The 144,179-nt window shown below is 36.6% G+C and overlaps 1 protein-coding gene and 1 non-coding gene across 7 annotated transcripts; both read right to left on the bottom strand.

Annotated features, from left to right (window-relative positions):
* Window positions 1–39,116: 39,116 nt before the first annotated feature.
* Window positions 39,117–143,060, bottom strand: LRCH2 (leucine rich repeats and calponin homology domain containing 2). Of its 6 annotated transcripts, XM_045068311.1 has the most exons (22): window positions 142,668–143,060; window positions 109,769–109,913; window positions 104,517–104,643; window positions 101,898–102,003; window positions 101,678–101,814; window positions 97,114–97,247; window positions 92,621–92,708; window positions 92,221–92,332; window positions 91,939–92,036; window positions 91,779–91,837; window positions 89,740–89,847; window positions 84,934–85,011; window positions 83,316–83,381; window positions 74,457–74,505; window positions 74,262–74,378; window positions 69,826–69,870; window positions 67,298–67,348; window positions 63,914–63,971; window positions 63,042–63,154; window positions 62,722–62,859; window positions 62,490–62,567; window positions 39,117–40,180 (listed from the first exon to the last, which is right to left on the bottom strand). In XM_045068311.1, the coding sequence occupies exons 1-22, from the start codon at window positions 143,014–143,016 to the stop codon at window positions 40,061–40,063; spliced, it is 2,376 nt and encodes a 791-aa protein (XP_044924246.1). In that variant the 5' UTR covers window positions 143,017–143,060; the 3' UTR covers window positions 39,117–40,060. The 6 variants fall into 6 exon arrangements, with proteins under 6 accessions (XP_044924246.1, XP_044924247.1, XP_004777593.1 ...); XM_045068312.1 differs by lacking the exon at window positions 67,298–67,348; XM_004777536.3 differs by lacking the exon at window positions 84,934–85,011.
* Window positions 66,842–66,970, bottom strand: LOC123388581. Its single transcript, XR_006603056.1, has one exon. It is a non-coding gene; the product is annotated as a small nucleolar RNA SNORA35 (small nucleolar RNA).
* Window positions 143,061–144,179: the final 1,119 nt, after the last annotated feature.

Genomic DNA, 144,179 nt, shown 5'->3' with positions numbered 1-144,179 from the left:
ACTGAACCAGGAAGAAATAGAAAACCTGAACAGACCCATAACCAGTAAGGAAATTGAAACGGTCATCAAAAATTTCCAAACAAACAAAAGCCCAGGGCCAGATGGCTTCCCGGGGGAATTCTACCAAACGTTTAAAGAAGAACTAATTCCTATTCTCCTGAAACTGTTCCAAAAAATAGAAATGGAAGGAAAACTTCTAAACTCATTTTATGAGGCCAGCATCACCTTGATCCCAAAACCAGACAAGGATCCCATCAAAAAAGAGAGCTATAGACCAATATCCATGATGAACACAGAGGCCAAAATTCGCACCAAAATACTAGCCAATAGGACTCAACAGTACATTAAAAGGATTATTCACCACAACCAAATGGGATTTAATCCTGGGCTGCAAGGTTGGTTCAACATCCACAAATCAATCAATGTGGTACGATAGGTTAATAAAAGAAAGAACAAGAACCATAGGATACTCTCAATAGATGCTGAAAAAGCATTTGACAAAGAACAACATCCCTTCCTGATCAAAACTCTTCAAAGTGTAGGGATAGAGGGCACATACCTCAATATTATCAAAGCCATCTATGAAAAACCCACAGCGAATATCATTCTCAATGGAGAAAAACTGAAAGCTTTTCCACTAAGGTCAGGAACACGGCAGGGATGTCCATTATCACCACTGCTATTCAACATAGTACTAGAAGTCCTAGCCTCAGCAATCAGACAACAAAAGGAAATTAAAGGCATCCAAATCGGCAAAGAAGAAGTCAAATTATCACTCTTCACACATGATATGATACTATATGTGGAAAACCCAAAAGACTCCACTCCAAAACTGCTAGAACTTGTACAGGAATTCAGTAAAGTGTCAGGATATAAAATCAATGCACAGAAATCAGTTGCATTTCTCTACACCAACAGCAAGACAGAAGAAAGAGAAATTAAGGAGTCAATCCCATTTACAGTTGCACCCCAAACCATAAGATACCTAGGAATAAACCTAACCAAAGAGGCTAAGAATCTATACTCAGAAAACTATAAAGTACTCATGAAAGAAACTGAGGAAAATACAAAGAAATGGAAAAATGTTCCATGCTCCTGGATTGGAAGAATAAATATTGTGAAAATGTTTATGCTACCTAAATCAATCTACACATTTAATGCAATTCCTATCAAAATACCATCCATCTTTTTCAAAGAAATGGAACAAATAATCCTAAAATTTATATGGAACCAGAAAAGACCTCAAATAGCCAAAGGAATATTGAAAAAGAAAGCCAAAGTTGGTGGCATCACAATTCCGGACTTCATGCTCTATTACAAAGGTGTCATAATCAAGACAGCATGGTACTGGCACAAAAACAGACACATAGATGAATGGAACAGAATAGAAAGCCCAGAAATAGACCCTCAACTCTATGGTCAACTAATCTTCGATAAAGCAGGAAAGAATATCCAATGGAAAAAAGACAGCCTCTTCAATAAATGGTGCTGGGAAAATTGGACAGCCACATGCAGAAAAATGAAAATGGAACATTTCCTTACACCACACATGAAAATAGACTCAAAATGGATAAAGGACCTCAGTGTGAGAAAGGAATCCATCAAAATCCTTGAGGAGAACACAGGCAGCAACCTCTTCGACCTCAGCCACAGCAACATCTTCCTAGGAACATCGCCAAAGGCAAGGGAAGCAAGGGCAAAAATGAACTATTGGGATTTCATCAAAATCAAAAGTTTTTGCACAGCAAAGGAAAGAGATAACAAAACCAAAAGACAACTGACAGAATGGGAGAAGATATTTGCAAACGACATATCAGATAAAGGGCAAGTGTCCAAAATCTATAAAGAACTTATGAAACTCAACACCCAAAGAACAAATAATCCAATCAAGAAATGGGCAGAAGACATGAACAGACATTTCTGCAAAGAAGACATCCAGATGGCCAACAGACACATGAAAAAGTGCTCCACATCACTTGGCATCAGGGAAATGCAAATCAAAACCACAATGAGATATCACTTCACACCAATCAGAATGGCTAAAATTAACAAATCAGAAAATGCCAGATGCTGGCAAGGATGTGGAGAAAGGGGAACCCTCCTACACTGTTGGTGGGAATGCAAGCTGGTGCAACCACTCTGGAAAACAGCTTGGAGGTTTCTCAAAATGTTGAAAATAGAACTACCCTACGACCCAGCAATTGCACTACTGGGTATTTACCCTAAAGATACAAACGTAGTGATCCGAAGGAGCACGTGCACCTGAATGTTTATAGCAGCAATGTCTACAATAGCCAAACTATGGAAAGAACCTAGATGTCCATCAACAGATAAATGGATCAAGAAGATGTGGTATATTGGGGCGCCTGGGTGGCTCAGTGGGTTAATCCTCTGCCTTCGGCTCAGGTCATGATCTCAGGGTCCTCGGATCGGGCTCTCTGCTTGGCAGGGGGCCTGCTTCCTCCTCTCTGCCTGTGTCTTTGCCTACTTGTGATCTCTGTCTGTCAAATAAATAAATAAAATCTTTAAAAAAGAAGAAGAAGAAGAAGAAGATGTGGTATATATACACAATGGAATACTATGCAGCCATCAAAAGAAATGAAATCTTGCCAATTTGCGACGGCGCGGATGGAACTAGAGCATATCATGCTTAGCGAAATAAGTCAATCGGAGAAAGACAACTATCATATGATCTCCCTGATATGAGGAAGTGGAGATGCAACATTGGGGGTTAAGGCGGTAGGAGAAGAATGAATGAAACAAGATGGAATTGGGAGGGAGACAAACCATAAGTGATTCTTAATCTCACAAAACAAACTGAGTGTTGCTGGGGGGTCGGGGTTTGGGAGAGGGGGGTGGGGTTATGGACACTGGGGAGGGTATGTGCTGTGAAGTATGTAAACCTGGCGATTCACAGACCTGTACCACTGGGAATCAAAATACATTATATGTTTATAAAAAATTTAAAAAATTTAAAAATATTTTTAAAAAAAGACTCAATGAAATGACAAAAAGGTTGTCATTATCTACTCTGTGAATCTTTGGAGCTATGACCTAGATCCCCAAGAATTCAAGCCAGATAATAACTTCCTCCCTTGAATCCAGTGAATACGCAACTCCTCTCAAGAAGTTTAATGGACCTACACCTATTCACTGCTATCCACTAGAGAAAAACCAGGATTTCTTGTAACTGTCAAGCAGCTTAATCTACACATCCTTGATCCACTCCCAGAATGTAAATTCATTTCCTTCTGTTTCTTTCTGCCTGGCTAAATCTACCACTGATCTCATCTCTTACCTCTCCATTATATCTTTTAAACCTTCATTACATTTTAACAAACTGTGCTACAATTTCAGTTCCTTTCACTGACTGTAACTTTCTCTAACCTTAATTTAAACAGGTTTATCTCTGGAATTGCTTCTCTTGCCATTCATTCAAGTAGAAGCTATTTCTCCCACATTAAATATAGCTCTGGATCAAGTAATGGGATCAGTGTCCTCTTCATTTCATACTACTTTTGGAGCCACACACATCTGTAAAAACCTTATTTTATTGTCTATGAAAACATCAGCTTATGCTATCCAGATCTAACCATACCTTCCTTGATAGCAGAACTACCAGTTCTTGCTAATATTCCTCCATTCAATACATCTAACTCACAGATAGTTCAGCATTCTTTTCCACTCATGTCCTGACATCCTAAGGTATTTCAAATCTATGTTAGTAATATATCATCATTCTAGACTTTTAGTACCTTAATCTCCATCTCCTATGACTTCTACCTCATTTCAGCCAGACACTTCCATGGCAACACTCTGAACCTTATAGTCACACAGGAATAATTACCTCCTAACTAAATTTGGTCATGATGCCATTTGATGATGTTTTCAGAATTCTTACTCTACCAATATCAAGATATCAGTTCTTTGACCACTGTCTCACAAGCCCATCTGCTTCATCCATATAAACCTTCCATTATCTTTGCTTTTATTCCCTATTAAATTTAGATTTAGATTCCCTATGAAATTTTATTCCCTATTAAATCTATAACCTCAACCCTCTGTTGTCAATATCAGCACGCTTGTTTTCTGGATTAACCTGTGCTTAGGGCAATATATTTAGTTTTTACGTAAAAGTATATTTAATCAAATACATTAATTGTGCTGTTATAATCCTTACTGGCTTTTTGTTTTCTTAATGAATTATACACTGAAAAAGACATACTAAAGTATAACAATGATTTGTGGCTCGATTGCTAGGCATCCGTCTTCAGTTTGGGTCATGATACCAGTGTCCTGGGACTGAGCCCTGCACGGGGCTCTCTACTCATCAGGGATCCTGTTTCTCCCTCTCTTTCTGCCACTCCCCCTCTTTATGCTCTCTTGTTCTCTTTCTGTCAAATATATAAATAAAATCTTTTTAAAATAATAAATAATCATTGATGATATATTTGTTAATTTTTTATTTTCTTTCTATGGATTTTGCTTTATGTATATTAAGGCTAAGATATTGGGTGCATGCAAGTCTGGAATTATTATATCTTCATAATGAGTTGAAACTTTCATTATAGAACTGGTTCTAGGAATGTGTCATGTTTATTTTCCATTTTGCCTCTGTATAATACATAGCTCTTTTTAAAATTTTTATTTATTTATTTGACAGAAAGAGAGAGAATACAAGCAGGGGGAGTGCCAGAGGAAAGGGAGAAGCAGATACCCCACCTAGCAGAAAGCCCGACATGGGGCACGTTCCAGGACCCTAAGATCACAACCTGAGAAAGGGAAGATTATTAACTAATTGAGCCAGTCAGGTACCCCAATACATAAGCTCTTTGTTGTTATACTTTGCTACCTTCCCCATGAATTTACATTCTACCATTCAACATATGTTGTAAACAGCAGATATTTATATATTTTTATTTTTTACATGTTGATTCAGTATAACAATCTGTGTTTGTAACTAGAAATTTAGCTTTGTTTACATTTATTTTCTGAAATTATTTTATATTTTTTGTTGTGCTTTTCTCTATATTTTATTACTTTTATAAATAATAGCTTTGAGATGTAATTCACATATAATAAAATCTACCCTTTTGAAGTGTACAAATAGATTTTAGTATAAATCCAGAATTGTACAAACAGTAATACTATTGATTCTAGAATATTTTCATCACCACAGAAAGAAATCTCATTTGTATGCACACCCACACATACACCTGCCCCCACCCTATCAAACATAGGAACTAGTAATCTGGGATGCATGGACAGCTCAGTCTGTTAAGTGTCTGCCTTCAGCTCAGGTCAGGATCACAGGGTCCTAGGATCGAGTTCCACTTTGGGGTCCTTGCTTAGCGGGCAGCCTGCTTCTCCCTCTCCTTCTGCCTACCGCTCCCATTGCTTGTGTTCTCTCTCTGGCAAATAAATAAATAAAATCTTTTTTAAAAAGTCAATGTATCTTTAAATAAAGGAACTACTAATCTATGTTCTCTCTATATAGATTTACATATTTTTCTACAGAAAAGCACTTGACAAAACACAAAATCCATTCACAATAAAAACCCTCAACAAAGTAGGGATAGAGGGAATATACCTAAACATCATAAAGGCCATCTATGAAAAAAGTACAGTTAATATCATCCTCACTGGGGAAAAACTAAGAGCTTTTTCTCTATGATCAGGAACAAGACAAGGATGTCCACTCTCACCGGTTATTTAGCATAGCACTGGAAGTCCTACCCCCAAAAATCAGACAACAACAACAAAAAAAAAATAAGAGGCATCCAAATCAGCAAAGTCAAACTTTCACTATTTGCAGGTAACATGATACTCTTATAGAAAACCTAAAGGACTCTACCAAAAAGTTGCTACAACTGATACACAAATTCACTAAAGTTGCTGGATATAAAGTCAATGTACAAAAATCTCTTGCATTTCTATACACGAATAATGAAGAAGCAGAAAGAGAAATTAGGAAAATAATCCCATTTAGAATTGCATCCAGAACCATAAGATACCTACGAATAAACCTAACCAAAGAGGTAAACCTATACTCCTACTAACAACTATAAAACACTAATGAAAGAAATTGAAGATGACACAAAGAAATCGAAAAATATCCTGTACTCATGGATTGGAAGAACAAATCTTGTTAAAATGTCTATACTACCCAAAGGAATCTACACATTTAATGTAATCCCTATCAAAACACAACCAGCATTTTTTCACAGAGCAAAAACAATTCTAAAATCTGTATGGAACCACAAAACACCCTGAATAACCAAGGCAATCTTGAAAAAGAAAACCAGGGGTGCCTGTGTGGCTCAGTGGGTTAAAGCCTCTGCCTTTGGCTCAGGTCATGATCCCAGGGTCCTGGGATCGAGCCCCACATTGGGCTCTCTGCTCAGCAGGGAGACTGTTTCCCCCCCTCTCTCTGTCTGCCTTTCTTCCTACCTGTGATCTCTGCCAAATAAATAAATAAAATCTTAAAAAAAAAAAAAAGAAAGAAAGAAAGAAAAAGAAAATTGGCGGCACCTTGGTGGCTCAATTGGTTAAGTATCTGCCTTCGGGTCAGGTCATGATCCCATGATCCTAGAATTGAGTCCCGCTTCAGGCTCCCTGCTCAGTGGGGAGCCTGATTCTCCCTCTCCCTTTCCCCCTGCTTGTGTGCTCGCTCTCTCTCGCTCTCTGTGAAATAAAGAAATAAAATCTTAGAAAGGAAGGAAGGAAGTTAGGAAGTAAGGAAGGGAAGGAGGGAGGGGGGAAAGAAGGGAGAAAGAGAAAGGCAAAGCTGGAGGCATCACAATTCCAGAATTCAAGTTATATTACAAACCTGCAGTGATCAAGACATGATGGTACTGGCACAAAAATAGACAAGTAGATCAATGGAACAGAACAGAAAATCTAGAAAAGAACCCACAACTATATGATTGACAAATCTTAAACAAAGCAAGACAATGGGGGAAAAAAGTCCCTTCAACAAAAGATCTAAATGTGGGACAAGAAACCATCAAAATCTAAGAACATGGGCAGTAATTGCTCTGACATTGGCCATAGAAACTTTTTTCTAGATATGCCTCCTGAGGCAAGGGAAACAAAAGCAAAAATGAACTCTTGGGACTTCATCAAGATAACAAGTTCTGCACGTTGAAGGAAACAATCAACAAAACTAAAAGACAACCTACGGAATGGGAGAAAATATTTGCAAATGACCTATGACAAAGGGTTAGTATCCAAAATCTATAAAGGACTTACCAAACTCAACAGCCAAAAAAACAAATAATCCAGTTAAAAATGGGCAGAAGACATGAATAGATATTTTTCCAAAGGCTACATCTAGATAGCCAGCAGACACATGAAAAGATCTTCAACATCACTCATCATTGGGGAAATGCAAATCAATACGACAATGAGATACCACCTCACACCTCTCAGAATCTAAAATCAGCAACGTAAGAAACAGTAGCTGCTACTGAGGATGTGGAAAAGGGGAACCCTTTTACACTGTTGGTAAGCATAAAAACTGGTGCAGCCACTCTGGAAAACAGTATGGGAGTTCTTCAAAAAGTTAAAAATAGAACTACCTTATAATCCAGCAATTGCACTACTAGGTATTTACCAAAAGGTTAAAAAAATTACAGAATCAAAGGGATACATGCACACGATGTTTATAGCAGCATTATCAACAATAGGCAAATTATGAAAACAGCCTAAATGTCCATCCCCTGATGACTGGATAAAGAAGTTATATGCACAATGGAATATTATGCAGCCATCAAAAAGAATGAAACCTTGCCCTTTGCAACAATAGGGATGGAGAAAGATAGTATAACACTAAGTGAAATAAATCAATCAGAGAGAGAAATACCATAAATTTCCATTCATATGTGTAATTTAAGAAACAAAACAGATGAATATGGGGGGGGGGGCGTGAGGCAAACCAGTAAACAGAGTTAACTATAGAGAACAAACTGAGGGTTACCTGAGGGGAGATGGGTGGGAGAATGGTTTAAATAGGTGATGGGGATTAAGAAGGATGTTGTTGTGATGAGCACTGGGTGTTTTATGTAAGTGATGAATCACTAAATCTATACTTTAAACCAGTATTACACTGTATATTAACTAACTGGAATTTAAATTAAAACTTGGAGAAAAAAACCATTTACCTATTCTGCCCATTTCATATAATTGGAATGATATAATGTTTGATCTTTTGTGACTGCTTTCTTGGCATGTTTTCTGTTTCTTTTTCTTTCTTTCTTTCTTTCTTTAAAAAGATTTTATTTATTTATTTGACAGATAAAAGAGACAGCAAGAGCAGTAACACAAGCAGGGTGAATGGGAGAGGGAGAAACAGGCTTCCCGCCGAGCAGAGAACATGATGTGGGGATCGATCCCAGGACCCCAGGACCATGACCTGAACGGAAGTCAGACGCTCAAATGACTGAGCCACACAGGTACCCCTCTTGACATGTTTTTGAGATTTATCCATGCTGTGGGATATATGAGTTCATTTCTTTTCATTGACTAATAACATTACACTGTAGGAATATATAACCATTTGCTCAATCATTCATCTTTGAATGTACCTCTGGATTGCTTCTGCTTTGGGGTTATTACAAATGATGCTGCTATAAACATCCATGTGCAAGGTTTTGTGTGGACATGTTTTCATTTTTCTTGGGTATATATTTAAGAGTGGAACTTCTGCGTCATATAGTAATTCTTTGTTTAGCCATTTAAATATCTGTCAGACTGTTTTTCAAAGCATCTTCAGTACTTAACATTCCAGCCAGCAAATAGACAAGGGTTCTAATTTCTCCACATCTGCACTAATACTTGTCATTGTCTGTCCTTTAGGTTATAGCCATCCTAGTGGGTATGAAGGGAAATCTTCTTGTGCTTTTGTATTTATGAATACAAATCAAATGTTTTCCATGCCTTATGTCTTTCTGGTTCTTCTATTCCTCACTTTTTTTTTTTTTTAAACTGTTCCACATTTTCTAGTGTATCATTTTAATTCCCTTGTTTCTTTTAATCTATTTTCTTAGTGGTTGGCATGAGAGTTAACAATTAACATCATACCTTTAAACAACATAGTTCTGATGAATACCAACTTAAATTCAATAGTATTCACAAACTTTGCTTCAATATTGTCTTCTCTCCCAGCTTTTGTTCTATTGTTGTAATACAAATCACGTCTTCATAGATTATAAGCCCATCAGTGTAGTTTTGTAATTATTGCTTTATGTGGGAGTCTTTAAAATCAGAAAGAAGAGTTACAAACAAAATTGCATTTACACTTTTATATATCCATGTAGTTACCTTTACAGGTACTTTTCAGATCGATTCAAGCTCTTGTCCACGTTGGACTCCCTGCTCAGCAGGGAGCTTACTTCTCCATCTGCCTGCTCTGTCTACCACTCGCCCTGCTTGTATCCTCTCTCTGACAAATAAATAAATAAAGTCCTTTTTTTTTTTTTAAAGATATTTATTTATTTATTTATTTGACAAACAGGTATCACAAGTAGGCAGAGAGGTAAGCAGAGAGAGAGAGAGGAGGAAGCAGGCTCCCTGTGGAGCAGAGAGCCCCAAGCGGGGCTTGATCCCAGGACCCTGGGAACATGATCTGAGCCGAAGACAGAGGCGTTTACCCACTGAGCCACCCAGGTGCCCCAATAAATAAAATCTTTAAAAAATTTTTTTAAAAATAGAAAGAGATCCACACTTACAAAACTTGTGGTAATATACAGAACACCAAAGGAAAAGCAAAAGAGAAAACACCTACAGTGAAAAGAGCTACAATGCATCAGCAATTAGGTTTATGATAATACAACAATGAAAGCTAGAAGGCAGTAGAATAGTATCTTCAGTATCTGATAGAAAATCATTATCGGCTAAGAACTATATAGTCAATGGGACCAACTTTTATTTATTTATTTATTTATTTTTAAAAAAGATTTTATTTACTTATTTGACAGAGATCACAAGTAGGCAGAGAGGCAGGCAGGCAGAGGGAGAGGGGGAGAAGCAGTCTCCCTGCTGAGCAGAGAGCCCAATTCGGGGCTCGATCCTAGGACCCTGAGATCATGACCTGAGCAAAAGGCAGAGGCTTAACCCACTGAGCCACCCAGGTGCCCCAGGACCAACTATTAAAAGGCTAAGACAAAATAGTACTTGTAGACACAACAACTAAGATGATTTACTATCCATTGAGTCATGTTAATGATAAATTTAAAGGAAATACTTTTGGCAGAAGGAAAATGACCTGATCTCTAGACTCACTTTTTCTCCCTCATTTTGAGTTCTTTTTAAATGGAATTTTTAAAAAAGATTTTATTTCTTTATTTGAGAGAGAGAGCACATGCAGGAGGAGGAGCAGAGGGAGAGGGAGAAGCAGGGTCCCCAAAGAGCAGGGCTAGGATCATGTCATGAGCCGAAGGCAGACACTTAACCTAGTGAGCCACTCATGCATCCCGATCTCTTTTTATTTTAATTGAGATGTTCCCTCTCTTTGAAAAATGCCGGTGGAACTTTGATCCAGATGGCATTGAAAGTATAGATGGCTCTAGGCAGTATAGACATTTTAACAATGTTTATTCTTCCAATCCATGAGCATGGAATATTCTTCCATCTTTTTGTGTCTTCTTCAGTTTCTTTCATGAATGTTCTGTAGTTCCTTGAGTACAGATCCTTTACATCTTTGGTTAGGTTTATTCCCAGGTATCTTATGGTTCTTGGTGCTATAGCAAATGGAATCAATTCTCTAATTTCCCTTTCTGTATTTTCATTGTTAGTGTATAAGAAAGCAACTAATTTCTGTACATTGATTTTGTACCCTGCCACATTACTGAATTACTCTATGAGTTCTAGAAGTTTGGGGGTGAAGTATTTTGGGTTTTCCATATAAAGTATCATGTCATCTGCGAAGAGAGAGAGTTTGACTTCTTCATTGCCAATTTGAATACCTTTTATTTCTTTTTGTTGTCTGATTGCTGTTGCTAGGACTTCTAATACTATGTTGAATAACAGTATCGAGAGTGGACATCTTTGTCGTATTCCTGATCTCAAAGGCAAGGCTGCCAGCTTTTCCCCATTAAGGATGATATTCATTGTGGGTTTTACATAGATAGATTTTATGAAGTTGAGGAATGTTCCATCTATCACTATACTTTGAGGCGTTTTAATCAGGAACGGATGCTGTATCTTGTCAAATGCCTTTTCTGCATCAATTGAGAGGACCATGTGGTTTTTCTCTCACCTCTTACTGATTTGTTCTATCACACTGATTGATTTCCAAATGTTGAACCACCCTTGCACCCCATGGATAAATCCCCACCTGGTCATGGTAGATAATCTTTTTAATGTGCTGTTGGATCCTATTAGCTAGGATCTTGTTGAGAATCTTGGCATCCATATTCAGCAGGGATATTGGTCTGAAATTCCCCGTTTTGGTGGAGTCTTTGCCTGGTTTGGAGATCAGGGTAATGCTGGCTCCATAAAAAGAGTCTGGAAGTTTTCCTTCTGTTTCTATTTTAATTGAGATGTACTGGGCTCTTTAAGAATTGTTGTCTTTTTCCATTTTGCAAAATTTCAGGTTTCATCTGTTCAAAAGTTTCTTCCTCTCACCCAGTTTCTTACACCTCTCCTTTTGAAAATGCCATTACACTAATATCAGATGTTCTCCCTTTTATCTTCCATTTCTTAATTTCTCTTTGTCTCTCTACGATGAATTTAGGGTAATCTCTTCATTAATTCTCTCTTCAGATGCTTCCAATATGCTCCAAAATCTGATCACTAAATCTTTAAATTTGGTTATTATGACTTTAATTTCTAGGTAATTTTATTTAAAAAAGTATGCTTCATCTTATTTATAGCCTGTTGTCCTTCACTTTAACTGTCCATTCTGTTTTTGATTTTTTAACATTTTCAAATATTTTATTTTTAGTCTATGTCTAAAGTCTTTTCATATCCTTGGGGCTCCTGAGTGGCTCTGTAGGGTTAGCTTCTGACTCTAGGTCTCTGCTCAGGTCATGAACTCGGGGTGATGAGATCATGCCATGTGAGACTCCATGTTCACTGGGGAGTCTGCTTGGGATTCTGTTTTTCCCTTGCCCTCTGTACCTTCCCAGCCTTCTCTAAAACAAAGAAATAAAAAGATCTTTAGAAATAATAATAAAGTCTTTTCATGTCTTAGTCTGTTTTTTGTTATCTCTGCAGAGCCTTTGGTTTTTTGTGGGATGTTTTGAAATTTAATGGTGAGCTCATAGTCTACAGAATCCTATCTATGGGAGTCTGAGGTTGAAGATGCACTCTTCCAAAGGAGACATGCTCTTGCTTTGTTCAATCAGCTGGAAACAGTACCAATCTGGGTATACTTTCATTAAATTCTATGTGTGAGGTTTGTAAAATACACACACACAAAAATATACAGTAAGTAATAAACCCATGCAGGAGATGGCTAATGTGATGTTATACTTAGAGGAGTTTTTTTTTTTCTCCTGCGTTTCACTAAATGTCAAAGTCAAGTAAGGCAAGTTTCCTTGTTCTCTTTTATACATCGAAAAAACCCTCTGAAGTCCTAGTTTCATGTCACATTATGTTTTTCAATGAGTTGAAATTTATCAGGTTTTAGTTGAAAAGTATCAGGTTTTATCTCCTGTCTCCAAGTCCTATGCAACTGTCAGAATAAATTTTGCCAGAAACACTCAGGCTGGTTAGTACCTATGGCTTCCTAATTATCAGCTCAGTAGTGTCTTTAGCAATACAAATTTTGTTATTTTCTTAACAAATATTTTTTCATAAATACTTGATATAAATTAAGCTACATAAAAATAACTCTGCATGGAATCTCTATAAGTACCCTAAAACACTTCAAAAGCACGTACTTACCATTATCTAGAAGATTTTTAATCAATCCTATCTGTATATCAAGCATTCCTCGACATTTCCATCATAACCAGGAGCCTAGAAACATGCAGGTAAATAGATGGGAAGAAGTGAATGAGAGTCTCTAAGTATTTTGTTCTAATTTGAGAGTATGTTGAAAACCGGGCAGAAACCATGCTGGTCCAAAATAAGACTCATTACTACTATCATTGTTAACGAAAATTGCATCTTCAAAACAGTGTTTTCAGGAGACTGGGCAACATACAGAGACTAGCAGGCAGCTTATTCTGGTGGGTTAATTAATTAATTAATTTATTTTTATTGGTTTTACCAAGTAGGGAAATCAGGAAAACAACCCTATTCATAATATATCTTAATTCTGAAAAAGTTACTTGTAGAGCTGTTTATGACCATTTTCATTGAGATTGCAAAATGTGCCTAGGTCCTCACTGTTCAAAATATGTTCCATGGACCACCAGCATCAGACTCACATAAAAGCTTGTTAGGAATGCAAACTTTCAGATTCCTCCCTAGACCTACTGAATCAGAATCTGCATTTATCAAGATTCCTAAGTACTTTGTGTGCACATTAAAGTTTGAGAAGCACAGGCCTGGATGATTTTGGAATTGTTCATAGCTAGTTCACAAACTACTTTGATAGTGTGTCAATAGTGAATAAGGCCTCAACAAGAATACATTGATAAAATTCTGAAGAACAGCATTTTTAGAGTAAAGACTGAGATGGAGACAAAAATGGTATGCTTATAATTTTGGAGGAGATAACTATTAATATGCTAGATTGCAGAATCAAGATCAAAAAATATTTTGGAAACGTCTGACAAGTAACAAGATTAAATATGTTGAGAAAAACCATAAAGTTTCTGGCTCAATAGCAGTTTATATATAAATACCTAAGCAAGATTTCTAAAGATTCTGTCACTAATGTAGAACTAGCCCAATTACTAACTTCTTCCCTGAAATTAATTCTAGAGAAATGAAAGAAGAAAACACAGGCACAGAAAACTAATTTAAAAATCCCCAAGGGGCGCCTGGGTGGCTCAATCAGTTAAGCCTCTGCCTTCAGCCTATGTCATAATCCCAGGGTCCTGGGACTGAGCCCCGCATAGGGCTCCCTGCTCAGCAGGGAGCTTGCTTCTCCTCTTGCCCTGCTCCTCCCTCTCCCTATGCTCCTCCCCCCTGCTTTAACTCTCTTTTTCTGTCAAATACATAAAATCTTTAAAAAGAAGTAAACAAATAAAGAATAAAGATCCTTAAAAATCCACTGTGAAGACAGAAACTGATATATGGGGGAGGGGTCATGGAGACTAGTACAAAAGTTACCTGGAAGCAACAATAGAAGGAATAGTTAGGAAAAAAAAGAGGTTTATGTTTTGGTTTTGCCTCTACTCTGCATCTCCTTAAGACAATAATACTGCAGTAATGAGAGCAGGTATATATGATCATAGAGTTAATATCAGGGCAGCCAAATGAAATATGAGGTACTAAAACAACTGTTATCACAAAGGACTTATGCCATCAATACAAGATTGAATCAACATGAGAAAAATCTATAAATGTAAATTACCATATAGTAAACTATTGGATTATATTACAATTGCTGCAAAAAAATACTCAGTAAGGTTGGACATCTATTTATGAGTATCATTAAAAGTCTAGAAAACTAGAATACTTGATAAATGTTCAAAAAGTTACAGAAAATATTATACTTGGAATAACATTAATTCATTTCTGGTAAGGCCAGCTATCATCACAGCTATCACCACAGTATAACATAGTATTCCAGGTCCTGGCCAATGTTACAAAGATATAAGAGGTTTAAGGATTAAAGACAAATCTTAAACTATTATTTGAAAATGATATGACCATTTCCATAAGATAATCAGTAGAATAAGCAAGTCATTGAGATTAAGAAGACTTAAGCAAGATTTCCAGATACAAATGAATAGCATTTTAACATGTCAGAAATAACCAAGTAAAAATATAATTTTTTAAAAATAGCATTCTGGAGCACCTGGGTGGCTCAGTGGGTTAAGCCTCTGCCTTCGGCTCAGGTCATGATCTCAGGGTCCTGGGATTGAGCCCCACATCGGGCTCTCTGATCAGCAGGGCACCTGCTTCGCCCTCTCTCTCCGCCTGCTGCTCTGCCTACTTGTGATCTCTCTTTCTCTGTCAAATAAATAAATAAAATCTTAAAAAAAATAACATTCTAATATTTAGATTCTGTATAATCTCAACTAAAATGGTAGTATAGTTTTTAAGAAAGTAAAGGTACTAAAAAATACACATTATAATAAATCCACAAATTGCTATTTCAACCTTAACAAAAGATGAACAAAGTGCCATAATAACTTTTTTTACTTTTTTAAAAAAACCATAATATTGCTGCAGCAGTCAATTAAACCCTATATAACAAAACAGAAAGCTCAGAACTGGACACACCTTTATATGATAACTAAAAAAATAACGATGGCACCACAAATCAAAAGAAAAATAATGGATCACTTAGTAGATGCTGTTGAAAAAAATCCCCGCTATATGAAGAAAATTAAATGACTATTGCCATTGTGTTACAATGATAAATTTTCTGCCTCCCAAGTGTGTCTCGGTAATCAAACGCATGTCTGAGAATTCCATTTTGATTAATTAAGAATTAATAAAATAATCCTTCCTTTTCTAAAGAATTTGTCTTACAGCAACTGGATGGCTCAGTCAGTTAAGTATCTGACTCTTGGTTTCAGCTCAGGTTGTGATCCTGAGATCAAGGCCCGTGTCAGGCTCTCTGCTCAAGTCAGAGTCTGTTAAAGTTTCTTCTTCTCGGGGCGCCTGGGTGGCTCAGTGAGTTATCGTCTCTGCCTTCAGCTCAGGTCATGGTCCCAGGGTCCTGGGATCGAGTCCCACATCAGGCTCTCTGCTCCGTGGGGAGCCTGCTTCCTCCTCTCTCTGCCTGCCTCTCTGCCTACTTGTGACCTCTGTCAAATAAATAAATAAAAAATCTTAAAAAAAAAAAAAAGGTTTCTTCTTCTCCCTCTGCCCCACCTCCCGCTCTCTCTCTCCCTAAAATAAATAAATACATAAATCTTTAAGAATGAATTTGTCTTTATAAAAACACAATACTAGTTCCTCAATCACAACACATTTAAAACACATGATAAATATAAGACACTTTAAACATAACTACAGGACAAAAAGCCAAGTAATATTTCTGCTCTGGTACCACTATTTTGCAGTAAGAAATTAAGCACCTTTGCAATCAGACAACTTTTATCACATCACCTGCAAGTTATATCACCAACAGTTAATATTTTTGAATAGAATCTCTCTGTTCAATTGCTTGTAAAATGTACTATTTTAATGAAGAGGATGTGAACAAAACACAACTTTGTTGATAATTCCCCAAGCTTCCAAGTTAAAAAATCAAATGTAGATACATGCCTGATCATATCTATTTAATCACAACTTAATCTTGTTAAAATATAATCTGTCAAATAGGTCAAGAGAGAAGCTTACTCACATTTCTAGTCAAATGACAAAAATTATTAGTAATTACTCCTTCTCTACTTATATTTTCCTTCATCTCACTCAGTGACAGACATCAGTGCTCACTAGAAACTTAGCGCTATTTCTCCTGACCTTATAGCCCCATATTTACAGATTCTAGAATTCTCTCTAGCAGAAAACAAATTCTACAAGTTACAATTCATTTTATTAACTACTTAAAGTTTAAAGTGGGCAAACATTAAAATTTTTTGTGAAAATTGAAAAAAATCAAGAAAAATCTGCTGTTGTAATTATTTAAATCATTGGAAATGCCAATTTTCAGAAAATATTTTGTTCAAAATTTCCAGCCATAATTTAGGCAGGATAGAAACAAATTAATATTCTTTCTCCAAGATTAAAGTTCATCAGTTTTTTAAAATATCTCCTCAGAATTCCATTCTCTTCCCCCTCTTCTCTCCTCGTGTTTCCTCTTTTTTTCCTCCATACCTCTCAAAAATTCTCTCTTAAAAACAGGAATAGTAAAACAAACAAACAAACAAATAAATAGAAATAAAAAACAAAAAACAAAACAAAACAAATAAAATTTAAATTAAAAAAAAAACCACGAATAGTCTCCATTTGACTATGACTTAGTTCTCTCACACAATTAAATTAACAACTATTTAAGAATTTCACAGAATTTAAGGGGAAACTTTAGACCTGTAACTGTATAAAATGGACCCATCTATGAAGCATGATAAATGATCTAGGTAGTTCCCAAGATTCACTATTTTTTCACAGTCTATACTGCAATACTATCTTGAAATTGTAATGAGTGAGAATGACATCATTTCTTTCTTTTTAAAAAAAGATTTTATTTACGTATTAGCCAAAGAGAGAGAGACAGTGAGAAAGAGAACAAGCAGGAGGAGTGGCACACAGGCAAAGGGAGAAGGAGAAGCTGGCTCCCAGCTGAGCTAGGAGCCCAATGCGGGGCTTGATCTCAAGACCCTGGGATCATGACCTGAGCAGCCACTTAACTGACTGAGGCTCTCAGGCACCCCAGAATGACATCATTTTAAACATTTCTAAGTAACTTGATATAGTATAGTCTTAGAATAGTTTGATATATCATGCACTGATTGAACAAATACTAGGGAAGTAACTTTTAACACAGTGTATGAGAAAAGGTAGATGGCAGTGGAATAGGAAGAACCTAGGCTCATATCATCCTAAATAACACAGAAATTAACCTGAAGGGGCACCTGGGATTGAGCCCTGCATTGGGCTCCCTGCTCAGTGGGAAGCCTGCTTCTCCCTCTCCACTCCTCCTGCTTGTGTTCCCTCTCTTGCTATGTCTCTCTCTGTCAAATAAGTAAATAAAATCTTGAAAGAAAGAAAGAAAGAAATTGACCTGAAGACTGACTGAACAAACTTCATAACTAAAGGGAAAGGAGAGACCACATTGAAGAAGATGGGAAGTGCAGAGACCTGGTTGAGGGGAGAAACAGATTTAGGGTACCGTGGAGGGGAGGGAGTTGTGGTCACAGAGAAGGGCCAGAGAGAGAAGAACACACAGGGCAACATACAAGAGCATTCCCCCAAAGCCATTGGAAAACAAGAGAGACTCAATTTCTTGAGTGCCTACAACCAGTGGGGCTTAACATCTAGAGTTTTAAAGGTCAATGGTGTTGGCTGGGATAGAGCCCAGAGGGTACTGTGCTGCTTTTGGAAAGAAGGCAGGGAAACAACCTGGGAGCACATGGTGGGGAGATTATTTCCTCTTTTCTGAGCATTTGCCTGACAGTATTCACCAAGTAAGCCTCTCCCAGAACAAAGGAGTTGGCAGGGGCCATTTCCCTTCCCCCACCCTTCAGCATAAACACAGAGCTACCTGTGCTAGGCAGCAAAGCACAGACAATGGCTGCCAAAATTGCTTCCATTAAGCCCCAACTCCTTGTACTCTGGAGATGGGGGGACACAACACTGTCTTTCTCAGTCATATTTGCCTCAGTCTCACCTGGACAGACCCCATCACCCAGAAGACCAGCACAGACTCCTGTCCATACCTCATCTCCCAACCAGAGAGTTTTGCAGGGCCTCATTTCCAGTGAAGGTGGTGTCAGTTCTCATTTCGAAAGCAGACCAGAGCACACCTAGCTAAAACCTGCAGCATTCAGGCCAGGGAACAAATCCTGCCCACACTAGGCAAGGAGAGCTGCAGATGATTGGTATGAAAGACAGCACAAAAAGTACACGAGCAGAGCACAAGCAGCAAACACAGGAGACCTCCCTGAACTCTTCACAAGGCCATTAATTTAAAATTTTTTTAAAAAATTAAATTAGCCAACATAGAGTACATCATTAGTTTCAGATGTAGAGTTCAGTAATTCATCAGTTGCACACAAGACACAGTTCTCATCAGATCACATGCTCTCCTTAATGCTCATCAACCCATCCCCTTACCCACCTCCCTTCCAGCAATCCTCAGTTTGTTTCCTAGAGTTCAGAGTCTCTCATGATTTGTCTCTCTCTCTGATTTATTCCTATTCAATTTTCCCTCCCTTCTCCTGTGGTTCTCCATGCTATTCCTTATGTTCCGAATATTAGTGAAACCATATGATAATTCTCTTCCTCTGATTGGCTTATTTCACTCAATATAATACCCTCCAGTTCCATCCATGTTGATGTAAAAGGTCAGATTTCATCCTTTCTGATAGGCCATTATTTTTAGAAGCAGGAGACATAACTGGCTTTTCTAACACAGAGAAGAGGAGATTTACACAAAATGCCAAGATGAAGGAATTAATTCCACATGAAAGAACAAGACAAGGTCACAGTCAGAAATCTAAGTAAAACAGATATAAATAATATGCCTGATGAAGAATTTAAAGCAACTATCATAAGGATACTCACTGGGCTTCAGAAAAGAATAGAAGATATCAGGGAGACCTTTGCCACAGAGATAAACAAGTTAAAAAAGAATCAGATAAAGAATGCAATAAATGAGATTGGAAACAGGTTTGATGCAATGAATAGCAGGCTAGAAGAAGCAGAGGAATGAAATAGTGACATAGAAAACAAAACAATGGAAAATAATGACATTGAACAAAAGAGAGAAAGAACAATTACGTAACATGAGAATAGATTTAGGGAATTCAGTGACTCTCACGGACTCAAATGTAGTAAGATTCATATTATAGGAGTCCAGAAGAAGGAGAGAAAATGGGACAAAAATTTATTGCAAAAACTAATACCTGAAAATGTCCTTTATATGGGGAAGGAAACAGATATCTAGATCTAAGAGACACTGATAACTCCCACTAAAATCAGCAAAAGCAGGCAAAAAAAAAAAAAAGACATATTGTGAATAAATTTGCAAAATATAGTGATAATGAAAAAAAAAATCTCAAAAGCACCAAGACAAAAGTAGTTCTTAAATTACAAAGAAGACCCGTAAGGTTAGCAGAAGAAAATTCAACAGAAACTTGGCAAGTCAGAAGAAAGTGCATGATATATTCCAAATGCTAAATAGGAAAAATCTGCAGCCAGGAATCCTCTATCTAGCAAGGCTATCATTCAGAATAGAAGGAGGGATGAAGAGTTTCCTAGACAAACAGAAACTAAAAGAAGTTTGTGACCATTAAACCAACCCTGTAAGTAATATTAAAGGAGACTCTTTGAGTGCAAAGGAGAGACCAACAGTGACAGACAAGAAAGGATCAGAGAAAATCTCCAGAAACCATGACAAAATAAGTACTAAAATGGCTAAAATGGCAATAAATACATTTCTATCAATAATTACTTTGAAGATAAATGGAATAAATATTCCAATCAAAAAACATAAGGTGTCAAAATGGATTAAAAAACAACACGCACTATATGCTGCCTGGAAGAGACAAATTTTAGACCTAAAGACACCTCAGATCAAAAGGGGTTGAGGAAATATTTATCATGCAAATGGATGTCAAAAGAAAATCGGAGTAGTAATACCTTTACCAGATAAACTAGCCTTTCTTTTAAGGACTGTAACAAGAAACAAAGTAGGGAACTACATCATAATAAATGAGACAGAGCAACAAGAGGATCTATCAATTATAAATATTTATGCATCCAACATGGGAGCACCCAAATATATAATAACAAACATAAAGGAAGTAATTGATAATAATAAAATAATATTAGGGAACTTTAGCACTGCATTTACAGCAATTTCATCTAATCAGAAAATCAACATGGAAACAATGGCTTTGAATGACATACTGGAACAGATGGACTTAAAAGATATTTAAGAACATTCCATTCTACAGCAGTATACACATTCCTCCCAAGTACACATGGAACTTCTCCAGAATAGATCACATATTAGTGAACAAATCAGGCATCAACAAAGACTCAACAAAGACTGACATTGTACCAGGCATCTTTTCTGACCATAACACTATAAAACTAGAAGTAAACCACAAGAAAAAATCTGGAAAGACCATAAACATATGGATGTGAAACAGCTGATACTAAACAATGAATGGGTTAACTAGGAAAACAAAGATAAAATTTTAAAATGCATGGAAACAAATGAAAATGAAAATACAACAGTCCAAATCCTCAGATGCAGAAAAGCAGTCTTAAGAGGGAAGTATACAGCAATACAGACCTACCTTAAGAAGAAAGAAAAATCTAAAATAATAAACCTAACCTTATCCCTAAAGGAGCTATAAAAAGAACAGCAAACAAAATCCAAACCCAGCAAAAGGAAGGAAATACTAAAGATCAGAGCAGAAATAAAAAATATAAAAAATTTTTTAAAAAAGCACACAGTAAAACAGATCAATGAAACCAGGTGCAGTTCATGGGGAAAAAAAACCAAAAACCAACCAACCAAAAACAAACAAACAAACAAAATTGAGAAACCTCTAGCCAGACTTATCAAAATGAAAAGAAAAGGACCCAAATAAATTAAAAAAGTCACAAATGAGAGAGGAGAAATAACAACCAACTCCACAGAAATATAAACATCTATAAGAGAATATTGTGAAAAACTATATGCCAACAAATTGGACAACCTGGAAGAAATGGGCAAATCTCTAGAAACATAAAAACTACAAAAATTGAAACAGGAAAAGATAGAAAACTTGAGCAGACCAATAATGAGCAAAAAATTGAAACAGTAATCAGAAAATACAAAGAAAATTCCAGGGCCAAATGGCTTCACAGGTGAATTCTAACAAACATTCAGAGAAGAGTTAATACCTATTCTTCTCAAACTATTCAAAAAAATGGAAAAGGAAGGAAAACTTCCAAATTCCCTCTATGAGGCCCATGTGACCCTATACTAAAATCAGGTAACAACACCCCAAAAAAAGACAACTATGGGGTGCATGGCTGGCCCAATCAGTACAGCATGCAACTCTTGATCTCAGGGTTGTAAATTTGATCTCCATGCTGGGGGTAGAGGTTACTTAAAAATAAAATCTTTTTTAAAAAATGAGAGAGAGAAAGCACTACAGGCCAATATCCTGAATGAACATTGATGCAGAAGTTCTTAATAAAATACTAACAAACCAAATCCAACAATACATTTAAAAAAATCATTCACCATGATCAAGTGAGATTTATTACTGGGTTGCAAGTGTGGTTCAATACTCACAAATCAATAAATGTGTTACACACTTTAATGAAAGAAAGGATAAGAACTATATGACCATTTCAGTAGATCAAGAAAAAACATCTGACAAAATACCTCCATTCATGATAAAAACCCTCAACAAAGTAGGGATACAGAGAACATACCTAAACATCTAAAGGCCATCTATGAAAAAGCCACAGTTAATCATCCTCACTGGGGAAAAACTAAGAGCTTTTCCTCTATGGTCAGGAACAAGACAGGAACGTCCATTCTCATCACTGTCATTAAGCATAGCACTGAAAGTCCTAGCCCCATCAATTAGACAACAAATAGAAATAAGAGGCAACAAATAGAAATAAGAGGCATCCAAATCAGCAAGGAAGAAGTAAAACCTTCACTATTTGCACATGACATGATACTATATATAGAAAACCTGAAGGACTCCACCAAAAAATTGCTACAACTGATACACGAATTCACTAAAGTTGTAGGATACAAAATCAATGCACAGAAATCTGTTGCATTTCTATATACCAATAATAAAGCAGCATAAAGATGACACAAAGAAGTGGAAAGACAGTCCATGCTCACAGATTGGAAGAACAAATATTATTTTACCATATTATCTATACTACCCAAAGCAATAATGTAATCCCTATGAAATTACCACCAGCATTTTACACATGCGCAAACAATCTTAAAATCTGTTTGTTAACAGAAAAGACCCTGAACAGCTAGAGGAATGCTGAAAAAAAAAAAACCAAAGCTGAAGGCATTACAATTCTGGACTTCCAATTATTACAAACCTGTAGAAAACCTGTACAAACCTGCACAAAAGAGCATGGTGCTGGCACAAAAATACACACATTGATCAATAGAACAGTACAGAAAACTGAAAAATGAACCCCAAATTATATGATTAATTAATCTTTGACAAAGCGGGAAAAAATATCCAATGGGAAAAAGTCTCTTCAACAAATGGTATTGAGAAAACATGCAGAAGAATGAAACTGGACAATTTTCTTACACCATACACCAAAAGAAATTCAAAATGTAATAAACACTTAAATGGGAGACCTTAAACCATAAAAATCTTAGAGGAGACCAGAGGCAGTAACCTCTTTCACATTGGCCATAGGAACTTCTTTTCAAATATGTACCCTGATGCAAAGGAGAGAAAAGCAAAAATGAACTATTGGGAGTTTATCAAGATAAAAAGTGAACTGCACAGTGATGAAAACAATCAACAAAACGAAATGGCAATGTTTAGAATGGGAGAAGATATTTGCAAATGACTTATCTGATAAAGGGTTAATATACATAATATATAGAAAACTGGGTCACCTGTTTGGCTCAGTCAGAAGAGCATGTGACTCTTGATCTCAGGGTCATGAGTTCAAGCCCCACGATGGGTGCAGAGATTACATACATACATACATACATAAACTTAAAGAGACTCAGAACAAAACAATCCTTTTAAAATATACATAAAGAACTTATAAAACTCAAAAAATGATTAATCCAATTAAAAAATAGGCAAAAGGGGCACCTGGGGGCCTCAGTCAGTTAAGCATCCAATTTTGATTTTGGCTCAGGTTATGAATTCAGGATTGTGAGATTGAACTTCACGTTGGGCTCTCTGCTGGGTATAAAGCCTGCTTAAGAATCTCTCTCTATACCTCTCCCTCTGCCCCTCCCCACACTCTCTCTCTCTTCCCTTTTCAAAAAAAAAAAAAAAAGTAGGCAAAAAACATGAATAGACATTTTTCCAAAAGAAGACATCTGGATGGTTAACAGATACATGAAAATACGCTCAACATCACTCATCATTAGGGAAATGCAAATCAATACTACAATGAGATACCACCTAACACCTCTTAGAATCTAAAGTAAACAACACAAGGAACAGGTGTTGGCGAGGATGTGTAAAAAGGAAAACCGTCTTGCATTGTTGGTAGGAATGAAAACTGGTGCACCTAGTCTGGAAAAAGAATGGAACTTCCTCAAGAAGTTAAAAAAACTACCCTGTGGGGGCGCCCAAGTGGCCCAGTTGTTAAGCATCTGCCTTCGACTCAGGTCATGGTCCCGGGGTCCTGGGATCAAGCACCGCATCAGGCTCCCTGATTAGCAGGAAGCCTGCTTCTCCCTTTCCCACTCCTTTTGTTCTTAAAACAAAAACAACAACAAAAAAACTACCCTATGATCCAGCAGTTGTACTATTAGATTTTTACCCAAGCAATACAAAAACATTAATTCAAAGGAATACAGATACCCTGATATTTATAGCAGCATTATCTGCAATAGCCACATTACAGAAACAGCCCATGTGTCCATCCACTAAGGAGTGGTAAGGCAGAGATAGTCTATATAGAATGGAATATTGCTCAGCCATAAGAAAGAATGAAATCTTGCCATTTGCAACAACGTGTATGGGGCAAGAATTATGCTAAGCAAAATAAGTCAGTCATAAAAAGACTTATGACTTCACTCCTGTGGAATTTAGGAAACAAAACATGAGCAAAGGGGAAACAAGAGAGAGAGAGAAACCACAAAACAAACTCTTAACTACAGAGAACAAACTGATGACTACCAAGGGGGAGCTGCGCAGGGGGAATGGGTGATGGGGATTAGAGTACTTATTGTGGTGAGCACAAGGTGCGTGGAATTGCTGAATCACTGTATTATACACCTGAAACTAATATTACTGTACATGCTAACTGGAATTTTTTAAAATATATTTTATTCATTTATTTGACACAGAGAGGGAGTGCACACAAGCAGGGAGAACATCAGGCAGAGGGAGAGGGAGAAGCAGACTCCCTGATGAGCAAGGAGCCCAGTGTAGGGCTTGATCCCAGGACCCTGGGATCATGACGTGAGCCAAAGGCAGATGCTTAACCAACTGAGCCACCCAGGCGCCCCAAGAGGGAAAATATTTTAAGGATATTATTTATTTATTTTGAGAGAGAGAGAAAGATAGAGATTAACATGGGTGGGGGGCAGGGAAAGGCAGAGGCAGATTCCCATCTGAGGAGGGAACCTGATACAGGGCTCGATTCCAGGACTCTGGGATCATGACCAAAGCCAAAGGCAGATGCTTATCCAACTGTTCCACCCAGGCACCCCATGTTAACTGGAATTTTAATAAAAATGGAGAAAAAAATAAAACAGTATGAAAATGTATGGAAGGGAGCTTAAACTAATGGGGGTGGGATGGCAAAGAGAAACCTGAGAAATTCTGTATTTGAATGATGAATTGAAATTGGCCAAGCTCAGTGACTAGGAAGTGGAGGTTCGGGGAGTCATTTAATTTAGCTATCTGGGGATATTAATTAAATTGATTTATTCAGAACTCAAATTTGTATTGAGCCCTTACTAGGTGCAGGTACTCTGTTACCTAAAGATAAAGTAACAAATAATATATATTAAGATCCCCAAATAAGGAACCTTACAAACTAGTCTAGAAATATTATAAGCACAAACTAAAATGTTACATTGAGATGAACTATGAAGAAATGAACAGCGTGTTATGTTATAGAATAGGGGGAAACTCAGAGAAGGACACTTCCAAGCTAAATGAGAAGAAGCCAGCCATGTGGAAATTGCATTTTCAGCAGTATAAAAAGGCCCTGATACACTGCTGGCAATAGTGACAGGAAAGAAACATGTATGACTTAAACATGGTGAGTTGTACACTAAGAGTTAGTGCTGAAATTGGAGAGGTATGCTGGGGTTTATGGTGAGATATTTTTATTTAAAAAATCTTTTAAAAGATTTTATTTATTTATTTGACGTAGATCACAAGTAGGCAGAGAGGCAGGCAAAGAGAGGGGGAAGCAGGTTCCCTTCTGAGCAGGGAGCCCAATGCAGGGCTTGATCCCAGGACCCTGAGATCATGATCTGAGCCGAAGGCAGAGGCTTAACCCACTGAGACACCCAGGTGCCCCAAGTGAATATTTTTAAATAGGAAGATGACATGAAAATTTACAGCTAGTAGGTCACTTGCGTTTGCCATGTAGAATAAGGACTGGATAAGTTATGTGGAAATGAGGCCAGTTAAAAGTCTTGTAGCAGTCCAGACAAGAGATGATGGGCTTTAGCTAGCATCCTGATGGTAGAGATGAAAAAAACGAGACAGAGTAGAGGTATGTTCTGAAAGTAAGATGATAAATCTTAGCATAATACACAGAGACTCACTATGTCATAAACTGTCAAGTATTGTAACATTGTGTCAACTACACTCAAAAAAATAATTTTTAATAAATAAATTTTCCAGGGCTCCTGGGTGGCTCAGCGGGTTAAAGCCTCTGCCTTCAGCTCAGGTCATGGTCTCAGGGTCCTGGGATTAAGCCCCGCATCGGGCTCTCAGCTCATAGGGGAGCCTGCTTCCTCTTCTCTCTCTCTGCCTACTTGTGATCTCTGTCTGACAAATAAATAAATAAAATCTTTAAAAATAAATAAATTATTCGTTTGGTTTGTCAAAAAAAGTGTTATCTTACTAATGAATTGAATATAAAAAAAAAAAAAATCAAGGATGACTCCCAGTTTCCTGTCATGAACCACCAAATGGATGATATTAACATTTATTTCTATGGATACGCATGTGTTTGAAGCCAGGTGCAGAATCCATAATTCTTTATTGACCACTTTAGGATTGAGATATCTGAGATATAACAATATAATTCATAAGTAGGTAATTGGATACACACATTTGAAACTCAAAAATAGTTGAGCTAAAGACAAAAGTTCTACATCTACAGAATAGTGTGATTCTCATCCCTAGCTGCAAATGAGAATAACCAGGAAAGCTTTAAAAATACTACAGTTCAGGTTCCATTCCCAGCATTTCTGTCTACTTGGTACCTAATGGGCATTGCCATTTTTCAAAAGGTCCCTGGATGATTCTATATTGCAGCTAGAGCAGAGAAGCACGGACATAGATAGAAATGGATTAGTTCTCCAGAGAAGGCATAGATAGGGGGGAGGCAGAGGAATGAGACCAAAAGAACAAAGGTTTTCAAAATTGAGATTTTTGAGCCTTTTAATACCATAATCTCTTGGGGCATTGATTAAAGATAGGTTCCTAGGCTTAATTCAGAGCTCTTAAACCAGAACTTCTGGAATGCCCAAGAATCTAAATTTTAACAAGCTTTTGAAGTGATTTTAGTGTATACTAATGTTTGAGAAACACTCATTTAGAAGTAGGGTAGAAGTCAGGGGATGCAGAGGCAAATTGGGAGAATACGGTATCATAAAGACATGAGAGGGCAATGTTTCAAGGAGGGAGAAGTCGACTATGATGAAAGCTGGTGAGAGGTCAAACAGATGTTAATGAAGAACTGACCATATCTGGCAACATGGAGATCATGGTGATCTTGGCAAGGGCAATCACTGTCAGTGAAGAGATGAGATGGGAGACTAGAACAGAGTTTGAAGGATGAATGGGAGGTGAGGAACTGGTGACAGCATAAATAGTCCCCTAAGAGATTTGGGTTTGTAGGCAAGCAGAAAAAGCAGTAAATTGCTGGGAGACTGTGGGAGTTTTGTGATTGTTTTCAAATAGCAAACACCACCATTTACTTTTATGTTGATGATAATAATCAAGGTGGAGGCAAGAAAATTAACCAAAAGAGTACAATTTTTTTTCTTCAGAGATTAAGTGGCCTTTGATAAGTGTAAAGACACATTTTACATTGTAAGAATCCTGAATGACTTGATAGTTGTAATGGTAATTAAGTTTACAAGTGGAAATATTAGGGAATTCCCAATCCATCATTTCTATTTACCAAATGAAGTGTAATGGAAATTAACCAACTGAGAAAATGCGGGGATAAATGTGAAGACTTGAAACATTTATAATTTGTATAAATTACCTCTGGTTGGACCACCGAAAGAGCATTCCTGTTCAAAACTGAAGTGTGTAATATGGCAGGAATCATATTAAAACTATTTTATTGCTAAGGAGATAATTAGTACCTTGTGGTTTAAAGCAATCTCTCCTGCATTATAGTGGAAATCTGGAATTTCAACTGAGCAACTGTTAGACTTTTAAATAGATACATCATAAGCAAAGTTTGGTAACCACTTACAGGTAGTTCTGTGGCTGACCAAAATAAGGCTTCTATATGAATTAGGATACAATTTTTACAACAAAAATATCATTGGCCATCTACATGTTTAATACAGAAATGAAGAAAACTTATTTCATATGAAGAGCTCACATCTGGACAATCTACACAATTTCCATTTCATCTACTCTACTGTAGGTAGTTGCCATATAGACAGGTTAAATTAGCACAAAGTTCCACAGTTAGGAAAGGAATTTGGGATTAGAGTCTGTCCTACAAAGCTTCTGCTCTGTGCACAATATGTAACAGAGTTACTACACTTAAGATTCAGTGAATGAAGCATTGCATGATCTCCAAAGCCTAGGGAAAGAGCAATCTTCTTGTACAAATATATTCCTTATCTGGCAGGAGGCTGAGACCTAAATTTTTAATAAAACTGTAGTAATTGACTTGAGTCTGGGTTTTCTGCTTAAACAAGACACTCAATATTGAAAGAGTGCTATGACTCTGAGACCTATAAGGGTATGAATATTTGTCTTACTCACCATTGTATATGTGGTACTCAGGACACAATGTCTGGCATGTAATATATATATTGAATATTTTCTAAGTGATTTACAACTCAAAGATTAAGACATGCCATGGTGCCTAAAGTTTATTATTTCAAAATTTTCAGTACATTTCTCCATATAAGAAAAATTAAAATGCTATATATATGAGCTAATAATATACTATTTATATATACACAGAAAACAGATAAATACATATGGCATAGAGCAAATATAGTTTAAAATACAAAAATAAGCAAGCGAAGGATGCATAACAATTCCTTAGGAGGAACATAGAACATTATTTCCAAGAGGTGGTGTGATAGAGCAATTTTTTTTTTTTAAAGATTTAATTTGTTTATTTGACAGAGAGACACAGCGAGAGAGAGGGAACACAGCAGGGGAAGTGGGAGAGGGAGAAGCAAGCTTCTTGCTGAGCAGGCAGCCTGCTGCAAGGCTCGATCCCAGGACCCTGGGATCATGACATGAGCTGAAGGCAGATGTTTAACGACTGAGCCACCCAGGTGCCCCTAGACTAAACATTTTTTGATGTTGAATATACATACACTCCTAGATTTCCACCTATGACATGGGTAAATTTGGGCAAATTACTTAACCTCTGGACTGGTTTTCCTCATCTGTAAAATAAATACAGTACCCATCTCAGGGTTATTCTGAGGATTACACCAGATAATGCTAGAAAAGATACAGTACAATGCTATGCACGTAGTAACAACTCACTAAATATTAGATCTTATTTTTTAGTAGTTCCACCTCATCCCTTTATCAGTAAGACCTTATTTTATTAGGTCTGGCTGAATAACAAGTGGGTCCAGGCCACAAGGCAAAACAAGATTACTTGTGGTGTTCCCTTCTTTCATTCCTGTAGATTAACCAGGCTAAAAAGTACAGAAGTAACTTTAAAGAGACACCCTGGTTTATGAAAAGATCTAGGAGAAAGAAAAACATTTCCCTTTGTATTTATGAGCACCAACTTGGCTGCTGATAGAGAAAACAATTTGGAAATGACAGGTCAAATGAATAAAAGAGCAATTAAAGAATGAGATCCCTGCTGACATAAATCTTAGCAAGATGATTTTCAAATAATATCAAAAGCAACTAAAAACAAGTGTAGAAAACAATGAAATGTATCCTTGTACCATATTGTTTGTTTAAAAAAATACTTTTGAGAGGTGCCTGGGTGGCTCAGTACCTTCAGTGTCTGACTTGGATTCTGTTCAGATCTCATGGGTAGTGAGATGGAGCCCTGAGTCAGACTTCACAGGTATGGAAGCGACTTAGAAGTTCTCTCCCTCTGCTCTTCGGCCCCACTCACTCTATCTCTCAAGTAAATAAACAAATCTTTTAAAAGCTAAAAATAAAATAGATAAGGCTTTAAAAAAAAAAAGCCAACAACAACTTTTGGTTAACATTTCCATAGAACAGAAACTATCAGAGCTTCAGGGGCACCTGCATGGCTCAGTGGGTTACGCCTCCCACTCTTGATTTCAGCTCAATTCATGATCTCAGGGTCAAGAGATGGAGCCCCACATTGGGCTCCCTGAGCAGGGAGTCTGCTTAAGATTCTTTCTCTACCTCTCCTTCTGACCTTCCCATCCTTGAGCTCTCTCTCTCTCTCTCTCTCTCAGGGGGAAAAAACCATCAGAGCTTCACAGATCTATTAATGGTATATCTAAAATAAATCAAACCATAAACACAAAAGCATTACATTTAAATTAAAGTGAAATATTCTAAAACTTCACACTAATAAATACTTCAAAAATGATTGTTTATAAAATAAGTTATTTCAGGAAAATATAATTTTATGAAATATAGTTTTATATATAAAGTATCTGACTAATCCATGAATAGATATATTTTCTCCATGCAAATATAACATACAACTATTCAAACTAAATAGGATTATTTTTCAAAGAAACAGGTTTGTTGGGACCAACTAGCAGAAATGAGTTTTCAATGACAACTGTAATACTGGGAGGTAAATGTTAAAACCAGGATTGCAAAACATGAGCATGAAGAATGATAAATTTCAACAGCAAAATTTAATTTTATAAACACACAATATATATCTTTTTTAATGCATCAGCCAGAAGCCAGCAACAGATTTACTTTGTAAAGCTCTGAACAAAAAAGATGTTTTATCACTTCTATACCACTAGGGTCTACAACAGCAACAACTGATATACAGTAAATGCTTGAAAGTGCATTATTGAAGTAGAAATACATACAATGCTATGCTAATTTCACATGTATAACATATTGATTCAACATTTCTGTACAGTACTCAGTGCTTACCATATAGTTACCAATTGCCACCATACAATGTTATTACAATATTACTGACTATATTCCCTATGCTGTACTTCTCATCCCTGTGGCTTATTGTACCCCTTAATCTCCTTTATCTATCTCACCCATTCCCCCTACCCAATTTCCCTCTGGAAGCCTCCAGTTTGTTCTCTGTATTTAAGAGTCTCTTTTCTTGTTTGTACATTTGTTTTTTGAATTCCACATATAAATGAAATCATGTGGTATTTGTCTTTCTCTGACTTACTTCACGTAACGTAATACCCTCAAGGTCCATCCATGTTGTCACAAAAGGCAAGATTCCAATGTTTTTTATGGCTAGTGTTCCATCACACACACACACCTTTATCCACTTATCTACCCATGGACATTTAGGTTACTTCTATATCTTGACTATTGTAAATAATGCTGCAATAAACATAAAGGTGCATATGTCTTTTCAAATCAGCATTTTTGTTTTCCTTCAGTAAATATCCAGAATTGGAATTATTGGATCATGCAGGGTTTTTTTTTTTTAAAGATTTATTTATTTATTTGACAGAGAGAGAGAGAGTGAGATAGCACAAGCAGGGGAGTGGCAGAGGGAGAGGGAGAAGCAGGGTCCTCACTGAGCAGGGAGCCTGATGCAGGGCGGATCCCAGGACCTCAGGATTATGACATGAGCTGAAGGCAGACAAAACCGACTAAGCCACCCAGGTTCCCCTGGGATCATATAGTACTTTTATTTTTAATTTGTTGAGAACCTGCTTAGTGTTTTCCATAGTGGCTGCACCAATTTACAGTTCCACCAATAGTGAATGAGGGGTTCCCTTTTCTCCACATCCTTATCAACACCTGCTATTTCTCATCTTTTTTGTTCTAGCCATTCTGACTGATCTGAGGTGATATTTCACTGTGGTTTTGCATTTTCCTGATGACAAGTGATGTTGAGCATCTTCATTTGTCTGTTGCCCTTCTGTATGTCCTTTTTGGAAAAAAAATGTCTGTTCAGGTCCTCCGGTCATTGTTTTTAATGTTTCAAATTTTCATTTAAATTCTAGTTATTGGGGAAGGTGGTTCCTGGGTGGCTCAGTCTGTTGAGCATTCAACTCTTAATTTCGGCTCAGGCCATGGTCTTGGGGTCATGGGATTGAGCCCAAGTTGAGATCCATACTCAGCAGGTAGTCTGCTTAAGATGATCTCTCCCCCTCTGTCTGCCTTTTTTTTTAAAGATTTTATTTATTTATTTGACAGAAAGACACAGCAAGAGAGGGAATACAAGCAGGGAGAGTGGGAGAGGGAGAAGCAGGCTACCCACTGAGCAGGCAGCCTGATGCAGGTCTCCATCCCAGAACTCTGGGATCATGACCTGAGCCGAAGGCAGACACTTAATGACTAAGCCACTCAGACACCCCTCTCCCTCTCCCTTTGCCCCTCTTCCCCACTCCCTCTCAAATAAATAAATAAATCTTTTAAAAAGATAAATTCTAGTTAGTTAACATATGGTGCAATGTTAGTTTCAGGAGTAGAATTTAGTGACTCATCACTTACATTTAACACCCACTGTTCATCACAAGTGCTCTCCTTAATGCCCATCACCCATTTAGCTCATCCCCTGCCCATCTCCCCTCTAGCAACCCTCAGTTTATTCCCTATAGTTAGGAGTTTTTTATGGTTTGCCTGCCTCTCTTTTATTCCTACCCCCTGTGTTCATCTGTTTTGTCTCTTAAATTCCACACGAATGAAATCATACAGTATTTGTCTTTCTCTGATTGACTTATTTTGCTTAGCATAATACCCTCTGGCTCCATCCATGTCATTACAAATGGCAAGATTTCATTCCTTGTTATGGCTGAGTAATATTCCATTGTGTATATGTACCACTTCTTCTTTATTCATTCATCAGTGGATGGACACTGGGGCTCTGTCCATAATTTGACTATTGTTGAAAATGCTGCTGTAAACAACGAGGTGCATATGCCCCTTTGAATCAGCAGTTTTGTATCTTATGGGTAAATACCCAGTAATGTAATTCCTGGGTCATAGCATAGTTCTATTTTTATCTTTTTGAGGAACCTCCATACTGTTTTCCAGAAAGACTGCAACAGTTCGCATTTCCACCAACTGTAAGTGGATTCCCTTATCTCTGAATCCCTGCCAACACCTGTTGTTTCCTGTGTTGTTAATTTTAGCCAAGCTGACAGGTGTGAGGTGGTACCTCATTGTAGTTTTGATTTGTATTTCTCTGATGATGAGTGATGTTGAGTATCTTTTCATGTGTCTGTTAGCCATCTGGATGTCTTCTTTGGGAAAAATGTCTAATCATGTCTTCTGTCTTCTATTTCTTAACAGGTATTTGTTTTTTGGGTGTTGAGTTTGATAAATTCTTTATAGACTTTGCAGGAGGAAAGAATATTCAAAGGAAAAAAAGAGAGTCTCTTCAAAAATGGTGTTGAGAAAACTGGACAGCAACATGCAGAAGAATGAAACTGGACCCCTTTCTTACATGATACACAAAAAGAAATTCAAAATGGATTAAAAACCTACATGTGAGACACGAAGTCATCAAAATCCATGAGAACACAGGCAGTAACCTCTTTGACATTGGCTGTAGCAACTTCTTACTAGACACATTTCCTGAGTCAGGGGGAACAAAAGCAAAAATGAACGATTGGGACTTCATCACGGTAAAAAGTTCTGTACAGTGAAGGAAACAATCAACAAAGCTAAGGCAAATATCAGAATGGTAGAAGATATTTGCAAATGACCTATCTGATAAAGGGTTAGCATGCTAAATCTATAAAGAACTTATCAACCTCTTTTCATTTGTCAATTGGATTATCTGGGGTTTTTTAGTGTTGAGTTGAGTTGTATAAGTTCTTCATATGTTTTGGATATTAACCCCTTATTGGATATACTGTTTGCAAATATCTGCTCCATTCAATAGGTTGCTTTTTTGTTTTATGATTTCGTTTAATGTGGAATAGCCTTTTATTCAGATGCCCCAATAGTTTATTTTTGCTTTTGTCTTCCTTGTCTGAGGGGACACATTCATAAATGATGTTGCTAAGACCAATGTCCAAGAAATTACTATTTTTCCTTTTCAGAGTTTTATAGTTTTATGTCTCACACATTTAGGTCTTTAATCCATTTTGAGCTTTCTTTAATGGAAAAGACTGTCTTTTCCCCATTGTACTTTCTTCTTTGTCACAGATTAATTGACCATACAAGTATGGATTTATTTTTGGCCTTTCTATCCTATAATTCTAGGGCACACCTTCCGTGGAAGAATGGAAGAGCGGCAATACACAAATTCTAAAATCTTTTATGGCAATAAATCTTTTATGATTATACCTAAGACTGTACATTAACTATTCCTTATGCAGTAAAAACCTGGAAATTTTGGTGGTACAAAACAACAAGAAATTTTAACAGTATTTTGTATATTGGTACATCTGTACATTTGGTATATTTGTACATTTTATTAAAAATGTGTATTTCATACATGTTTCTTCACTAATCAGCATGATTATACACAATTAAGTGCAATTTTATAATTTGGGCTACAGCATTATACTAATTTCTATTAATACTAATCTTAAATTTTAAAGATTATGAATGAGAGATAAACATAAGTAAAAATATATAAATTGCATTATTTATAACTCAATTATAAAAAAGCATCTAGTTCAATGCATCACATGATTCTACTCTCTCTCCCTTCTTTATATTTAATTATTAACCTTCCCATATTTTCTTCAGAGTAAATGAGTCATCTTCCCACAGAAGACATTCAGCTGCTGTTGGTAACTCAGGCTAACTTGGGTTTTAATTTGTTTTCTGATGGACAATAAGACGTGCTTTGGAAGGCATTAAAATAAATGATTCCAAATGTTTAAATTGTTTTAAGTCAATACAATTTACTGTAAAAAATGAATGAAATAAATAAAAACCTTAACCTGTTTGGAGGGGATATAATCCATAATTGAAAATGTCAACTCTGATAAAAAATCATAAATATTTAAAATTAAATGTGTTGTATATGGCTCATATTTTATATTCACCATGGTAGCCTGAAAGAATGAGTATGCTTTGAGCTTAAAATGAAAAGGGGAGCTGCTGCCTAGCAAGAGGAGAATGGACTAACATCAACACCATGAAAAACAGGTGGTTTTTTAAGCATTCCAAAAACGGGAAGTGTTATGTATTAATATTTGCTAATTTAACATTATATTAAGTTGTTTGGATTTTATGAATGCATGCCTTATTATTCACGTAATTTAAAATTACATGGGCATGTGTGTTTAAAATAGATTTTTAAAAGAAAATAAAAGTATGAGGTAATATTAATCAGAGCATAAAGCTCATCTTTAAAAACCATAAAAGGGGAGGGTTTGGGGAAATGGGTCAAATAGGTGATGGGAATTAAGAGGTGCACTTTTCATAAGCATCAAGTGATATATTGAACTGTTGAATCACTATATTGTACACCTGAAACTAATATAACCCCATATGTTAACTAACTGGAATTAAAATAATAACTTAAAAATAAATAGAGCCATAAAAGAAAATCTCAAAGTCCTTAATGAAATAGAACACAATTCAGAAGAGAGACCTATTAAAAAATGTTTAATTTGGTACCAATTAGAAGGACCTTAAAGCATCACTTAAAATATCAAACTACTATTGTATAATAAACTGATAGTAATATAAAGCTTGAACAACCATAAAGCCTTATTACTAAAACTGGCCACTTGACCAGCAGGATCAGCATCATTTAGGAGTTTCTTAGAAATGAAGAATCTCAAAGCCCACCCTTGAACTGTTGAATGAATTGGTATTTTGTCAATAAGGTCACTAGGTGATCCATATGCATATTAAAGTGTAAGAATCACTGTCCTATAGCATAATTTTAATTATTACTTCATAAATTATACAGTATTGTTTATTTCATTGCATTAGAAGTGAATGAGCTACCTGACAAAGTTCTAGAAAATTCAATTTGCTATCTGAAAAATCTATTCTATTTATACATTTGCATATGCACACACCTAATAAATTTCTCTCTTATTTAGGTAGATACTTGATGATTATTAATAGCATACAGTAAAAGTGAATTAAATTTTTCTAATCCTAAAGTGGCAGGGTAATGAAAATGATATATTTGCAAATCAAAGAAAATAGTTTACAATAATTTCTTCAAATTTTTTAAAAGATCATTTTAAAGAATCTTCATTTTACAAATCATGATAACTTTAAAATGATTCAATCAGCAACTTCCCATCCTAAACTACTCATGTTAGAATTCTCATAACTTCTAAAAACTCTAATTTTCCAAGGTAGAAGGACTCTACTTTGCTAAAACCGCTGGAGCCTTGCATAAAACACAAACACACACTGTGGAAATTCCAAGCTATTTAAACAAAATAAGCATAGGGATTTCTTTCATTTTAAAATGCAGAAACAGGAGACATTATGCCTTAAGGACCAGAAGATATCTATAGGCATTTCCAAATTAATTCAACATACAGCAATGTATCAAAGGGATCCCAGTCCCTCAGAGCACTCTGGATGCTGAGATAGGTTCCTGAGAACCTTAGAACCCACCCTTGAACTGTTAAATCAATTGATATTTAGTCAAAAAGGTCACTAGGTGATCCATATGCATATTAAAGTATAAGAATCACTGTCCTACAGCATAATTTTAATTATTACTTCATAAATTATACAGTATTGTTTTTTATTTTTTTGCATTAGAAGTGAATGAGCTTAGTACATTCCATGTACAACATCAAAATTTACTAAAACGAATACAGACAATTCAAAATTCTATGATAAACTTAGAGTACTTTTCAAACAACTTATGCCAGATATTTACTTACTTAAGTACTTCTTTAAATCTGAGAAGTTAGGGTGAGTAACTATAAAAGAGAGGGCAATATAATCTTTAATGTTATTTACCTAAAACTTTCCACTTCTAGGATGAGTAACAATTATGAATAAATGATAGTCATTTTTAATAAAATACGTGGAATTTTTAACAACTAGGATTATTTGAAAATGAAAGATTATTTTTAAATAAAATTTCTTAAGGGTAATTCAATCATATGCCTCACACTAATTTGTATTACAGAATACAAATAATCACGATTTGACCTATCCTATCTTTTCTTTTATGTAAAGATTTATCTGACACATATATATAAAGAGTTTAACTTATGAAAATGTGATTTATTTTGTGAAGGTATCTTAGGAAACTATTGTGTTTTAAAGAAAACATTATCTACTGAAAATAGCATGATGTAAAGAGAATCTGGACTCTTAAACAACTTACGTGGAATATCCTCTTGAGGTCTATTTTTCCGTAGTAGAGAATATAGACACAAGCTACCAAAAACCTAGAAAAGATGGATGCTGTGATGTTGAGAGAAGAAATAGAGAGGGAGAAAAGAAATCTCAGACTTTAATTTTTTCATTCAACTTTATCCACAGTTTGCATCGGTAATATACATTTAGTGTTCCATTTATTTTTAAATGCATCAGAAAATCAATTATGATAGATCTGTGACCAATACAAAGATTTCTGAATTCTTCAAAAAATTCACTTATAAAAGTCAATAAACTAGCATTCTGTAGAGATCATTATTAAACAAATGGTAATGCATTTTTACTTATTTCAATTCTAACATATCCAACATCACTTCTTTCTTGTGCCATACAGTAATAAAATTTAGCAGATGTAGCTATCTACTACATTTCTTAGGGCCTAATAAAATATTTCAGTTTGATTATTTAACACTCTTCAAATCACAAATCCAATTCAAATAATTATAATCATTCTTAACTCAATAATTGATGAAGTAAATATAAAAGAACCATAAGGACCATCTAGAACAAAATTTACACTTATTTAAAAACCAATAAAAGAAATACATTAGAGCCTTGGTAAAATGTTTCCTTGGGGACTATGCTGAGAAACTGACTTAGAGGCGGTGTTGCCTTCTGGCACTACAGTAAATAAACTAACATGATATAGACCTCAGATGGACCCATCTTAAATGGAATTTTGCTTTGCAGTAAAGAATGCTACAGTATGGTTCTGGTGTATTTTCCCTTTAAGGTAATAACTGACAAGTAAATGAAATAAGGAAGTGGCCTATAATTTCACTAATATTTCAATGATATGAAACAGGAAAATATCTGTGAAACAACTTCCAGATTGATTAATAAGAGGACTTCTACAGCATGATAACTAAGAAAGGCATATGGATGATTGCTGTAGCTTTTACCGGTCACTTTATTTATAACATTGTCAAATTTCTACAACAAAAACTAACAACTTAAGATATTTATTTGCCATTTCTTACCTTTATTACCCAAGTTTTCACTAGGGAGATTGACTATGCCAATGAAGTTTTTTTTGTTTTTTTTTTGTTTTTTTAAGATCCAACTGAAAAATAGTAACTAATTAGCTCAAATATTTAAAGTAATAAATTACTAATAATTTAATTTTTAAACCTTACAGTCACAAGAAGCTTTAATTCTTTAAAAGCTCCAGTTTCACACTTGGGGAATGTAAAGAACACATCCATATTCTAACGCCAAAATTTAATTATATGGCTTCATGCCGACGGATCAAAAAAAGTTGAGTTGTTCCAAAACCAACCCTTACTATACCATTTGGCACACTAGTTTTTAACTTTTATATATGCCCTTGGAAATAACCAGGCCAACACTTTTAATAAGTTGCATCCATATTAAGAGGTAACAAGTGCAAATAATCACATATTTAAGATATGGTACTTGCTTGGCTACTACAAAAGTAATTATACTAAGGTTCTTCTATAGCAAACTGAGTTATTCATTACAGTAATGTTTTTGAAAAATTCTTGCACTACTACCAACATAAATGCATCCATCTCCAAATTAAACAAGGACTTTGTAACATAGTATACTTATGAAAATATTTATAGACTGTTCTGTGTTTAATTCAACATCTTATTAATTGAGGATCATAAGATTTACAGGATCCACAGAAAGCCAGATTTTAAATAAAAACCTATTCTTTAATTGCTGCTCTCTGAATCTGAATAAAATTAATGGCAGTATACTCACATAATGTTACTGAAAGTCAGGACATAAACCCAAACTTTGGCAGTTTTATCAAAATGTCCTTGATAATTAGTACTTTGCTACTTCTCAAAAACCTTACTGCTTTGTGTAACATTTTCAATACAGAAATAAAATACTCTTCAAATAATACATTTTAAAAGATGATTAAGTTTTGCAAAATTAAATAGCATAAATTAAGCATATTAACATTGGGGTTTTTTTTTTTTTTTGGACAACATGACATCATAACCAATTTAAGGAAAACTGCAATGGACTAAATAAAAAACCACAAATGTCACAATGTGAGGCACATTTAAATCCTCACATATTACTGACCTTACAAAATCTACTAAAATATTTTAAAGTTCCATTGATTCCATTAATACATAAAAAGAAACTGCAAAAATGCTTAAGACTATATAAGAGTCATCAATTACACAGGCACTTCACATGTAAACAATCTACAGTACAACTGAAAATATTTTGGCACCAACCTATAATACTAAAAGAATTTAATATAAAGCCAGAGTTCTGCATTTTCTACTCTTTTTTTTCTAGAAAACTAAGACCAAAGATTGAAGAAACTGCGTATAAACTAGAAGTGTATTAAATAACTCAAATATAGAATAGTTTTAAATCGGTAAAAAAATGATTACCTCATCCAGGTGTTTACTAGTATGCTATGATATAAAAAATTAAACATAAATGATTATTAAATTGAAACCACATTTTAAATTTAGTATCAATCTGGTTTTTGAAAAATAATCAAGGTTATCAACTGACTTAGTAAAAAGAGAATTTGAATTTATCAAAAACTCATATTAAGTTAATCCTGTCTCCCCCAAAAGAAGTTTGGGCAATTCAAATTTAATTTTTATGTTTAAACGTGATATTTTTTAACCTAAGTCTTGACCTAATTAAATTATTTTTGATTAGAGATTCTTATCATGAATTTGAGATATTTGAAATCACTTCAAATAAATGCAACTATACACTTATGATTTTGAAATGTTACATCAAGCTGTAGAAAGCTGAGATGCCTTGGTTGTAGGTAATTCAAGAAGAGCCTGAACTGTGACACCAACTTTCACAAGACCTCTCTCTTCCAAAATGTGATGAGGCAAACAGAGTCTTTCCTGAAAAACAAAATAAATGACATCAGAACATTTGGTTTTTAGTAGTGCAGTAAAGCCTAAACAAGTCAGAAATAGATTTTTAAAATGTTTCCTGTAAAACATCAAGTAAAAAGTACACCATTCTAGTTAAATTAAATTCTAATTTTAAAATTGTCTTATTGAGGTGTAATTCACATATAACATTATATTGGCTTCAGGTATAAAATATGATTATTTGAAATATGTATATGGTATAATGCAAGATGATCATCACAGTAAGTCTAGAACCATCCATTACCATACAAAGTTAACTTTTAGGATTTACTCTCTTGGCAACTCAAAGCTTATTCTATAATATCACTGACTATAATCACTATGTGGTACATTACTCCCATGACTTATTTATTTTATGACTGAAAGTTTGTACCTCTTGAGCCTTCATCACCTAATTTCACTTACTCTCCTCTAGCGAACACTATTCTATTCTCTGTATGTATAATGTACATTTTGTTTTCTTGGAATCCACATATAAGTGAAAACATAGAGGATTTGTTTTTCTCTGTCTGACATAATTTGCTTATCATAGTTTCCTCAAGGTCCAACCATGTCAAAAATGGCAAGACTTCATTCTTTTTATAGCTGAGTAATATTCCAGTGTGTGTGTGTGTGTGTGTGTGTGTGTGTGTGTGACATCTGTATCCATTTTGACGGACACTTGGGTTGTTTCAGTATCTTGGCTACTGTAAATAATGGCACAGTGATCGCTGGGGTGTATATATTTCTTTGAATTGGTATTTTTGTTTTCCTTGGATAAATTTTCAGAAGTAGAATTGCTGGATCTTATGGTATTTCTATTTTTATTTTTTTTTTGAGGAAGCTGCATAGGATTTTCCATAGTGGCTATACCAATTTACATTCCCACCAACAGGGTATTAGAGTTCTCTTTTCTCCACATCCTCACCAACATTTTGTCTTTTTGACAGTCATTCTAACAGATGTGAGATGATATCCCATTGTTCTGCTTCTAAAATGGCTGTTTCAAAAGGTTTTAATGGTATGGGATTCTATTTTACAGGCTGTATTTTGATCTGATTCACATAATAAGCAAATATTTTAAAGTGAGAGAGGCATGCTAGATGTTCCCTAAGCTCTCTCTCTCTTTTTAAAAAGAATTTATTTATTTATTCGTCAAAGAGAAAGAGAGAGAGAGAGATAGAGCACAAGCAGAGAGTCGGGGGGAAGCAGGCTCCCTACTGAGCAAAGATCCCAGATGTCGGGCTCCCCGCTGAGCAGAGAGAGAAGCAGGCTCCTTGCTGAGCAAGGATCCAGATGCGGTACTCGATCCCAGGACCCTGGGACTGGGATCATGACCTGGACTGAGCCACCCAGGTGCTCCTCCCTAAGTTCTTATGTTGGAGTAGAAAAAGCACTACATTTCCAGTCAGGACATCTAAGGGCCATGTGATATGATGTACTAAAAGTAATAAAATTCCCTGAGACTCAGTTTCTTTATCCTGAAGTCAGGACTGTGTGAGAAATGAAGTGAATAGTCTGGTGGTAGAAGTGCTTTGTAAACTCCTCAGTCCTGTACAAAATTGGCTGCTCTGGTTCATTCATTGTACCAGTTCCGAGGTTCCATGGTCTCCATATGAAGAGATTCAGTACTTTTTTATCTTAAGGTTACTTCCCTCCAGCTGCTAGTGATGTTTTGTTGCTCCTTAGTTCCAGTAATCTAGAATTTGATAAGTAACAGCTACCTATTATAAGCACATCACGTGTCCTTTGATCTTCATAATTCTGTAAGAAAGGTTTAAAGCAACTTTGCATTAGGTGCTCATTAGCCTTCAATGATCCTACTCGAACATTACTTTTTTTTTCTTTTTTGTAAGTAATATCTACTACCAATGTGGGGCTCAAACTCACGGCTTCAAGATCAAGTGCCACATTCTCTACCAACGGAGCCAGCCAGATACCCCTCTTCTAACATTCTTAATGTTTTCAAGGGTTCTGTCTTTACCTCTTCTCTTTTAAACTATATCCTCTCTTTGGTATTATCAAGTTTTATCAAAACTGCAAGGGTTAACTGAAGGGTTTCATGCATTTGCATATCATCAAATAAATGTGGTAGCCATTTCTGAGGAAACAATGCAGTCCACTGCTTCAGGTGGAACACCCATTCATCTCAGGAATATAGGCTAGTAATGGATAGAGTGAATGGCAAACATACCATCTACAGGTCCCACCTGGTTTATAACTGTATTATACTTGGACAGCATAGTATTTTACGAATCTAGAAACATTATATATTTTTAAAGATTTTATTTATTTATGGGGCACCTGGGTGGCTCATTGGGTTAAGCCTCTGCCTTCGGCTCAGGTCATGATCTCAGGGTCCTGGGATCAAGTCTCACATCTGTGTTCTCTGCTCAGCAGGGAGCCTGCTTCTGCCATCCCCTGCCTGCCTCTCTGTCTACCTGTGATCTCTCACTGTCAAATAAAGAAATGAAATCTTTAAAAAAAAAAAAAAGATTTTATTTATATATTTGAGAGAGGCGGGAGGCAGAGGGAAAAGGAGAGAAAGAATCCCAAACAGACCCCACTGAACAGGGATCCTCACGCAGGACTCGATCTCAGGTCTGAAATCATGACCTGAGCTGAAATCAAGAGTCAGATGTTTCACTGGCTGAGCCACCCAAGCACCCCAGAACATTATATATATTTATTTAATCCACTGTTTTTTAAAAAGATTTAATTTTCGTTACTTGAGAAAGAGAGCAAGCAAGCACAAGTAGGGTAAGCAACAGGCAGAGGGAGAGGGAGATGCATAAACCATTCATGACCTGAGCCAAAGACAGATGCCTAACCAACTAAGACACCTAGGTGCCCCTAAATCCACTGTTTCTTGAAATGTGGAAAGCCTTGGCAAGACTGGGTTCCTATTTCCAAAAGGTAACAACTATATCCTCTACCCTGATGTCTTTCAAATCTTATTTCCTGCCATAATCTCTCACTGAGCTCTGGATACAAATCTGAACATGATACAGCCAAATGGATGTTCAACAAACATCGAAATCAATGTGTCCACAGCAGAATTATCCCATCACTAAATTAAATTTTCCTGTTACAATCTACACCTCAGTGAGTAATACACTATTCAATCTCTCTCAAAATAAAACTGGAGAGGAGTCAAGATGGCGGAGAAGTAGCAGGCTGAGACAACTTCAGCTAGCAGGAGATCAGCTAGATACCTTATCTAAAGATTGCAAACACCTGCAAATCCATTGGCAGATCGAAGGACAGCAATCCTAGAAACAGAAAAACAACCACTTTCTGAAAGGTAGAACTGGCGGAGAAGTGAATCCAAAGCGACGGGAAGATAGATCACGGGGGGAGGGGCCGGCTCCCGGCAAACAGCGGAGCAATGGAGCACAAAATCAGGACTTTTAAAAGTCTGTTCCACTGAGGGACATCGCTCCAGAGGCTAAACCGGGGCGAAGTCCACGCAGGGTCAGCGTGGCCTCGGGTCCCGCAGGGTCACAGAAGGATCGGGGGTGTCTGAGTGCCGCAGAACATGCGGGTATTGAAACGGGAAAGCCGGCTACAGAGACAGAGCCGACAGTAAGCTCACAGCTCGGGATTACCTTGAAACAGTTGCAGGCTCGGTGAGCTCGGGGCGTGGCCAGAGGTCAGGCAGACGGGAGTTACTGGGCACTGTTCTTTGAGGGCGCACTGAGGAGTGGAGCCCTGGGCTATCTGCTCCTCCGGGCCGGAGACCAGGAGGCCGCCATTTCTATTCCTGTCCTCCGAAACACTACGGAAAGCCCTCAACGAACAAAAGCTCCTGAAAGCAAACCCGAGCGATTACTCAGCCCAGCCCCTGGTAAGGGCAGTGCAATTCCGCCTAGGGCAAAGACACTTGAGAATCACTACAACAGGCCCCTCCCCCAGAAGATCAACAAGAAATCCAGCCAAGACCAAGTTCACCTACCAAGGAGTGCGGGTTCAATACCAAGGAGAGCAGCAGAATTCCAGAGGAGGAGAAAGCAAAGCACGGAACTCATGGCTTTCTCCCTGTGATTTTTTAGCCTTGCAGTTAATTTTTTTCTTTTTCATTTTTTTCCGCTTCTTCAGGCTAAAATTTTTTTTAACTTTTACCCTTTTCTTTTTTAATGTTTTTAAACTAGTTTATCTAATATATATTTTTTAGTTTTTTTATACTTTTCTTTATTCAATTACTTTTTTAGATTCTTTTCTTTTTTTTCCCCTTTCTTTCTTTCTTTTTGAACCTCTTTTTATGCCCTTTCTCCCCCCTCACGATTTTGGATCTCTTCTAATTTGGTTAAAGCATATTTTAGTATTTTACTTGCACCTTCATATACTCTTATCTGGACAAAATGACAAGGAGGAAAAATTCACCACAAAAAAAGAACAAGAGGCAGAAACGAAGGCTAGGGACCTAATCAACACAGACATTGGTAATATGTCAGATCTAGAGTTCAGAATGACAATTCTCAAGGTTCTAGCTGGGCTCGAAAAAGGCATGGAAGATATTAGAGAAATCCACTTGGGAGATATAAAAGCCCTTTCTGGAGAAATAAAAGACTAAAATCTAATCAAGTTGAAATCAAAAAAGCTATTAATGAAGTGCAATAAAAAATGGAGGCTCTCACTGCTAGGATAAATGAGGTAGAAGAAAGAATTAGCGATATAGAAGACCAAAGGACAGAGAATAAAGAAGTTGAGTAAAAGAGGGACAAACAGCTACTGGACCACGAGGGGAGAATTCGAGAGATAAGTGACACCATAAGATGAAACAACATTAGAATAATTGGGATTCCAGAAGAAGAAGAAAGAAAGAGGGGAGCAGAAGGTATCCTGGAGAGAATTATTGGGGAGAATTTCCCCAATATGGCAAAGGGAACGAGCATCAAAATTGAGGAGGTTCAGAGAATGCCCCTCAAAATCAATAAGAATAGGCCCACACCCCGTCACCTAATAGTAAAATTTACAAGTTTTAGTGACAAAGAAAAAATCCTGAAAGCAGCCGGGAAAAGAAGTCTGTAACATACAATGGTAAAAATATTAGATTGGCAGCTGACTTATCCACAGAGACCTGGCAGGACAGAAAGAGCTGTCATGATATTTTCAGAGCACTAAACGAGAAAAACATGCACCCAAGAATACTATATCCAGCTAGGCTATCATTGAAAATAGAAGGAGAGATTAAAAGATTCCAGGACAAACAAAAACGGAAAGGATTTGCAAACACCAAACCAGCTCTACAGGAAATATTGAAAGGGGTCCTCGAAGTAGAGAGAGCTTACAAGTGGTAGATCATAAATGAACAGAGACAATATACAGTAACAGTCACCTTACAGGCAATACAATGGCACTAAATTCATATCTCTCAATAGTTACCCTGAATGTTAATGGGCTAAATGCCCCAATCAAAAGACACAGGGTATCAGAATGGATAAATTAAAAAAGCCATCTATATGTGGCCTCCAAGAAACTCATTTTAAGCCCGAAGACACCTCCAGATTTAAAGTGAGGGGATGGAAAACAATTTACCATGCTAATGGATATCAGAAGAAAGTAGGAGTGGCAATCCGTATATCAGATCAATTAGATTTTAAGCCAAAGACTATAATAAGAGATGAGGAAGGACACTATATTATACTCAAAGGGTCTGTCCAAAAAGAAGATCTAACAATTTTAAATATCTATGCCCCCAACGTGGGAGAAGCCAACTATATAAACCAGTTAATATTAAGAAACACATCAACAATAATACAATAATAGTAGGGGACTTTAACACTCCCCTCACTGAAATGGACAAATCATCCAAGCAAAAGATCAACAAGGAAATAAAGGCCTTAAACGACACACTGGAGCAGATGGACATTACAGATATATTCAGAACATTTCATCCCAAAGCAACAGAATATACATTCTTCTCTAGTGCACATGGAACATTCTCCAGAATAGATCACATCCTGGGTCCTAAATCAGGACTCAAACGGTATCAAAAGATTGGGATGATTTCCTGCATATTTTCAGACAACAATGCTCTAAAGCTAGAACTCCACCACAAGAGGAAGTTTGGAAAGAACCCAAATACATGAAGACTAAACAGCATCCTTCTAAAGAATGAATGGGTCAACTGGGAAATTAAAGAAGAATTGAAAAAAATCATGGAAACAAATGATAATGAAAACACAACGGTTCAAAATCTGTGGGACAAAACAAAGGCAGTCCTGAGAGGAAAATATATAGCAGTACAAGCCTTTCTCAAGAAACAAGAAAGGTCTCTGATATACAACCTAACCCTACACGTAAAGGAGCTGGAGAAAGAACAAGAAAGAAACCCTAAGCCCAGCAGGAGAAGAGAAATCATAAAGATCAGAGCAGAAATCAATGAAATAGAAACCAAAAAACCAATAGAACAAATCAATGAAACTAGGAGCTGGTTCTTTGAAAGAATTAATAAAACTGATAAACCCCTGGCCAGACTTATCAAAAAGAAAAGAGAAAGGAATAAAATCATGAATGAAAGTGGAGAGATCACAACTAACAACAAAGAAATACAAACTATTATAAGAACATACTATGAGCAACTCTACGCCAACAAATTTGACAATCTGGAAGAAATGGATGCATTCCTAGAAACATATAAACTACCACAACTGAACCAGGAAGAAATAGAAAGCCTGAACAGACCCATAACCAATAAGGAGATTGAAACAGTCATTAAAAACCTCCAAACAAACAAAAGACAGCTTCCCGGGGGAATTCTACCAAACATTTAAAGAAGAACTAATTCCTATTTTCCTGAAACTGTTCCAAAAAATAGAAATGGAAGAAAAACTTCCAAACTCATTTTATGAGGCCAGCATCACCTTGATCCCAAAACCAGACAAGGATCCCATCAAAAAAGAGAGCTATAGACTAATATCCTTGATGAACACAGATGCGAAAATTCTCACCAAAATACTAGCCAATAGGACTCAACAGTACATTAAAAGGATTATTCACCACGACCAAGTGGGATTTATTCCAAGGCTCCAAGGTTGGTTCAACATCCGCAAATCAGTCAATGTGATACAACACATCAATAAAAGAAAGAACAAGAACCATATGATACTCTCAATAGATGCTGAAAAAGCATTTGACAAAGCACAGCATCCCTTCCTGATCAAAACTCTTCAAAGTGTAGGGATAGAGGGCACATACCTCTATATCATCAAAGCCATCTATAAAAAACGCACCGCAAATATTCTCAATGGAGAAAAACCGAAAGCTTTTCCACTAAGGTCAGGAACATGGCAGGCATGTCCATTATCACCACTGCTATTCAACATAGTACTAGAAGTCCCAGCCGCAGCTATCAGACAACAAAAGAAATTAAAGGCATTCAAATCGGCAAAGAAGAAGTCAAATTATCACTCTTCGCACATGATATGATACTATATGTGGAAAACTCAAAAGACTCCACTCCAAAACTGATAGAACTTGTATAGGAATTCAGTAAAGTGTCAGGATATAAAATCAATGCACAGAAACCAGTTGCATTTCACTACATCAACAATAAGACAGAAGAAAGAGATATTAAGGAGTCAATCCCATTTACAATTGCACATAAAACTATAAGATACCTAGAAAGAAACCTAACCAAAGAGGCTAAGAACCTATACTCAGAAAACTATAAAGTACTCATGAAAGAAATTGAGGAAGACACAAAGAAATGGAAAAATGTTCCATGCTCCTGGATTGGAAGAATAAACATTGTGAAAATGTCTTTGCTACCTAAATCAATCTACACATTTAATGCAATTCCTATCAAAGTACCATCCATCTTTTTCAAAGAAATGGAACAAATAATTCTAAAACCTATATGGAACCAGAATAGACCTCGAATAGCGAAAGGGATATTGAAAAAAGAAAGCCAAAGTTGGTGGCATCACAATTGCGGACTTCAACGTCTATTACAAAGCTGTCATCATCAAGAAAGCATGGTACTGGCACAAAAACAGACACATAGATCAAGGGAACAGAATAGAGAGCCCGAAATAGACCATCAACTCTATGGTCAACTAATCTTCGACAAAGCAGGAAAGAATATCCAATGGAAAAAAGACAGCCTCTTCAATAAATGTTGTTGGGAAAATTGGACAGCCAAATGCAGAAAAATGCAATTGGACCATTTCCTTACACCACACACAAAAATAGACTCAAAATGGATGAAGGACCTCAATGTGAGAAAGGAATCCATCAAAATCCTTGAGGAGAACACAGGCAGCAACCTCTTCGACCTCAGACGCAGCAATATCTTCCTAGGAACATCGCCAAAGGCAAGGGAAGCAAGGTCAAAAATGAACTATTGGGATTTCATCAAGATCAAAAGCTTTTGCACAGCAAAGGAAAGAGTTAACAAAACCAAAAGACAACTGACAGAATGGGAGAAGATACTTGCAAACGACATATCAGATAAAGGGCAAGTGTCCAAAATCTATAAAGAACTTATGAAACTCAACACCCAAAGAACAAATAATCCAATCAAGAAATGGGCAGAGGACATGAACAGACATTTCTGCAAAGAAGACATCCAGATGGCCAACAGACACATGAAAAAGTGCTCCACATCACTTGGCATCAGGGAAATGCAAATCAAAAGCACAATGAGATATCACCTCACACCAGTCAGAATGGCTAAAATCAACAAGTCAGGAAATGCCAGATGCTGGCGAGGATGCGGAGAAAGGGGAACCCTCCTCCACTGTTGGTGGGAATGCAAGCTGGTGCAGCCACTCTGGAAAACAGCATGGAGGTTCCTCAAAATGTTGAAAATAGAACTGCCCTATGACCCAGCAATGGCACTACTGGGTATTTACCCTAAAGATACAAACGTAGTGACCCGAAGGGGCACGTGCACCCGAATGTTTATAGCAGCAATGTCCACAATAGCTAAACTATGGAAAGAACCTAGATGTCCATCAACAGATGAATGGATCAAGAAGATGTGGTATATATACACAATGGAATACTATGTAGCCATCAAAAGAAATGAAATCTTGCCATTTGCGACAACGTGGATGGAACTAGAGCGTATCATGCTTAGCGAAATAAGTCAATCAGAGAAAGACAACTATCCTATGATCTTCCTGATAATGAGGAAGTGGTCATGCAACATGGAGGATTAAGTGGGTAGGAGAGAAATAAATGAAACAAGATGGGACTGGGAGGGAGACAAACCATAAGTGTCTCTTAATCTCACAAAACAAACTGAGGGTTGCTCGGGGGAGGGGGGTTGGGAGAAGGGGGGTGGGATTATGGACATTGGGGAGGGTATGTGCTTTGGTGAGTGCTGTGAAGTGTGTAAACCTGGCAATTCACCGACCTGTACCCCTGGGGATAAAATATATATGTTTATAAAAATATATGTTTATAAAAAATAATATATATTTAAGGGGCACCTGGGTGCCACAGTAGGTTAAAGCCTCTGCCTTCACTCAGGTCATGATCTCAGAGTCCTGGGATCGAGCCCCACGTCGGGCTCTCTGCTCAGCAGGGAGCCTGCTCCCCCCCTTTCTCTATGCCTGTCTCTCTGCCTATCTGTGATCTCTGCCTGTCAAATAAATAAAATATTTTAAAAAAATAAAATAAATAAAAAATTTTAAAAAATAAATAAAACTGTGAATCATAATAATCTTTTTTCTTCTTTTTTTAAAAGATTTTATATATTTATTTGATAGAGAGACAGTGAGAGAGGGAACACAAGAAGGGGGAGTGAGAGAGGGAGAAGCAGGCTCCCTGCTGAGCAGGAAGCCCAACGAAGGGCTCGATCCCAGGACCCTGGGATCATGACCTGAGCCAAAGGCAGACACTAAACTACTGAGTCACCCAGGCGCCCCATCTTTTGTTCATAATAATCTTTTCTTTCCTAGTTATTCCCATAAACCACTCATCAAATACTACTGGTAATATCCCATTTATCAGAAGCATTCCCCAAAGCTCTTCTGATCTCCATTTTCACAACAGTATTTATTGCCCTCCTAATGTTATGCCTACTTATTCAAATAACGACTGAAACGTTAAAAAAAAAATAAGGTTTCAAATCAACAACCTCAGCTTCCACCTTAGAACATAGAAAAAGAACAAATTAAACCAATGGGAAGTAGGAAGAAAGAACAAATGAAGTTGAGAGAGGAAGACAATAAAATAAAACCGGGGTCGGGGGGAGTCAGTGAAACCAAATATTAGTTCACTGAAAAAATTTCTAAAAATTCATAAACCTTGGGGCACCTGGGTGACTCAGTGGGTTAAAGCCCCTGCCTTCAGCTCAGGTCATGATCTCAGGGTCCTGGGATTGAGCCCCGCATCAAGTTCTCTGTTCAGCAGGGAGCCTGCTTCCTCCTCTTTCTCTGCCTGTTTCTCTGCCTACTTGCGATCTCTGTCTGTCAAATAAATAAATAAAATCTTAAAAAAAAAATTCATAAACCTCCAGCAAGGTTAATCAGCAAAAATAGAGTAAGTACACAATTTACCAATATCAGGAATAAGAGAAGTAACATCTCAAGAGAGTCTACAAATATTAAGTTGACAATGAGGGTGATAAGGGAAATCTGTGCTCTAAGGTGGCCAACTAATCCAGCAGGGGAATCCCAGTCCTGGCCCCAGGATCATTCTGGGTTTTCCCTCCTGCCCTGCCTCCCCCAAGTGCAAGAGTGCCACAGATGAGGAAGTTGAAGTTAAAGTATGCTCTTTGTCCTATGAGAGAGAGAGATAGGGCAGGAGGAGCACACAGGGGATCACACAAGGAAAACACTTCCCTGAAGCCACCGACAGGAAAAAGGAGAGGGGCCAATTTTGGGGACTTCTTGCAATCAGCGGAACAAATACTGGAGTTTTAAAGGTCTGCAACATGGCTGCTATAAAGGCCTGAGGGCTGTCGTGCTAATGTAGAGTACACAAGCAGCTAACCCAGGGGCAGACTGTATAATCTGTGGTTCCCATTCTTGGGGCACATCTGGGAGAGGTGACATTGCCTCTCCAGGGACAAAGGAGCAGACAGACATCATTTCCCTCCCCTGCCCTTCAGCATAGGTGCTAAGACACCTGATGAGGGCAACTAACCAGGACACTGGCCCTTTAGCACACTTTACTCCAAACCCCACAGTCCTGCACTCTGGTACATCTGCCTATCTCAGTCAAACCTGCATCAATCCCAGCCCAGCAAGACCCTCCCCCAGAAGACCAGCACAGGTTCCCCTTTCCCCCCACATCTGGCCCCTACAGTTTGGAGGATTTAAACTCAGCTGACCTGGCTGGGATAGAGTTCAAAGTACACTGTGCTGCTCCAGGAAGGCAAGCAACCCAGATACAGTGTGAAAACACATACGATACATGAGGGGAAATTGTTCACTCTTCCGGAAGGGCTTCTCTGACAGCAGCAAGCAAGAACGCACCTGTCTGGGGACAAAGGAGATGGCTAGTGCCATTTCATATCCTCACCCCACAGCATAAACTAACCTCAGTAAGCAGCACAGTGCCAACAATTGCTGCCTAAATTGTTTATACCAAGCCCCCTTACCATGTGCTCTTCTGGTACTATTTTTCTAGGATAAGTGTGCCGAAGAACCCAGAGCAGCCCAGGCCCCTCCCCCAGAACACCAACAGAAACGCCCCCATGCACCATATCTACTGACCAGAAAATTCTGCAAAGTTTCAGCTCTAGTGGAAGTAGAATGAGGTCTCTTTTAACAAGCAGACCAGAACACACCTAGTTAAAACTTGCCATACTTTGGCCAAGGTCCAAACATACGCCCCACTACAAGCAAGGAGAAACTCTGCAGAGGACTGATCTGGGGGATAGAGCAACCATAACATAGCAGACTGCATGCAGCATACACCAGAGACACTTCCTCAAGACCCAGGCCATGGACATTTGACTTCTGCTTCATAAAGCCTTTAATCTCCAAAGCAGGAAAGATAATAGGCTTTCCTAACACAGAGAAAAGAGACCTAGACAAAATACGAAGATGGAAGAATTCATCACAAAAGAATGAACAGGGGCACCTGGGTGGCTCACCTGATTAAGCATCGGCCTTTCGCTCAGATCATGATCCCAGGGTCCTGGGATCAATCCCCACACTGGGCTCCCTACTCAGCTCAAGTCTACTTCTCCTTCTACCCTTCCCGCCTTTCATGATATCTCTCTTTCTCTCTCTCATATGTTCTCTCTGTCTGAAATAAAAAAAAGAAAAATCTTTAAAGAACAAAAGAATGAAATAAGAAAAGGTCAGGCCAAGGATCTAATTGAAACAGATATTAAGTAATATGCCTGATTCAGAATATAAAGCAATAATCATAAGGATACTAGCTGGGTTTAAGAAAAGAATAGAAGATATCAAAGAGACCCTTACTGCAGAGGAAAGGAGCTTAAAATCAGTGAGGATGAAATGGAAGAAGCAGAGGAACAAACAAGTGATATATAAGACAGAATTACGGAAAATAATAAAGCTGACCAAAATAAGGTAAAAAGAAAAATCTTGGATCACAAAAGTATATTAAGGAAACTCGGTGACTCCATGAAATGTAATAACAATCATACCATAGGAGTCTAAGAAGAAGAAGAGAGCAAAGGAGGGCAGAATATTTGAGTAAATTATAGCTGAAAACTTCCCTAATCTGGGGAAGGAAACAGATCCAGGAGGCACAGAGAATTCCTATCAAAATCAACAAAAGCAGGGGTGTCTGGGTAGCTCAAGCATCGAACTCTTGATTTCAGCTCAGATCATGATATCAGTGTCATGAGATTGAGCCCCTGTTGGGCTCCATGCTCAGTGCGGAGTTTGCTGGAGGTTCTATTCTGCTCCTTCTACCTACCCCTCAGGAGGATAAATAAATAAAATCCTTTAACAAAATCAATGAACGCAAGCCAACACCAAGCCAAATCATAGTTAAATTTGCAAAATATAAAGATAAAGTAAAAATCCTAATATCAGCAAGAAAAATGAAGTACCTAACTTATAAGGGAAGACAAAATTAGCAGAAGATCTTTCCACAGAAACTTGGCAGGCCAGAAGAAAGTGGCATGATATATTTAAAGTGTTGAATGGGAAAAATCTGCAGCAAAGAATACTCTATCCAGCAAGGATATCAATCAAAATTGAAGGAGAGATAGAATTTCCTAGAAAAACAAAAACCAGGAGTAGGTGACCACTAAATCAGCCCTTCAAGAAATATTAATTATTAAATATTTAATATTTAATACAATATTATTAAATATTTAATATTTAATAACTATTAAATATTTAATAATAAATATTTCCGACTCTCTGAGTAGGAAAGAAAGACAAAATGCAACAAAGACAACAAAGGAACAGAGAAAATCTCCAGAAACAATGACAAAACAGGTAATAAAATGGCACTAAATTCATATCTACCTTTAATTACTGTGAATTTAAATGGACTAAAAGCTCAAATCAAAGACAGAGGGTGTCATAATGGATAAAAGACAACGCCCACCTATATGTTACCTACAGGAGACTCATTTTAAACCTAAAGACACCTACAGATTGAAATTGAGAGGATGGAGAAATACTGGCCAAGCTAATGGATGCAAAAAAGAAAACAGGAGTAGCAATACTTATATCAGAAAAACTAGATTTTAAACCGAAAACTGTAATATGAGATGAAGAAGGGCACTACATCATAATAAAGGGACCTATCGAACAAGATCTAACAATTATAAATATTTATGCCCCCACTTTGGGGGCAAAACAAAACAATAACAAACATAGAGGAATTCATTGGTAATAATACAATAATAGTAGGGAACTTTAACACCCCACTTACAACAATAGACACATCATCTAAACAGAAACTCAACAAGGGAAAATGCCTTTGAATGACCCACTGGAACAGATGGACTTATCCAGAACATTTCATCCTAAAGAAGCAGAATACACATCCTTTTCAAGTGCACACTGGACATTCTCCAGAATAGATCATATAGTAGGTAACAAATCAGGCCTGAACAAGTATAAAAATATTGACATCAGGGCACATGGGTGGCTGAGTGGGTTTAAGTTTCTGCCTTCAGCTCAGGTCATGATCCTAGGGTCCTAGGATGGAGCCCTACATCGGACTCCCTACTCAGTGGGAGTCTGCTTCTCCCTCTGTCTGCTACTTCCTCTGCTTGTTCTCTCTCGCTGACAAATAAAATCTTTAAAAAAAGGGAGAAAAGACACAAATAAAATCAGAAAGAGAAGAAATCACAACCAACACCACAAAAATACAGACAATGATAAAAGAATATTATAAAAATAATTTTCAAAAAAATGGGTAATCTGGAATAAATGGATAAATTTCTAGAAATATATCAACTACCAAAACTGAAACAGGAAAAATTATAACACTTGAACAAACCACAAACCACCAAAGAAACTGAATCAGTTACCAAAATTCTCCCAACAAATAAAAGTCCTGGGCCAGTTGGCTTCACAGGTGAATTCTAACAAACATTTAAAGACTTAATACCTATTGTTTCAAAACTTTCAAAAAAGTTTTTAAAAAAAACTTTCAAAATCATTCTACAAACCCAGCATTACCTTGATTCTAAAACTAGACTGAGACTCACATAAAAAGAGAACTACAAGCCAATATTCCTGATGAAAAATTCTCAACAAAATACTAGCAAATCAATCCAACAGTATATTAAAAGAATCATTCAGGGGCACCTGGGTGGCTCAGTGGGTTAAAGCCTCTGCCTTCAGCTCAGGTCATGATCCCAGGGTCCTGGGATGGAGCCCCGCATCGGGCTCTCTGCTCAGTGGGGAGCCTGCTTCCTCCTCTCTCTGACTGCCTCTCTGCCTACTTGTGATCTATCTGTCAAATAAATAAATAAAAATCTTTAAAAAAAATAAAAATTAAAAATAAATAAAAAAAAAGAATCATTCACCAGGATCAAATGGGATTTATCCTTGGGTTGCAAGAGTGGTTCAATATTAGACAAATTAATCAATGTGATATACCACATTAATAAAAGGATAAGAACTGTATGATCCTGTCAATAGGTGTAGAAAAAACATTTGACAAAGTAAACTATAAAACACTGATGAAAGAACTTGAATATGGCACAAGAAATGGAAAAGCAGTCCATGCTCATTGACTAAAAGAATAAATACTGTTAAAATGTCCATACCATCCAAAACGATCTACATCTTGAATGCAATCCCTATGAAAATACCACCAGTATTTTTCAGAGCTAGAATAAACAATCCTAACATCTGTATGGAACCAGAAAAGACCCCAAATAACTAAAGCAGTCCTGAAAAAAAAAAGCAAAGCTGGAGGCATCACCATTCCAGACTTTAAAGATATATTACAGACCTGTATTGATTAAAACAATATGTTACTCACTCAAAAACAGAAACATAGATCAATGGAACAGAATAGAAAACCCAGAAAAGGACCTATAATTATATGGTCAACTAATCTTCAACAAAACAGGAAAGAATATCCAACAGAAAAAAGATGGTCTCTTCAGTAAATGGTGTTATGAAAACTGGACTGCAACATGCAAAGGAATGAAATGGGACTACTTTCTTACCCCAAACAGAAAAAAGAAATTCAAAATTAATAAAGACCTAAATGTGAGATAGGAACCCATCAAAATCCTAGAGAACACAGTCAGTAACCTCTTTGACATTGGCTGTAGCAAATTCCTACCATATACGTGTCCTGAGGCAAGGGAAACAAAAGGAAAAAATAAACTATTGGGACTTTATCAAGATAAAAAGCTTCTGAAGAGTGAAGGAAACAAACAACAAAAGCAAAAGGCAGCCTTCAAAATGGGAGAAGATATTTTCAGGTGACCTATCTGATAAAAGGTTGGTATTCAAAATTTATAAAGAACTTAGAAAACTTACCCCCCAAAATGTAATTCAGTTAAAAAATTGGCAGAAGACATGAGTAGACATTTCTCCAAAAATACACATGAAAAGATGCTCAAAATCACTCATCATTAAGGAAATGCAAATTAAAACCACAATGAGATATGACCTCACACCTGTCAGAATAGTTAAAATTAAGAATACAGGATACAACAGATGTTGGAGAGGATGTAAAGAAAGGGGAACCCTCTTATACTGTTGCTGGGAATGCAAACTGGTGCAGCCACTCTGGAAAACAGCATGGAGATTACTCAAAAAGTTATCTTTTCATCAAGATAAAAAGCTTCTGCACAGTAAAGGAAAGTCAACAAAACGAAGAGGCAATGCACAGAATGAGAGAAGATATTCGGAAAGATGCTACAAACAAAGAGCTGATATCCAAGATCTATAAAAAACTCCTCAAACTCAACACTCAAAAAACAGATTATCACGTCAAAAATGGGCAGAAGACATGAACAGACACTTCTCCAAAGAAGACATACAAATGGCTAACAGACACATGAAAACATGTTCATCACCATTAGCCATCAGGGAGATTCAAATCAAAACCACACTGAGGGGCGCCTGGGTGGCTAGGTGGGTTAAGCCGCTGCCTTCGGCTCAGGTCATGATCTCAGGTCCTGGGATCGAGTCCCACATCGGGCTCTCTGCTCGGCGGGGAGCCTGCTTCCTCCTCTCTCTCTGCCTGCCTCTCTGCCTACTTGTGATCTCTCTCTGTCAAATAAATAAATAAAATCTTTAAAAAAAAAAAAAAAAAAACCACACTGAGATACCACCTTACACCGGTCAGAATGGCCAAAATCAACAAGACAGTAAACTCCAACAAGTGTTGGAGAGGATGTGGAGAAAGGGGAACCCTCTCACACTGTTGGTGGGAATGAAAGTTGGTGCAGCCATTTTGGAAAACAGTGTGGAGATTCCTTTAAAAAAATTAAAAATAGAGCTACCCTAGGACCCTACAATTGCACTACTGGCTATTTACCCCAAAGATACAGATGTAGTGAAAAGAAGGGCCATCTGTACGCCAGTGTTTAGAGCAGCAATGGCCACAATCACCAGACTGTGGAAAGAGCCAAGATGCCCTTCAAAAGATGAATGGATAAAGATATGGTCCCTATTACACCTCCATCAGAAAGGATGAATACCCAACTTTTGTGTCATCATGGATGGGACTGGAGGAGATTATGCTGAGTGAAATAAGTCAAGCAGAGACAGTCAATTACCATATGGTTTCACTTACTTGTGAGGCATAAGGAATAACATGGCAGACATTAGGAGAAGGAAGGGGAAAATGATGAGGGAGAATTGGAGGGGGAGATGTAGCATGAGAGACTGTGGACTCTGAGAAACAAATTGAGGGTTTTGGAAGGGAGTGGGGTAGAGGTATGGGTGAACTTTGTGGTGGGTATTAAGAAGAGCATAGATTGCATGGAGCTACATGGTACATAAACAATGAATCTTGGGTGTGGTGCATAAACAATGAATCTTGGAACACTGAAAAAATAAAATTTAAAAAATAGATAAAGTTAAAAATAGTACTATATTACAACCTACCAACTGCACTACTAGATATTTACCCAAAGGATACAAAAATACTGATTTGAAGGGATACATGCACCCTGATATTTATAACAGCATTATCAAAAATAGCCAAATTATGGACAGAGTCTGAATGTCCATCCATTGATGAATGGATAAAAAAGTGGTATACACAATGGAATATTAATCATAAAAAAGAATGAAATCTTGCCATTTGCAAGGACATAGATGGATCTAGTGAGTATCACAGTAAGAAAAATAAGTCAGTCATAGAAAGACAAATACCATATGATTTCACTCATATATGGAATTTAAGACACGTAACAGATGAATAAAGGGGAAAAAGAGAGGGGCAAAACATAAAACTGAGTCTTAACTATAAGGAACACACTAAGGGCTGCTGGAGAGGAGGTGGACAGGGGGACTGGTATTAAGGAGGGCACATGTGATAAGCACTGGGTATTATATGTAAGTGATGAATCACTAAATACTACACCTGAAACTAATATTACACTGTATGCTAACTGACTGGAATTTAAATAAAAACTTGGAAGAAAAAGAATATTCTAAACTTAGACTATTGTGACTCTTGCCCAACTCTGTGACTATACTACAAACCACTGAACTATATACTTTAAATCAGTGAATTTTACAGTATGTTAATTATATTTCAGTAATAATGTTTTTTAAAAAAAATCAATGTGTGTGCCCAATCTCAGGTGTAAAAAAAGAGGATTACTATTCATATCATACAAACACAACTAAAATTTGATCATAGACCTAAATATAAAACTTAAGATTATAAAACTTCTAGAGGCGACTGGGTGGATCAGTCGGTTAAGCATCTGCCTTCGGCTCAGGTCATGATCTGGGCGTCTTGCGATCGAGCCCCACATTAGAGTCCCTACTTGCAGGCAGTCTACTTCTTGCTCTCCCTCCCCTTCATGCTCTCTCTCACTCTCTCTATCAAATAAATAAATAAATCTTTAAAAAAAGATTATAAAACTTCTAGAAATAAACATAGGAGAAAATTTTTGTGACCCTGAGTTATGCAAGGATTATTTGGTTTGAAACAAAAAGCAGAATTTTTAAAAATGATATATTTTACTTCAAAAAATATATAACTTCTACTGTTTGAAAGATATTATAGGGGCGCCTGGGTGGCTCAGTCATTAAGCATCTGCCTTTGGCTCAGGTCGTGATCCCAGGGTCTTGGGAATGAGCCCCACATTGGGCTCCCTGCTTGGCGGTAAGCCTGCTTTCCCCTCTCCCACTCCCCCTGCTTGTGTTCCTACTTTTGCTGTATCTCTATATGTCAAATAAATAAATAAAATCTTTTTTTTAAAGAAAGATATTATAATGAGAATGAAAAGACAAGCCAAAGACTAATGCTACAATATTTGTAATTCACACATCTGATAAAGGACTTTGTCCCTTCTTTGTAGAGAAATCTCAAACTCAATGAGAAGAAAACAACCCAATTAAAAAACAGACAAAAGATTAGAACATGTCATAAAAGAAGTCATACAAATGGCAAATAAGCTCTTGAAAAGATGATCAACATCATTAGTCTTCACGGAAATGCAAATTAAAACCACACTGACAGACCAGTACATACCTATTAGAACAGCAGAAATTAAAAAAGAAAAAAACAACATTGACTATATTAAATACTGGTTGAAAATGTAGAGGAACTAGAACTCACAGAGTGGTGATAGGAATATAAAATGGTACAACCACTTTAGGAACCAGTTTTTTACTTTCTTATAATGTTAAATACACACCTACTATCCATTCCCGTCTTTCCACTCCTGGATATCTACTCCAAATTAAAGAATGCATATATCTGGGGGTGCCTGGGTGGCTCAGTGGGTTAAGCTTCTGCATTCGACTCAGGGTCCTGGGATCAAGCCCCACATAGGGCTCTTTGCTCAGCAGGGAGCCTGTTTCCCCCTCTCTGTCTGCTTGCCTCTCTGCCTATCTGTGATCTCTGTCTGTCAAATACATAAAATCTTAAAAAAAAGAAAAAAAGAATGTATATATCTGAAGACTTGTATATAAATGTTCATAGCTATCTTATTTGTGTAAGTGGTCCCCTAAAACTGGAAATAATTCAAATGGCTATTAACAGGTCAGTGGATCAACAAACTGTCATATATTCATACAATGAAATACTGCTCAGCAATAAAAAGGAATGACTTATTTATACATGCAACAACATTGATGAGTCTTAAACACAATAATACTGACTGAAGAAAAGCCAGAAAACAATCATACATATTCTATTATTCCATTTATATACAACATATATACAACTCTAGATAGAAAATGCAAACTAAACTATAATAACAGAAGACAAATTAGTGGTTATCTGGGGAAAAAAAGATTGCAAAGGGACATAAAGAAAGTTTTGGGAGTAATGAACATGTTCATTGTCTTGACTATGGTGATGATTTCACGGTGTATGCATGTCAAAACTTAAATTATACACCTTTTCTATATGTCAATTATACCTCAAAAAAGTTTTTAAAAATAAAAATTTAAAATCTTAAAAGAAGAAAACCTAAATGAGACAACTAACTCTGTATTACCATTTCTAAGTTAGGGAAACAAATTGAAGCTAACTATTAAACTCTTCCCCCACTGCCAGCAGCTGGAGAATTTTGAAAATGGGAGTTGATAACTGGTCGTTTCATACTGCCTCTTATATTAACCTCAGTGGGGCACTAGCCCTTCCCTAAAACAAGCTAAAGAGAGATTAAGAGTATGCTAAGTAGAATAGTTTTCATAAGATCTTCCTAACTGATCCCCCTTGCCTATGGTACCAAGAAGGTATCTCGAGTTGCAATGTCTTTTCTTTCATGTAAAAGAACAGAAATAGAAAATATCCACATTAGAGGATATGTTCTGAAGTTAGACCACCTGGATTCATAGCTTGACTTCACTGTTTATTAAAGATGTGACCTTGGACAAGTTCCCTAACTTCCCTTGCCTCAGTTTCCTCATTTTTAAAATGTGCATTCATTCAATGAATGTTTATTGAGAATGCCCCCCAAAACTCTTAAAAATGGTAAAACAGAGGGGTGCCTGGGTGGCTCACCAAAAAATGGTAAAACAGAAAAATGAATATAATGCAATGAATATAATGCAACTAGAAAATAAACCTTTCTAATTTTTGTTTTCTTGATAAGAGATTGAGTACAAAAAAGAAAGAGTTAACATAAAAATATTTAAGAATTAAATTTTTTAGGGATGCCTGGTCGTTCAGCTGGTTAAGTATCTGCCTTCGGCTCAAGTTATGATCCCAGAGACCTGGGACCGAGTCCAGCATCCAGCTCCCTGCTCAGAAGGGAGCCTGTTTCTCCATCTGCTTGTGTGTGCTCTCTCTCTCTGACAAATATATAAAATCTTCAAAAAAAAATTTTAATTACAATAAAAAGAATTAAAATTTTCAAACATCATGTCAGGAGCACCTGAGTGTGTCAGTCGGTTGGCCGTCTGCCTTCAGCTCAGGTCATGATCTCAGTATCCTGGGATCAAGACGTATCAGGGTCCCTGCTCAGTGGGGAACCAGCTTCTCCCTCTCCCTCTGCTCCTCCCCCTGCTCACTCTCTCTCTTGCTCTCGCTCTTTCAAATAAATAATAAATAAAATCTTAAAAAAATACATTAAAATATCATGTCACGCACAGAGATGTAATTAGAGGAGAACAGCGTGTAGTTTCCAAATTACACTGTAATTCAAGTGATTCTCTCTAAATAAATTACATTTATTCACTTGAGGAAAGAGGTCAAAGTGGAATTTTTACCCGTGTCATCATATGATGACTCGGGTAAAAAGAGCTAACCCAGCACAGCTCAAGATTAAAGTATCAAACCAACACAATGTATAATAAAGTTATACAACATTATATGTCAATTATATCTCAATAAGAATAAATTTTTAAAAATAAAAAAGGGGAAAACACATAACTATATTGTGATCTGTTAACAACACCATGTCCTCTCAACAGTCAATCATCTTGATGTTAGGCCTAAAATGTTTTCTAAAAAAGCAGTATTTTAATTATTAGTTTTCATTATACACTTACAATATCATTTTGTTAATTTTATAATACTGCAACTATTATGTGAAACATAAGCCAATTCCTACAAATTTCAGACAAATGTTGTCCCATGAGATATTATGTGTTACTAAGATTTCAAATTTGACGTCTTAAATAATGTTTAAAATGCAGTTAACAAGGGCACTTAGGTGGCTTAGATGGTTGTCTTCTATTGGCTCAGGTCATGACCCTGGGATCCTGGGATGGAGCCCCACGTTGGGCTCCCTACTCAGTGGAGAGTCTGCTTCTCCCTCTCCCTATGCCCTCCCGCCCTGCTTGTGCTCTCTCTCTCTGGCTCTATCTCAAATAAATAAATAAATAACCTCTTTTTAAAAATAAAATGCAATAACACTGCATGCAGATCTTCCCATCAAATTCTACCAATGGATTTACAAAGGAGTCCCAATGTCTCTCAGCAGGAAAAATGAAAGTAGCAATTACATCATAATCAAGTTTTAATACAGCCACTATGTCACGTTTACTCAATGATATGTACGATTACAGAACTTTTCCATACATGTAGCTGTTTTATAAATGCCTTTAAAAGCAGCTTAAACACATTCATTTGATAGCTGCTATGGTCAAAGCTGGAGCTCAGTAAAATGTACCAAGGGAACATATTCATTTTCATGTTCGGAAGGCATGATTCATCCGATTGTGAAGAAAAAGTCCAGTATGCACACAACAAAGTAACATTTAAGTGACAATTTTGTTATAAAAATAATAGTTACCTGTGATACACCCAACTTTTTACAAGCATCAAGAAAATTTTCTACATTTCTTCGACATTTTGCCATGCTCAGTTTAGGCTGCAACGTTAAGAGGAAGAAGAAATATTACAAGCATACTTATACAGAAATTTATCAATAAAAAAATTAAATTTATTGAGGTATATTATTTAAAGATAGTTTCAAGAAACTCTATCGTCCTTTAGAGAACTGACAAACTATAGATAAAACTTACCACTGCTGGTGATGGCACGTGAATACTAGCTACAGAGCGTGGCCTTATGTGATTGGCTAAATGGCAAAGAACAACCCCATCCATCAGTGCAGCTCCAATGTCATCAGGCAAAATTACTTTTAACCTGGACTCGAGATTCTGTAAAGAAATGGGTATAAATCACAGATACTCTATGTAAATACATACGCTACATATTTATATTACTAATCGTTATATAATCCAAAATTTTAAAAACCTTGCGATAAAATTCAGGTATCTTGTTAATTTCCCAAGCTAAACCCATTTCTACAAAGCAGATCTATAAAGTCAAGCTCACTTACATTGCGAAGTTGTCGTATTTGCTCTCGTTCTTCCCTTAGATGTTCCATCTTTCTTCTCATTGTAAATCCTGGATCTGCTGCCCCATACTCCTGACGAGATGAGCGGCTAAAAGCTATAAAAACAGAAATTTCCTAGCTTATCACAAGGCTAATAGGAAGACTCAACCAGCGGTGGGAAAAGAGGCATGATAAAAAAGAAGCAGTACAAAACTACATAAAACAGTATTACTTATTAATACATTCTAAATATTTTTATAGAATTGAAATCTACTTATCTGCACAATTGAAAGCAACAGGGAATACAAGTGTAACGATTTCTACCACCTATCCATGTTCGTATTTAAACATATGTTATTAGAAACTTATGCTCCAGGTTAAAATAATTATTGAACATAAATCAGCCTTTATTATCTTTAAAGAAAAAGGAAATTATTCTTGAAGGTCAATACAGTTATTCAGGAATAAAAACTATAATTCAATACCTTGCCAAGTAACATGGATCCATTTTCTTTTGGGCTTGCCAAATGCGAAAAGATCCCTTTTTAAAACCACAATATAATGGAGTGCTATAATTTCAAACATTGTTTGGTCTGCTGGCAGAGTGGTCATTCTAATAGCAGTCACAGTAGAGTAGAAATAAGACTGCAGTATATCTAAGGCAAAAAGCTGAGGTTTCAGGAGCTTGAAGGTAAAGAGGAAGAAAGAAATGGGGAATGGGAATTGGAAAGACAAATAAGGTTAAGAGAAAATTACTTTTAGGAGAGGGGAAAGAATCTATGTGTACTTAAAACTATGGAATCAATCCCACTTAAGCTGGAAAACTCTAGTTTCATATATAACCAAAAATTTTTATTTGCAGAATATATACTTACCTGATCTAGGCTTCAAGCCAAAAGGACCATGTGAAAAACCATCAGTTCTATCATATTCCTAAAAAAAAAAAAAAAAAAGAAAAGAAAGAAAGAAAGAAAAGAAAAGAAAACCACTTTTCTTTCAAAATAACCAAGATAGTAATTCATATCCATTAAATCTTTGAAGCATTTGTTTCTATGATTAGTGGAGTACAGAAAGACAAACTGCATTTCAATTCAAAATTATACATTTCACTTTTAAAAGGTCTACAAATATTTGCTAATTAATCTGACTACATAAGCTTTTAAATATTCTCTCTCATAGTAGAAGGAAAATAAAAATTACTGAATTATACAAAATAGGTACTGGGGTATCTGGGTTACTCAATCAGTTAAGCATCTGCCTTCAGATCAGGTCATGATCCCAGGATCCTGGGATGGGGCTCCCTGCTCAGCAGGGACCCTGCTTCTTCCTCTACCCCTCCCCCTGCTTGTGCTCTCTCAGTCTCCTTTGTTCTTTCCCTCAAATAAATAAATAAAATCTTAACTAACTAACTAAATAAAAAGGTATTATTTTTTGAATGAACAATGAGATCAAAGCCTCCACAAAGTGAAACAAGCTTCAGTGAAAAAATAAGTGAATTTAGCAACATTCACTCAATTATCTATTATGGACTTGACATTTAGTAGATAATATGAGGCAAAGCTGCACATTCATACTAATAGGGGGTGACAGGTGACACACATGAGAAATTATCATCTCTTCTATTTGAATAAATTGTTTCGAAATACTTTCACACAGTGGTGTGGTGTGCTATGGAAAGAAATAGTATATTTTTAAAATCTGAGCTTGGAGTTAGAAAGCTTAGGCTAACTTTTGAGCAAAACATTCAATTTCTCAGGGTACCTGGGTGGTTCTGTCAGTTTGGCAACCGCCTTGGGCTCATATCAAGCTCCCTACTCAGTAGGGATTCTACTTCTCCCTCTCCCTCTGACCCCTCCTTGTGCTCTATCTCAAATAAATAAATAAAATCTTTCAAGAAAAAATTAATTTCTCTGTGACTTTCTCCATGTTTAAGATGGAATGAAGATTAACTCAGATAACTAAAAGAAAGCACTTTGGAAATTGTACAGTGATAAGAAAACATAATTTCGGGGCGCTTAGGTGGCTCAGTGGTTTAAAGCCTCCGCCTTTGGCTCAGGTCATGATCTCAGGATCCTGGGATGGAGCCCTGCATTGGGGGGGGGGGTCTCTGCTCAGCAGGGAGCCTGCCTCCCCCCTCCCCCGCCTGCCTCTCTGCCTACTTGTGATCTCTGTCTGTCAAATAAATAAATAAAATAAAATAAAAAAAGAAAACATAATTTCATCAGTATCTTATTTAATGCTTGCAATAACTATGAAGCACCTAGAGTATGGGTTTCAGTCACTTGTCTATCATTTATTGACTGGGGTCTTAGGGAATGGTTACCAATCTCTTCAGCTATAAAATCATGAGGATAATACCAGCTCATGGGACTACTTCAGGTTCAAGTGTATAGGCAAGCACTTTGTTAATAGTATAGTACTAGGAATGCCTGGGTAGCTCAGTCAGTTAAGTGACTCTTGATTGAAGCTCAGGTCTTGATGTCAGGGTTAGGAGTTCAGTCCCTGCAGTGTGTTCTACACTGGGTATGGAGTCTACTAAAAAAAAAAGACTAAACAGTATAGGGGTGTCTGGGTGGCTCAGTCAGTGGAGCATGTAAGTTTAAGCCCTATGTTGTGCATGGAACCTACTTAAAATTTAAAAAGATAATAATAAATAAAATAATAATAATAAATAGTACACTACTATACTAATTGTTTTTACCATTGTCTTTCACAGATGAAATGGAAGTAATCAAAATTTTGTTGATTCTCTAAATCTTCTGTTGATTAACATGTTATACGCAGTTCAAGTTGAATGTTAGTTGAGCCACCAAAGCACATTTTCATCGCCCCATTCATCCACAAGCTTATAGTTTATCTTCATTATTTTGGTTAAAGTGTTACGAATTCCCCAAAATCTGACTTATGCAAATGCAAGCAAAATGTATTATAAAAGCAATAAAATTTATTTGAGAAAAATGGCACTAATACTCTCCCCATGAGCAGAGATGATAAAATCATAAGGAAACTAGGGAACTAGTAACTGATATGCTTACATTTATTATAATTGAAAGTAAAGGAAAGGATTAACAAGGTCATGTGACAAAGACTAATTTTAGGATATCTTAATTTAAATTACTTTTTAAAAGAATCCAAACCATTTTACTTGCCATATACATAATTTAGACATGTTTATAAAGCTAATACCAAAAACATTTAAGTTTTATAATGCGGAGCACCTGGGTGGCTCAGTGGGTTAAAGCCTCTGCCTTTGGCTCAGGTCATGATCCCAGGGTCCTGGGATCGAGCCCCGCATTGGGCTCTCTGCTCCACAGGGAGCCTGCTTCCTTCTCTCTCTCTGCCTGCCTCTCTGCCTACTTGTGATCTCTGTCTGTCAAATAAATAAACAAAATCTTCAAAAAAAGCTTTATAATGCAACTCACCCAAAACAAAAGCTAAATGATCCTGGCTTTAAAAAAAAAAATTAATACCACTTAGATAAAATGAACTACTATCTATGTCATTAACCAAAGTTACATGATGAATATGGATGTTCCAAACATTTAGACAAAGTTCTGAATTCACCAAGTGAATACATAATCCTTTCTTTACTAATGCCAACACACTTTTAGAACACTAAATAATCTGACGTAGAAAAGATACTGTTTCAAATATTTTAAATTTATCTCCGGTTGTAAAGTAATGGGTCTAACTAAATTAGAATTGGTCATTCAAGCCACCAGAGTATTTGGGTGAGATCTCACAAATCTTGACTTTCATCTACCCCTCTCCCCTTCCCCCACTTAGGTCTACTATGACAAGAAAGGTGTACCCTCCTGTCGATAGGAACAACCCACCACAGGGAAGTTTCTCGTGGAAAAAGGAAGTTTCTCTTGCATTGCTTTCAGACCTAACTGGTTACGAGAAAAACCAAAGGCCATTGCACAATGCTGAAGTACTTTCAAATATAAAATTGCGAAGTTGTTCTTAACATTTATTTGAAAATACAGATGACTTATAAAACATAAGAATTTTATAAAGTCTATGCTCTATAGGCATTTTCCAATAAGTAATTCAGGTAATACTATTACTATAAATATTTGTACAAAAGATGGTGTTTTTAGAATTTTTTATAAGCTAGGTTTGCACAAATTAAACTACTGTGGATTTCTTAATATGGGTGAATAAATTATATTGTTTAAAAGAAAAAGAATGATGAGATTAAAGAGAAGAAACAAGGAAGAAACCTAAGTAAACACATATAAAAACAGAACTTGTACCTCAGATGATACTGGAGATTGTGGTGACATATTAGCATTATCACTGTCTTGCTAAAATATAAAAATAAAAATATGAAAGATGAAATTAAAATACAAATGATGATTTAGACATACAAAAGAAAAATTGAAAACTGTTTTGATCAACTGCTAAAGGAAGAATCTGGAAAATACTATCAACCACCTTGCCACTCAATATGTGGTCTGTGAACCAACAGCATCTGCAACCTCTTGAAGCTTGTGAAAAATGCAGAATCTCAGGCCAACCCTAGACCTGCTGAACCAGACTCTGTATTTCAATAAGATACCCAGGTGATTGATTCAAAAGCACTTTAAGGTATGAGAAGCACTATCAATTCACATCAAATATTCCTAAAAAATCTATTTCCCTTAAATAACAAAAATGAAAAAAATCTGTATTTTTTAGAAGAGATCCATATTTAGGATTAATTATTGATGGGACATGCCAACAAGATGCTACAATCTAAAAGAGGTATTTGGAGGCATACAAAAATTTTATCACCCCAAGACGAACATTTTACATGGAAAATTATGTGTATCTAATATTGGCTTGGAAGTACATACAAAGAACTTAACTGCATAAAACAATATTAAATGGTCCATGATTTTGAATGACTACTACCAACCAAATACAAAAATCTTCACATTTAACCTTGAATATGCATGCCACATTAGACGTTTATTCATCATTCAACAACAGATTATAGACTGCCTACTATATGTCAGACATGGTACTAGACAGTGGGGATATCAACATTTAGTAAAATATCATCCACTCAAGGATCTCTTAGTCTAGGGGGAAATGATATTCATTGTGCAGGTAATACAACCTTCTCAGTACAATGACAAAGCTATGCATGGCATATTATGAGGCACGGGTAAGGGGCATTTGGGGAACTGGAAGGGGTGGTAAAGAAAGGCAAATCTCCTGAGAAAGTGAAAAATTGAGTAGGTGTTTACCAGAAAGAGAGGGAATGAACAACATTCCAAGATATCCAAAAGGACAAAGGCACAGAAGCAAAAATGAAAGAAAACTTTTGAGCAGTCCATATTGGGAGAGTGAAGTGAAAGAAAGAGAAAGCAGGATAGATTATGAGTTGAGACTAATGTGCTAAGCAGGGGCCTGCTGAGGAAGAAACAAGAATTTACCTTCGAAGTGACAGGGACACAGTGAAGCTTTCTAATCAAGGGGATGGCCTGAGCTCATTTTTGTGTTCTTTGGAGCAGTCATTATGGCTGCAAGGAGGAAAATGGGCTATAGAAAGGATAAAGAGCAAGGATGGTATTGCATGTGGTACAGGCAAAAAAAATGCTAAGCGCCTGTGCCAGGGCAGAAAAAGCAGAAATGCAGGTGGGGAATGTATTCAAAATATTTCAGTATCACAAAGAAAAAGTAGGTATTTGGTAACTGATTAGATATTAAGGCAGGCAGGACCAAAGTGAATATAAAATACAAAGGGACATGATGTCCATCAACTGATTAATGGATAAAGAAGATGTGGTATATATCTACACTGGAATATTATGCAGCCATCAAAAATGAATTCTTGTCATTTGCAACAACGTGGATAGAACTAGAGGGTGTTATGTTAAGTGAAATAAGTCAATCAGAGAAAGACAATTATCATATGATCTCACTGATATGAGGAAACAAGATGAAACCAGAGAGGGAACCAAACGATAAAAGACTCTTAATCTCAGGAAACAAACTGAAGGTTGCTGGAGGGAAGGGGGAAGGGAGGAATGGGTGGCTGGGTGATGGACATGGGGGAGGGTATGTACTAAGTGAGTGCTGTCAATTGTGTAAGACTGATGAATGACTGAAACAAATAATACATTATATATAAATTTAAAAAAAATTTTTTAAATACAAAGGGAGAGGAACAATGCCACGCTGTACCTCTAGCTCAGGGTTCAGCAAACATTTTCTGTGATTCCATTTCTTAAAGTTTTCAGAAGCCCTGCCAAGTACTCAACATCAAATTACCTACCAATCCCTCTAATGAAAAATACACAAAGCTTAAGTATTTATGGTGATGACACTATATCATTTCAAAAATGCTAGGCTGCTCTATAATTTAAAACAGTGAGATAGAAAAATTTATAGTAATGCACAAGCTGTAGCAACTTAATTTTAAATGTTAAAATAGTACACAAAATTTGTAAAAAAAAAAAAAAAAAAAGATTAATAAATTCCAAAAGAATCTCAAATGGTCACGATGTTGATTTAGGAAAACAATAGATGAGAAAATGTAAAAGACAAATGTTATTAATAAAATTCTAAAACTGAACTATTAGAAATTCTGTTCAAAATAAAGGATATATGGAAATTACATGATTAAATTAACAATTGCATGATGATGCTCAGCTTTTATTATTGGAAAAAACCCATGCATTAAATCACTAACCAAGAAACTGACAGAGGTATTACATTTTACTCTGAATGAGCCAAATACATATAAAAAGTAAATATTTTTAAATAATTGCTACTATTACCCCCCTTTTCTCACCTCATCCTTTTCATTGCCACTTGAACTCTTCCTTGATGATTTATACTGAAAAATATTTAAAACATACACTTTATTTTTCTTTGAACACACGAGTTCTCTATCAGTAGTAAATTATATGTAAGGTTTATTCAAATTCATATTAGTAAATTTATTAAATTATGATACTAACTTTAATTATATAACCAATTTAAACCGTCCCACCAGTTACTAATAGCTAACACAAACAGTGGTTTCATGGCATTGTTCTATATATCTATTAACATTTCCTTCCTGAGCCAATCCACTTCCCATTCATTCAAATTTTCTATCTGAAAGTTGTCTTAAACTCTCTGTTTTTCTCTCTGTTTTTCTTAATACACTATATCCAAAACATCATTGTCAATTTTTTCTGTAATGTCTCTCAGGCTTACTTCCAAATTCGTACAACTACCAACTTATCCTAGGCCCACATTACCTCACACCTAGTGGGTAATCTCACCATTCAAAAATGCCATTTATTGTTAAGAAAACTACTGATTTCAAGTAAAAAAAAAACAAAAACAAAAACAAAAACAGTATGTTAGGTATATATATTGATCATACAATAACAGTAATAGTGATAATAACTAATACTTATAGAAGCGTTTACTAAACACCAGGCACTATCAAAAGTGTGTTACATGTATCAACCCATTTAAGGAGTGATCAGAACCTGGAGATATAGAAATGGTAAGTCTGGCCCTAAAAGGAAAGAGACAAGGCAACAGCTCCAAGGGGACTTGGGATAACTGCAGAGGTCTGAGCTCATGTATCCGATCGAAAGTAAAGACATGGAAAGAATATAGAAAAGTGAGTGAATAACTGATGAAGAAAAGAAACCGAGTGTAATGAGGTCAAGAACACAGATAATGAGACTTGTAGTACTATAACTCCACTACACTTCTAATTAAAAATATCCATGATATATGAAAACTTAGGAAGGCACTCTTTAGTTTGCACTACTGCACAGATTCCTCAATTAGTATTAGTCTGAATAACTAAAGTTTATTATATCTAAATTCAAATAATTTAGTAAAGACCTATTTACAAACCAGAGAAACAAAAAAGGTCAGTTTACTTCTGAAGCTTATGTTAATTTCACAGAAGAGCTATTAACTTGTGCAAACTCTGACTTAGAACAAAACAAATCAGGTTATTTCACAAATCCAGTTGGCTTCCCTATTCTAGGATAAAATTAGTCATGATCAGAGAAAATACATAAAAACATTTTCCTTGGCATTAGCCTTTAAATGCACATATACTATATTTATGAAATCAGATATTTATTTAAGGGTCATTATAATGTTTTATCATAACAGCAATATGATACATTTGTATACAAATACATATGGCATTTCAATAAATCAAATAATCCTTAAAACTAATATGGTATAGTTATGTTAATGCTTTTTAACTTTCTTGATTAGAAATCAACCAAGTGCATTTAGAAATCTATGTATTATTATTTTTAGAAGAAATTAAAGCTACTAATTTACATTAAACATAATTTATCAAAAATTAGACATTCATATTTTGTTGTGAGTCTTATTAAAAGTATTAATACACTTCTGTAAAATGTAATCTACATTTGCCTTTCTTTAAGAGATTTTTAATAAAGTAATGTATTTCCTGAAATATGTTTACTTTAAAAATGCAGTGACTTTATTTTGACAATGAGGACATTATTTTATTTAGTAGAGTAGTAATCTACACAAGAGTGGTCTGGGAGTCTAAAAGAGTTAGTGTAACTCTCCTGCAATGATTTTTTTACTCATATAATCTGACCCAATTTATCTTCTTGCTCACATAATCTGGCCAATATGTTGAAACCTTTTATACTCAGTTTCAGAGGCTTACCTGAAAAACGTTACTATCCAAGATCAGTCTTGGCAACTGAGAAATAATATATAAAGAGACCCATGCACACAAACATACACACAAACACTTTCAATAAATATATTGAATAACAACAGTGCCATTAATAATTTACCATGGAACACAAAGAAATCTTGTGGCTCAGTCATTTACATGTGCTGGGATAAAGTTGCACAAAATCTCTGTATGTTTCTTAACACCACAAAGCTAACGGGGCTCTCACTGAGTGAGCTTGGTATTATTTGGATATATATCTCTAAAGTAGCATATTTTCGTGTTTAATCAACTATAAATCCAGATTAAATTCAGTAATATATCCTATGAATAACCCTTTTGATTCTTGGTAGATGGGTGATTAAGAGAAATTTCATTTTTAAAATAAAGACACTTCATAGGTATCAACGATGTCTTAAGAAAATACTGGAAGTTCTGAACAATGGTTTTGACTTAGACAGTAGTAATTTCAGGTTTATATTTTTTTTTACAGCTTAGGAAAAAACTGTTGACATTCCATTTTTTTCAGTGTCCTAACACTGACATCTTCTGACTGCTGAGGAGAACTACATATCTCCTTGAAATATTTCCCAATGACTCAAGCTAAATTTTGCACCCACTTTACTAAAAGCATGGAAGCAATTAACATTTGTTAAATGCAGATAATGTAATGAATATTTCAAACACTACCTCATTCAATCTTTTAGTGCTTATAAAATAGAAATATTATAGGAGGTATGCTTAAGTCTTAAAAATAAAATATTTAACAAATGATGCTATTAAATCAAACAACTATTTTTTAAAGGCTCACTGAGTCTTCTGTTAAGACTTTATTGAGAAGTTCACTTGGGTTACTGTATTTTTAAAAACAATAAAACTGTATTAATCTGAAAGTTTTCATTTGATATCAGGTTATCCACAGTAGATAAACAGGCAATGTAGCATAAGCTCTGGGTTCAAATCTTAGCTCAACTGCTTATTACCTAAGTGAGGCAAAGCATATTATTTAGCCTCTCTGTGCCTTAATTTCCCTATCTGTAAAATAGGAATGATAACTGTACGTACTTCATAGGGCCGTTATGAATATTAAATTAATTGATACTTGTAAAGTACTTAGAACAGTACCTGGCACTTAGTAAGTGCTATGCAAGTGTTTTGATAAACTGTCAGAATTTAGGTGCTTTTACTTTACTAGCAGATCAAATAAATACCAAAATCTATTCCATTAGTCTGAAAAACTAAAATTTCCTCCACATCATCCCTCATCCGTCAGGTTTTATCTACTAACAAATTTAACTGAGTGCCTTTGTTCAAGGTCCTTTAAACTGAAAGAGGAGATTCTGAAATAAGTGTCAGAATGTAAATATAGCTGCAGATCTGTAAAGACCTGGGATAAACAGATTTTGACCACTACTGACCAGGGTTCTGCTTAGAATGTCCTTTTTTTTTTTTTTCCCTATCTCTTATTTCTTCATGATCTCTCATATGGACCAGGTAATATGAAGCTCAATAAAAGGATTCAGTAATTAATTACTCATAGAAGTATGAAACTTATCACAGGCTTGCTACGACACCTAACATTATTGTTTTGGTCATATGATACCACTTCAAAATATGTTATATTCAAGTAAACCGATCAACGTGTACATATAACCGCTTCTACCAAACAGAGAAAAACATGAAATACAATCCTATCCATTAATGATATAAATCTCAAACTACCTATAATTTAGCATAGAACTACATATTTACATAAAATTATTATTATTAAATAAAAAATAGGCTTGGGGAACAGGTGCACAAAAACAACAGAATTTGGTATTCATGGGGCAGGAAGCTTTCCTGTACTGTTCATCTGAGTCAGGAATTCCAGTAATGGATTCTGACTAGTACTGAAGATTATGCTAATTCCACTGGTTTCTATAAACATAGCAGACTTTAACCACAAATGAATAATATTACAATATTTATAAGGGTATACACAGTAAAATTTCACTAAAACCCTGTTAACTAGAAATTTGGGATGATTCAAATAATCTAAACTTTTAATTTACCTAAGATAAAAGATCATCTTGAGAAATCTACTAAGGTAGCAAGAAGAAAAAATGGGGGAGAAACAATTTCAAGCACTTTTAGAGCCACGTAAGTAGCATTTATTTAGACAGAAACAGTTAAATGCTAATTGCAAATACATGTGAACTATATAGTGAAACAAATCTACTGAAAGACTTTTCTAGCAAGTTCTTTTAAAACATAACTACATATTGCTACAACTAGCAGTATAGCAAACATTCAACTTTCATGTCAAGTATCTGGTAAATCACAATTCACATTGATCTACAGAGTCATTCTTAATTATTCTGAATTACTAAAATTTCATATATTTAACTGGATCATATTATATATACCTATCTATGCATGTGGGAAACCAAGATAAGATAGCACATTTACTACATGTAACTAGAGTTATGGGCTACCTTATTAATTCAAAACTTATAAAACCAAAGCTAATAATTACAAAGTAAATTTTGCAATTTAATAAGAAGTACCTTGAAATATTCTTTTCTAATCTGTTTGCTCCGCCTCCTTTCTTCACTCTGCCAGATTATAGGTTGAGATTCTGGCCACTGCTGTTCATCTATTTGATCCTTCTGATTTTCTAAGGGCTGTAATGAGACAATTTCTTTTAACTAAATAAATGAGAACAAAATATTAGATATAACAGGAATTCATTTTCCTCTTACCTGCCATGTGAGGGGTGATAACGGTGAATTAACTTCATCTGCTGAGACACTACAAAATTAAAGATGCCTTAATATGGTAAAAAATTTAAACTTACCCTTAGGAATTTATTATGAACAATAAAGAGTTGTCTCTCCCTCTCACTCTCTCTTTTTTTTTAATACCAGAAATCTAAAAAATTTACCCATGTCTATAGTTTGAACTAATAACATATAAAACTTAAAGTCCAGAACAACATATTTAAGTTCCCAATCACTTCTATTCCTTTAAAAAACTCAAAATTCTTTTATTTAATATGCAAAAGACTACTCTAAGGACTTTTTAGAGGCCAAGAGAAATGTAATACCTAGACATACAGTGAAAAAACAGAATGCTTATTACATTAAATCATAAAAAACAAAAATCTAATAATTTTATACAAATTTATTTTGTTTAAATGCCAAAGAGATTAGAGGAGTAATTCCTTTTTGACTATTGAATTACAGATTATGAACCTCTAACCCTTCATTTTGACACACAGGGGCTATGGCTGAAATTCTTCTCATCTATTTTTGTCAGGAAAAGTAAACTGCACATCTTGTTATTAGGCAAGAAGTTCCTTTGAAAAAAATACACAGACAAAATGCCCACTAGAGCTATTATCATTCAACACTGTTGTAGAATTTCTCTATTGTACAGTAAGAAAGAACATTTAAAAATTAGAAAGAAACAAATTTTCAAAATTTATGGAAAATATGATTATCCAAGGGGGAAAAAAACCCATTATTATTAAAAGAAGTTTACCAGTTATAAAAAATATACAAAAGTTAATAGCTTTCTCATATATCAATTATAACAAGCTATAAAATATATTAGGGAAAAAATTCATTCATAAAAGGAAGGAAAAGCAAAAATATTGGAACAAAAACAATTTAGACATGCATGAGAAACTACCCATGTTGGGGCACTTGAGTGGCTCAACCAATTAAGCATCCAACTCCTAATTTCAGCTCAGGTCATGATCTCGTGGTTGTGAAATCAAGCCTCAACATTGAGCATGGAGCCTGCGTGGGATTCTCTCTCTCCCTCTGCCACCAACCCTGTTCCCTATTTCCCGTTTGTGCTCTCTTTCTCTCTCTCAAAACAAAACAAAACAAAAACTACCAGTGTGTTTAGAAAGGAAATTGAATAACTATAAAGTTCTTAGAAAGACTAAATATTGGGCACATGGGTGGCTCAGTTGCTATGCATCTGCCTTCAGCTGAGGTTATGATCCCACGGTCCTGGGATGGAGCCCTGTGTGTCGGGCTCCTTGCTCAGCCGAAGGCCTGCTTCTCCTTCTTCCACTTCCCCTACTTGTGTTCCCTCTCTCGCTGTCTCTCTCTCTCTGTCAAATAAATAAATAAAATCTTAAAAAAAAAAAAAAGACTAAATTTTATGGGTATAACCATTTCAAATTATTTGGCAGCTGAAATAAAATATAATAAAAAATAGAAAGTATTTCTGGGCTTGTATTAGAGACCTGATAAAAGAATTTCAAAGTTAATTTGGAGAAAAGTTAGATAATAAAGGGGATTTCCCTACCAGGAGACTGCATATATTAAAGTAATTAAATACTATGAGATCCAGAATTTATAGATTTTCCAGTGACAACCTATGATTAAAAAAATTAAATTCACAATTGTCATAGAAATGATAGGCTATGTCGCAAATAGTGTTGAGACAACTGATTAACCAATTATAAAACCCACACAGAAAGAAAGAAAAACAGAGAGTGAGGAGGGTAGGGAATGAGAAAAAGAAAGAGAGAGGGTACAAAAGAGGAAGAAAAGACTACCTACCTTACCTCATATCAAATATCAAAGTTAATGACTAAAAGATTTAAGTATGAATAAAGATGAAATCACATAAGTATATGAAAAATATGGGCAGTAAGTTTTTAAATGTTGGGGCAGGGAGTTATATGAAAGAAACAAACTAAACATTGACAAAACATAACAAAATGCAAGAATTAGACTTTGCGTCTGGCCAAGATAGAGTAACAGTGGTCAGATTTATACCCTGACAGAAAACACTATAAGAGCAGACAAAATATATAGAATTCTGCTTTCCAGAACACTGAGTATCAGGCAAGGAAAAAAAAAAAAAGGACATTTTATCCCTTACAGATGGGTAACAAACAAGGTGAAACCCCCATAATTGCATCAGGTTGCTGCAGGAAAAGTTTCCAGGCTTCTAACCCAGAGAGGAGAAAACAAAGGTCCAGGGAGCTCCCTGAATTGAGATGAAGCTGGGAGCCAGGATGAAAAAGATGGATGGCATTAACAGGACAAAGTGAGAGAGAAAAAAAGCAAAGCACAGAAAAAGAACTTAAAAGTTCTACAGAAAAATTTTTAATATTTTCAACAGAGTACTGAGCCCTGATCATATGCCTGAGAAAACTACACTAGGCAAAAGAACGAATAGCCAGAAAGACCGAATAACTCTCAGACTTAGAGAGGACTATGAATAAATTAATACCGGTTTCCACCAGCCAGACTGGAAAAGCATGCAGTTCATGGGGCATCAGCTATAGTACTAAGAAAAGTCTTCCTCCAGTAGGGGGCCAAATCTAGTCCTAGACTAAATGCCACACTGATTCCATATAACAAGTTATAAAACCAAATCCCCCAAATATCAAACTGTTGCCAATTAATTTAACCACATCCTAGAACAATGTTCAAGAATATTTATAATGATACTGTAAAATCCAGCACCCAAGAAGGTGAAGTTCACAATGTCCAGCATTCAATCAAAAATTCAATCAGGTAATATTCAGAAGCAAGAAAAAAAGACTAAATATGTTAAGTACAGACACAATAGACATAAAATAGATAAAAATCAAAATTCAAGAGATGAAAAGTACAACAACTGAAATTAAAAATAAACTGGATAGTGGGGGGCTGGGTGAGCCTGGTGGTAGGTATTAAGGAGGGCACGTATTGCAAGGAGCACTGGGTGTGGTACATAAACAATGAATCCTGGAACACTGAAAAAAAAAATAAAATTACAAAAATATAAAAATACATAAAAATAAACTGGATGGGATTAACTGTAGTTTGGACATTTAAGAGGTGCCTGGCTGGCTCAGTAGGTACAGCATGAGACGCCTGACCTTGGGGTTGTAAGTTTGAGCCCCATATTAGGTATGGAGATTACTTAAAAATAGAATCCTTTAAAAAAAAAAAAAAAGAATTGACTAGACTTAGTAAAAGAACTATCAAAAATCAAATGTAGAGGGTGCCTAGGCAGCTTAGCCAGTTAAGTGCCTGCCTTCAGCCCAGGTCATGATCCTGGGGTCCTACTTCTCCCTCTCCTGCTTCCCCTGCTTGTGCTCTCTCACTCTCTCTCTGTCAAATAAATAAATAAAAGCTTTAAAAATGTTAAAAAGAAAAATCAAAGACAAAAAGAAAAATATTGAAGAGGACTGAACAGAACCTCAACAACTCGTGGGAGACTTTAAGTAGCCTAATATAAATATAATTGGGGTTCCAGAAGAATAGGTCAGGTGACAAAAAGGATCTTTGAAGAAATAAGGGCCCCAAATTTACAAATTTCATGAAAACAATAAACCCACAAATTTCAGAAGCTCAAAGAACTCCAAGCAAAAGAAAAATGAAAAAAACTACATCAAGATACCTCATAATCAAATTACTTAAAAACAAATGATAAAAAAAAAATTGTAAGCAGCAGCTAGAGAAAAAAGACACATTAGATTCTATGAAACAAACATTGACAATAGAATTTTCATAAGAAACAATCTAATCCAGAGGACAGAGGAGAAAATTCTTTAAGGTACTGAAAGAAAACAAAAATGTCAACCTAGAATTTTGTATCAGCAAAGATAGCTTTCAAAAATGAAGGAAAAAAAAAAAAAAGAAGGCAAAACCAAGACTTTCTCATACAGAAGCTGAAAGGATTCAACAAGAGTGGACCAGTAATAAAAGTAGTCTTAAAGTTTCTCTTTCAGGTAGAAAGAAAACTATACATGGAAATACAGAGCTACTAGAGATAGTTAAGGGAGGAAAGATAAAAGACATTTAAATCTCTTTAAAGAAATAATTGACTCGTTAAAGCAAAATAATAACAATGTATTATGGGGTTTATAACATATATAAGTAAAATATATAGTAACACCATCACAGAGGCCAAAAAGGAAGAAACAGAAGTATACTGTTGTAAAGTTATGCAACGTATGAAATGGCATAATAGCACTTGAATGTAGACTGTGATAAGTTAAACACTATTCTTTTTTGGGGGGGGAGTCAGAAAGAGAGAGAGAGAGAGAGCACAAGTGCACACAAGCAGGGGGAGCAGCAGGCAGAGGGAGAAGACTCGATCCCAGGACACTGGGATCATGACCTGAGCCAAAGGAAGATGCTTAAATGACTGAGCCACCCAGGCATCCCAGTTAAACACTATACCTTAAACCCTAAAATAATCACTAATGTACAATAACAAAAAATTATAGCTAATAAGGCCATGAAGGAGATAAATGAGAATTTTAAAATAAAATTGAAAAGAGGAAAGATGGCTATAACAACAAAAAGCACAAAAGATGGTAGATTTAAATCCATTAATATCAATAATTCCATTAAATATAAACAACATGAACATTGTCATTAAAAGATTCTCAATTAAATGCAAAAGGAAGGTGCTACCATATGCTAAATACAAGAAATCAACTTTCTCCACAAAAACACAGGTAGGTTAAAAATAAAAGGATGGAGAAATATAGATCTATCATGTTAACACTAATCAAAAGAAAGCTGAGATGACTATACAATATCAGAAAAGTAGACTTCAAAGAAAACTATCAGAAATATAAAAAATGTCATTTCAAAATGACAAAGGTATAAGTTCATTAAGAGGACACTACAGTTCTAAATATTTATGTATTTAATACAGAGGATACGACTATATGAAGGGAAAATGACAGAACATCAAAGCCAAATCCCCAATTAGTCCTGAAGTTTTCAATAGTCTTCTCTCAATAACTGATAAAACTGACACTGTAGTGTGCCAAGGAAGTGGTGTGGTGGTGAAGACAAACAGTAAACAAAGTAGTATATATTCAGAATGCCAGATGGAAAAAATGTATAAATTTGGAATGTCAGAGGGTATTACGTTCTTGGACAAAAATAAAACAGGGTATCGAAAAAGGACAAAGAAGTGGGGAGGCATCCTCTTTTATTTAAGTTGTCCAGGGAACTCCTTGCTAATGAAGTGAAATTTGAGCAGAAACCTGAAGCCAAGGGAATAAGCCATAAGGCTATCTAGGGGGAAATCATTTCAGGCAGAGGCAAAAGCCTTGAGGAAGCAGGAAATGCCTGGTGTATGGAGATGCAACAAGGAGGCCAGTATAGCTAGAGAGGAACTAACCAACCAGGAAGATCCAGGCAAGAAAGAAGACAGGAGGGAGCCAAATAATGTAGAGGTTTCTAAGTCCTTAAAGGACTCTAGTTTTTATCCCGAACGAGACGGGAAGTCATTAGAGAATTATGAAGAGTGACATGATCTGACTTATATTTCAAAAGATAAAAATCTGATGCTTTTTTGAAAAGCAGACTACAGGAAAGCAAGGGCCTGAAACCTGTTAGGAGGCTATTTTAATAACTGAAGTTAAGAGACGGCTAGAGCCAAAATAAGTCAGTCAGAGAAGGACAAATATCATGTGATTTCACTCGTATGTGGAATTTAATATACAAAACAGATGAACACAGGGGAAGGGAAGAAAAAGCAAAATAGGAGGAAAACAGATAGGGAGGCAAACCATAAGAAACTGTTAACTACAGAGACCTCAAACTGAGGGTTGCTGGAGGGGAGGTGGGTGGGGGATGGGCTAGTAGGGTGATGGGCATTAAGGAGGGCACTTGTGATGAGCACTAGGCGTTGTATGTAAGTGATGAACCCATAAATTCTACTCCTGAAACCAATTTTACACTAAATGTTAAGTAACTTGAATTTAAACAAAAACACAGAAGGGAAAAAAAAAGTAAAACTAATATAAATAAATAATAAAAATTAAATTTAAAAAATTTTTAGAAGACATGGTGAGGGTTAGGGTGGAAGGTGTGGAGGTGGTAAGATGTGATTAGATTTGGGGTATATTTTGAAGGCAGAGTCAAATAATAGCAAATCCCTTATTTACTAATGGATTAGATATGGCATGTGAAAGAAAGTGACATATTATGGTTGACTCAGGTTTTTGAGCTGAGCAACTATAAGGATGAGTTGACATTTTTTGAAAAGGGAATAAATAAAGGAAAAACAAATTCAAGAGATGCAAGGAGAAATTAAGAGTGTGGATTTGAAAGTTTCGTACGCCTCCTGGGGCTAATAACACATTACATGTTAATAAAAAAAAAGTAAAATAAAAAGTTTCATATGCTTATTATACATCCAAGTGGGAGTGTTGAGTAGGCAACAGGTTATACAACTCTGTGGTGTATGTATATACACATACACACATGCATGTGCAAATTATTTATGCACACAGAAAAAGGCTCTGAAGGGGAAAACACCAAAATACTATGACCTGTCATCTCTGGAGAGTGGGAAAATAGGTGATATTTATTTATTTGTGTTTGCCAAGTTTTGTAATTTTGCAACCATAAAGCCACATTAATTCTTTTTTTAAAGAGGTTTTATTTATTTATTTGACATAGAGACCACAAGTAGGCAGAGAGTGAGAGGGGGAAACAGGCTCCCCACTGAGCAGAGACCCCCCCCACCCAATGCAGGGCTCGATCCCAGGACCCTGAGATCATGTCCCAAGACAAAGGCAGAGGCTTAACCCACTGAGCTACCCAGGCACACCAAAGCTACATTAATTCTTATCAGAAAACTTTTTTTTAATTTTGTTTTTAAAGAAAAAGTTGAGTGATGGTTTTGAAAATGAGAAATGTAGAACTAATAGTTATATGAAAGAGAGGTCAGGATTAGGTATCACACTTTTGAGATTTGGGCAATTGGGTCCTTCTCAAGAGAATATTAGGAATCTGGGGAGGGAAATTAAGATGGGAATGAAAAGAAGTGAGGAGCAAAGTAATCACACAAACTTTAAGGAGAGCAAACATATAAGATAACAGAATCAGTACTCAAAAAGGGAGGGAGTGGGTTAAATCCAATTAATGAAATTTGAGTAGAGGAACGTTTCTAGACTTGAGTATAAAAAGTCATCTTTATGTTTGAACTGAATTCTGAAAGCCTAAGTGAAAAAAAGGGCAATTCCAGTAGAGAAACCAGGATATAGAACAGATGTGAAATCATGATAGATAAGGAGAAAAATTACTGTTCTAACAGCAAAACGTGCCAGTGGAAGAGTGCATGATAAGGTTTAAGGTAAGCAGAAACTCACTTCAATCTTACAGGTTCACTTAGGCATTTTCAGCTTTATCCTGAAAGTGATAACCAGTAGAAGATAATAAATGACAGTCACAGACGGTTTTGGAACCAACACTTACATCGATGCAGAAGACAAACTTAAACGTAAGCAAAAGTGAAGAATGGAGATATGTCTGGGGACTGTTGTGGTAATCCAGGAGGAAAAGGATGGAGCCTAAACCAACATGGCAGTGCTAGGAATGAAGAAGTTGGAAGAGATGGAAGTAATGTTAAGACGCTATAATTTTCAGGGCACCCAGGTGGCTTAGTCGGTTAAGCTTCTGCCTTCAGCTCAGGTCATGATCTAAGGCTCCTGGGATGGAGCCTCGCATCTGGGCTCTCTGCTCAGCAGGAAGTCTTCTTCTCCCTCTCGCCCTCCCTCTGTGTATGTTCTCTCAAATAAATAAAATCTTCAAAAAATTTTAAAAAACAATAAAAAATAGAAAAGAAGCTATAATTCTCTGTGATTGACTGAATTGGGAGGGATGCACGAGAAGTTTCCGATAATTTCAAAGTTGCTGACTTTGGTGACTGAGTAATGGTACATTCACACTCAGGCAAACTATACAGAAGAAATAAATTTGGGAAAAAATAAGTTCAGTTTAGACTATGAGGTATCCAGGAAAAGATATCAGTGGGATGTGTGAATCTCAAGAAAGCAAAATGTTCCTGTTACCATATGTTAAGACTTGAGGTTCTGCAACCAGACAACCTGGGCTTGAATCTTTACTGTGGCACTTACTAGCTGTGTGACCTTGAGCAAATTATGGTAATTTCTGAGCCTTGGTTATCTCCCTTACAAAATGAGGTAAGAAGAGTAAAAACTTCATAGAGTTATTATGAGGATTAAATGAGATAAGACATCTAACCCACTCAAAACAGTTTGCATACAAGTATTCAAGAAATGTTACTTCTCTCTGTGTATACTTCTATACGAACCCTACACCCAGCCTTGGACGTTTACCCTCCTACAGGAATGACCCAGGAATTTAACCTAATACAAACTTTCAAACTGCCAACAAAATAAATAGAAACTTTCAAGGTCTTCTGGTTCTCTGGAATTCACATATATTAACTTGGATCCTGAATCCATAAGCAAGAATTTAGTAAAACCCAATTGAAACGAAATAAAAAAGTGAACAATAACAGAGAACAAATACAACGACGAAGAAACACATTAATCCCAGCAGTAATGAGTTAGTAAATAAATGCTTCTATCATTACAACAAAATACAGGTATGAGTAGAAAAAGATATCAAATCAGCATTTTTTGTTTATATCAAAAGTACATTGAACTGGTGGCTAGGACACAGTTTGTCATTAAATTATCTAGTTAGTTATATTAAATCTGTATCATCTACTCAATTAAAGCCCACATATAGGGGTTTTAATATCACTATTAGAGAATCAAGTCTCATTAAAAACTACTAAATATAAGGACTAAGATATTTTTATACCTCTTTTCGCATTCCATAGTTTGTTTTGGCTTGTTTCTTGGGACAGAAGTTGAATGATTAAGAATCCTAGAAGTAAATCAATACATTAATTCCAAAATACATTAAGGAGAAAAGCATTTACACATGATATAAAAGATCTGCATAATAAACTGCATCTGGTCCATGAAGATCTCCGCTAGAAAACAATGTTTATATATTATTTAGAGCTAATGTCCATGGCTATTATGAAGGAATGAAGCTCACCAACTCCTCCACACATCTTCTTTTATAAACCTTTTCTCGAGGCCTGGATATCTTCTAACCATACTATTGCCCTCTGTCCATCTAACTTTTGGCTGACACAGAAAATAAAGAGATGCAGATTGTTCAGGTGCCATGATGACTGATTTCATTTTCCCAACACAGCAAATGACATGAGTTATGTTGATGGAACAGATGACCATTTTGCCAAAAGCCAAATAACAAGCCTTCATTCTAAATGTAAAGCAATGTTAAAGTTCAATTCCTTAAAAAGTTTATCAAACTTTTAATACCCAAATGAAATGCTATTTGTAGAAAACAAAAAGAAAAAGAATGATAAACCATCATGAGAGAACTCTTGTCCATATTTTTATAGAATTCTAAGTATTAATCTGAAAGTCAAAAGTTGAATTAATAACTTTCTTTCACATAACTCATTAAAATATTTAAGAGTTCTTAATATTAACTCTAGATTTAAATATAACTTCTCAATTTTAAAGTTTAGTCTTATAAGAAAAAAATATGTCTTTTATTCAAAAAACTTTAGATGTCAACTATCAAAACACGGAGGAGAAAACAATTTAAAATTAAAACTACATATTTACTACTAAAAGATATTTTAAGCTCAAGTTCGTAATTTCAGAGAGATGGTTAACCTAAAGAAACCAATTTCCATTAGCCCGGTTTCCTCACTAGCTTGGATGGATTAAAGCCTCCCTAGGAAGAAATCACAGTGAGGAGCCAAGGGCAAGTATCACAGGCAAAGCAGTGTAGCTTTGTACCAACAATTTTGAGATTGACAACACCTTTATTCTTCTTACTATGGACATATACTAAAATTGCACGTAATCCTGAAATGCAAAAGAACTAAGGTAAAAAAATATATATATCTAGGACTGTTAGGAAGAAATACATCCTTGAAGAGTGATTTTTAAAAAGGAGATGTAACAGTAAGAACTGTCCTGAGGGGTGAATGTCAGAATTATTGACAGGGGGAGGTGAGGGATCAAACTACAATGCCCTCAGTATGGTAAATTTCAAATTCTCCTCAAGCAACACTTATTAGCATTGTGATTACTGATGTGTATAAATCATATTGGAGAAGAAAAACAAAATTGGGATCCATTTACCTATAAAATGTATTTTATACACTTGAGAATTCCCCTATGTAAACATTTGTTTGTACATGGGTATTTAATGTTTTATTCGTGATACTCAAAGTCAAAATAAACACCTACATTATCTAAATATCTATTCTAGATTATTAGCACATTTCCCTAACCCCGTTACTAGTACTGTATTTTAAGTAAATGACTATAAAATTCAGCTGCACCAACCTGGCCCCTTAATACTTAAGGCTTCCATAAACTCTAGATACCTTGATGCATGTCCTGCGTTTCTGGTCCTCTGGAAGAATTTTTCACTGAATGATGCTCTATAACACAAAGGCCTCCATCTGTATTCACATTTCCCGTACATCAACCAAATCAAAAGATGGGAGAAATAAGATGTTTTGGGAGAGGACAGGGAAGTCATTAGTAAAGCAAGCAGAAAAGAAAGAATGGACAGATTTTAAGGGTTGAGAGAACGACCTAATTAGTTATAACAACCTAGAGGTTAACATGATGCCCCTCAAACTGAAACATTCATATATATGGTAAGAAAAAAAAAATCACATGAAATAGGGTATGTATATAATTTCTATCATTCTAAACCAGAATAATAAACTTCTCAAAATGTGATTTTCCTTTCCATGATCCTTAATTATACTTCAATATAACTTTTCAGAATTACTTTTTTATTTGGCCATATTACAGAGTACTAAGAAGCACATCTTTCCACAATAAGTGAAAACTCTCAGGACACATTTAACAGCAAATAAAATCCTTATTAAAAAGAAAGACATAATAGAAAATACTATACAAGTTAGCAGGAATGAAAATGCAATAAGAACCAGTCAACTGAAGTTATTCATTGCAAAAGCCCATATATATTGTAATCCTCTCTTTATGATGATAACCACGCAAATTTTAAGAAGCCAGATAAACATCAACTTTTTCAGCCACATAAGAATATCTGTATAAGAAAATGAATGGGGTGCCTGGGTGGCTCAGTCGTTAAGCAGCTGCCTTCAGCTCAGGTCATGATCCCAGGGTCCTGGGATAGAGGCCCACATCGGGCTCCCTGCTCAGCAGGAAGCCTGCTTCTCCCTCTCCTGCTCCCCCTGCTTGTGTTCCCTCTCTCGCTGTATATCTCTGTCAAATAAATACATAAAATCTTAAAATAAAAGAAAGAAAGAAAGAAAATGAACAGGGGGCACCTGGGTGGCTCAGTCAGTTAAGTGTCCAACTCTTGATTTCAGCTCAAGTCTTGATCCCAGGGCCATGAGATAAAGCCCCAAGATGGGCTCCATGCTCAGTGCAGAGCCTGCTTGATACTCTCTCCCTCCCTCTCCCTCTACCCCTGCCCCCAAAATAAATAAATTCTTAAAAAAAAAAAGAAGAAGGGGTGCGTGGGTGGCTCAGTGGGTTAAAGCCTCTGCCTTCAGCTCAAGACACGATCCCATCGGGCTTTCTGCTCAGCAGGAAGCCTGCTTCCTCCTCTCTCCTCTCTCTCTGCCTACTTGTGATCTGTCTGTCAAATAAATAAAATCTTAAAAAAAAAAAAGAACAGTAGCTATTTCTCTAATAATTAGATAAGAGTATTGGTGGACATTTGAAAAATTAGCTAAATAATTTAGAATAAAACAGCTAAGATAATTTTTTAAGATGATAGTTTTTTTTTTTAATTTCCCAAATTACAGTGAATATTAAAAACTTGCAGAATGGCTATTTTTAATATAGGGAGCTTCACTGATTCAGAGGGACTTCAATACACCCAAATACAAGTAGAAATAATCCAGTACTTTAACAAGGGGGTAAAGATTAGCTTCTAAATACTCAACAATAAACTGTCAAAACAAAATAGCTTAATCTATGCATCTCAGACAAAGAGGAAGCAGTCTTCTAAAAACTGGCCTTCAGATTTTGAACACTTGTGAGTTATCTACTTGATAGCTTATTTCATCTCCTTTCCCACCCTTTTTCACTATTATTCTGTGCAATACCCTCTTGTTATTTTCCTTGGGTAGTTTTATCCTCAAAGTACTAGTACAAATTTGCTTAAAGAATAAAAGACACCTTTAAGAATAGTATGAACTAAACAACTGGCAAAGTTGCTTTAAGAAAATGATCACTGATTTCATTCTTTTTTTTTTTTTAAGATTTTATTTGTTTATTTGACTGAGATCACAAGTAGGCAGAAAGGCAGGCAGGGGGAGGGGGAAGGAGGCTCCCCACTGAGCAGAGGGCCCGTTGTGGGGCTCTCTCCCAGGACCCTGGGATCATGACCTGAGCCAAAGGCAGAGGCTTAATCCACTGAGCCACCCAGGCGCCGCAATCACTGATCTCATTCTAAGCAGTTTTTAAATTGCCTTTAATTTGGGAGTACATGCATGGCTTCTTTCAGCTGATAGCTAACACTACATTTACCTTCAACTAGTAGCTAGCTAAAGAATAGTTAAGTAGCAGAGAGTCAGAGGAGGAGTTCTAGGTGGTACTTTCTGATATGCGAGGGTAATTTTACTCCACATAAATCATTTTAAATCAAGACAATAAACAAAAATATTATAATGACTTTAAAACCTTAAGTGAAATGTTATAACTCCTGATTTAGAATTTAATCCTATTTTGTTTTAAGATTTTATTGATTTATTACTTAGAAAAAAACACATATAAACAGGGCGGGGCAAAGGGAAAGGAAAAAGAATTTCAAGCAGACTCCACTCTGAGCATGGAGGCTGATGCAGGGCTTGATCTCACGACCCTGAGATCACGACCTGAGCCAAAATCAAGAGGTGTGCACTTAGCCAACTGAGCCACACAAGCATCCCTGACTTGCAATTTTAAATAGCATTTCAAATTTTTCATTAATAAAATTGGAATCAAAAGCACAATACGGTGTGAAAGAGAAAATCTATAACCAGAAAAGGTACAATTAACATCAAATCCTCTAAGGGATGGATATATCTTTATAGAAGATTACTTTTGATTTTTTGGACTCACTCAAATCAAGTACTGTAATAGCAAACAAAAATTTTAATTATCTGCATCTAAGAGATGTGAGCAACACCAACATATTTTAGAAGAAGAGAAGAGATTATTTAGTGGAGTAAATCAGCATACAAAACTTCTGAGATCAGTTTAAGTTCAGCCATTAACAGAAGAGAACTGGCCAAGGATCTAATTTAAATTGTCTATAAATTACAGATTTTTTAAAAGTAAAATGTGCTCCTTACATTATGACCAGATCTCATAAATATTTTAAGGCCTTCCAAAATAAGATATAATTATTACATTAATGTCTCCGCATCAAAAGATCTATATCTATGTGTGCTAACGTCTGAAATGGCTGATGAAGAGAAACAGCAGATATAGAGAAATTACTTTTGCATACATCTAAAAAAGTAACAAGTTATTCAGAATGAACATAACTAAATTAATGGTTCCTATTAGCTTTAAATTTGTTAATCTCATCTTCAAGCAATCAATTAACTAATAACAGTATTACTGAGTACCTACCATGTACAAGGCACAGTGCTAGGTATTATTTTTTACAGATTACAAAACTATCACAAAAATAAAACCTACAAAACATCATTTGATATTGTTTCTAAACCAAAAAGAATAATTCAAGTTATTGAAAGACAAGAAAAATAGTAGAAAACTGAAAAATATAGAAACAATATATACGACATTGTTAAAATCTAAAATTATGCCCTCCAATACTATTTTTAACATAATCAGAGAAATAAATATTGCTGTGGGTTCTTTTAAAGTCAGATATTTATCATAATGATAAATACAATCATTTCAACTATTGGGTAGAAGAGACAGAAACTTAACTATTTTTTAAGTCACATAGAGCAGGTGGTGGCTTGCTTCATAAACCTCTTAAACCATGGGGACAACCAATACTTTGATTATACTGGAGGGAGAAAAACATACATAACCTCACAAGTAGCCAATATAAAAAAAGGCCCATTAGAAACGAATGATAGGAAAGGTTCAGAAAATGAATTTCAGAGAAAAGGGTGACAGAAAGTTATGGCAGAAGAAAAACATGAACTGGGAATGAGGATACTTTAGATATCGAAGGAATAAAGAGGAGTGATATTTTCTAGTATGGATTTAATTCTATAAATGTAGTAGTTGCACAAAAAAGGATAATCAGTCATTATTAAAAAATATAGTGGCCCTTAAAAACAGACATTTGCAATTTGATAAGTTTCAATAGTAATTATTTTTCAAAGCATATCTAAAAGCAAATGCCAGTGTACTTAAATTTTTAACATTCCAAAACATGGTCATGTGACCCACGAACATTTATTGTTTTGGTTAAGAGAAGTAAAGTACTTATTAGCTACCCATAATAAATTTAACAAAATTATTCTTTTAATTTTCTCAAAACAAAAAAACACTCAAATCTCCTTTATTATTTCAAAACTATAAATATAGTACTCTTAGTACATGAAGATGGCATAATAGCAGACCTTCAGCAGCACATAGAACTTCTGTATTAAAAATGGACTTGCACTGATTCTATAGTCATTCATACATCTTCCTTATTGCCAATGGCATGTAAGGAAAGCCTAGCCAGAGGGAAAAATCGTCATTGATCAAGGAACACACCAAAGTGAACCTGTGACCTCCAAATCATCATGCTGATTTAATCAACCATTATAAAGTTCCATTCAATTTTAAGGAGTTTATACATATCCCAGGTAATCTGGAATCTGATAAAAAGTGCACTACATACACATGACATGTACTTAGGGGGTAACACTTATAATGTATCTGTTATTGTGAGCTAAAATGATTATCAACAAATAAATCAGTTATTATTTAGCACACAAAAATAAAAGAGATACCTACACAATAATTAAATAAAATGACTGTGAATATAAAGTATATGTCAATTGTGTACGTTAACTTTACACTTCTCTCCTAATTTTTTAGTAGTTAGTCCCTTGACATAGATCTTAAGATGGTCCTATTGTTTACTGGAAACTTCATTTGATAATCTTTGAATAATCACTTAATGATTACAAAGTCTGCCTATTTAAATCTCATTACTGAAAAAATACCTGTTCTTCTGCTCTTGCTGCAATAACTGAGCGGCTATTTTCCTCAAATCAGTTACTTCCTTCAAATCATCATCCTCTTCCTCTGCAAGTAACTGTTCTTTCCCAAGTCTGAAAGGTGACACAAACATGGTTATCCAAAATCTAAGGCCGATGATATTTTATGCCAGCTTCCAGAAACAGAAATCACTTTTTCATTTCTAATATCATGTAAAAAGCTAAAATTCTAATGTCCTTGTATTTAAAACATTAAAATAAGGAATAAGAAATATTTAAGGAATATGAAAACATACCTATCTTCTATTCAATAGGAAATGTACCATACTGGTGATATTAATATAATTAATGGCTAACAAAGTAAACTGCATTACCATTTTGTAATTTCTTATAATTTAACAATGCATACTCCCCAATCTTGAGAGTAATAAGAACTTCAAAGCTCTAATACGCCTGTCTTTATAAATATCAAATGCTATGAAAATTTTACTAAACCACCCTACTTTTATCAGTTTATTCATCATAATGTTAAAATTCTCCATGTAAAATGTTTGAGTAGAAGAAATGAAAAATAGGTACAAGACTGGCAAATCTGCAGGAAAATGCTCATTAAAATACATAATTTTTAATCATTCATAAAGAACAAAGGAATTTTTAAGTAAGTTGTTCTCCAAACTCTAGTAATTTTATCCCAAAAGTATTTCACTTAAAACAAAGTATCAAATCCTAAGACTTTGTATCTTGACCATATCTTATATGCCACTGTGACACTCAAGTTAATACAACTGTCTTCATGAGATAAGATGAGAAAGTAATAGAAAAATGAAATATAAAGAGTACAAGACAAAGCAATGTACCACCTTATGGGGTACCAGAGATGACTAATTCATAACTGATTAAAAAGTTACCAGTGAGGTCACTTGGAGGAAGCACAATGTAGAGAAAAGAGAAAAGCTTAGGGATCAGAGAGAGTTACATTCATACCCTAGGTTCTAGTGGACACTATCTAAGTAGTTCTAGGCAAGAAACTTTAGAGGCTCCAAACTTCCCCCTTCCTTATCTGTAAAAATAGAAACAGTATCAACCCTATAGGATTTAGGAAAGATTAAATAAGAAACATGAAGGGCATCCGGCTAGCTCAGTTGGAAGAGCATATGACTCTTGATTGTGGGGTCATGAGGTCGAGCCCCATGTTGGGTAGAGAAATTAAATAAATAGAACTTAAAAAAAAAAAACCTTAGGGGCTCCTGGCTAGCTCATTTGGAAAAGCATGCTACTCTTGATCTCAGGGTCATGAGTTCCAGCCCCATGTTGGGTGTACAGACTGCTAAAAAAAATTTTTAAACAGTAAAAAAAAATTTTTAATAAAAATAAATAAGAAACATAGGAAATCACATAGCACAGATCCTGGTACATGGCAGGTATTCAACAAATGATCCTTCTTTCCTTCCTACAGCTACGAAGCAACTTTAAGGAGTGACTAAATATAGCAAGTCATATTCTAGCATTTCATAAGATAAATGATACATAAAAGATCCAAAGTGGAATGGTTTTAATAAAATACAGGGATAAATACCCATAAAATTACTATAACCAGCCTGATGAAATGGAAAGTGTATTAGACCAAGAGTTAGAAGACCTGAGTGCCAGACACTTGAAACTGCAGGTCTGTTTCCTTATTGACTAAATGATGCAAAAAAAAAAAAAAAAAAAATCACCTATTTTAAAGAGTTGCTAAAGAGCTCAAATGAAGCAATGTATGTGAAAATACAGTCCTCCTCGGTAATAGTAATAGGAGAATTACACTTCTGGGAGGCAGGGGAAATGTATATAACACACTCAGCTTAATTATTTATTATAATTTACAGTTTAATCGAGGAATGCAGACAAATGAAATAGTTATAAATTAACTACTTCAGGTAAATGAAAATTAACAGGTAAATGAACCAAAAATTAATTTTTTTCAAAGTACTCTGAAGTAGGAATACCTAACAAATATTTCATGCATAAGTAACATTTCAATTTGAGAATTCCTATATGCTTACCTTTTTTCATCTCCCAATTCTTCATTTTTCTGAGATTTCTCAGGACCTTTTTCTTTCCCCTTATATAAAAGAAAGTTATAATTTTAAATCTATGTGGTATACTTTCACGAGATCAAGGAAAGTATGCTATTAGTATTTATTTGTTCAAAGTTTTCTTTACCTTAAGGAAAGAGACATATGATCCAATATGTGCATCTCCTTGTTCAGGAACTGCTATATCTTCTGTGTTGGGGTCAATAAAATCATACACCTCTTGGTCTAATTACAGATTAATATTTGTTAGAAAATATAAGTAAACAGTGTGCTTTCATACTGTATTATTTAGAATAACAGTCTATTTTTTCAATAAAAGAACTGGCTGAAGATTCTAAAATTTTTCAAAATGCTTTTTTAATAAGAGCAATATACATGAAATAAAATTAGCAGGTACCATATGAATTACCTTTCTGAGAATCAGGTTTACTTCCTATTGAGTGACTGTCATTTCTTGATGTCTGCTCTCTATTGGATTCTGAGACTTGAGAGTGAAGGCTTATTGTGTCATCATCTGATGGCTGAAAGGCATAAGCACAAAGTACAAATGGGGCATTTTAAACATAGAAGAGGATTAAGTTCTCTTAATTCCACATAATAGAATATCTGCTTTATATCTCCAGTTCTCAAACCAAAAAATATTATGGTAAGATTTACTGCTCTGTACATGTTCTTTTTTCATCTGAAGTCATAAAATTTAATAATGATATTTTTTAAGCAAATTAAATCAAGTATGTACAAGTGTCTACATATTTCAAAACTCTAACAAATTTTTAAAATAAAATAGATCAGCAATAGAAAAGACTCACTTCCGTTGTAGATAATCGTTTCTCTCCATTATCACTTCCAATTCCAGAGTCAGGGCCATGATTTTTATTTGGATAAAAGTCTTCCATACTATGGAAATAGAAATTCTAAGGGCAGTTAGGGTTTTCTTCTTAAATAAATACAGACTTGACATAAAATTTCCCTAGGTAATATAAAATATACTCTCTTGATGTCTAAGATCCTTAAGGGAAAATATCAGAAATCTTCCTATAAAATATTTCACTTCTATACCTCATGTAGTATTTTCCCTGCATGTGCTCTGTTGTAAAGTGTCAATTGTTGGGGCATATGGGTGTCTCAGTCAGTTAAGTGTCTGACTCTTCGTTTTAGCTCAGGTCAGGATCTCAGGCTTGAGGGATCCAGCCCTGCATCAGGTTCCACGCTCAGCGGGGAGTCTGCTTGAGATTCCGTCCCCCTCCCTCTCCCTCCACCTCTGCTCCTTCCCCCATCCAGCATGCACATGCCCTCTCTCTCCAAAATAAATAAATAAATAAATAAAATCTGTAAAGTGTCAACTGTTAACAATGCCTATTACTTCTCCTGAGAGAATCAGAAAAGCAGAGCATCCTACTAGAAAATAACCTTAATGAAAGAGCTTTCTATTTTTCTGTTTTTACACATTTCACCATAGAACATTGAAATATTTTTTAACTATAATTCATAGTTTCTTCATTAGCTCTAAAAATAAGCTTTAACTTTATAAATAACGCCTATCTGAAAATTAAGAGAAAAATGCAAAAAAAAAGAGAGAGAGAAAAGAATGTCAGCAAAGAACTGAATAAGCAATTGTTTTGGTATGAGGATAGATCTATCCTTGCAAATTTCTGAATTACACAACAGTATGCCACCCAGGCTGCAAAGTATTTTTCACTTTACTTTGCAATTTACATACATGGAAACTTGCATACACTCTATACAGACCATTTTTTATGTGCCAGGAATTAGGCTAAGTGCTTTAAAGGTGATACCTCATATATGCCTGGTTTAAATTCTAGTGCATTAGTGTTTTCTTTTTGCAGGTGAGGAAACAGGCCAGGACAGATTGAACAAGTGACCCGCAAATTACGAATGGCAGTTTAAATTTGATCCCAAGAATCTAACACTAAAGTCCCTGATCTTAATCACTATGCTATATTTCTTCCCCAAATACTGATATGCACACATTCCGGGAGTGTATCGATAAACTCAGGTAAGCAACTACCAAGTAAGTGTCGGCACTATGCTGAATGCTTGAAATGAAATGAGATGAATTAAAAAATGTTTGACCTCAAAGGGTTCTCAGCCCAGAGAGGAAGTATGTATATATATTTTGAAGACTAAGATAAAGGCAAATATAAAGTACTATGAGAAAAGAGAATCAATTCTTGTTAAGTTTAGGAAAGGCCTCACCCAAGAATGTGGCATTTGAGCTTAGTCTTGAAGGATAAAGAGAGGCATTACTTGCTAGCATTTATTGAGTGTCCACACTGTATTAGCTAATGTGCCAGGTACACATCATATCTTATTTATAATCCTTACACTCTACAATTTATGCATTATTTCTTTTTACAAGTGAGGATAATGAAGCTTAACTTTATGGGGGGAAATGGAGAAGCAGGCTTCCTGCTGATCAGGGAGCCCAATGCAGGGCTCATCCCAGGACTCTGGGATCATGACCTGAGACAAAGGCAGATGCTCAACCGACTGAGCCACCTAGGTGCCCTGAAAAAATGTAACATTTACTGAATATCATTTCTTGAACTAGTTGCCACACACACATTTAATTCTCACAACAAGCTTATGAAGTGGGTATTGTTAACACTTTAAATAAACAGGCTCAGAAAGATTAAATAATTTACACAGTCTACAGTGGATTTAAGAGGTTAAACCATGATTAGAAGCAAAATCCATCTGACGCCACTGCACAATAATATATCCATGTACTATACTAAAATATATGTGTATTTTTAATAGTTGACAATGATAGTAATAAGCTATTTGTTGAGGAATTGTTTTGGTAAGGCATTGTGTTATGTACTCTATAGACATTATTTAATTTAATCCATATGATTATTTTCCCTTTTACATATAAGAAAACTAAGGACTAAAGACATTATGACACAAGGACATAAAGTTACTAAGAGCTGGAGAAGGACTTCATGGGCGTTTATGTCTAACTCCAAAAGTTGATATGCTTAACTACTATAATGCTTATCTATGTAGAATAAGAAATTTACAAAATAGTCAAGGTATGGAAGGCTCTATTAATGTGCACTATTCTATATAGTAGCCACTAGCCAACATATATAGTTGCTGAGCACTTGAAATGTGGCTAGTCTAAATTGAAATGCGCTATAAACAAAAAATACACATTAGATTTAGATGATGTAATAGAAAGAAAAAGAACATGAAGTACCTTACTAACATTTTATAAGAAATATAAGTTGTAATGATATTTTGGACATACTGGGTTAAATAACATTACTTTTTTAAGACTCTTATTTATTTATTTGTCAGAGAGAGAGCACAAGCAGGGGGAGCAGCAGGCAGAGAGAGAAGGAGAAGCAGGCTCCCAACTAAGCACAGAGCACGATGGGGATGTGGGACTCAATCCCAGGACCTTGGAATCATGAAATGAGCTGAAGGCAAATGCTTAACTGACTGAGCCACCCAGGCATCCCTAAATAACATACTATTCAAATTAATTTCATCTGCTTCATTTTTACTTTTTTCAATGGATTATAAGAAAATGCAAAACTACATATGTAGCTTATATTACATTTCTATTGGATATCATTGCTAGAGACCATCTCCAAAATATGTCTCAGTCCTGTCCACTCCTTTTCATCACTACTACAGTCACCCTGTTTAAGACCCCTTGATCTCTTGGAAGTACTTCAAAACTCAACTAGACCCTGTGTTTCTGCTTTTGCTTATTTCCAATCTATTCTCCTTACAAGAGCCAAAATACCTCCTTTTAAAAACATAAATCGGATCATTCCCCTGCCTATAACTGTCCACCGACTTACTGTTGTACTACAAGTAAAATTCAAACTCCTTACCACAGTTCCAGAGCACCCACGTGACTTGAGCCCTGACTATTTCTCCAAAATCAACTTGTATATCCGTACCCTTCAGCCATTCTGCTCCAATCACACTGGCCTTTCAGTTTCTTTAACACACGAAGTTTCTTCCTAACTTAAGGCCTTAGCACATGTCATTCTTTTGCCTGAAATGCTCTTCTCCTTCATCTTTACACAGCTAGCTTTTCTCCTTTCAGGTCTTGACTTAAAACCTCACCTTCCCAAAGCGACATTCCCTGACCACCCTCCTGAAACATGTTCCTTTCCTTCACAGTACTTGACACAATTTGAAATTTAAGTGTGTATGACTATTTGATTTATTTGCTTTGCTGACTGATTCCTCCACTATACTGTGGACTCCATTGAGGGCCAACACCAAGGTGTATATCATTTAACAAAACACACCCTGAACCTACCAGTAAGCAATTGTCTGATACTGGTGTTTTTTTTTCCCCAACTGTTATTTGTAAAATAAATAAATGACTAGTACAATGAATGCCATTACTGAAGTAAATTCATCTTTAAATAAATAGAAAGCAAACTAATAGATTAGACTACAAATAAAGTTTAGTTTCTGTAGAATTATTTAACCTATTACCATTCATAATATTAAACAAATTAATCTTTAGGAATTAAATATAATGTTTAGATATTTTAATTCTACATAGGCAACAGAAACATTCAAGAAAATGTCCTATTCAGGAAATCAAGAACAGTACTTAAAATATTGTCATTCCAATTAGTCTAAATTTTGGCACAAATAAAATGACAAGTCTTTAAACATTTTAGGGAAGAGTACATTCTTCCTTTCTGTAGTCTCACCCCATTCCAAATTATTTTCCATACTAATGGACGGAATTATGTTTCCATGAAATCTTTCAGAACAACCTACATCCCCAAAAGATAATTAAAAACAGATAATCAAATCTACCACTTCAAAATCTCAGGAGGAAATTTTCATATCATATCAATGATAAATCACCTTTGATCTAGACATAAAGAATAAAGAATATGAAGAAGAAAGGTACCCCAAAATGTCTTGCTCTTCCACTAACTACAGTTCAAAGTCAAATTCTGCTAGTTATTACAATACTGTTTGGTACAATAAAGTGATAATAGTAGTAAATTAACAGTTGTCGAGTCCTGAGAAATTAGTGTTTCTGTACTATAATGTCAAACATTTATATTTTACTACTAATATATTAGTATTAATTAATATTTTGAGAAAATACAAAATTTATTCTAGTATCACAGAGGTTCATTCTATGATGGTGAGATTTCACATCAGTCAATTATTGATTTTAACACTGGGCCAATGAACCTAAATATATTCGGTGCACTCAGGTTAATAAATATCTTACATACAGAGAAGACACTGAACATGAAAAGAGATTGTAAGAATTTTACATTACCTGTCTGTGAGAGGCTGGGAGGGCATTCTTTTACTTAATGATGGAAGATCCAGAGAATCTGGTTTCTTATCCATTCTGCAACATGCTTGGATATTTAAGTATTTAAATATGTGAACTTTACCCTTTAAACATATCTGTCAAATAATTGAGAAAGTAGATTTAATTATATAGGTACAAATATAAGTTTTACCTATCAACTTATTTATATATTTTAATAACCTGAAATTATGCTGAGACATCACAATCATAATAGACACTTCACATATTTGAATAATTTCTACAGCTGACACTTAATGAAAACATTTGACAATGATACCAACTAAAATTCTTTCACTGTTTCTATTCTTACCAGAAAAAAATAAGCTAATTTTTCTGTGTATCACTAATGTTTTCTTGTTAGAAGTACAATATACAAACCACCAAATAATATAAAATCTATAACTCATAAAAGTATCTTTTATAAGAAAAAAGTGAGAAAAAATATATTCATTGCACTGATAAGAACAAGAAAAAAAAAAATAACCCATGTAATTCCTTAAAGTAGTCTTATCAGGGGGACCTGGGTGGTTCAGTCAGTTGAGCAACTGCCTTCAGCTGGTGCTGTGACCCCAGGGTCCTGGATCATCGGGTCATGGATAGGGCCTAGAGCCCGGGATCCTTGGCATCTTTGGCATCCTCAGGCTCCCTGTTCAGTGGGGAGTCTGCTTCTCCATCTCCCTCTGCCCCTTCCCCTGCCCGTGCTCTCTCTCAAGTAAATGAAAAAAAAAAAAAAATCTTAAAAAAAATAGTAATCTTTCAGAACCACTAAATTGTTTGGTCTAAACATTGGAAGGTGGGGCACCTGGGTGGCTCAGCTGTTAAGCATCTGCCTTTGGCTCTGGTCATGATACTAGGGACCTAGGATCAAGCCCCACATCAGACTCCCCACTCAGGAAGCCTGCTTCTCCCTCTCTCACTCCCCATGCTTATGCTCCCTCTCTAACTCTCCCTCTGTCAAATAAATAAAATCTTAAAAAAAAAAAAAAGAAAACTATAATCAAAAATGTTTAGTTTTATGGGCCTACATAACCTACAAATATATGCAAAAATAATCAACAAAGAAAACAGTAAGAGGGGCGCTTGGGTGGCTCAGTCATTAGATGTCTGCCTTCGGCTTCCATAATGATCCCAGGGTCCTGGGATGGAGTCCCGCATTGGGCTCCCTGCTCAGCGGGAGGCCTGCTTCTCCTTCTCCCACTCCCCCTGCTTGTGTTCCCTCTCTCATTACATCTCTCTGTCAAATAAAAAAAATTAAAAAAAAAAAAAAAAGAAAAGGAAACAGTAAGAAACAAAACAGTCTTAAGAAAAGTAAATTTAAAGGTAATTATCATTCCTGGTATAAAGGAAGAATGTTTCTTAGATAATTGTAATAGATACCAAATCTGACCTGACCACTGAAAAATTTCATTTAAAAGGAAAAACTTCTAAGCTATTAGAATATAAATATATTACGAATTAAAATATATCCCATTATCTGTATATACCAAAAAATAATCATCACTCATTGTCATGGTGAATTCTTTTCTTTTGTAAATTTTTTAAAAATTTATTTGAGAAAGAGAGAGTGTGCGCGCAAAAGCAGGGGGAGGGGGAGAGGGACAAGCAGACTCCTAACTGAGCAGGGAACCCTATGCCTGGCTCAATCCCAAGACCCTGAGATATGACCTGAGCTGAAGTCACATTCTTAACCGACTGAGCCACTCAGGTGCCCCCTTTCATAAATTTCTTATTGTAGTTATTCATGTACACAGTTTTAAAATCAAAGAGAATTCTAAAACTGGTAACAAAAAATTAATCCACCCCTTTCAATCTCCAAGACCTAGTCCCCACACGTCGACTTTTAGTTGGTTTCCTGATACTTACCTTTATACGTACCAGTAACATGGTTCTACTGTTTAATTTAGTTATGGATCTTATTTATTGAGGTCTAAGGAAAATGAAGACTTGGATTTCTTACATTACCACTACCACCATTAATCACGTATCATCAACACCATACCATCATCCCATCTTCAATCCCTATCAACCTGCTTCCTCCTTCAGAAGCATAGCATAGTTGTTAGAGCGTGGACTTGAATCAGACTGCCTTGGTTTGAAACCAGCCGTACCACATGCTAGCTACGTGGCACTAAATAAGTCCCTTAACTTTGATGCCTGTTTCCTCATATATAAAATGAGGAATGGGGCGCCTGGGTGGCTCAGTGGGTTAAGCCTCTGCCTTTGGCTCAGGTCATGATCTCAGGGTCCTGGGATCAAGACTCGCAACGGGCTCACTGCTCAGCGGAGAGCCTGCTTCCTCCTCTCTCTCTCTCTCTGTCTCTCTGCCTGCCTCTCTGCCTACTTGTGATCTCTGTCAAATAAATAAATAAAATATTTTTTAAAAAATTTAAAAATGAGGAATAATGATATTACCTTTTATAGGGTTACTGTAAGAATTAAATTAATACATGTAAAGCATTTCAATGGCGCCTGAAACACAGTAAGCACTAGATGTATCTTTGCTATTATTTTAACTATGTCGCAGTTTCTCATTAAATCAAAATGTAGTATTTACCGTATTATGACCAATAAAATAATCTGCTGAGGCAAGAAGCAGTAGTGCTTTGGCTGCTGAACCAAGGGAGAGAATCTGAGAGACTCTACCTGACTATTCTACTACCAAATAAACCCAAGCCTCTGCTAAGGCAAGTGAGGGCTAGTTACGTCACTGCAGAGCTAAGGGCAACAATCTGAGGATGTAAATCTTAGACTTGTCGTGTCAAATATGGTAGCCACTAGTCATGTGAACCTACTTAATTTTATTTTATTTTTAAAAGATTTTATTTATTTATTTGACAGAGAGAGATCACAAGTAGGCAGAGAGGCAGGCAGAGTGAGAGGGGGAAACAGGATCCCTGCTGAGCAGAGAGCCCCATGCAGGGCTCGATCCTAGGACCCTGAGATCATGACCTGAACGGAAGGCAGAGGCTTAACCCATTGAGCGACTCAGGCGCCCCAAAGCTACTTAATTTTAAATTAATCAAAATAAGGGGCGCCTGGGTGGCTCAGTGGGTTAAGCCGCTGCCTTCAGCTCAGGTCATGATCTCAGGGTCCTGGGATCGAGTCCCGCATCGGGCTCTCTGCTCAGCAGGGAGCCTGCTTCCCTCTCTCTCTCTCTCTCTCTCTGCCTGCCTCTCCATCTACTTGTGATTTCTCTCTGTCAAAGAAATAAATAAAATCTGTAAAAAAACAAACAAACAAACAAATAAATAAATTAATCAAAATAAGATTACATTTAAATTTTGGTTCCTTAGTCGCATAAGCCATATTTCAAGTACTCAAAAGCCACATGTGGCAAGAACCAATGGTATCAGACTGCACAAATTATAGAACATTCCTATAATTCAGGAAGTTCTGCTGGATAGCACTGCCTTAGACATTCTACAGACCTTCATATTTTCAGTCTTTCTTCTTTCTATTCAGTTATATGTTTTCCTCCAACATGCAAGCCATTCCCAGGTTAACAAGTGAATCAACCTTCCTCTTCTTGCCTTCTCCCATAGCGGATCCAAGCTTCAGTTTTCCCTGTCCTGCTCAGCCAGCTACTACCAGCACCCCAGCCAGCCTTTATTTGAATTAGAGAAAGCAACTCCTTTGGAATGAGTGGAATGTACCTTTGTAGAAAGAAAAAGGCAACCCTTCTTCTGGATGCAAACCCTGACTGAGGGAACATAGCTTGGAAGTAGAGAAGGGGTTGGCATTTCACTGTCATGTGCTTCCTTGGCCAGATTCTCTTGTGGGAGTGTAAGACCCTAATTTCTGCTATTTCATCTGTCTTCCATTTTCCAAAATTCTGTTGCCATCTCTCCCCTGCAGCCCTCTTCTCTCTCATTCCTTGGCCTTATGGGTTTGTAGTTTAGTATATTCTTCTACTATCATTTTAGTAGACTTCACGTGGACTTAATCCTCCAACTCAAAGGCTCAATTAATACTTTTCCACTCATATCTTCTTTCTGTTAGGATTCCATCTATGAGTGCTAAGTATGTGTTATAATCAATTGTACAACAAATGTCAAGTAAACATATACCTGAGTTGGGCAGAGGTAGAGAGACTACACAGTCTGTTTTTAAAAGAACACTGACAGAATTATGGATCTGGGTTTTCTTTCTCTTTTTTTTAAAACTTTTTTTTAAAAGATTTTATTTATTTATTTGACAGAGATTACAAGTAGGCAGAGAGGCTGGCAGAGAGAGAGGAGGAAGCAGGCTCCCTGCTGAGCAGAGAGCCCAATGCAGGGCTTGATCCCAGAGGCTTTAAATCACTGAACCACCCAGGCGCCCGGGATCTGGGTTTTCAAAACCCTCTTCTCTAGAAGCTAAGCTAAAACTCCTACCAAAGTGCAAGAGTCACTTATCAGAAAAGCTCCCTTAGATAATAAGGCCTCAACAATAAACTGACTTCTAATTCTGATGCTTTTTGATTTATCAATTTGATGCATAATTATGAATAAAAAGAGAAGAAACAAGTATTTTTTTCCTTACAAACCTGCGCTGGTGGTACTTGCAATGGATTGTTATCCAAAATCATTACTTGTAAATGATGCAGCTTCCTGTAACAAACTGGGATTTCGGTCACTTTATTACAAGAGAAATCCAGCTTGACTAAGGGAAGATCTCCTAATTCTGTTCAGAAATGAAAGATAATTAAATTAAATTTGACACAGTTACTCTCTTATTCATTTCAGTAAAAATAATGAGCATCTTACCATCTGGCAACACATGAAGATTATTTCTTCTTATATTTAGCTCTCTAAGTGAATGTAATTTCCCCATTTGTTGGGGAAGGACCTGAATCTCATTGCAGCTGATATCCTAAGGAAAATAAAAAAATAAAATTATAACAAACTAACTGAGAAATACCTATTTCCATTTTAAAAGTAAAGCACATGGCTAATGGAGCTAGCAAAAGTTACCTGAAATGTTGTTTCTCTAAAAATGGATTATCTGGCAGATTTCTATTTATATTACATCATGAAGTCAATTTAGCACAGTTATCAAATTTTTCTGTGCAGTACTGTGAAATTATAACTGAGTACTACATAATTCAGCCTTTTGAAAATCTCAACTAAAGACCACTCTTGCCAATCAAAACTAGAACTATAAGGATCATCCAAGTGCTCTTCATTCAGAGGTAAAATCAAAAACGACTATCAATCACTGAGATAATCTGTCAATTATAGTAGTTTTGAGTTACTCTGTTAGGCAAAAGCTGAGAGACTCAAGGACTTACAGACATGAGCTTGAGAACCAAAAATGATGGTCAGAATCAATTTAAACCTCTTTCTCTAAAGGATTCAAAACATGAGGGGTTACAAGCTCAAAATTCTTTGGCCCACATCATAACCCAAAGACTTTCTAGGAGATCTGAATCGGAAGTGTCTCAAGGTTAAATTAAAATGCAAATCCTGATTTAAAGATAAAGGATACCACTTTTCCATATTAAAAGACAGCTTAACTGTGCTCTCCTCTTCCTCCTCTATAAGCAAAATCTGCAAAAAGATCTCACACAGCAGTCACTCCAGACACACTGCAAATGAAATTCACATGCTACTGAACTGCCCCCAAATTCCAACTTTCACTGGAAATGATATTAGCTTGGAGAGAGAAAAGTGGCACATATATTCAGTTCTATCAAAAATAAAAAAGGCAGGAGGGTAAATTCAGAAGAATATTAAAGCCGTGTAAGGAAAAACCCAATAGAGCTAAGAGGATTAGAAAAAATATATCCTACATACTTCTTTCAAACTATATCTAAGGCATCTTCATTTAATGACAAACATTTATCCAATACCAACTATTTGCTAGGCCCAATTGTAGGTGCTAGGGACACAATTTGAAGTAAAGCCAACAAAAATTCCTGCCCTCATAGCTCTTTATGGAGCTTATTACATTCTAGCAAGGAGAGTAGATTATATAATATGACAGTTGATAAAGGCTGTGAAAAAAAAAGGGTAAAGGAAAATGGCAGAGCAAACAGTAATGAGGAGGGATATTAGCAATTCAGATTGTCTCATGAAGAAGCTGTTATTTGAGCAGTATTGTCAGAGCTAAGAGTATGAGCCATGCCAATATATAAGAAAGGAATATAAGGAACAATAAATATTAAAGGACTCTTAGGCAAAATATACCTGATATGTACTAAAGAACAGCAAGAAATCCAGTGTAACCAGAAGGAAGTTGGGGGTGGGGGGAGCTAAGCTAAGGAGGGGTATAACTTAGGCTTTTACTCAAGAGATACGTGAGCAGGAACCAAAAATTTTTAAACAGAGAATCCATACAAAGTACAGAGTACGGAGAATCCATACAAACATGAAATTCCAAAGACAGGCAACAAGGGGCTTATGTGACATCCCGAGCTAAGGAGAGGGGTAGGAATCTGGGAGAACAAAGGGGAGGAAGACCATTATCAGCTGGAAAGAAAGAGGTGATGTTTGGAAAATAAACCAGTGCTCAATTATTCAAATAATTTAGGTAAAGTTCAATAGGTAAAGAGGAATCTCCGTTAACAGGGCCTTTCCTAGTGCAGGCTCTCCTTTTCAATGTAAATTTAGGCAGCTGTGCTCCACCACCACCCCCTCTGCCCCCCCCCCCGCGGCGGGGGCTGGGGGGGTGGGGGGTGGGTAAAGAGCTTTTCCTAAATCTTGGTTTGATTGCTTTCAACTCAAAATAATCATGCCAAAGTAGCCCATCTTGGGATGACCTGTCCTCGTCCCCCTACAGAAGTAACAGAAAGATGAGAAAAGGTCAATGCTTTGAGAATATGTTTCTCTCAAAGTTCAATATCCTTTAATACCTTAAATGTTCTGTTCAAGGTAATTAAATTATTCCTATATTTCTACAATTAATTGTATATAATGGCATCTCTTCATTTATCTTGGTTCCCAAGTGTTATAAAATCACATGAGAATATAGAAGAGGAAGAGTTATTTTGTTCATTCTATTGTTTGCAGGCATTGTACTCTCTTCCTTTATCACTTCTCTAAGGATTTCATAGTAGCCCTGTAAAACCTTTTAAAAAAGATATCTTTTCCTGGTCTAAGACCTTTATTGTCCCCAAAATGAATAGACAAATGCTTATTGGTTTGAAAAGCATTTCTTAACACTTACAAGCAAACCTTTCGACTCACTGGGACTAAAAATAACCAGGCTTTTATTGTGGCTGTGAGCTAAAATCAGACATAAGCAATGGCATCTCAAAATTTTACTAAGGTAAACATAAGTGTATACAAAGTTATTCTTTAAAAAAAAAAAAATTACACTGAAATTCCATAAAGAGCAATCTTCCAAAATATAAAGGCATGTGTCAATGCAATTATTTTACTCACCAATTCCATTAAGTCTTTTAACTTCCCAATTTCTTCTGGAATGGATACCAGTTTATTATTACTGATGACCAAAACTTTAAGGGGAAGATCAAATAGGTATTTTGGCAATGTTGATAAAAGATTTCGACTGAAAAGAAAAAGAAAGTCTCATTATTAGATATGTCTGAAATCTCCCACATTATGTTGAGGTGAACAAATCACCTCAAAAGAGAAAAAGCTTTCACCAGATAATGACTGTCATTTAATGAGCATTTACTCTATAACACACTAAAATCCTTAAATGCACTATCTCATTTAATACTCACAGTAACCCCTTAAGACAGGCAGTACTATTATCTCTATTATACACATAAGAAAACAAAGGGTAAAACTAGCTAAGGGATTTGCCCAGTCACAAACGTTTGCAAAGCTTGTGTTGTTACCTATGATATTATCTCATCAGTTCTCAAAACGCAAAATCATTCTGAGTTAGAAAATGTCAGAACCTTGTTCTCTGGTATCATTTCACTGCATTCAATACCTCCATGCCTCTAACAAAGGAAAGGTTCTAAGGATAAGTTTGCATGCACTAAGATCAAATCTATGAAAGAATTTAATAGAACTACATCTTCAAAGACATGTGAAACCCTAATCCACTCCCTTTTCTTTTTCTTTTTCTTTTTTAAAAGATTATTTATTTATTTATTTGACAGAGAGAGAGAGAGAGAGAGAGACAGAGAGGAAACACAAGCAGAGGGAGTGGGAGAGGGAGAAACAGACTTCCCACCAAGCAGGGAGCCTGATGTGGGCTTAGATCCCAGGACCATGGGATCATGACCGGAGCCGAAGGCCGGCACCAACCACTGAACCACCCAGGTGCCCCCACTCCCTTCTCTTATGGGTTTACAGTAGAATAGCCCACTAACACCTTTACCTAAGTTCCAAGTTGATAAAACATTCCTATCTCTATGGATACACTTAAATATAAAAACAACTAACATGTATTGTTTACTATGTGTCAAGCCATGTTCAGAGCACCTCACATGAATTAACTCCACTAATGTCACAACAACCAACTTTAAGAAAACAGAGCATATCATGATGCCCATTTTATAGAGGAAGAATCAGTCAAAAAGAGATTAAGCACTGAGGGTTGCCGGGGGCAGGGGGTAAGGAGAGGGTGGTTGGGTTATGGACATTGGAGAGGGTACGTGCTATGGGAGTGCTGTGACATGTGTAAACCTGATGATTCACAGACCTGTATCCCTGGGCCTAATACATTATATGTTAATAAATAAAAATAAAATAAATTTTAAAAAATAAAATGGAAAAAAAAAAGAGAGAGAGATTAAGCAAACTGCTCAAAGTCACACTGCTTATAAATAAGAGAGCCAGGATTCTAATCTGGACAATATGGCTCTGAGGTCCTTACCCTCAACCTACTGTGGGTCAAATTTATACACCAATACAGAGTGACCAAATGACCCCTGCTATAGACTCAATATTTGTGTCCCCCACAAATTTATAATGTTGAAACCTAATCCCAATGTGATGATATTTTTAAGTGGAGCCTTTGGGGGGTGATTAGGTCATAATGGTGGAGCCTTCATGAACAGGTTTAGTGCCCTTGTAAAAAATACCTCAAAGATCGCTTCTTGGACTTTGGCTAAGATCAAGTGTAAAAACACCTCAGAGAGCTCCCTTGCTCCCTCTACCAAGTGAGGACAGCTAGGAGATGGCTGCCTATCAACCAGGAAGCAGGTCCTCAATGAGACACCGAATCTGCTGGTGACTTGATCTTGGATGTCTCAGCTTCCAGAAACATGAAAAATAAGCTTCTGTTGTTTATAAGGCACCCAATACATAGTAAGAAGCTGAAATGGCTAAGGTCAAAGAGGTTTCTGCCTGCGTTCTCCTCTAGGATTTTGGTAGTTTCCTGTCTCATGTCTTTCATCCATTTTGAATTTATTTTTGTGTATGGTATAAGAAAATGGCCCAGTTTCATTCTGCATGTTGCTGTCCAGTTTTCCCAACACTATTTGTTGAAGAGACTATTTTCCATTGGATGTTCTTTCCCACTTTGTTGAAGATTAGTTCAACATACAACTGTGGGTCCGTTTCTGGGTTTTCTATTTTTCCATTGATCTATGTGTGTTTCTGCCAATACCATGCTGTCTTGATGACTGAAGTTTTTTAATAGAGCTTAAGTCTAGAATCATGATGCCTCTAGCTTTGCTTTTCTTTTTCAGGATTGCTTTGGCTATTTAGAATTTTTTGTAGTCCTGAACAAATGTTAGGACTGTTTGGTCTAGCTCTGTGAAAAATGCTGGGAGTATTTTGATAGGGATTGCATTAAATGTGTAGATTGTTTCGGGAGCAAGGTACCCAATACATGTATTCTGTCATAGCAGCCCAAACAGACTAAGATAATAGTCCCACCAAAAAATATAAAGTATACCATTACATTTACATATTATTAGGTATTCACAAAAATAAGTTATTTTTCCTGCTTTTCAAAGTGCTATTTTTTTTAAGATTTTATTTGGGGTGCCTGGGTGGCTCACTGTGTTAAGCCTCTGCCTTTGGCTCAGGTCATGATCTCAGGGTCCTAGGATCAAGCCCTGCATTGGGCTCTCTGCTCAGTGGGGAGCCTGCTTCCCCCTATCTCTCTGCCTGCCTCTCTGCCTACTTGTGGTCTCTGTCAAATAAATAAATAAAATCTTTAAAAAGAAAGATTTTATTTATTTATTTGACAGAGAGAGCACAAGCAAGGGGAGTGACAGGCAATGGGAGAGAGAGAATCAGGCTTCTTGCTGAGCAGGGAGCCTGATGTGGGGCTCAATCCCAGGACCCTGGGATCATGACCTGAGCAGAAGGCAGACGGTTAACCAACTGAGCTGCCCAGATGCCCCTCAAAGTGGCATTTATAGACCTGTACCCAGCATTTTGTGTAACACACACAGCAAAAAAATAACTTAGTATTACCCCAAGGAAGAACATTAAGACCTGAGGACATTCAGAAACACTATACTGGCTTTAATCACAAGGCACAAGCTTTTAAAAATAAAAAAAAGAAAAGAAAAGACAATGGCCCTAGACCACAATCCTGGCCAGGCTGCTAGAATGTCAGGTGCTTGTTACAACTCTTGACACTTTCAGAATCAAACAAGATCCTTGGGAAAGTAGCCAATGTAGAGCACACAAGGGAGTATTATACAGAAAGAGAGAGCTGAAAAACCATCTTAGAAGTTTCTCAAGATATTTTCACCAAAATAAAAAACAAAATAAAAAATAAAGTGGGAAGAGTAATGATACATACAAATTTATTCTAATCTCCTTCAGACCAAAAAAAGATTAAAAATTGGCCTATTTGGGGGGGCACGTGGCTGTTAGTCAGTAGAACGTGTGACCTTTGATCTGAGGGGTCATGAGTTCAAGCACCAGGATGGGCCTAGAGCTTACTTTTTAAAAAATTGGCCTATTTTCTTACTTTAAGAAGCAGGTTCATTGAGTTAGCAGTCAGCTTTCTCCAGAATTGAATTTTTTTATACGCAGCTAATAAGTCATCAATTTTCACTTTTTTGCCATGTTTTAGAGACAAAGGAAGTCGAAATGAAGACTAATGTTATTTCAATAAAGTTTGTTCAAAAACGTTTGTGACTATAAACAAATACCCCTGGAGACAATTTTTAAAGATCAAAATGGGGCTCCTGGTGGCTCAGTCGGTTAAGCATCTGCCTTCTGCTCAAGTCATGATCCCAGGGTCCTGCATTCAAGTCTAGCATTGGGATCTCTGCTCAGGGGGAAGTCTGCTTCTCCCTCTACCCCACCCCCCTGCTCTCTTGTATGCGCACACACGCGCGCTCTCTCTCTCTCATAAAAATAAATACGTAAAATATTTTTTAAAATACATAAATAAAGATCCAAACAGGAATCAGAGAAAGTTTTAGTAGAACTATTTTAAGATAACCATACATTTCTGTTAGTATAGGAATATAATTCAATTTTTGACAAATCACTTTTTTCCATAAGAGAACAAAGTGAAACAAAAATAAAGACAACACTTCAAAGTACCTCACTTGCCTCAAAACCTCTCCCCAAGCCAGGCCAAGCAGATTAGAGAATTGGAGAAAAGAGCAACCCAAATGACTAATATCTATGAAAGGAATTCACACATTTTAAGGTATAAAGATTCAGTTAAAAAAGAGTATGTACTGCCAGGTGACATCACTGGGGGAGACAAATAGAAGGATTAATGTATCACAGTAAGAAAGGACCATTATTATTTATATACATTAATTATATTTACCACCTCCCTGTATGGGAATTCAGACACTGTAACTTTGTTAAGGAGAGGGAAGAAATGAACACTTACAATTAAAGAAAAACAAAAGAAAACAAAAAAAAAAAGAAAGTGGTCCTTTAAAAAAAAGAAAAGACTTTATTTATTTGACAAAGAGAAAGAGAGTACAGAGTGCATAAGCAGGAGTAGCAGCAGAGAGAGGGCAGGCAGAGGGAAAGGGAGAAGCAGCAGGTTCCCCACTGGGCGGGGCTCTCAATCACCAGACCCTGGGATCATGACCTGAGTGGAAGGCAGAAGCTTAACAACTGAACCACCCAGGCACCCCTCAAGTAAGTAAAATCTTTAAAAATAAATAAATAAATAAATAAATAAATAAAGAGTACCTCTTTCAAAATGCAGTTGTGAAGAGGAGATGAGGTAATATGGATAAGGTATTTGTAACATTGTCTGGCACACAGTAAGCATCTATTAAGTATTAACACCTTCATCTACTTCCTAAAATTCCAACACTCCCAACCCAACCCATCCATCCTTAAAGTAGCAAGGAGAACTCACAAGAGTGAACACTATAGCTCAAGAACTGTTTCTTTATAATGTTTCACTTTAACAGAAAATGCATATAAATAAATCTGCATAGTGGTGCTATGATTTCAGTAAAATATTTCTGATCTAAATAAAGCCTGGCATTACTAGGGGCTTGTTAGAAATGCAGGCCCCACTGCAGAGCTATGCAATCAGATGTTTTAATCCCCATGTGACTCCTGGGAAGATTAAAGGCTGGGATGAGAAGCACTGCTCTCAAGAACAAGACCAAACACCTATAAAGTAATGTTAAGGTATAACAAATACAAATAAGGTACTGTTGAGATAAATATAGGTTACACAGCCAAACCAAACACATTCCTTTATTACTAAAAAGGATTAGAAATGTAATAAAAAACAAAATCTACCCCCCAAAATGTTTCCTTACCTAATGTTAAGGTATGTTAACATCTGCAGGTTTTTAATGGCTTCAGGAATGGTTTTGATGCAATTATGATATAAATTTAACGTCTCAAGAGGTGCAAATAACCAGACATCGGAAGGAATTTCTGTAAAGCGATTTCTTGAAAGATCTGAAAAAGAAAAGTAATATTTGAGTGCCAAACATATACAGTATCTATTATAATTAACAGAACTATTTTCATACTTGCTGAATCACTCAGCATCTAATCAACTATTTAAAATATAATAAAATATGAGGCACCTGGCAGGCTCAGTTGGTAGAGCGTGTGATTCTTGATCTCAGTATTGTTGAGTTCAAGCCCCACATTGGGCATAGAGTTTATATATGTACATACATATGTACATAAAGTATTATAAAATATTGGGGCACCTGGGTGGCCCAGTCAGTTAAGCGTCCAACTCTTGATTTCAGCTCAGGTCGTGATCTTAGAGTTCTGAGATCAAGATAGAGTCAGCTTATCCTTCTATTTCTGCTTCTCCCCTGCTCTCTCTCTTTCTCTATTTCTCTAATAAATAAAATCTTTTGCAAATACATACTATAAAATATCATCCACCATGACCATGAAGGCAAAAAAGTCATATAGAAATATACTCATTTAGGGCACCTGCATGGTTTACTCAGTTAAGCATCTGCCTTCTGTTCAGGTCATAATCCTAGGATCCTGGGATAGAGTCCCATATCGGGCTCCTTGTTCAGTGAGGAGTCTGCTCCTCCTTCTCTCTCTGTCCCTTCCCCAGCTTGTGCTCCCTCTCGCTCACACTCTCAAGTAAATAAACAAAATCTTAAATATATATATCCTCATTAAAAGCTTGTTTATTAACAAATTGTACTTCATATGCTTTGATATCTTTAGAATTTATCTTTAAAATACCAATGAGGAATTCTCTCTGATCTTTTCAAAACCACAAAAAATCCTCCCCAGATCCCACGTCCGCCTCTACCTCTTCCTCCTTCACAGCCAAACTTACATAAACCAACAACACAACTAAATTTTTTACTTACCATGGATTTCTCAACCCACTGTAAATGGGTTTCTAATCACTTCCTGCCCACCTAGGTCACAACAGCCTCTGTATAAATAACGACTCATCTAACTGGAAGAATTTCCTTTCTCTTGGCTTGGGAGACTACGCTTCTGCATCACTTATTATCTCTCTGGCTACTTCTTAGTCTCTTGCTGGATTTTCCCCTGTATTGTGAATGTTGATGTTCCTAAGAGCTGTGACAAGGTACCCTTTCCTTCTTAAGATGTACACTTTACTGGGTGATTTCATCCAATCCCAGGGTTAAATTATATTTATATATCAACAGATTTCAAATTAAAGCTATGTCTGAACACCTATGTTCTGATCTTCACAATTTCTCTTGATATCTCTCAGACACCTCAAATTGTACAAAGTCTGTACAAATTCTGCAAAATCTGAACTGAAAATCTTCTTCCACACATCTGTTTCTCTTATCTCAGATAATGTCACCAACATCCTCCTGTTCCATTGTGCAAGCCAGAAACCTGGTATTCATTCTCGATTCCTTACTATTCCAAGTACACACAAATATACTTCCAATCATTTCAGTTTTGACAAAAATAAAATCATGGAATTATTATAACTATTTACACCTCTTTTAAAGGTTAGTTAAATGAAATTTTGAAAAATACTTAAGACAACAAGTATGTGGCAGGTTGGAAAAAATATCCTAAAAGAGTTTCTTAACTGAAGCACTACTGCCATTTTAGGCTCTATGACGATTTGTTGTGTAGGGCTATCCTGGGTATTGTAGGATATTTAGCAGCATCCCCAGCACTTAGCCACCAGATGCCATTAAAACCCTCTAATCATGACAGACAAAAAATGTCCCCTGGAGTTCAAATGCCCCTTCAACCTGTTGAGAACCACTGCTACCTCATCATAGATATATATTTTGCTTACATTAATTCATTATATTTGGTTAAAAAATAAGAATATTATTTACCTCTGTCAGGAAGAACATCTATGGTGTACATTAACCCACCATACATCATTCAACTTGTGTTCTGCCCTCACAAGAAGTCTCCTACCAATTTCTAACTTCCTTACCCTAAGGGATGAGACCTATTTACTTAGCAATATAGTAAATTCCCTATTCAGAATACTAATATAAATGTATTAATATATGTTTATGTGAGTGCAAACACACACTCACCTAATATAAAATTTTATAATAGGCAAAAAAAATTAGTTATGATTATTTGAGAATTAATTTGATTTGTCTTCCTACCACCATAAGATTCTAAATGACTAAATAAAAGGACAGACGGAATTACTAGAAACCAAAATCTGAACTTGAAACAGAAGTTTCTCAATATCCTGGCTTACCTCCTCTGAACAACCAAGCATCAGGCAGTTCTACTGAGGAGGAAAAGTTAAATCATTATTTTTTTTAAATTTAGGATGTTTCTTTTACATTTAGGGTTTAACCTCTTAACTCTTGTAACTTCAAAATCCTAGGAGTTGAAAAATTACTGTTTACAATTAATCTGAAAACCTAAAATAAAATTATGCCCAGTTCATTATTCTGTATAATAGCTAGCATTATAGACCCATAAATAATAAAGTCCTAGAGATAGATGATGGTAGTTTAAATTAAGATCACAAGAATGAGTCTAAGAAAATTAGATTTTGAAATATATTTTTGTATTAGTACTTAGATATTGGGCAAGTGACTGTCTATGTGGAATAAGTAAGAGGCTATTTAATAAAAGAGGTGGGGGTTGAACGAGATTTTTGTTTTTGTTGCTGTTGCTGGTGAGAGTTTTTTGTTTTTTGAAGCAGAAGTTAAAATCAAAGATTCAATCATCTATTTGTATAATGTGAGATATCTGAAAGAGAGTCAATGGAGGGGTTAGTCAGATGATTATAGATCTCTGACATGAGGTCTGGGATGGATATATAAAATTTAAGGTTCTGGGAATATGGTTAGTACTATAAAATCAAGAAATGGAAGACATCACCTAACATCATAGTACTGAGTTGGAAAGAGTTCAAGAATGGGCCATCGGGACAGCCAGTATCTACAAGCTAAGTCGAGAGGAAAAAAGCAAGCAGAGAAGACTAAATATAATGGTCAAAAGAAAGCACAATAACCATATAAAGAGTGTTTCAAGCACTGATGGGGAAAAAACATCAAAAGTACTATTTGTTCAGCTATAAGATAAAAGCAGTCATAATCCTATTCTTTTTTTTTTAAAGATTTTATTTATTTATTTGAGATACAATGAGAGAGAGAGAGAGAGCGAGCACAAGCACGGAGAGGAGAGCGGTAGGCAGAGGGAGAAGCAGACTCCCTGCCAAGCAGGAGTCCGATGCAGGACTCGATCCCAGGATTCCTGGATCATGACCTGAGCAGAAGGCAGACACTCAACCAACGGAGCCACTCAGGCGCCCCAATCATAATCCTACTCTTGATTTGTTTTATCAGCAGACAAACTAATTGTTGGTGTGATGCATAACTGTAGCCCCAAACAGAAATAAAATGAGTGTACAATTTATTTGACAATATAAAAAAGACAAAATATCAGTATTAATAACAGTGATTTTAATAAAATAATTTAAATACTATGAACATTATTTTAATAATTTACATATTGTGTGAGGCTTTATGTTCTTTCCCCTCTAAAAAAAAGATAATTTAGTTAAATTACCAAGTAATATATGAATTCCCTTAGGGAATCTAATTAAATTTGCAATAATAAACTATTTTCTAGATGAGCTAATATATTTATTTACTTAGTAAACACCACTTAAAATTACAATTAATTATTATTCTAACTTAACTGGGTGAAATCAAATAAAGCATAATAAACTCAAAATTAAAACTCAAGCTATTATAAAGCCCTTAATTAAGGAAATCTTGTTCTAGGATTTTTCAGATTTTAAATCTGTATAAACATCCTTTCTAAGAACTAGGTAAACAGAGTAACAGTGCCAAAAGAAAAATACAAACACGGAAAGAAAGATAGGGAATAATACAAAACATTCTGTATCTTAATTTCTTTAAATATCTCACACTAACAGCATCTCATCTTTTCCTTCAAAAAAGTGAAAATTAACTTCTATATAGATATAACAGATAAAATTTAAACTCTTAAATTTTTTTATCTTGTGATGTACAATTAAACCAAAAAGGAATTTTTACATTAAAAATCATTTAATTAACAGGTACACTAGGGCAACTGAATTATAGGACTAGTAACATATTATACTCAAGAAAACATGCAAAATTGGTATTGTATATAATATGGTTCCATCTAAAGATGAAAAAACAAACTTAATTTATTCTTTATGGAAACACTCATTTCACAACAGCCTTAATGCCTGCCTTCTTTGGAGACAAGCAGGACTTGGGAAAAGACCATTATAAAGATGTTTCACCTTTCCCACACACACAAAAAGAGAAAATGAAAATCTGTTGCTTATTTTCCTGAAGTGAGTTGAATGGTGGCCCTCGAAGATATCAGGTCCTAATTCCTGTGAATACTGGCTTATACGGTAAAACTGTGCAGATATAATTAAGAATCTCGCATTGAGATTATCCTGATTGACCCAGGTGGGTCCTAACTGCTATCACACAAATCCTTACAAGAGGAGGGCAGAGGGAGATTAGACAGACACACTGAGGAGAAAGCCATGGTGAAGTTGGAGGAGATACTGGAATGTGATGCAGCCAAGAATGCCAGCAGTTGCCAAATGCTGCAAGAGGCAAGGAAAGAATTCTCCCGTAGAGCCTCTGGAGGGCAAACAGCATTGCCAAAACTTGATTTTAGCCCTATAAGAGTCATGTCATATTCTGGTCTCCAGAACTGTAAAAAAAAGTAAACTTCTGTTGTTTTATTTTAATTTTTTAAAGATTTTTTATTTATTTATTTGTCAGAGAGAGGGAGAGAGAGCATAAGAAGCGGAAGCAGCAGGCAGAGGGAGAAGCAGGCTCCCCGCTGAGAGCAAGGAGCCCAATGCAGGACTTGATTCCAGGACCCTGGGATCATGATCTGAGCCAAAAGTAGACACTTAACCAACTGAGCCACCCAGGCATCCCTAAACTTCTGTTATTTTAAACCACCAAGTTTGTGGTAATTTCCTACAGCAGACATAGGAAACTAACACACTTCTCATAAAATCAGTTTATCACAATCAATGAGAGAATGTCTGCAAAGTTTTTTAAATTAAATAGTTGTGTATTTTTTTCTCTTAAGTAGTAAGTTTATATCTCAATTAATTAGTACCCTTGCCAATAAGCATCTTTATAACCATTGAATCATTTTTCTTTTGTCCTGCTTCAATTATAAATCATATCAAGCAGTATTGGCAACAGCTCAACAGCAGACAGAATGCTGTGCCGTTTCCTGCCTTCCTTCAAAACCCTCCTTGTGAAACTGCTAGGAGGCTTTTAAAGATGTTAAGAGATCATTTTAAATAATCTCATCTAAATTACATTCTGTATCACTCTTGAGCATCAGATGTCAAATGAAGCTAGGGAAAGGAAGGAGAGGAGTCAGATGGAATGGAAATCTGTTTGTTGCCTCCCAACCTGCAGCCACAGCAGCCACAGACGGGTCCATATGCCACCCAGTGCAATTCCTGGCCCACAGGCTAGCATTTCAGCCAAGGTAGGCATAGAAAACGACTTTCAGAAATTATACTATTACACTATATTAATTATACTAATTATAGTTTTATTTTATTCCATGTACAAAAGAAAGTACGGTTTTTGTCACAAATTGTTGTAACTTAAACGAAAATGCGTGAGTCTTCTTTAGGTGATATTTAATGATATAGATTGCTATAGTCCCTCTTATTTAAAAAAAAACTGTAGAAAATGTTTGAAAATCTGATACATTTCTACTTCTGGAAAAATTTCTAATAATGGAAGTGTGTTGCTGGAACACATTCTCATCAGTAACAGAGATATCGTCATAGAATTTTCTGCTTGGGGCATCTGGGTCACTCAGATGGTTAGGTGTCTGCCTTCAACTCAGGTCATGATCCTGGAGTCCTGGGATCAAGCCCAACATTGGGCTCCCAGATCAGCAGGGACTCTGCTTCTCCTTCCTCTGCCTCTCCCGCTGCTTATGTGTGCTCGCTCTCTCTGTGTCTCTCTCTCTCTCAAATGAATAAATAAAATCTTTTTAAAAAATTTTTTTTTCTGCTTAAGGAAACATGAGGAACAGGAACCTGGCTGATTCAGTCAATAGAGCATAGGACTTTCATCTCAGAGTTGCGAGTTCAAGCTCCACACTGGGAGTAGAGCTTATGTAATAAAAATTTTTTTTAAAAAAAGAAACATGCCAGGTAAGTGGAGAAATAATTTGAAATGAGAACTCTAAATTCACAACAATAACTTAAGTGGAACTGGGGTGACTATTTCTATTTCTCTCTGTCTCTCTCTGTTCCCCCAACACACACCACATATCCAAGATCACAGTGCTACAGGCTTTGCATAATTATGTCTAATCCTCATAACACCCTTATGAGGTAGCTATTATTCCACATTATATATATGAATCAAAGACAGATTGAATAGTATGCCCAGTGCTAAAAACTAGTATAAACTGACAACACCAGGGTTCCAAACTGAGGTGTTACTTCAAAGCCCATGTTCTAGGTGTGCTTTTCCACTCCTCCAACATACTTTTGTGATTTCGTGTCCCAAATTTCAAATATTCTGTTCCACTAGAATCACAATGCAGGGTCAGAGAGATTCTTAGTCTCCTTGCCACATTCGTATTTTAGGTTGCTTCTTGCAATAGAAAGAACATAAACTTGACTTCAAGTCCAATTTTTAATTAAAAAATAATGGGGGCACCTGGATGGCTCAGTGGGTTAAAGCCTCTGCCTTCGGCTCAGGTCATGATCCCAGGGTCCTGGGATAGAGCCCTGCATCGGGCTCTCTGCTCAGCAGGGAACCTGCTCCCCCCTCCCCTCTGCCTGCCTCTCTGCCTACTTGTAATCTCTGTCTGTCAAATAAAATAAATAAAATCTTTAAAAATAAATAATGAACACCACTTAAAGCTCTCAGCTGTTTGTAATTTACCAATTCAGAACTGTTCTTGGCTCCTTAAAGAGTAGACCCTTATTAATTTTTCAGAAGTTTAAACCAGTTCAATAAACAAGGATTAAAGAACATTAAACAAGTTTCTCCAGAAGAGACGTAACATCTTACAGGCAAAACCACTGTCCTGAGTACCTGCTAAAAACTCTGAAATATCTGAGACTTTACCCTACTTGTAAGCCAACAAGTTAGCCTAAGACGGTTGTACAGGTGCTGGCAGAAGGCATGAGATTCCTATGTGAGACAAAGGACTTTATTACTCATAGCATAGCAAGTGGCATAAGCAGCAAAGTTTTATCAGTTCTCCTTGCGCCTTCCAAATCCCACAGGGGTAACATAGATGGGTATAGATGAATGTTGACCCACATACTAGAACACATAATAGGAGACAAACTCTAAGCTAGAGGAACCCAAATCTTTATAATAGACAATAAGCCAGCACACACTTTGTTCAAAGGGAGACATTATCTTTAGTTTACTAGATAGTAAGCATGACTGTCCTTTGCTTTGCAGAGAGAAACTATCTCATTCTTCCAAAAGTCAGTCCTGAGCAAAGGACAATTAGTGTCGCATTCGCAAGATCTGCAGAAACATGGAAGCCCATGGAAAATTATCTCCCAACAGTACCATGTACATTCCTTATCAAGCGGGATTGGAAGTTGCAGCCTCACTACAGAGAATATACAAGGTAAAATAGTTACCTTAATGGTCACATTCTCTGTAGTCCTGTACTTACTGTCTGTCATAGAGGCAGGCAAATCCTGATCTTTGCCTTCCAGGCCCCATTCTCCTTATTTCCTGGGCAGCATTCTGACTGGACTCATTTATCCAAACAAAATTCTATTAAGCCCTAGCAGGTGTTAATGTAGGTAAAAAGCCCACTCAGACACCAAACCTAAGCAATCCCAATTACTGTTTCACTCTAGCACCAAATACAATCTGCTTAGATAATAACATTCAGTGAAAGAAACTATGCAAAAAGAATCACCCCCACTTAGTTCTAGTAAAATTTAAATTTTCACAAAGCTGTTGTGGTGGGACCAATACTGCATCATCCTTGGGGTATATCATGAGGTTCACACAAAGACTGATGGAATGAAAAAGGAAGGGTAACTTCTTTAACAGATGAGCAGTAAACTGGGTCTGAACTGTATTCTGATTCTACTGATTACTACCTATGAAACACTGCCAGAATCAATTACTATTCCTCCCTATCTCAGAGCTATTAGAAATATTCTGTAACAACCTAAAATCCCTAGAAGTAAGCAACAGAAATGAGGGGGAAATTATCAACTTGCACATAACTATATATATATTTTTTTCACAGATGCATAAAATAAAATAAGAGAAGTTTATTATTATATTCTGTTCTTACAACAAGGAAAATATATACCAGAATTATGTCTTTAGAGAGTGGATAAAATCAACCAACTCAAAAGCATATTTCCTCATATAAAAATTTTTAAGAATTAAATTTTCTGTTCTCTTTAGTAATTGATAGTACTCAAATGTAAACATTTACAGTATGTAAAATATCATTAATATGCTCTCAAATATTAATGCTTCCTTATCTATTTTTCCATCTGAAAGAAATGTCAGGACTAGAAACAAAAGCAACAAGAAAACAGGAGGCACCACAGCTGTTTGTCGATGCAAGAATGGAGAGTGTCTTTGAAGTATTAGAGACTCTGATGTTGGAGCCTGATGGGAAATGACAAGCCTATATGGATCTGGCATCTGCTTTGAACAGATGCCTTGCAAAGACAGGTGATTTCTTGATTCAGTATTCCCTGGAAGGGTGTTGTGCTGTCATTCAGGACAAGATAAAGGAAAGTCCATCTATAACTCCGAAGCCCTGTTGCATGAGTAAGACCTATGGGTAACAGAATTTCTGAGCTACTCTGTAGTGAGTTAAAACATTAACCATAAGTACAGTGGAGAGAGAAAAAAGGTCAGTAGATATTGGAAAAAAAAATGAAGGAAAATGCTTTAAAGACAACTATTATGAGAAACAATAACAAGCAGACCTCACCGGCCTACAGCAACCAATACTGAAAATCTCTTTTTGAGCACAGGAACTTTGAGAATCAAGGGTGCAAACAAAAACAGATGCTGCAAAGAGAAAGAAACCACAGCTGCTAACCAGAAGGCAGATTACATGCATGCTCAGTGAGAAAGGAACTGTGAGTCATACAACTATTAAGCCACGTGGAAGGATAGGACTTTATTTAAAAAAAAAAAAAAAAAGGAGGGGGCTGCTCTATGCAGTTATAGGAAATTCTGCTAAGTGTTTTAGTTTCGCCAAGAAATAATGACAATTAACTGTGCAATGACATTCAAACATCAAAGTAATGCTTAAAAACGACACTACAACCCTTGTAAGAGTTATTACACTGTAAATTTGGCATTATGAATTCATGCAGTATTATTTATTAAATGGTTCTTGGAAAACTTTTATTTTCAAAAGACAAATGGTATAGCCTCATCACATAACTTTTACTAAAATAAATTCCAGATGGAAGAAAACGATAAACAAAAATGAACCATAAAAAACTAGAAAAACATTTTGTGAATATCCACTTAATATTAAAATGGGGAAGGACTTTCAAGGCCTTCAATAAGGGAATAATTCGCAAATGAAAAGATTTCTAGATTTAGCGACATAAAACTACAGTCTGTCAAAAAGCAAAATGATACCAACAGCTCGTAGGTAAAACCTTGCAGCAACGACATAAACAGATTCAAAAATGAAAATTACCAGACCAAGAGGAACATGAAAATATGTTCAACCTCACCGTCAATCAAAAGAAATGCAAAGAATAAGATATCATAACTCGCTCATCAAATTTAAAGGCTTTTAAAAGTATTGTTCTCTGTTGGCAAGACACTTCCACACACCACTGATGGGATTTCAAAATGAGGTAACCTGTCTAGAAAGCAATTTGACGATATGAATCAAGCTCCTGAAAAATGTTCATACACACTGAGCCAAGAAATCAATCTCTAGCAATTTTTGAAACCAAATAAACATAATAAACATAAGAAATTATGTACTTTTAAGGATTATCTAAAACAGTAGAAAATTAGAAACAACTTAAATGCCCAAACAATAGGTAAAGGCTAGATAAAATATAGTATATCCTTAAAATGGAGTATCTTGCCGCCTTTAAAAACACTATTATAGATCTGATTATTTAAAATGAATATAAGAATGCTCACAGGATAATAACTAGTTTTTATTTTGTTTTTTTTTAAGTAGGTTCCATATGCCCAGTACAGAGTCCACCACAGGGCTTGACCTCATGACCCTGAAATCAAGACTTTTTTTTTTTAACTTTTTTTTTTTTAAGATTTTATTTATTTATTTGACAGACAGAGATCATAAGTAGGCAGAGAAGCAGGCAGATAGAGAGAGGAGGAAGCAGGCTCCCTGCTGAGCAGAGAGCCAGATGCAGGGTTCGATCCCAGGACCCTGGGATCATGACCTGAGCCGAAGGCAGAGGCTTTAACCGATTGAGCCACCCAGGAGCCCCGAAGTCAAGACTTGAGCTGAAATCAAGAGTCAAGACACTTTGCTTCCTGAGCCATCCAGGTGTCTGTCTCATAACTAAAATATTTTAAATACCAAACTATATACACAGCATGAACCATTTTTAGGGCACCTGGGTGGCTCAGTCAATTAAGCATCTGCCTTCATTCAGCTCAAGTCATGAATCCAGGGTCCTAGGATGGAGTCTGGCATTGGGCTCCCTGCTTAGTGGGGAGTTTGCTTCTCCTTCTGCCTCTGCCTGCCTATTTCTCTCTCTCTGTCAAATGAATAAATAAAATCTTAAAAAAATAATAATGTACATTTTTATAGGGGCGCCTGGATAGCTCAGATGGCTAAGCATCTGTCTTCAGCTCAGGTCATGATCTCCATGGGATGGAGACCATGGCTGGCTCCCAGCAAAGCAGGGAGCCTGCTTCTCCCTCTGCCCCTGCGTGTGTGTGCGCTCTCTCTCAAAGGAATATAATCTCAAGAACAAATAAATAAATAAAACTTTAAAATAATTGAAATGTACATTTTTAGAAAGCACACTTTTTTTTTAAGATTTTATTTATTTATCAGAAAGAGAGAGGGGGAGAGAGCAAGCACAGGCAGACAGAATGGCAGGCAGAGGCAGAGAGAGAAGCAGGCTCCCTGCCGAGCAAGGAGCCCGATGTGGGACTCGATTCCAGGATGCTGGGATCATGACCTGAGCCGAAGGCAGCTGCTCAACCAACTGAGCCACCCAGGTGTCCCTAGAAAGCACACTTTATACATTCATTCATACACACATAAAGGTGATGAGTGTAGGATTATGAAGGAAATACACCAAAATGTTAGTATCTATTCAAAGTTGGTGGAATGAGGAGTATTTTGTACTTTCTTCTGTATGCTTTTATTTTCCAAGTTTTTTACAATAAGCAAGCATCGCTTCTGTTATAAGAAAAACACAATATTATGCTATTTTATTTTATTTTTTTTAATTTATTTATTTGACAGACAGAGATCACAAGGAGGCAGAGAGGCAGGCAGAAAGAGAGGAGGAAGCAGGCTCCCTGATGCAGGGCTCGACCCCAGGACCTTGGGATCATGACCTGAGCCAAAGGCAGAGGCTTTAACCCACTGAGCCACCCAGGCGCTCCCAATATTATGCTATTTTAAAGGTATTATATTTCACAAGGTAAACTGAATTCTAACCATACACATTCCACTCATAAAAATGGTATGTGCAGACAGTTACAGGCTTCATAAGGTGGTATTAGATATAATCATTTTCTTTTTCATGGGGCACAACTCGATCCTTCTACCAAAACCTGCTACCAAACATCTATCACCATGCTGAGTCATGTTATATTGACACTCCACCATATGTCATAATTTTTAAGATGCAAATTACCAGGAAAATATGAAACTTCAAAAGTCAAAATCATGCTTCCATGTAAATTATTTTCTTGAAGCAAAACCCCCAAACTGTAAAATCTTAATTGTTATAAGAAGTCTGGTTAGTGAAGTAAGTAATGGCAAAACATTATCATCTTCACCATTTCCGAGACATATGAATTGCTGCATAATTAATATGACATTCATGCTCCTCCTGCCTAGGTCAAGATCAACCAGCCACTGAAAATTAAGTGGAACTGTTTATACAGTATACTTTCTTTTTATACAATATACTATTTATTTGCCTTAATTAAGACACCTTAGTAGCTTCCTACTGCATGAGAAAAGAAAATCTAACGTAGTATGAGAACAGTCTGCATGAAACTGACTCCCCCAGAATAACTCTAGTAGGCTGTGGGCTCCAAAACAAAAGTAGTCCTTAAAAACGCAGCGATGGGAGTGGGGGGAAGGCGGTCGCCTGGCTGGCTCAGTTGGTAGAGCATGCAACTCCTGATCTTGGGGGTCTTGTTTTTGAGCTCCATATGAGGTACCACATAGCAGGCAGAGCTTACTTAAAAAAAAGTAGCCCAGGGGGCACCTGGGTGGCTCAGTCATCTGCCTTTGGCTCAGGTGGTGATCTTAGAGTCCAGAGATGAAGCCCCACATTGGGTTCCCTGCTCGGCGGGAAACCTGCTTCTCCCTCTCCCACTTCCCCTGCTTGTGTTCCCTCTCTTGCTGTGTCTCTCTCTGTCAAATGAATAAATAAAATCTTAAAAAAAAAAAAAAAATGTAGTCCTTAAGGAAAGTTTAAAAAAACAAAACAAAACAGAAAAACCCTGAGAGGAAGCTACCAGGCTAAATAAAACTGCTTTATCTCTGATGAATCTAGATTATGATGAATTTTACAGGTAGTATACTGTGCTCCTTAAAAAAAAAATGCTCTATTTAGTCTATTTAGGGGCACCTGGGTGGCTCAGTGGGTTAAAGCCTCTGCCTTCGGCTCAGGTCATGATCCCAGAGTCTTGGGATGAGCCACACAGCAGGCTCTCTGCTGGGCAGGGAGCCTGCTTCCCCCCTCTCTCTCTCTCTGCTTGGCTCTCTGACTACTTGTGCTCTCTGTCAAATAAATAAATAAAATCTTTAAATTAAAAAAATACTGTACTTAGAGAGCAAGAATCATCTTTACTTGAGCTGTTTAACAATAAAGCACTAAATACTGGATGCTGAAATTAAAAGCAAGTTATAGTAAACTAATTACAAAGTAATGGCAAATTCCACAAACCAGGCCAAAGAAGACTGCATTAATTTGTGCTACATGGTTAAGCAGCCCCTACAGAGCAGCGTATTGGAAGCTATCAGTAAGACCAAATGCATTCAGACAGTCTATTACCACCAGAGAAAGTATGATTAGTATGGGATCAGTTCCCTGTGTCTTCAGGCCTACAGGAGAAAACCAAACTGGAGGGAGGGACCATTAAATGTCAGACAACATGCACGGTGGATTGCTCGTTTTTGAGGAGTCAACTCTAGATTGCAGCTTTGCAATTTTATACTCACAGCTATAGCCAAATGTCCCAATATATCCCCAGTATGAGAGATGAAAATAATAAGCTATCTTGAAGCAGCCTCCCACAAGAGAGGAAGGTAGATAAGAAATGACCTCATGTCATCTATTTTGCTGTGTACCAGGGAAGATCATAGAGTCTTCCTGCAAGACCTGGGCCAGATTGTGGTTGAGCCTGGCCTATGCAGACTATGCAGAAATGTGCAAGATCACCAAGGTACCATGGCAGAGCCATTCCATCAGTTTATAGTCAAATAGAACAAGTCAGTGTATAAAAGAATATGCCATGTCATGTTCCTTCCCATAATTTTAAGTTCAGAAATTTGATAAGCATTCACTATCAACCATTGCATAGAGGCACAACACTGAACCAACACTATAGGGAATTTCTGTATCTGCCCTCAAAGAGTTTAAATTCCTCTTGGGGGAGGCAATTTATTTATGTATGTATGTATGTATTGAGAGAGAGAAAAGGAAAGAGAGCGCTTATGGGGAGGAAGGGGATATACAGAAACTGAAACAGGCTCCAAGCCTAGTGCAAAGCCTAATGCAGGGCTTGATCTCCCAACCTAGAGATCATGACCCAAGCTGAAACCAAGAGCTGGAGGCTTAATTGACTGATCCACCCAGGCACCCTGGAGGAAGCAATTTAAAGCCAAGAATACAATTGCACCTGGCTGTATTAAATAGTAACTTAAACATTTAACAATAGAAAAATGGTTTAATAAAATATGGTACATTCATACAATAGACTATTAGGCAATCCTAAAAAAATCACACCATAAAATATTTTTCTTCGGTGGAACAGTGGCATAAGAAAAACTCAGGTAGAAAAATTTGGAAGACTATACAATAGACTATAATGTGAAGACTTTTATGGCAACATTAAATAGATAAATGTTGAGAAAATTCAGCCACGAGGTGATGAGGCTTTTTACAAGCGAGGCAGTAAACATATAGAGTTGTTTATGAGGACCTTTAAGCTCTGATCCTACTGAAGATGATAAACTTTGCAACTCGGAAGTAGTAGATCTTAGTTCTGCCTAAGGCAAATAGAAAACAGCAGACTAATGTAATAAGAGAAAACTAGAATACAATTTTAAACAATTTAGAGCTATGTTACCAAAAAAAATTGCTAAACCTAATCAAAAAATGTGCATTCATCTCCCAATTCTTCTGGACTTCAGCTACAAATATAATTTTCAGAACAGAATTTGTTAAACTGACATATTAATCCTAAAAACATTTTATAAATTAAAATTTTCAATGTAAAACATATTATTTAATGTTATAAACATTACTCAAAAATCAATTCTATTAGTTAACCTAAATATTTAAAAGCTGTCAAATATTCTGCAGAGCACTGGCTGACTGAGTTGGTGGAATATACAACTCCTGGTTCTCAGGATTATGAGTTCAAGCCCCATCCATGGTGGGCACAGAGCCTACTAAAAATATATATATATAATAAATAAGTAAATAAAAGCAGTCAACTATTCTAAAATAAAAACGTATCAATGGTACAATATAACAATATACAAAAACTATAGCTAAAAACCCTGGCTGATTCAGTCAAAAGTACATGACTCTTGATCACAGGGTTGTGAATTCATGCCCCATACTGGGTATAAAGATTACTTAAAAAATAAATAAATTTTAAAAAACTATACCTAATCTACAACAGTTCACTTTTAATAATCATCTCTCTGCTTATGAAGCAATAGACTTCTTTGTTCTAATGGTTTTTTCCTTTTTTTTTTAAATAAAAATAAAGCAAAGAAGACAGAAGACAAAATCAGGGATACAATGAGAATTCCAATCTGGCTGGAGAACCGGGTACATACGTGAGCAGTGGTAAATATAGAGGAAAAGGAAAGAGGCAAATTGTGCAGAGACCTGAAAAGGCACCCAGGGTAAGGAGCAGCCTTAACTGAACAAATGTGTTAAACACCTACCACTCTCTACTAACTGCTGGAATGGCAACAAAGTAACTACATTCAAGTAACTCCCAAAATCAGTAAAAAGAGAAAGGTAAACAAATACCATATTTCTTTGATTTTACAATGCACAGTTTACTTTAATGTTAATAATCCTGAAATCCATGTATGTGCTTATTGTGTATTTTCTCCAGAAAAGTTATTAAATTTATGGTAAATGCTACAACAGAGTAAATATATCAAATGCAATTTAAAAAATCACACCTGCTATAACAGAGGTATAGAGTAATCACTATATGTGGACGATGAGAGGACAGGGAAACAAATAAAGACCTGATCTGAGATACAAAAGATGAATAGGAATTCACAAGGTAGGAAAGAAAGAGAAGGACATTAACAGTTAGGGGTAAAAACATGGAGACAAGGAAGTGTATGATACTGTCATGAAACAGCATGTAGTTTGGTAGGCTGCAATGTAGAGTTTGGGAGCATATAAGACTAACTTGAAAGGCAGATAGGCCAGGAATGCCAAGGGGGTTATAATATCCAAAAAACAATCAATGAAAGTATACCATATTAATGCAACAAAGGACAAAACCCATGTGCTCATCTCAAAAGACCCAGAAAAAGCAACTGATAAAATCCAACACCCTCTTTTGACAAAAAATTTTCCAAAAACTGGCTTAAAAAGGGATTTCTTCAACTTAATAAAGGACATTTATGAAAAGAACCAGAGCTAACATCGTATTTAACAGTGAAAGAGTCGATGTAGTCCTTCTAAATTCGGGAACAAGCAAGAATGTCCACTCTCACCACATCTACTCAACATTGTACTAGAAGTTCTAGTCAGGACAATTAAGTAAGAAAGAGAAATAAAAGGCATCCAGATGCAAAAGGAAGAAGTAAAGCATCTCTATTTGCAGATGACATGATCTTGTATAGAGAAAATCCTAATGAACTATTAAAAAACTATTAGAAAGAAGAAACTAGTTTGACAAGGTTGCATGATAAAAGATCAATATATAAAAACCAATTATATTTATATACCCTGGCAATGAACATCCCCAAAGTGAAATTAAGAAAAAATTCCCATAATACTCAGCCATTAACAAAAAAAAAAAAAATCTTGCCATTTGAAACATGGATGGACCTAATACCTAGAAGGTATTAGGCTAAGTAAATCAGACAGAAGAAGACAAATACCTTGTGATTTCACTTATATTTGGAATCTAAAAAACAAATGAACAAAGAAAACAAACAGAAACAGACTCATAAATACAGAGAACAAATTGGTGGTTGAGGGAGGGATGGGCAAAATAGGTAGAGGGAATTAAGAGGTACAAACCTGCAGTTATAAAATAAGTAAGTAACAAGGATGTAAAGTATAGCATAGGGAATACGGTTCGGTTAATATTACTGCAATAACTTTGTATGGTAACATAACTAGACATCATGGTAATCGTTTTGTAATGTATATGATTTCAAATCAGTACACTCTACAACTGAAACTAAAATTATAAGTCTTACATCAACGTGGATGAAACTGGAGGGTATTATGCTAAGTGAAATAAGTTAATCAGAGAAAAACAATTATCCTATTGTTTCACTCATATGTGGAATACAAGAAATAGTGCAGAGGATCATGGGGAAAGGGTGGAAAACTGAATGAGAAGAAATCAGAGAGGGAGACAAACCATGAGAGACTCTGGACTCTGGAAAACAACCTGAGGGCTGCAGAAGGGGAATTTGGTGGGGGGACGGAGTAACTGAGAGATGGACATCAAGGAGAACACATGACGTGATGAGCACTGGCTGTTAAACACGACTGATGAATCACTGAGTACTACATCAGAAACTAATGTTGGCTAATTGAATTTAAATAAAAAACGATAACTTTTTATGTCAAGTATATATATTTTTAAAGATTGTATTTATTTATTTGACAGAGAGAGATCATGAGTAGGCAGAGATGCAAGGCAAAGAGGTAGGCAATGTCAAGTATATTTCTAAAAATTTTTTACTTACAGTAGTATCAAAAAAATAATCTAGTAAAACTACAAAATGTTGAAAGAAATTAATTTATAAATAAATCAAAAGACATTCATTATTCATAGGTTGGACAACTTAATATTGTTAAGACGGTAAAACTCCCCCAAACTGATCTACAAATTCAACAAAATCCCAACTTGCATTTGCTGAAGAAACTGACAGGCTGATCCTAAAATTGATACAAGAAAGCAAGGGTCTCAGAATAGCCAAAGCAATCTTTAAAAAGAACGATATTGGGGGAGTACCTGGGTGGCACAGTGGGTTAAGCCTCTGTTTTTAGCTCAGGTCATGATCCCAGGGTCCTAGGATCGAGCCCCCACATCCCCTCTCTGATCTGCAGGGGGCCTGCTTCCCCCCCCTCCCCCACTGCCTGCCTCTGCCTACATGTGATCTCTTTCTGTCAAAAAAAAATTTTTTTTTTTTTAAAAGAACAATATTGGAAGATTCACTCCTCCTGGCTATAAAACTTTATACACAGCTTACTGATCAGCTACAGAAGTCAAGAGTATGGTACTAGGAGAATAGAAATAAATACACAAATACACACACACACACATATGAAGAGAAATATAGATCAATGGAATAGAATTGAGAGTCCAGAAATAAACATTTGTATTTACATTTATGGTCAACCGATTTTTGACAAGTGTGGTAAGATAAGTGGATGAGGAAAGAAATATTTTCAATAAATGTTGTTGAGGGGCACCTGGATGGCTCAGGTCATGACCTCAGGGTCCCAGGACAAGCTCCACAACGGGCTCTCTGCTCAGTAGGGAGCCAGCTTCCCCCTCTCTCTCTTCCTGCCTCTCTGCCTACTTGTGATCTGTCTTTCTGTCAAATAAATAAATAAAAATCTTAAAAAAGAAAAAAAGAAAGAAAGATATGGCGCTGAGACAGCTGAATATCCACATGCAAAAGGATAAAGTTGGACCCTGATCTCACATCAAACACCAAAAACTAAAAATGGACAGTACACCTAAATATAAAAGCTAAAACTATAAAATTCAAAACAAAACATAAGGGTGAATCTTCATAACCTTGGGTTAGGCAACAGTTTCTTAGACATGGCACCCAAACCACAGATAACATAAGAAAAAATAGGTAAGATAGGCTTCATCAAAATTTCAAAATTGTTTTTTAAAGTAAAGAACCCACAGAATACAAAATAAATATTTGGAAACCATCTATCTGATAAGGTTTTATGTACAGAATTCAAAAATAAAAACTCTTATAACTCGGTACTGAAAAGACAACCCAATTAGAAAATGGACAAAGAGTTGAATAGATATTTCAATTAGGAAGATATACACATGAAAAGATGCTTAACATCATTAGTTATAAGGTAAATGAAATCAAAACCATAATAGATTATACTTCACATACTAAAATGACTATAAAAAATATATAGATAATAACAAGTGTTGTTCCCGGATATGAAGAAATTCGACTCCTCATACATTGCTAATGAGAACGTAAAATGGTACAACCACTTTGGAAATAAGTTAATATTTCCTCAAATTGTTAAACATAGAATTACCATATGATTCAGCAATTCTATTCCTACATGTTATACACAAGACAAACAAAAACATAAACCTACACGAAAACTTGTACATCAGTGATCAGAGCAGTATTATTTATAATACATAGCCAGACAGGAAACAACCCAATTGTCCATCAACTGATGAAAGGATAAACAAAATGTACAATGGAATCTTGTTCAGATATAAAAAGGAATGAAGTGGGGCGCCTGGGTGGCTCAGTGGGTTAAGCCTCTGCCTTCGGCTCGGGTCATGATCTCAGGGTCCTGGGATCGAGCCCCGCGTCGGTCTCCTGCTCAGCAGGGAGCCTGCTTCCCCCTCTCTCTCTGCCTGCCTCTCTGCCTAATTGTGATCTCTCTCTGTCAAATAAATAAATAAAATCCTTAAAAAAAAAAAGAGGAATGAAGTACTGATAACATGCTACAATATAAACGAACTTTGAAAACCTTATGGTAAATAAAAGAAACCTGTCACAAAAGGCCAGATGAAATGTACAGAATAGGCAAATCCTATAGAGAGAGAAAACAAATGAGCAATTACCTAAGTTCAAACTAGGTGGGGGTGGGGAAGCTCGGAGTGTGGGAGGAATGGGGAAGGACTGCCAATAAGTATGGGGCTTTTTGGTGTAATTCCAAAATTACATTGTAGTGATGGATACAGAACTAACAACCAATCAACTATACACTCTAAATGGGTGAATTTTTGGTAGTGAATTATAATCTCAAAATATTAAAAAAGAGTAGGCAGGGATAGATCTGGAAAAAGATTATCTGTGTCTAAAATATGAAACTGAATCTCACACTATTGTATAAAAATCAATTCCATATTGATTAGGAACTTAAACACTCAAAACAGACCTTTAAACCTCTTAGCAAAAATGTAGGTAAATGGGGACACCTAGGTGGCTCAATCAGTTAAGTGTTTCTCTTCAGCTGAGGTCATGATCCTGGAGTCCGGGGATAGAGCCCCAAGTCAGGGTCCCGGCTCAGTAGGGAGTCTGCATCTCCCTCTCCCACTGCCCCTGCCCCCCTAGTCCATGCTCTATCTCTAACTCACTTTCCCTCAAATAAATAAATAAAATCTTAAAAAAATAAAATGTAGGTGAATGTATTTTGCACATTCTTAAACAAGACACAAAAAGCAGTGACTACAAAGCACTGGCAAATCTGACTGTATTAAAATTTTGAACATTTGTTCATTCAAAGACTTCTTAAAAAACAAAAAGGCAAATTAAAATCTGGGAGAAAATATTCACAGTATACAAACCTGACAAATGAGTACTGTAAGGAATATGTTTTTAACCCATAGACATCTGTAAGGAAAGGACAAGCCACCAATAGAAATTGGGCATAATATATGAAAAGTTATTTCACAGTACAGGAAACACCTATGGCCAACAAACATTCAAAGATATGTCAATATCACTAGTGATGAGAAAACTGTAAATTAAGAAACACTTCATTGAAATACCATTTTAAACTCATTTGTCCAAAATGCATAGATCTGACAACACTATGTGTTGGACATATGGATTCTTAAGATCTCTTATACATGTTGAAGGAAATGTACATTTTAAACCAGTTCAGCATTATCTCAAGTTCAACACTGACACGCAAAATAGCCTGGAAATTCCACTACCAAGTATATGCACAGGAGAAATTCTTGAACATGTACACCAGGAGACATAATAATGCTTACAGCAGTGCTGTTTGCAAGAGCACAACTGTGGAAACAACACAAACGGCCATCAGTGAGAAAGTGGATGAAGTATAGTATAGCCACACAATGAAAGATAATGCAGCCATCAAAGAGAATAAACTACAGCTTCACACATTTGGATGAATCCTAGCAATTTAATATTAAGTAATACAAAAATTACCAGTCATATAAAGCATAGTGTATGCAACAGCTTTTTTTTTTTTTTAAGATTTTATTTATTTATTTGACAGACAGAGATCACAAGTAGGCAGAGGCAGGCAGAGAGAGAGAGGGAGAAGCAGGCTCCATGCTGAGCAGAGAGCCCGATGCAGGGCGATGTGGGGCTTGGGCTCGATCCCAGGACCCTAAGATCATGACCTGAGCTGAAAGCAGAGACTTAACCCACTGAGCCACCCAGGCATCCCTGCATCAGCTCTTTTTACATATTTTTAAATATTTAAAACAAGGAATAAGCAATGTATTGTTATGGAGCTGGCTTACTGGCTCCAAGGTGTTTTAGTAGCTACAAGTGACAATCAGATCTGCATATTACAAAGAATGCTCTGGCTACCCTGTAAAGAGCTAACCCAACTTGAACCAAATATGAGGCAGCGTGATTATTTGGGAAAACTGCTGTTAAGTCCAATTAAAGGTAAGGAGAGGAGGACCTGAACAATAACAATAGCAGTGAGGACAGACAGGAAGGAAAGAGATCTGAAAGCTATTCAAAGAGTTATGACCAAAAGGCCTTAGTTTCTAACTAGTTCTAAAAGGAAAGGGAAGGGAAGAGTGGAGAATCATTCCTAAGTTTCTGATCTGAGTGACCAGGGGGCCTAGGATCAAAATAAAGGCTGAATTTTTTTTTTTTAAGATTTTATTTATTGATTTGACAGACAGAGATCACAAGTAGACAGAGGCAGGTACAGAGAGAGAGGGGGAAGCAGGCTCCCTGCTGAGTGGAGAGCTCAATGAGGGGCTCGATCCCAAGACCTTGAGATCACGACCTGAGCCGAAGGCAGAGGCTTAACCCACTGAGCCACCCAGGTGCCCCAAGGCTGATTTAATATATTCTGAATTAGAAGAGACTCTCTGATGTCAATATGCATATGGTTTCCTCCCTTCATGAGTAACTATAAAATCCGATCCTTTCCCTTACCTCCACTCTCCTTTACAAAGCCCTCTCTGCTGTCCTAATGTAAGGGCCTATTTAGCCAGAGCGATTCCATCTGGTTAAACAGTGATTTTGTTGTTTATGCAGTAAAACTTAAACTGACCCTGCCCCCCTGCGCCAGGGGAACTTACTTAAAAGCAAGTCCGGGAAACCAGTAGAATATGGTCTACCAGACCCCGATAACAAAGCCCAAATACAAGGGGGGTCAGGTCAGGTGGAGGTAACAGAGCCCGAATGCAGGGATGAGTCGGGCCAGGTGGAGACATCCCATCAGTGAAGCGCGCATACTGTCTCCCTAGCTATCAAGGAGTGTGGGTCCTTGCCTTTTGGTGCCTTTGGGCACCAATCCTGACCAAGTTATAGGCTAGTTCAAATAGCTACTATGGGGTGAATTGTAATTCAATTGGCCACCTGTGTGTGACCAGGCTCAACCACAGGGCCTTTGCTCTATAAAAGTTGGTCGGCAAGGCAGGGAGGGGCCGCCATCTCTGTAAGAGACGACCCCGACTGGTCGGTTTGATTCTCTATGCTTGGCGCGAAATAAAGCTTTGCTTGACCTTTGCGTTTTATCAGTCTCATTCCTTTGACCATGGACCCAACACTACCAAGGCAATCAGAAGTCATCTCTCCCTCTTTGAACCTGCAATGTACTTTGTTTTCACTTATGACATTTATCTTACTCTAGCCCAGTGATTCTCAGTCTTAGCACTCCTGACATTTTGGAACAGATAAGTCTTTGTTGTGTGTGGCAGTCCTTGCTCTGCACTGTGGGATGCATTGCAGCATCCCAGGCCCCTCTTACCCACTAGATGTCACAATCAAAACATCTCCAGACATTACCAAATACCACTGGGACAAATCTTCCCTCATTGAGAACAACTGACCTAACCTAACCTATATAATAGATAAGTGGGTACAGATAAGGGAGTACTTTTTTAAAAAGATTTTATTTATTTATTTGATAGAGAGAGAGAGATCACAAATAGGCAGAGAGGCAGGCAGAGAGAGAAGGGGAAGCAGGCTCCCTGCTGAGCAGAGAGCCCGATGTGGGGATCAATCCCAGGACGCTGGGATCATGACCTGAGCCGAAGGCAGAGGCTTTAATCCACTGAGCCACCCAGGCACGCCTATAATTACTTTTTTAAGAGAGGAAGAATTGTAGGCTGCCCGTTCTAGAGTCTCTTTGTGGCATAATCATTTAACAAAGTGATTTTGGATGAAATCCAAATTCACAAATGTTCTAGAATGGGTTAGTCTCTGTAGAGTTCAAATAAAAGTTTATGCTGCAGTTATTTTCTGTCTTTGGTCACCTTGAATCCCTAATATTATACATAAAATTCTGCTGAAAAGGATTGAAGTAATTAATTTAAAAGTAAAGTGACAAAAATCTCTGTCACAAATCATAAAAGAGGGGCACCTGGGTGGCTCAGTTGTTAAGCCTCTGCCTTCGGCTAGGGTCACCACGGTTCTGGGATTGAGCCCCAAATCGGGCTCCCTGCATGGTGGGAAGCCTGTTTCTCCCTCCCCCACGCCCCCTGCTTGTGTTCCCTTTCTCACTGTCTCTCTCTGTCAAATAAATGAAAAAAATCTTTTAAAAAATAATCATAAAAGAGTTCAGCGAATTAGCAACATCCACAAATAAGAAAAGACTTACTTCCCTATTTGGAAAAAATAACTTTTCTTTAAAATTTTTCATATCAAGAAATACATTAGAAAACAGCCATTGTTTAATCATCCATTACAGTACATTGACTGATACTCTGTAAGTAAAATGCTATCAATTTATAATTTATTCAAAACAGGAGAAATATAAAGATTAAAATTTAAAACTTGACCTTTAGCAGACTTCAGTGCAATAGCTTTAAGTGAGACTAAACATAAACTTAAATTATTGTTATAAAACTGACCTGTCGAGGGGAACCCGGATGGCTCAGTTGGTTAAGCCTCTGCCTTTGGCTCAGGTCATGGTCTTGGGGTCCTGGGATGGAGCCCCACATCGGGCTCTCTGCTTGCGGGGAGCCTGCTTCCCATTCTCTCTCTGCCTGCCTCTCTGCCTACTTGTGATCTCTGTCTGTCAAATAAATAAATAAAATCTTCAAAAAAACAAAACAAAACAAAAACCTGACCTGTCCAGTTTCCTCTTATTACACTGAAAAGTGTTCCCCGTAATGGAAGGTGTTCCCTTCTATAAAAGGGAAGTAAAGAAAACTTTTTTTTAAAAGATTTATTTATTTGTTTGTCAAAGGGAGAAAGAAGAGAGAGTGCACACCAACAAGGGGAACGGCAGGCAGAGGGAGAAGCAAGCTCCCCACTAAACAAGGAGCCCGATGGAGGACTTGATCCCAGGGTTCATGGGATCATGACCTAAACCGAAGGCAGACACCTAGCCAACTGAGCCACCCAGGCCTCCCAGACAAAACTTTCCAAAACTTTTCAGAGTATTACAGTGCTTCAAGAAGTACCCTCAAGGGATGCCTCGGTGGCTCAGTGGGTTAAAGCCTCTGCCTTTGCCTCAGGTCATGATCCCAGGGTCCTGGGATCGAGCCCTGCATCGGGCTCTCTGCTCAGCAGGGAGCCTGCCTCCTCCTCTCTCTCTGCCTGCTTCTCTGCCTACTTGTGATCTCTGTTGTCAAATAAATAAAATAAAATCTAAAAAAAAAAAAAAATCAGTTAAAAAAAAGAAAAAGAGGAAGAAGAAGAAGAAGTACCCTCGATACACCCAAAGTGCAACAAAAAAAAGAGAAAACCAAGATTTCCTCTCTCGTTCATTATGCAAAGCTCTGTAGAATGAGGGTGGGCATCACAGAGTTTAAGCATGCCTTAGAGTAGGCTGCTGGGGTGGGTCAAGAGAATGACATGCCCTTTTGCAAAGTTCCACAGAGTTCCTTGGAAATGTTAAATAAATACCCCCTTCCAAGGAATCAATAAGCTGTTTAAGTCTTCAATTATTTATATTTGTGAAAAATATTTTTATTTCTGGAAAGGGTTCCTAGCATCATTTCTTATTTTGTCAACAACATTCTGGATCTTGTCCAACTTCATGCTTTTCATCATGAAATAAGTACTTCAGAGTTTGTATTACAAATAATCTAAATCAAGATATCAAATTTTAAACTTTAGGCAAAGTGTCCCTATAAGTCCAATTCTAAAATATCCTAATCAGCCACTTCTGTTCTTTTACCTGTCATGTTGTATATATAATTATTTTCATAAAAGATGATATGCTCATGTTTTCCAAAAGGTACTAATTTAACTGCTTACCACACAGTCCTAATTCTGAACTGTGGTTTATTCCCCAAATTGATTCCTTAAAGCATTATGCTCTATTGAGTACCTTTTCTACTCTCATCAACCTTTTCCCTGATGACACTGCTTCATTTCTTTAAGATTAAAATTTAAGACATTACAAGTAATGACAGATGCTGGCGAGGATGCAGAGAGAGGGGATCCCTCCTACACTGTTGGTGGGAATGCAAGCTGGTGCAAACACTCTGGAAAACAGCTTGGAGGTTCCTCAAAAAACTGAAAATAGAGCTACCCTATGACCCAGCGATTGCACTATGGGTATATATCCTAAAGATACAATCGTGGTGCTGAAGGGGCACGTGCACCCAAATGTTTATAGCAGCAATGTCCACAATAGCCAAACTATGGAAAGAACCTAGATGTCCATCAACAGATGAATGGATCAAGAAGATGTGGTATATATACACAATGGAATACTATGCAGCCATCAAGTGAAATGAAATCTTGCCATTTACAACGACGTGGATGGAACTAGAGGGTATTATGCTTAGCGAAATAAGTCAATCAGAGAAAGACAACTATCATATGATCCCCCTGATATGAGAAAGTAGAGATGCAATGTGAAGGATTTCGGGGGTTGGAAAAGAAAAAAATGAAACAAGAGGGGAGCGGGAGGGAGACAAACCATAAAAGACTAAATCTCAAAAAACAGACTGAGGGTTGCTGGGGTGAGGGGGGACGGGAGAGGGTGGTGGGGTTATGGACATTGGGGAGGGTATGTGCTATGATGAGTGCCGTGAAATGTGTAAACCTGGCGATTCACAGACCTGTACCCCTGGGGATAAAAATACATTATATGTTTATTAAAGGAAAAAAAAATTAAGACATTAATGTCCCCAAACATCTACCTTCAATTTCACCTTAGTAAAAGTCAGGTTACTTCTCCCTTCCATGGCTAACAGCTCCCCACCCTGTTCTTGCTTCCCTTGCCTTCAAATGAAGGTCCTCTCTACTCCTCTTACATTTGAACTCCACGCTCTCCACCTGTTCCCTCCTCTCAGCCTCTCAGGATTTTTGTGAAAATACAGAGTAAACCAGTTAACATTTGTCCTTAACACACAATATCATTCCTAACTCTTATTCACACAATTTTTCCCCTGAAATTCTGCAACTGTCCCTCCTGCCTTATCATACTGATCATTTACCTCAAGATTCAGCAAATACCTAACTTTAAAGGACTTTCTCAAACTAACTTAATGCCCAATAAAATTAAGCCTTATGCCATAGTTTCACATCACTTACTTGTACATTTTATAAATGTATACAATTTTGAAGTGTTACATAATTCTTTTCTTTTTTATGAATTGTTTTATTAATTTTTAAAGTGTTTATTTATACCCAATGTGGGGCTCAAACTCATGACATTGAGATCAAGAGTCACATGCTCTTGGGGTACCTGGGTGGCTCAGTCCATTAAGCATCCGACTCTTGATTTGGGTGAGGTCATGATCTCAGGATGGTGCGATCTAGCCTTGCATCAGGCTCCATGCTCTGGGAGGAGTCTGCTTGAGATTCTCTCTTTCCCTCCCCTCTGCCCCCTCCCAACACTCACTCAAGCATGCTCCTGCTTTCTCCCTCTCACTCTCTCTCTCTAAAATAAATAAACAGGGGCTCCTGGGTGGCTCAGTCGTTAAGCATCTGCCTTCGGTTCAAGTCATGATCCCAGAGTCCTGGGATTGAGCCCCTCATCGGGCTCCCTACTCAGCAGGAAGCCTGCTTCTCCCTCTCCCACTCCCCATGTTTGTGCTCCCTCTCCCACAGTCTCTCTCTCTCTCTGTCGAATAAATTAATAAAATCTTTAAAAAAATACATAAATAAATAAATCTTCTTCTTCTTCTTCTTCTTTTTTTTTAATCACATGTTCCAGGGCACCTGGTGGCTCAGTGGGTTAAAGCCTCTGCCTTCAGCTCAGGTCATGATCCCAAGGTCCTGGGAACGAGCCCTGCATGGGCTCTCTGCTCAGAGGGGAACCTGCTTCCTCCTCTCTCTCTCTCTACCTGCCTCTCTGCCTACTTGTGATCTCTGTCAAATAAATAAAAGCTTTAAAAAAAAAAAAATCACATGTTCTTTCCAGATGAGCCTGCCAGTTAACCCCTATAATTCTTTTCTAATTGTTACACATATTCCTGTACACATTCAATTATTTTATAAACAGCTCAAGGACAATAACCATGTCTCTTTCTTTTCTATTGGCTATAATCATGTTTCCAAAGTTGGAGTACAATAAACGCTTGCTTAATATATCTATTCTAAAACCATCAGAAAGAGGCACAAAGACAAGCTATGCAACTGCCATACATACCATAAAAAACAGTGCACACAAAGCAAAAAGTATATTAACCACATTAACGTATGAAATTAAATTAGCATAGTGTACAGTTTAATAATAGCTTTATTATATAGAAAGAATGTGTTACAATGGAAATAACAATGGAATAGTGAGGGCTTGAGTCAGAAAACCCAGGCACTGACCCACACTCTGCCATACGCTAGCCATTTAACGTTGGACAAATCATTTAACCTCTCACAACAATGAGTAATTACTATGTACGGTGCCAAACTCACAGGGTTTTATTAGGATACAGTAGCATAATATACATGAAAGTGCTTAGAAATTTATAAGGAGCTATATAAATGGTAATCTTTTAATGATGAACATACCCTCCAATTTAAGGTAACATTTTATTTTAAAATATGAACTTACAAAAGAAAGAAATTAAGGGACAACTATTTATGCTGTAGAAGAATTCATCACTAAATAAAATAAATCACTGCAAGGGCCAGCAACTCAAATTCAATCTAAAGCAATTAAAATATGAGTCAACTATCAAAAATGTGCTTCACATTCAATTTTTTAGGGAGACATTTATTACACAAAGCAAAGTAGATATTTGAATCAGTCCACAAAATCACAAATTCATTCCACTGAATGCTCTAAGAGGGCCTTCACCTCACAACATAATCAGATGCTGCTAAGTTGATCTGGCTCCATTTTACAACCTGATACAATGCACCATGCCCCACAGTTGAAGGGGTGAACCAGCACATGTAGGAAATACTAGATTTGACTCCAGGTTTACAGGAAAACATGTGATTAACCCAGGACACAGCACCATCTGATGCATGTAAGAATTCCTAAATCTGTTTCGCAGACCTATTGTTTATAAAGAGGTATGAAGAAGCAGAAGAAGAAGCTGCAAGTACGCTGAGACTTATTTGTAGCATTGGTGACAAAGTCAAATATGAAAGTTTCAGGATTTCTTTGAGGAGCTATCAGAATCATTTTCAAGCTCTCTTCTTAAGGTCAACAAATTATCACAGTATCCAGACAGATTAAAATGTTCTAGGCAGGGGCGCCTGGGTGGCTCAGTGGGTTAAGCCGCTGCCTTCGGCTCAGGTCATGATCTCGGGGTCCTGAGATCGAGTCCCGCATCGGGCTCTCTGCTCGGCAGGGAGCCTGCTTCCCTCTCTCTCTCTCTCTGCCTGCCTCTCCATCTACTTGTGATTTCTGTCAAATAAATAAATAAAATCTTTAAAAAAAAAAAAATGTTCTAGGCAATTTCCCTTTGCCCTGCCAAGTTTACCTATAGACCATCTAAGACAAGACATTACAAGAGTCAGTTACTTTCCTGAAATGGATTATAAACTTTCTCATCTGTTATTATGTCTTAATATAGACGAGGACTTTAATCAAGAACCTAGAAGACAGATCCAAAAAGGTCATGAGTTGGGGCGCCTGGGTGGCTCAGTGGGTTGGAGCCTCTGCCTTCAGCTCAGGTCATGATCCCAGGGTCCTGGGATAGAGCCCCACATCGGGCTCTCTGCTCAGCAGGGAGCCTGCTTTCCCCTCTCTCTCTGCCTGCCTCTCTGCCTACTTGTGATCTCTGTCTGTCAAATAAATAAATAAAATCTTAAAAAAAAAAAAAGGTCATGAGCGCAAACCACCAACTGAAGATTCAAATAAATTAGCAAACTCTCCCTTTTAAATATTAATTCCTTAAAAGGCTGCCATAATAAATTTCAAGCTACATCCCAGCAAGAGAAGGGGATTGAGCCGAAGAGGGGAAAAGAAACGAGGAGAGCAGGAGGACTCAGGCAGGTAAAGATCACACACCAGAAATGCAAAAAAAGGTAAAAAGACACCAAAGAGAAACTAAACTTCAACCAATTATCCATCTTCCCTCAGGGCAAGCCTATTAATAAACAAGATTTTGCGCTGCTACATGTTTTAGAGGCACTATTTTCTTAATGCCAAGTTACCCAACAGTATTCAACGTAAACCAGGGTTATGAATGGTAACTGAAGAAACTATAGCTTCCTGGCAATTTTCTGTTCACTATAGACATGACATAATGAAAAAAAAAAAAAAAAATGAGACTCTGCTTCATCTACCCTATTAAAAAGAATATTGAATTAGATCTTGAATACATCGTTCCTAGTTTGGGCTTTGACCCTCTTGACACGTGACTTTAGTCACTAAATTTTTATCAATATTTGCATTCACCTAAACAGTACTACTTGAGTACCTAAAAAATGAGTTATTTTAGAGTTTCTCAGCACTGTCTGCACACTAGAATCACCTGGGAAGACTTTTTTTAAAAAAAGATTCTCTTGGCCCCTGAGATTCTGATTTAATTGGTCTGGGGTAGGGCCCAGGCATAGGTTTTAAAAAAAAACACTCCCTTGGGATTTTAACCCGCAGCCCAGGTGAAGAACCACAGGTCTATTTTGTCTTATGTATATGTGAGGAACAGCAAAATAATGCAAAAAACCCTCCCTGCTTCCTTTCAAATTTATCAATTTTCCCTTCTTATCCAATTTAGTTTTACCCCAGATTCTTACCACCTCACACCTAGATTAACAGAATACCTTCCCACCTATTTTCCCTTGCACCAGTCTCCTCCCAACCCAATAAACCATTATCTGCTTGCCTAACTAATCAGTTTGGTTCTGAAACATTATCCCACTGAGAGTCATTTTTAAGTATAATACCAACAAAGAGAACTGTTTTCATCAGAGGATACTGTATGTATACAGATGTGTATGTATGTGTGTGTACATGTATATATGATCTCAAAAATGCTCAATTTTTCTTCAGTTCCAGTGTACCCACCTTCATTTATACATAATGAATACTAGTCTCTTCACATACAAAAATATTGCCCCTAAATAGTTCATGACTGAATTTTGTCAAAAATGAATGGCAAATGAATCACTCACAAATTTCTCATTTAAATTTTGAAGGGTTCCCACAAGTAACACACATTCAACTGAAAAAAATAAATAAAATGAGGTGGAATTGTCTCAAAAATCCAATGTTACCGTAGACACTGATAAAGTTTATGATGAATGAATCCTTAACAAGAACAAATATGGCTCTGCTTTGTGTTAAAGCTTGCCTCAGAAAACCAATTGAAGGCTTAAAAGCCAAAGGTTATAACCACATAAGATGATATTCAAGTTTATGAAAAATATTATCAAGTACAATCTAAGCAATACATAATGAGAAGACTGAACAAGTATATGACTTACTCCCTGCCCTTAAGGAGCTCTCCAGCTTCTCAGGGACAGCATGACACAAACATGGAAAAGAAAATAAAGCCAGCACTAGCAAGTAAGTGGTAAAGATGCTAAGTACATAAGAACTCAAAAACAGGAGACTGCTGTGGACTAAGGCAGTTAGAGACAGATTCCTGGAAAGGCTGGGGGCTTAAACAAAATTAAATAGATGGAGTAAAGACAAAAATCCCAAGCATGTGGGTGACCTTCTACGAAGATGAGACAGAAATTCATTAAATATATTTGAAGGACAGGGAGTTGACCCAGTTGGAACAGAGGGTTCTGTGTAGGAGTGTTTGGGGCAACAAGGTTGCAATAATAAATTGGAGCTGGACAGTGAAAGCCCTAAATGCCAAGCCAGGACACTCAACTTAGTCCTACAGATACATCCTTTACAGGTTATAAGGCACAATAAGCAAAACAATATATCTCCTTAATGATGCAGTCTGAAACCATTTTTCCTGAAGCCTTTTAAGAATATACCAAGTCATGGGGCGCCTGGGTGGCTCAGTGGGTTAAGCCGCTGCCTTCGGCTCAGGTCATGATCTCGGGGTCCTGGGATCGAGTCCCGCATCGGGCTCTCTGCTCAGCAGGGAGCCTGCTTCCTCCTCTCTCTCTCTCTCTCTGCCTACTTGTGATCTCTCTCTGTCAAATAAATAAATAAATCTTTAAAAAAAAAAAAAAGAATATACCAAGTCATATATTTTGCCAATATATTCATAAATATGTGAACATATTGTTTAGGAAATCTGTTCACAGTGAAGGAGTAAATACTCAAACATGTTTTTCAAAATACAAAATCAGTGATTGATTACGCATTCATAGTTCTTAGTAATTCCTAAAAGAGTAATTGGGTAGAAAGCTTCAATTTTAGGCTTTGCTCCTCTCCCCACTCTCCTCCAAACACATACCTAAATTTAATATCCAGAAACTGAATACACTGAAATAGTGTTATTCTGAAAATAAGAGGCCTTTTATTACTAATCATTATAGGTGAATTTACTTACTGTACTGTTTCAAAATTACTACACCTATCAAAATAATTTTGTCCATGATTTCTTTGAGCAAAGCAAATATAAAAGATAACAAATGCAAAGATTATAAAAAGCAAGAAACCCTTTCATCAAACGAAAACGTACTTAAAATAATGAGCATTGGTTGATAAGGCAGAGAGGAAAGAGTATGTTCATAACAAAAATTGCCATCCACAACAAAGAGTACCAGAGAGTATATGAAGAACGCTACAATAGCCAATTTCTCAACCAAAATGATAGGCCATTAACCCACAACTCCCTAAAGAATAGAGTTAATTTTGTTTCTCAGAAATGCCCTCAAATTTTTTGGCAATTTCTGCTATAAAAATTAAGACTCTAACATAACTCAAAACAAGGATCCTTTCCCCTAGTAACCAGACATGTTAGTGATTGATGATTTCATTTGCCATTGCAACAAATACTAATTTAACCACCACTACCTTCTCAACACCAGGAAAATGAAAGGCATACGTGACCAGAAGGCAAGAATATTCTAAAATGATTAAAATACACACACAAAATATCACGTAAAACCCATGGCAATGCTTCTGCTGTACGAAGAAAAAGAATATGCCATTCTTCCAGACACATATGCCTTTAAAGAATATGTGTAGATTGTGATTTTATGTATTGTCTTCCCCCCTACTCCTTTGAGAAAGATGAGAAAGAACATCCAGGAGAGTTGAAAGAAGTGCATTAAGGAAGGTGTCAATACCTCCCTCCCTACTCCGTAGTGGGGAAACTCGCTTTAACAATAATGCTCTTTCACCCCTCACATCGCGCCCGATTTCCATACATCCTTCAGTCATCAAGCCCCCCGTTCCACGACCACCACCATTCCCTTCTCTCTCCCTCACATTCACGAGAACAGGCTGCTCCGACTTTATCAGTCTCGCCGCCCCCGCGAACCCGCCCAGACCAGCAGAGTCCAACAACGCAGCCACGCAGCCACCCACACCCCCCCACCTCCTCCTTCGGAGCCCAGCTTCCCCTCCCCCGCAACCCGTCCTGTCACCTGCTTGGGTGGTGTCCGTCAGGTCGTAGCCGCTGCCCGGGAAGTCTCGGAGTTTCCTACCACTGAGGCTCAGGATGCCGGAGTTGCCCGCCTCCTCCAGGGCCCGGTCCAGGCTCCTCACCGTGTGTTGAGGCTGCAGGCTCCCCGGGTTCCACTGCGGCCCGTTGGGGAACGGCTGACCGAAAAGAGTCGGTACCGGGATGGGCACCACCAGGGTCCCGCCGCCGCCGCCGCCTCCCCCTCCGGCTCCGCCACCTCCCCCTCCGGCTGCGCTACCGCCACCGCTACTTCCACCTCCACCACAACCGCCGCCCCCACTGTTAACACCACCTCCCTGACTCGCCGCCATGTTCCTGGGAGAGAGAATAGCCCCCGACAATACTCTCAGCTTGTGCCGCGAGTGTAGGGGCTTCTTAGGACGCATGCGCAGACTGGGGGGGGCAGACGGGGGGAGAGGTAGAGGGTGGGAAGGAACCAGGGGGCGGACTGGGAGGAGGTGTTGGGTAGAGAAGAGACGGTGTTCCAACGTGCAGAACGCTCGCTTTAAGAAATGTGTGATCAGAGGAAGGATGCTAAATCTCGGTTCCGCTGCTTTGGGTACCAATATCTTGCGAAGCGACACCAGCTTAACCACAGGTCATTTAGCGGTCTGTCCCCAGATCTCTAAATTGCTTCACCTTTCTCGCTCTGCAAAACAAAGGCAAATAGATAGGGGTGAAAGGGATCCGTTTCAGAATATATTGAAACAGCATTTAGAAGGACTATAAGCCATCTTATTGAAACGCTTTTCTCAAATGCCTCAGGAATTGTTTACCAGTGTTGACAGGGAGAGAAACGGTGGAGGGTCATTTGGGGAGGGAAACTGGTGGAGAACCGAGTTTTAAGCATATACGAATTTTGCCATAATTTAGAATTCCAAAATAGGAAAGGACTTTTTAAATGTTTTCAAGGAAGCCTCTCGTTTCAGTATATGTGAGTCTCAGCCAAACTGCTGCCTTCCAAAACTTGGAAAAGTTCTCTGCATTCTGTTCTATCACTCTTTGAAGTTGTGCCAAGATCTCCAAAATATCTCAGGTTTCTTCTCATCATGTCAGTATGGCTCATGGAAAACTCTTCGATCATTAAGCAACCTTAAAGTTTATTTTCGAAATTAAAGTTTTGGTTTTAAATGGAATTCTGTAAGTTTAACACTGGGAATAATAAGCTAATCAATCTTCCGATTTTAGGAGGTCATTTTTAGAACCTGAACCCAACAATTCAGAACACTGTTAACCCTTCTATACCCACTCAGAATACTCAAAACTTTTTCAATGATAGTAAAGAGACCCCCCCCCCAAGAAAACTATCAGAATATTTGGGCATATTCAATCATCATCAATTTGAATATCCAATGCATCTCTTACATCCATTTCAATTTGAGCAATCTGCCAACAATCTTCTTTTCTTAGAGAAATCACAAAAGTTTATCTGCCATTGGCTCTACTTTTGGGAGGAATGCAAGAAAAAAAAGTG

This window comes from Mustela putorius, unplaced genomic scaffold (assembly GCF_011764305.1).
Source record: "Mustela putorius furo isolate JIRA1106 unplaced genomic scaffold, ASM1176430v1.1 tig00003901_pilon_pilon_pilon, whole genome shotgun sequence".
NCBI classification, from domain to species: Eukaryota; Metazoa; Chordata; class Mammalia; order Carnivora; family Mustelidae; genus Mustela; species Mustela putorius.
The sequence above is the reverse complement of the archived record's forward strand: the minus strand, read 5'-3'. Positions and strand labels throughout refer to the sequence as shown.

Excerpts from the sequence above, each read along its gene's own strand:
- LRCH2 (XM_045068311.1), bottom strand. The coding sequence starts at position 143,016 with ATGGCGGCGAGTCAGGGAGGTGGTGTTAACAGTGGGGGCGGCGGTTGT. Across the intron at positions 91,838-91,938 it reads CATATGTCTCTTTCCTTAAG|GGGAAAGAAAAAGGTCCTGA; the intron begins GTAAAGAAAACT and ends CTTTTATATAAG. Across the intron at positions 62,568-62,721 it reads ACGTGCCATCACCAGCAGTG|CCTAAACTGAGCATGGCAAA; the intron begins GTAAGTTTTATC and ends TTAACGTTGCAG.